Source organism: Eptesicus fuscus, chromosome 16 (assembly GCF_027574615.1).
Source record: "Eptesicus fuscus isolate TK198812 chromosome 16, DD_ASM_mEF_20220401, whole genome shotgun sequence".
Taxonomy (NCBI): domain Eukaryota; kingdom Metazoa; phylum Chordata; class Mammalia; order Chiroptera; family Vespertilionidae; genus Eptesicus; species Eptesicus fuscus.
In genome coordinates, this window is record NC_072488.1 from 2,468,607 (window position 1) to 2,603,121 (window position 134,515).

Here is a 134,515-nt window from a genome sequence, read left to right on the forward strand (position 1 = left end):
TCGTAAACTATTGCGTCAGAATAGGGTCACTCCCCTGCTTAAGTACCCAGTGTGCACACCTTTCAGCCCACACTCCCTCCTGCCCGGGCAAGAGCGACCCAGCCCGCCTGCAGCCTGCCTCGGCCCTGACCCAAGAGCGCTGTGCAGGGCGCAGCCACAGTGCTTTCTTGCTGTTCTGGCCTCAGGGCCTCTGCACCTGCTGTTCTTTCTGCCTGGAATGCTCTGCCTTCAGCGTTCCCATGGCCGGCTACTCTGTACCTTCCAGGGCTCAGCGGAAATGTCACCCCCTCCGAGGTGCCGTCTCTGACCCACAGTGGCTCCCCCTCCTCCCCAGCGGCCTCCTCACATCAGCCAAACATGAGCTGGGCCGATTGCCAGGCCTCATGCCTATGAGGAACAAAAGGCTGCCTGGGACACAGTCCCGCCCGCCAGGGAGCTCTGGATGGGGAGAACTCAGCCAGGGACGCTGCGCAAAGACAAGCCGAAAGGTTTGCCGGACTTGACCATGAAGACCCTCTCCAGGGCCTGGGCCCCGAACCAGAGGGCAGGAAACGCCCGCCGCCCAGCTGCGGACCGTGGGCTGCCGCGCCTGCCCGTGTCCTCCTTCAGTCCCACCCTTGCCCCTTGTGTCCGTGACACGCAGGACGGTGCACGTGCACATCCAGGGCGTTCGGAAGGAGACGGGTTGGCGTGTTGATGAACGGATCGCCGTGAACGAGAGCAGCTGCGGCCGGCGAGCGAGCAGAGGCTAGTTAGGCCACAGATGGCTGCAAGGGGACCGCTGTTCTTGGAAGCGTATCGCAGCCTCCCCCTTTGTGATGGAGCCGCTGGCTGACATTTCAGCCACAGCCCTGGAGCTCGCCGTGCCCCGGTCGCAGCGGGGCCCACCTAGGCCATTTGTTGACTGTTCTCAGAACCCAGGCGCCCGGCTACAATACTAGCGAATGTTCTACCTCCCAAGAGCGGTTAGGCCATCAGGTCAAAACCAAAACCAAAGCCGGGGACCCTGGAAGAAAGCACCTCGCTTCACGGATGACTTGCTGGGCCCTCCAAGCTCCAGGGCCGCCCGCTCCACAGACACAGACAGCGACGCGTGAGGGACACGCGGAGGACACGCAGCCCGCTGGCCCCACGTCAGAAAGGCCTCACCTTTGGGTTAACATCCCGCTGTCACCATCTGGAAGTTGTTGTTTTTTAAATATATTTTTATTGGTTTCAGAAAGAGGAAGGGAGAGAGAAAGAGAGAGAGAAACAGCAATGACGAGAGAGAATCATAGATGGGTTGCCTCCTGCACGCCCCATACTGGGGACTGAGTCCCCACCCGGGCCTGTGCCCTGACGGGGAATCGAACTGTGACCTCCTGGTTCATAGGTTGACACTCAACCACGGAGCCACACCGGCCGGGCTTAATCGTTTTTGAGTGAGGGGCTGTGCATTGGGTGGCCAGTGCCGTGTGCAGGCCATGAGGGGCACCCGAGGAGGGGCAGGCGAGGCTCTCAGGAAGAGGACGTACAGGGGCTAGCAGGAAATGCAGCTGAAGGTCGGGAGGGCCAGGTCGTGACCGTGTGCAGTTCGCATTAAGGCGAGTGGACTTCACCCTGGGGCTCCTGGGCGCCAGGCGGAGTGGCAGCTCCGGTGCACGAGCTTCCTTCCCAGGCTCGCCTGCAGCTAGAGCTACGGGTCCGGCTGGGGAAGCAGTGATTGCAATGACCTAGGCCCGTGGTCGGCAAACTCATGAGTCAACAGAGCCAAGTATCAACAGGACAACGATTGCCGAAACCGGTTTGGCTCAGTGGATAGAGCATCAGCCTGTGGACTGAAAGGTCCCAGGTTCGATTCCGGTCAAGGGCATGTACCTTGGTTGCGGGCACATCCCCAGTAGGGGTTGTGCAAGAGGCAGCTGATCGATGTTTCTAACTCTCTATCCCTCTCCCTTCCTCTCTGTGAAAAATCAATAAAATATATATTTTAAAAAAAAAAAAACACAAGAAAAACACAGTACAACGATTGACATTTCTTTGGAGAGCCACATTTTTTAAACTTCAACTTCTTCTAACGCCACTTCTTCAACATAGACTCGCCCAGGCCGTGGTATTTTGTGGAAGAGCCACACTCAAGGGGCCAAAGAGCCGCATGTGGCTGGGGGGGGGGGGGTGGGGGTGGAGAGGGAGGCCTGCGTCAGCATGGTGCAGGCAGTAAGGAAGAGTGAGCCTGGGTGCGGGAACAGCTGGGAGAAACATCAGCAGTCCCTGATTGCTGTGGGGGCTGAGGGCAAGGCAAGGCTCCTCCCCGTCTGAGTCAGGCAAGATGGCAGATAGCAGTGGGCTGGGGGAGGAATGGAGCTGACAACAAAATTATTCAGGGTGAGACTTCGTGTTAAGATGTCCATTCTCAGCACATTGATCTATAGATATAATGCGACCCCCATCAAAATCCCAGCAGGCTTTTTAATTTTTGGTAGACATGGGCAAGCTGGTTCTAGAATGTGTAAAAACGCAAAATGTTTGTTGTTTGTTCTTTTTTTCAAAACACTTGTGGGGATGGTGGGGAGTTAGAAGGCGTCCTGCTGCCTGATTTCCAGACATACTGTATAAAGCTAGTGACCAAAACAGCGTCATTCTGGAGTGAGAATCACCGGACAGATCAGGGAAGAGATTAAAAAGCCCAGAAATAGACCCAAGTAATGCCATCATCTGATGTTCACCACAGGCACCAACGCAGCCCAATGAGGGAAGGAGGTTCTTTTCAACAACGTCCTGGGACAAGCAGGATACCCCCGTGAGGAAAGGCGCGCGAGTCCTCTTTCACACCCAAACCATGATCATAAACCATGGACCCAAACCATGATCAGAAACCATGGACCCAAACCATGATCAGAAACCATGGACCCAAACCATGATCATAAACCATGGACCCAAACCATGATCAGAAACCATGGACCCAAACCATGATCAGAAACCATGGACCCAAACCATGATCATAAACCATGGACCCAAACCATGATCATAAACCATGGACCCAAACCATGATCATAAACCTAGACATCAAAGTTGAAACCATAACGCTTTTTAAAAGAAACAGGAGAATAGCTTGTGTCTTGGGGGATGGGGACTTGTGACTTTAGCTCAAATAATCCACATACCACAAAAAGCCATAATTGTAAAAAAGAAAAAAGCAACAATTAGTAGTCTTCATCAAAATTAGAAACTTCTGATCATCAAAAAAAGCAGTTAAGAAAATGAAGAAACAAAATACAGACCGGGGGGCAATATTCACAAAACATACCTGGCAAAGGACTGGTGGCCAGGAAATAGAAAGAACTCTTGCCACTCATTCATGAATAAAACAATCCAATAAAAATGTGTGAGTATGTCAGTGACCAATAAACACATGGAAGTGTGCTCCACATAATCAGTCATCAGGGAAAGGCAAAGTAAAACCACCGCGTACTGTTATCACACACACACACACACACACACACACACACACACACACACACCTGAATGGCTAACGTCCCAACAATACCCAGGATTCAGAGGACGCGGAGCGGCAGGCGCTTCCACACACGGCCGGCAGGTGTGTGAAGGAGTGCGATCCCTCGGGAAAACCATTTTGATCAGCCACAGGAGCTGAATGGACAGAACCGGAAGGCCCAGCAATTTCATTCCCAGGTACAGAGTCAACAGCAATGTGCCATGCGTTCAAGCAAAGACCTAGACAAGCATGTTCACATCAGCACCCATCCAAACGCACCGCGGTTACCCGACAGGAACACGTGCACAGTGAAAGGCGTGCAGCAGCCCGACCGGTGTGGCTGGCTCAGTGGGTGAGCGTGGACTTAAGAACCAGGAAGTCACTGTTGATTCCCAGTCAGGGCACAGGCCCGGGTTGTGGGCTCGATTCCCAGTAGGGGTCGTGCAGGAGGCAGCTGATCAATGACTCTCTTATCATTGATGTTTTTCTCTCTCTCCCTCTCCCTTCCTCTCTGAGATCAATAAAAATATATATTTTTTAAATGAAGCAGATGTCTGCAAACTGAGGAGGGGGAGTCCCACCTATACACACCTCCCCCAACTAAGCCCGTCATTTCCCGCCACCAGGCACCGCACTTCCTGTTCCCACTCCCTGCGCTCCTCAGGCCGCTGGGTCATTCTAAACTTTCACCCTGTCATGTCTTCAGGGTCAACCCTATTTAAAGTGGATTTTCCAGTCACACTCAGTCCCCTTACCCCCTTTCTTCATAGAACTGTGAAAAGAGAAAAAGTAAATTTCTCGCTTTTATTTACCTACTAGTGGCCCGGTGCACGAAATTTGTGCACATTAAAAGGGAATTAATTAGAGGAAATATTTTAATATTGCTATTTGCCCTTTCTCTACAATAGAAGTGTCAGAGATGAAAGAAAATTAGTAAAATGTATATGAAAATCTCCCTCCTCTCAGAGTCTGGGGCGCGCCACGGGACCCAGAGTCAAGTCCCTGCCCCACCCGCGTGTGCCTCGAAATCACGTGAGACCCAGACCCAGCCGGCCCCACCCCCACCCCCGTCAAGCCCCGCCGGGCAGGGGTCGCGGCCTCAGGTGTCCTGGTGCAGCCTCAGGTCCCCCAGCCCCGGCGAGAGAGAGGGTGCGACGACCATTTGCATCTTAGCTCTTTATTCTATAGGATTTCTTGTGCTGGGAAGGGTAAAGCTTCCCCTCTCATCCTCTGGTCCGTTTGGCCGGCTGAATAATCAGATCAACAAGACTGACAAGAGAAAATGAAATTTAATTTTTGTGCGTACGGGACCCCATAGACATGAGAGAGTCAAAGACTCTGGGTACATGAGAGGTTCCAAGAGAGGGGGACGGGGGGCAAAAAAGGGACAGTGCAGGATGATAGGAAGGGCAGGCGTTCAGTAAGTGGCATTTTGCTCTGACCTTTAACTAGATCGAAAGGGTTACCTGACCGTCTCTTGTTATGGGCAAGGTCCCCAATTCAGGTTCCTCTGGGAAACTGAAGGAAGTGGAGCAGGAGTTCCTCTGGAGCCACAGGGCCTTGGTTGCCTTTAGCTCCAATAATCCACAGACGGCAGAGGCAAATCTCGGGGTGACTCGATCTGAACTCCCACGATTGCCTACGACCTGCTTTCCACCCGGACTGTGAGCGTCCGAGGCAGGTGGCCTTGCCAGTCATGTCCCACGTTGTTCTCCCAACAAGGAGCACACAGTAGGTCCTCCACTGTCCGGAGAACCCAGGTGTGTGGGCAGTCAGGACTCCGAGACCGTGCCAGAAGGCCCCCCGAGGGGCAGGATTTTAAGGTGGAAGACGACTGAGCTTGTTTGCAAGCTGAGGGGAGGGATGGGGCGACTGACAGTGAGACGATAAAGAAGAGTGACGGGGGGAGAGGCGAGGATTGGGGGTGAGCACAGGAGGTGGTGCTGACCTCAGAGAAGGGGAGCCTGTCCGTCCTCTGAGGCAAGAAGAGAAAGGCGGCAGTGGGGACCGGGGTGTGGGCGATGAATCACAGCCGGTGGAACGAGAAGGGACAGGCGGGTGTCACTCTTCTTTACGTAGGAGGCAGAGTCATCTACAGAATGGGGACTGCAAGCCCAGGGAAGGGACCCCAGCAGAGCAGGGATGCTGGACGCAGCTTCCCCCGGACGGCTGTTTCTCTGCGTACTGTCTCCCCAGCCGCAGGAAGGACCGAGAGCGGGGCCGGGCCTGCCTTGCTGACCACTCACTCCCAGCACCGAGAGCAGGCCCGGCGCGGCGCCCAGGTGTGGAACGTGTGAACGGGCGAGTGAGCAGGCAGACGGACCTCCGGAGAAGAAGTCGTGCGGGGCCCTGGCTGGGCCAGCTCAGCGCCAGGACGGAGGTGAAGACAGAGCTGATCTAGGTGAGGGTTCTGCTGAAACGAGGCGGGGGGTGGGGTGTGGAAAGAGCAGGGCACCAGGGAACCAAAGGTGCCGCTGAGCGGGAAGTCAGACGGTCCGGTCTGGCAGGAAAAGAGGCCAGATCCGGAGGAGGCAACAACAGAAAGCAGAGGCGTGTGTGCCTGTGTGTGCGTGTGCCTGTGTGCGTGTGTGCCTGTGTGTGCGTGTGCCTGTCCCTGTGTGCGTGTGTGCCTCTGTGTGCATGTGCCTGTGTGCGTGTGTGTGCCTGTGTGCCTGTGTGTGCATGTGCCTGTGTGCCTGTGTGTGCCTGTCCCTGTGTGCGTGTGTGCCTCTGTGTGCATGTGCCTGTGTGCGTGTGTGTGCCTGTGTGCCTGTGTGTGCATGTGCCTGTGTGTGCGTGTGCCCCGTGTGCATGTGTGTGTGCCTGTGCCTCTGTGCGTGTGTGCATGTGTGTGTGTGCGTGTGTGTGTGCGCGCAGTGGGAGTTGGGCATGAGTGGGAAGGGCAGCGGCTGTGGACAGAGAGTGGGCTCGTGGTAGTTAAGCCTTCACAGGTGGAGCAGTTTCAGGTGATGACAAGCGAGGGTGTGGCCGCAGGAGTGGGCAGCGGGCGGGACGGGGCAGAGGCGGCCCCTGGCGCGGAGGAGATGCAGGTGCTCGGAGGTGGGTGGTGTTGTCACGGGACACGCTCTGGAGCGGGAGAGGAGGACTCCCCAGGTCAGACGCCGGGCTGCACTGAGGAAGGGTTGTGACCAGATGATGCCTTTCACTCATTCGTTCATTCACTCATTCGTTCATTCATTCACTCATTCATTCATGAAGTACCTATCGTCGGTTAGCCTGACTGGAGGTGAGCCCGGCAGACACGGCCTTTTCTCATGGGTCTTGTCATCTTCGAGGCCCTGCCACCAAGGACACGCCTCCGCTTTCCCATCCTGCCCAGGAGGGGCAGCGGGCAGCGGGCAGCGGGGCAGCTGGACGGCCAGAGCCTCAGGGCCGAGCTTCTCCACGGACACGGGGCGTCTGGTCTGGCACCAGCTGTTTCTGGGGGGTTCTCGGGGAAGGCCGGGCTTGGCCCGGGAGACGGCTCCAGGGAGCCCCGGGGGTTCGGGATCAGGGCGAGGACGCAGAGGACTCTGGGAAGAACAGAGTGAGCGGCGGGTGGGGAGCAGGGTGGCCTGGAAGTGCGCAGGGTGGATGGCCTCTCCACACTCGGGAGCTCCCGCTCGGGGTCATGCCCCGGACCTGCGGGCACGCGGAGATGCGCCCTGGTTCCCCCACGCCCTGCAAGCCGCTCCGCATGGCGCTGCGTACGCTGCTCAGGCCGCGGCCCCATCGCGCAGCTGGCAGGACGCTCATGCTGCTCTCGCGGCTTTGTGTGCGGAGATCCCCTGCTCCCTGAGGCTTTCTTATGCAAATTCCCTGTGCGCCCGGCGCTCAGGTTTCCGATGGAAAACCAATGCTGTGCTAAAAGGATGCCGTGGGCCCCTTCCGTCCTAGGCCACCTGTCAGGTGTCCTCCTGCCACGCGGGTCCACGGGGAGGGGCAGGGCGGCGTCCAGCAGCGGCTGCTCACAGGCGCCGCGGCTCTGAAAGGGAGCCTTCAAACCTCCGGCAGGAAAGGCTGGGCGCAACACCCACGCTGTCCTCCCGCGGAGCGGGGCGAAGGGTGTGGACTGTCCCCTGAGCTGGCAGCAGGCACCTGGTGGCGTGAAAGGAGGAGGAGGACAGGACTGGCCACGTCCCCACCATTGTCGCCTGTGCTCTCCTGCCCCTGCCTGCAGACTCCCTCTGAGCTGGCTGAGCCACCCCCGGGATGGCCCAGAGGCAGGATGCAGAGCCCTGGTCTCTCAGCAGAGCTGGCCTCGGGCTGAGAGCCAGGAGCGGCGGCCAGGCCCGGCCCCCCAGCCATCCACACAGCGGCTCCCCCAAAATGCGGGCTGCATGGTGTTGAGATCAACATAGAGGTCAAGTATTCGGAGAACCTGACGTGCGTGACCTCTGACATCAGCCAGCACAGCGTGGCTCTCAGAATCTGAGTTCCAGCAACGTTTATCAGCTGTGTATGCGCCAAGGATGTATTATTCATGGCAGTGAACAATGTGTATTTATCAAATAATTCAATGTCTGGTTGCTCTATGTATTCAATATCATAATATTTATCAAGTGGGGAATTCCCTTATTAAACAAACATGGACTGGCTACCTGCCAGGCTCTGTGCTGGGTGGTGGCTCACAGGAGGGCGAGGTGTGGCCCCGGCCCTCTAAGCGACGTGCCGTCCGCGGTGGGGACAGAGGAGTAACCCAGGACTACAGCCTCGCGCACTGAAAACTGGTGGGGGCATGCGAGACGCCAGGTAATGTGGGAATTCGAACAAGGATCGAGAAAGGTTTTCCAAGGCGGGTCATGCTTGCCCGGCTGTGGTGGCTCACTGGATTGAACATCATCCCATGGACCAAGAGGTCCCGGGTTCGATTCCTAGTCAGGGCACAGGCCCAGGTTGCAGGCTCGATCCCCAGTAGGGGGCATACAGGAGGCAGCCGGTCAATGACTCTCATCGTTGATGTTTCTCTCTCTCCCTCTCCCATCCTCTCTGAAATCAATAAAAAAATAAAATAAAAAAATGAAAGGACAGGTCACGCTTGAGCTGACTTTGTTTTGGGTTAGCTTTTTAGTAGCCTCGATGGTACTTGTGGCTGCTTTCCTCTTGTTAAGCAGCTGTATTGAGACTTCATTCACATACTACACACCTGACCGGTTCAACTGTGCCATCCCCTGGGTGTTTTGCAGCCTGCAAAGGGAGGTTTTCCTTCTGGAGGGGTAATTCCAGAATTAGCGAAGTTGTAAGAGTTCACAGATATGGATATGCAGATATATGGTGAGGTTACACGTTTACAAAGACATGTTATTATTTTGAACAGTTTGAGGGTAAGGTGAAGACACCCTGTCCCCTCACCGGCCCCTAGTCCAGCCCTGGCACCCCCCAGTTCTCCGCGGAGCCTGGGTCCTTTGAGCGGACAATGGTGCTTGGCAGTTAAGGTAGCATCGCCTCGGGCCTTTGGGCTAAGGTCAGGTGTAGTATCGGTTCTTACCAGTTCAGTATCTGGTACGTCCTTTACCCAAGGACAACATGTTCAACGGATTTTTGAAATGAGGGGATGGAATGGGAGCTTGCTCCGTCCACTCCACGCACCGACCCGGTATTGCAGCACCTCCTGGGGTGATGCACCCCCTTCCGGGGAAAGACAGAAACGAAATCAAGGTGTGGGCTACTGAGGTGTCTCCGTGCTACTGGTAACACATTGCTTCCAGGTTCCCTCCATCAACAGAGCGAGGAAATTATCTATCTATCTATCTATCATCTATCTATCTATCTATCTATCTATCTATCTATCTATCTATCTATCATCTATCTATCTATCTATCATCTATCCGTCCATCCATCCATCCATCTTAAATCTAGTTCATTACTAATACCTCTAGTTCCAATCCAGCAACTCAGGGTTCATTCTAGTTTTCTCCCTCTCTTTTTTTCTGATTAAATATATTTTTATTAATTTCAGAGAGGAAGGGAGAGGGGGAGAGAGGGAGAGAAACATCAATGATGAGAGAGAATCATGGATCAGCTGCCGCCTGCACGCCCCACACCGGGGTTCGGGCCCACAACCCAGGCATGTGCCCTGACTGGGAATCGAACCGTGACCTCTTGGTTCATAGCAACGCTCAACCCCTGAGCCACGCCGGCTGGGCTCTAGTTTTCTCTTTCTCTGCACCTGTAACTCCCTTCTCTCATGTGATAAATCGGCTTCCATTATCCATTTACACCAGGATTGCTAACTCATACTAATGTGAAAAGTGAACTGCTAACAAGTGTTCAGCAACAACCTATTTTACCATCATGACATAGTCCTTCTAAGATGTATATTATGTATTATATATGATTTTTTACAAAATTGGAATTTTTTAAAGTATATTTTTAGTTATTTCAGAGAGGAATGGAAAGGGAGATAGAAACATCAATAATAAAAGAGAATCATGGATCGGCTGCCTCCTGCACGCCTCCTATGGGGGATTGAGCCCACAACCTGGGCATGTGCCCTTGACTGGGATCGAACCTGAGACCCTTCAGTCTGCAGGCCAACGCTCTATCCACTGAGCCACACCAGCCAGGGCCTCCCATGCTATTCCCTACCAGCCTCAGAACAAGCGGAAGGCGGGTCCTCTTGGGGGGATGGACAAGGTTAAGCCGATCACCGATGGCCTCACGTCAAAGCCTAATCTGTTTCTCCCACACCGTACGGCCTCGCAAGGGACAATCCCACCTCCATGTTTCTCCTCTGGGGAGCTGTGCCTCCAGAAACCCCCCCGGGCTCTTCCCAGCGGAGCCTGGAACTCACCTGAGCCCACGGCGGGGGGCCGTGTGCCTGTGCTGCTGTGGACAGAGCATCCTCCGGGCCGTGTCCGTGAAGCAAGCGCTAGCCAGGCCCAGAAGGAGCCATCTGGGAGAGGCCGCGGAGGAGCCGACCCGCTGGGCCAGCCTCGTTCTTCTGGTTCCCAAACCTGACAGGACTGTTCGCTCCTGCTCACCTGTCAGCCGGCTCGCAGCGTAACCATTGCCAACGGCGGGGCCATTTCGGGCCTATCTGGCCAAAGCCTGATTCTTAACAAGCAGAGATGAGCCAGGGCCGGTGCGTTTCCTGCTCGCCCGTCTGTTTCGGAAGAGAGCCTTCTCCTGCCCTGGTCCCCGCGGGTCGCGGAGCGGCAGCCCTTTTCCTCACCTCGGGGGTTTGGGCATCAGTGGTCAGGGCACGTAAACGTGCAGCCTGTTGCTGCAGGTTCTAGAAGTTTTGGAAGTGGGGGGATGTGGGGGGGGGCGAGGGGGGTTGAAAATGGGTCGTTAAATGCTGCTTCGGGCTGATACGCGGGAGGGAATGGCTCTCCTTCCATGCTGGGAACGATAGTTGATATTCTCCTAATAGACCAAGGGATCAGGCCCCACAGCCTGTGGCCAATTTCTCTGCGTTGAAGACGGATCTCACTTTACAGGGAAACGAGGGAATAGCACACGTCGCCTCCAGTGACCAGGATCTGCCTGGTTGCCTTGGAAAATTGCAAATCAAAATGCCCTTGGGCAAGTTAGTATGGTTTTTAACTCTCCCTCTCTCTCCTTCAAGATGTAAGTTGTCTAACAAGATCTCTTGATTTGCCTTTGTAATCAAATGTCTCTGACTCAAGTCCTGAGCTCTGTTAAGCCGCTGGTGACACCAGGTTGAATTCACTGATACGGGAGATTTGATCAATTTAAGAAAGCGATTGACAGTAGGATGCCAGGCTTTACGTATAATGTTTCTGTAATCTCGTTCGCGCCAGAACGTTTATATCTGTTTACATGAATACGCATTAACAAGTAGTAAGGATAGAAATAAGCCAGTCGGAGAAAGATAATTATCACATGATGTCACTCATTTGTGGAATATAATGAACAACGTATTCCGATGAACAAAAATAGATCCAGAGACAGAGAAGCATCGAACAGACCGTCCAACCTCAGAGGGAAGACGGGGGGTGGGGGTGAGAGATCAACCAAAGGACTTGTATGTGTGCATATGAGCCTAACCCGTGGACACGGACACAGGGGGGTGAGGGCATGTGCTGGGGGGTGAGGGGGCTGGGGAGTGATCAATGGGGGGGAAGGAAGACTCATGTAGTACTTCAAACAATAAAGAATCTTTTAAAAGTAATGCGGATAGTTTGAATGTTAGTGGTGGTTATTTTCAGATCATGGAAGCGCAGGTGATAGTGTTACCTCCCTCTTCCTACTTCTTGGTGTTCGCCAAAATCTCTGTAAGAAGCACAGGATTACCTTTATAAGCAGAAAAAAACAAAACAAAACAAAAAAAAGTCCTTTGAGGAGTGTCAAGTCACCCTTACAGCAGTGGTGTCACCAACTATGACACAACCCGACGTGTGAGAAGCAGTGTGAGATGTGAAAGACTCGCAGGTTTTTGAGGAGAGAGGTATCAGGAAGACAAGGGACACGCCGGGGCCTTATTGTTTTCTTAATCTCCAGGCATCAGGCCGTATCTGACTCTTATTTCATGAAACCAGCTCGTCAGGAAGAAACCGTCTTTGCAGAAAGAAGGGTGCCCCTGAGCAAGCTGGGGCCCTCCAGGCGTGTCCCCCGGGCGCTGAGGCCGGGCCGTGGTCCTGAGCTCCAAGGCAGGAAAACATCCAGGCCATGGGAACCCTGGGCTCCCCGTCAGGGCCCCGGCCCGGCCTCGCAGGCTTGTGGGAACGGCTGGGCAGAGACAGGCTGGGCAGAGGCCCGCGTCCCACCCACGGCTGGGCCCGGAACCTGCTGTGGATGCCCGGCGGTTCACGCGCATCCCTCCGCGCGTGGGGACGTGGCGTCCGCTCCGGCTCCGGGGCCGGTCTCCCCGGGCTGGAAGAATGGCATTGTGGGTAAGTTGCAAAACGGGAGACCCATTGTCCGTGTCCACCGGGACACTCCTTCCCTGGAATTGCCACCCAACCGCGCCGTGCACACCGGGTTTCCCCATCCCGGTTTCAGTTTTCCTCCCTCGGGAAGGTGTCGCAAGGCCTGACTAATGCGCACGAGTGTCCCAATTAGGGTGATGCGGGGCGCAGGTGCCGGGAGCTCCAGACGGCCAATCCCACATCCACAACCGGATTGCGGCGCAGGCTGTGACCCAAAGCCGCCTTCCCTCCCGGCGGGCGGGGCCCCCCTTCGCCTCTTCCCCAAGGTCTGGACGCACCCACAGTCCTGCGTGCACAGCCGTCGATGAGGAAGGGGGCGCCCATTCGGAAGGCAGCAACCATGCCTTCTCCCAAAGAGTCACCCTGAGGTTAAAAACCAAACAGAAGTCCTCCCAGCGAGCACCGAAAACAGCGCCCCGGAGAGGCGCTCCCGCCCGCCCGCCCTCCGCGGAGAAGGGCTGCCCAGTTTTCTTGTTTTGCGTTGGAACCCGCGCGCGGTAGCGGCCGGGTTGGTGAGCCCGCGCGCCCCCTGCGCCCCCGGGGCCGGGCACCAAGTCCCTCCCCGCGCCGGCCAGGGGGGCGCCTGGGCGGGCGGAGTGTCCCGGGGAACAGGGACGGCGCTCGCCCCCGCCCCGGAGATCCGCGCTCTGCCCAGGTGTGTGCCAACCCGGGCGCCGGCGGGCGCTCGCTCTCCCCAGGCCAGCCCGGTCTCTCGGCGATCTCCCCTGAGACCCTCGAGCCCTGTCCCCGGGGCTGGGGGTGCGGCGGCGGCCGCGAGGGCAGGTGTCCCCGTCCCGGGAGCCCCCGCCTCTCCCGCTTCGCTCGGTCATCTCACGTCCGGTCAGCTCCGCGGGGCTTTGCGGGTCTGGCGACCCCGTCCGACCTCCCAGCGCCTCGCCAGGTCCCGGCCCCCCGCGGGGAGGGCTTGCGCCCCCTTTCCGCCGTCCCCGGGGCGGCCCGCGGCCCCCAGCCCGGGATCGCGGGAGGCGGCGACCCGGTATGCAAATCCCCGGGGCGGGCGGGGCCGCCTCCGCGGGGATATAAGCTCGGGGCGGGGCGCCGCGCACAGCCGCTGCCTCCCGGGAGCCGGCCGAGCGCTCCGGCCCCGCGCCCCGTCCGCCCGGCCCGTCTGCCCGCAGCCCGCCCGCCGGCTCCCGGTAAGGACACGCGCGATCGGGGATCGGAGACGGCGGGGGAGAGGCGCGCCCGCCGCCCGCGTCCCTGTATCCCCGCGGGGCGTCCCGGGCACAGCTTCCTCCGTGGGAACCGAGCCGGCGCCGCCGCTGCGCCCTCCCCGCGCCAGGCAGGTGGCCTCTGGGGCGGTGCGCACGGCCAGCTTGTCCCCAGGCCATCGACGGAGAGCACTGCGCGGTGCGCGCGGGGCGGGAGGACTGAGCTTACCTTGAGCGCAGGGAGATGCCTGTGGGAGAGAAAAGCTGCCCGAGGGGTCTCAGCTACATCCCGGGCCGCCCCCGGCCTCCCAGAGGCGCTGCGGGGCGCGGGAGGGGAGGCCGGAGCGAGGGAGGACGGTGTGGGCGTGTGCACGTTCGAATGAGCAGGACTAATGGGCGTCGGAGGCCGCTGGCCAGAATCCGCCGCCGCCGGCCCAGCAGGCTCCCCGCTCGGCAGGGCAGGGCGACCCAGTCTCGGGAAACACACCTTTCAAACCCCTTTTTTTTCTTATTTCACCAAAAGACTTCCTTCTGAAGTCTGCTTGAAGTTCTTAAAAATCATGTGTTGATCGATTTGAGAAAGGAAGGGAGAGGAACTTGGAGGACTCTGGCCTGTGCCCTGAAGGGGCATCTGCCCTGAGGAGGCATCAGACCTGCAACCTGAGTGAACCTGGGCGGGCGATGCTCTGACCAAGGAGCCGCCCCCCGGGGCCTGAGCCCGTTTTTACAGCCGGGGCCCAGCTCAGGTTCGGTAAGCGAAGACCTGGGGTTGGCCCAGGTGGCCTTGTCTCCCCTCTGCCTCCACCTCCACCCCATCCTGCATCCCGGAAGGTGCACGGTGGCAGGGAGGAAATGTCATTCCTGAAGGTCCCCCAGCCCCATGTACCGTCCCCCGTTTACGACGTGGGGTGGGGCCTGTCACTGGTCTGGGGGAGCGGAGGGAAGGAAGCATGCTGTCCCTGAAAACCAGTCAGAACCCCCTCGGGAGGGAGCCCCTTGGGGAGTCCTGGGGGAGACCCGAGGGCGCTGCAGGCGGAGATGAGAACATTGCAGATCAGCTTGCGCCGATGGGCGTCCTATGGGATCTGAGCTGAAGGTCAGAGGCGCAGAGAATGGGAAGCAGGGAAGGGAGGGTGAGGAAGGAGAGGCCGCTGACTTGTCCCGTTTCTGTGTGTGGCTGCGGCTCCGGCTCAGGTCAGTGACCGGATCGGAGAGGACTGGAAGCATGTCCGAGTTTTGGTTGATTTCTGCCCCCGGCGACAAGGAAAACTTACAAGCGCTGGAGAGGATGAACACGGTCACCTCCAAGTCCAACCTGTCGTATAACACCAAGTTCGCCATTCCCGACTTCAAGGTACAGTCCCGGGGGGAGGCGGGAGGGGCGGGGGGGGGCGGAGGGGTGTCTGCTGGAAGCCAAGGAGACGGTCAGGGCGGGGGTGAGGGTGGACGGGGAGCCCGGAGCCCGGAGCCCGCCTGGGACTCCACGCCATCGCCCAAATGGGTCGTGGTCCCGGGGGACGTGGAGCGACAGGACAGGAGGAGCGGGGAGCGGGGGTGGGGGCGGTGTCTTCACGCCGTGGGAGGAGCAGCTCACACACCTGGCTTCTGGTGAATCGCTTCAGATTCTTCCTGTCTCCTCGTCCACATCTGGGAAGACCGATAACATAGCTGACGTGTTCAGGCGTGGAGAGTGTCAGCCGTGACAGGGCGGGAAACCCAGGGTCCTCCGGGGTCTGTGGGAGAGGCAGGCGGGGGAGTTGGTGGCAGCCGGGCAGGGGACAGACAGACAGATCTGACAGCAGGAGTGGCTTAGGCAAGCGTGTCAGACTCCCAGCCTGCGGGCCGTGGGCCTCCTTGGTTTGGCCCGTGTTAGCCTTTGAGTGTGACATGCGTGGTCTAAGGGCTCTTGCTTTGGAGAACAACGTGCGGTTGAAACGCACGGGACAGACAAACACAGGGACAGCTCTCACTTCTCAGGGAGGGGACGGTGCGCGCTGCTCCGAGACGGTGGGCTTCCAGGGGGGAGCCGCGTTGCAAGTGCCGGAGGGACGCGCTGCCCCGCACTCTGCCACGCACACCCGTCCCAACCTCCGGGCACCCTTCCCACGGGAGCTGCCATAGTTGTTGGTGATGCTTCTACTTTTTTTTTTTTTTTTTATTGATTTCAGAGAGGAAGGGGGAGGGAGAGAGACAGAAACATCCGTGATGGGAGAGAATCACGGATCGGCTGCCTCCTGCACGCCCCACACCGGGGATCGAGCCCCCAACCCGGGCCTGTGCCCTGACCGGGAATCGAACCCTGACCTCCCGGTTCCTAGGTCGACGCTCAGCCACGGAGCCACGCGGGCCGGACTCTGCTTTTACTTTTGCTAGTGTTTACCGAGCGGGATCGGGGTCAGGCACTTTAAACGTATTACCGCAAATCTTTGCAAGTCCCACACTCGGGCCCGAGGAAGGGCGCGGGGCTGGAGCGAGGGTGCGAGGCAGCTCCGGGATCTGAACCCATAACTTGCTGACTTTCCGAACCTGCCGCTGTGTGTCCAGTGACGGCCGCTGTGACAGGGAGTCCGTTCAGCCCCCATCAGCATTCCCTCTGTGCGAGGCTGGAGGGAACAGAGAGGGAAACATACAGGACCCCTGCCCAAAGTTGCTTAAAATCAAATTTCTTGAAAAGAAGCCACTTCTCGCCCTAACTGGTTTGGCTCAGTGGATAGAGCGTCGGCCTGCAGACTGAAAGGTCCCAGGTTCAATTCCGGTCAAGGGCACGTACCTTGGTTGTGGGCACATCCCCAGTAGGGGGTGTGCAGGAAGCAGCTGATCGATGTATCTCTCCCATCAATGTTTCTGACTTTCTGTCGCTCTCCCTTCCTCTCTGTAAAAAATCAAAAAAATATATATTAGAAAAGAAGAAGCCACTTCTCGTACCAGAGATATCCAGGCTTCATAGTTTCCCAGTTTTTTTTTTTTTTTTTTAATCCTCACCGAGGATATTTCCCGCTGATTTTAGGAAGAGTGGAAGAGAGAGGGAAAGACAGAGAAACACATCAATTGGTTGCCTCCTGCACGAGCCTGGACAGAGCCCGGGCCAGGGAGGAGCCTGCAACCGAAGTACATGCCCTTGACGGGAATCGAACCCGGGACCCTTCCGTCCTCAGGCCGACGCTCTATCCACTGAGCTCCCAGGGCTCCCAGCTACTTTTTTAATGTCTGATTGGTGGCTGCTAACGTGACCACAGAGTTTTTCCTTCTGATTCTGCAAATAGACCTGCAATACAATTTCAGCCTCTGAGGATCTCCACGCTTAGAGGCAGGTTGTGGAGCGTAATCTGAGCAGGGAGAGACTTCCATGAGTGACGGGAGGGAGGAGAAGCTGCCCTGCCCGCCACGTCACTGTGATGCCCCCGAAGGGGAGAGAGGAAGGGGCGGGCGGACGCGCTGGGAGAAGGGGCTTCTGGAAGGAGCATCTCTCTAACCTGCTTTCTGCTCTGACTGCCCCGTGACTCGGGGTTAACCTGTGACCAGCAGGCCACCTCTCTCACAGGAGGGCAGCCGCCACCTCCTAGTCCCGTCTTCCTGTGGCACAAACGTGGCCATGGACCCCACTGGCAAAAAGAAATGTAAAAACACTTTAAAAAATCCACTGATTTCCCTCAAGAGCTCTTCCCAGGTTCCAGTTTGGCTACTGACCAAGGACCGGGGCCGGCAAACTGCGGCTCGTGAGCCACACGCGGCTCTTTGGCCCCTTGAGTGTGGCTCTTCCACAAAATGCCACGGCCTGGGCGAGTCTATGTTGAAGAAGTGACGTTAGAAGAAGTTTAAGTTTAAAAAATTCGGCTCTCAAAAGAAATTTCAATCGTTGTACTGTTGATACTTGGCTCTGTTGACTGATGAGTTTGCCGACCACTGACCAAGGACTACTAACGCCAGGCGGCGGGCACAGACGCCCGGCCCCGCGGTGAAAGGCGCCCTGGCTCCTCCGCCGCAGCCCCGGCCCCTGACGGCTCTCTCCCTCTCCAGGTGGGGACCTTGGACTCCCTCGTGGGCCTCTCGGACGAGCTGGGGAAACTCGATGCCTTTGCTGAAAGGTAAACGATTTCTTATTTACTGCAAACAGGGAGAGCCGGCCGCTGTTGCCAGAAGACACAGGGCTCTGGCTTTGGCTGAGCCCACACCCGCCTGAACCGGGTCCTAGAAGTCACGGGAAGAGTGTGTGGGGGGGGAGGGGTACGGGGGGGTCCCCTGAGGGCGCTGGTGGACAGCAGCATGCAGGGCCCCCCAGTTTCGCTTGCTTGCGGGAGGCGGCTCTTGTTAGGGGGCCGGCCTTCAGCACCAAGAGGACAAAGAGGATGTGGCTCAGGTGCTGGCACCGCAGGAAGAGAAGGGGGGCCGTGCCCCCCCAGGCTGTGCCAGGGCGTTGTTGGGGTTGTGTGTGGAGTAACATATGCGCGTGGTAAAAAATTCAACAGCCCAGGGGAAAGCTATCCGGTGAGAACCGCTCCCCTCCGGCCGGCTTCCCCGTCCCGTCGCCCTTGTTGCTCCCCTTTGAAGGCGGCGGCGTGGTTATGCTTCCCTAGGAGAGCCTTCCGGGACGGCCGGCACACGCACACGCACACGCACACACAAGTGTATGCTCCACGGTGGTTTTATCCGAGTGGTGGCACGCAGCCTGCACCTCGCGTCGGCACCTGATCGCGTGATGAGAGCCGGTCCCTAAGTGCGCGTTCTTCCTCCTGGCGATCACCTTGACTAGACGTGGCCTTGATTCATTGCCATTTCCCTATGGGTGGACATTCAAGTGTTCTAGTCTTTTCTGCACAGACAACCTGTGAGGACTGTTCTCGTGCACGCGTGGAAGTGAGATGGTTGAGAAATGCTGGGAAATGGTACAGGTGACCCTCCGAGAAGCTGCTCTTGTCAACACTCCCGCCCAAAGGGCATGAGGGTGCTATAGTCTGAGCATCCTTTGCCGTCTAGGAACACTTTTACCAGCTGGTACAAAACCATGAAAAGTATGTACAGATCCCAGAAAAGCATGAAAAAGAAAATGCAAAGCACCCATAATTGTTATATCTGCAGCATGCACATCCATTTTTTCCTACACATAAATATTATCTTTTTAAATATATTTTTGATTTCTGAGAGAGAGGGAGAGAGACAGAGAGAGAAACATAATGATGAGAGAATCATTGATCAGCTGCCTCCTGCACACCCCCTACTGGAGATTGAGCCCCAAACCCAGGCCTGTGCCCTTGACTGGGAACTGAACCTTGATCTCCTGGTTCATAGGTCAATGTTCAACCAGTGAGCAACACCACCCGGCTGGGCCACATAAATATCATTGATGCATACATGTACTCACACATGTCCACCTATTAATAAAGGTGACATCACTTCATACATATTTTGTAACTTGCTTTTCATATCTTGTTCTTTTTATCTCACCATTAACTAGTGCACTGTAATATTATGCCATGTGAATCTGCCATCACTTACTAGGTGGTTTTAGAATAATAATCCCTTGTTTTGGTGAAGACGAAAATCTGTTGTTTAACAAATGATTTTTAAAAAATATTCAGATGGGCCCTGCCTGGGTGGCTCACTGGTTGGAGCATCAGCCTGGGCAACGACAGAGCTCAGGGTTGGTTCCTGGTCAGGGACATCTGCCTGGGTTTCCGGTGCATTTCCTGCCCCCAGGGGGAACAGTCAATGCTGTCTCTCTCACATCCATGCTTCTCTCCTTCTCCCTCTCTCCCCTCCTCCCTTCCTTCTACTCCCTCTGAAGAGCAATGGAAAAATATCCTTGGGCCCTGGCCAGTTTGGCTCAGTGGATAGAGCATTGGCCTGCGGACTGAAGGGTCCGGGTTCGATTCCAGTTAAGGGCACAATCCCAGGTTGCAGGCTCGATCCCCGGGTTATATCCCGCCCTTAGGTGGGGCGTGTGCGGGAGGCAACCAATCGATGTCTCTCTCTCTCTCTCACATCGATGTTTCTCTCTCTGTCTCTCCCCCTCCCTCCCACTCTGTCTAAAACTCAATGGAACAGATATCCGTGGGTGAGGATTAACAACAACAACAACAAGTGCAGAGAGGCTAGATGAGGAAACGGTCGTAGGCACCTCCTGAAAGGACCCAGGTCTGACTACCTGATCTCGCCGCCTCCTTGGAGGGTTCAGATTTTCGGGGCCCGTGGGCACGTGTCAGTGGGCTGGTGTTACGGCTGCTACTGCCTTTCCTGATGCCTTGTTGTGGAAAATGTGTAACGAGGCGTCCTGGTGGACGTATTTCAGGATTTCTAACCTTCACCACTGGCGTCCGGGGCCAGGGACCTGGTTCTCTGTGCAGCTGCTCTCCGTGGACTCATTGCCCAAGCCTTCAAAGACTCCCGTGTCACTGCCATGGAGCTCCGTGTGGGGTGTTGGGCTAACCACACCACGGCCAGTCTCGTCCCAAGTGTGCAGCTCTTAGCCACTGAGAAAGAAAACTAGCCTTTGGCTTTCTCATCTGTAAAATGGGATAATAGCGACCGTCTCTGCTTTCAGGGAAGGTTGAAGGGGAGTAAAATTGTGTTAAATCAAGAATGGAGGGGAGCCCTAGCCGGTGTGGCTCAGTGGATGGAGCGTCGGCCTGCGGACTGAAGGGTCCCTGGGTTCCATTCCAGTCGGGGGCACATGCCCAGGTTGCGGGCTCGATCCCCAGGAGGCAGCTGATCGATGATTCTCTCTCGTTATTGATAGTTCTCTCTCTCTCTCCATTCCTCTCTGAAATCAGTAAAAACATATTTTTTTTAAAAAATGAAGGGGAGTAAAATCCAATCCCAGGACGTGCTCTGTGACCAGTTAACATCCAAGAACAAGTGGCTTGGCCCCTAAGCACCAGCTCCTTTCCTGGGCCGCTCTGCACGGCAGGCGGGCGCTGACAGCTGCCCTGGGGCCAGCCCACGGCCCCGGGCTGCCATTGCCCTGGCTCCCCGGCCCCCACGAGCCACGGCAGGCGGCTGTGCAGCGAGGCAGGTGCTGGCTTCTCTGTGCATCGCTCCCAGGCCTGGCTGTAGAAATGACCGCTCCTCGGCATTTTCTCTTTCTAGGCCTTTCCAGGCCTGTCCTAGCCACCTACTTTCTTCCCCAGCTCAAGCCGTTACCCTCTCTCTGACTCACCAAAGCCCTCTCTCGCCCTGGAAGTCTGCGATCCTGCAGTACTATTACTTCCACCTTTATGTTGTTGTTGTTGTTGTTTTTAGGAGGTGTTCGTGTTGTGTTCTGTACCGGTTCGTTGTGCAAGTTGCTTGTGGGGGTGGGACAGCATCTGTTTAAGGAATGACATGAAATGTGTGAACAAGCCACGTTGAGGCTACAATTGTGAAACACATAGGACCCATAGGAATTCAAGTGGTGGGCTCTTTGTTTTTATTTTTGTGGTGTTTTTTTTTTTTTTTTGTGTGTGTGTGTGTGTGTGTGTGTGTTTTTCAAAAAAACAGGCTAGGTGTGGTAAGGATGAAAATCACCGTGTGTTGTTTTACTTGTGGGTATATAACCTCACGAGCCTACCTATAGGGGAAAAGAAAAAGGGTATGGTCGGTTTGAGACCCCAAAAATTCTTTCTTTTTTTTTTTTTGATTTCAGAGAGGAAGGGAGAGGGAGAGAGACAGAAACATCCATGATGAGAGAGAATCATGGGTCGGCTGCCTCCTGCACACCCCACACTGGGGATCGAGCCTACAACCCGGGCCTGTGCCCTGACCGGGAATCGAACCGTGACCTCCTGGTTCCTAGGTTGACGCTCAACCACTGAGCCACGCCCGCCGGGCGAGACCCCCACCATTCTTATTCCTAGCGTTTACCGAGTCCAGATAGCAGGGCACAGGGCCTCAGGGGTGAACCCTGGAGTTGGGGTAAAATAACGAGGTCCCAGACCCGCTTCAGGTTTCCAGAACGCCCTCCCCGGTGCTCTGAACAGGACCCCGTGTTGTGGGTAAATAAACGCTCGCTGGCTGAGTGGCCCGGCAGCCTGACCCCGCCCGCCGCTCCGGCCAGCAGCACGGAGAGGCGTTCTCAAGGTGTATTGTTTCCATATCCTTTTATTATTTATTCACCCCGGGGCACGGCACTGTTTTTCCATGCCGCGGGAAGGCGGGTTCGCTTACTGGACGGGGCCTCCCCTGTATTTTGGATTTATGTCCCCGTTCTGCCTTGGTTCACCGACTCGGTACTTACACTGCAGCTCACGACCCTTTGGGAAACCAAACCTTTTTATCTTTTAAAAAGCTACCCCCCCCCCTTTGTTTTTCCAACGTTTGAGCCCTTCACGGCATCGCAGCCTGGATTGCTGTGCTGGTTGAAATACTACGTTCCCAGGCGCCCGGGCGTTCGGACATACCTGGTGGGCGCCTGTGGCACCTCGCCACCGTCACCCGCACGGCGGCGGTTCCTGGGGGACGGGCTGGGGACTCTCCTTCACCACGTGGGTGCATGCGGGTGGTAAGGGAGTCCGTTCTCCGAAGGCCGTTCTACAGAGAAGCAAAATATAATTTTATTTTGTTTTTTAATATATTTTTATTGGTTTCAGAGAGGAAGGGAGAGGGAGAGAGAGAGAGAAACATCAATGAGGAGAGAGAATCACTGATCGGCTGCCTCCTGCACGCCCCACACCGGGCATCAAGCCCACAGCCCGAACCTGTGCCCTGACTGGGAATTGAACCCTGAGCCACGCCAGCTGGGCGCAAAATATAATTTTTAAAAATTACCCAAGCTTCTCTGTTGTGGCAAGAACATCAGATGGAGATCACCTGCGTGTGTTAGACAAACACCAGTTGAATGCCTCTGTGTGCTGTGTGGTTTCTAGATGCCTGAAGCGGCTTGGCAGTCCTACTGTGCGTGCTCCCTGTTCTCCTGCTCGCTCCAAAAACTGATCCAAACCTTCCCCACGCCCCATTCACCCCCATCATCACCTGCTCACCCCGCTCAGCTCCCCTGACTGCCCCCTCCCCCCGATCTTCTGATTTACCCGCCCGGAGCCCCTCCCGTGTAGCACTCACCAGAGCGGACATCAACTCTCTCCTGGGGGGTTGTCTGACTAATAGTCGTCTCCCCGGCCAGACAGGGGGTCCCACCAAGCCAGGCGCTCGCACAAGTACATCCCCAGAGTGTAGAACACGTGGGCCCCCAAGGACCAACGGAAGGAGCGGGTGGGAGAGAGGTTCCTGGGAAGCTTCCAGGCCTGGAGGGAGCTGGTCTGACCCCTTCCCGGCCCAAACGAGGAAGGAGGAGCCGGGTGGGCGGGGCCACAGGGGAGTGCCCCCTGGACCCAGATTCACCCACTTACCAGGAACACCTGCCTCTGGCCGGCTGAGGCTCCTTGGGCGGCCGTTTCTGGTTCCTTTCTCCCGTTGCTTTGCTGCTGGAGAAGGAAGTCAGCGCGTCTCTGCCTCGGGAACCGGAGGTTTGCTTTGACCTGACACGGTGCTTCTTCTCCTCCGCGTTCGGTCTCCGGGACGGTGTCTCCTCCCGGCTCCCTTCTGTCGAGCTGACACCCGCTGGAGTGACAGGGTCAAGGATGTGCATGTCTGCCACGCCCGTTTTCATACGTGTGCTCCGCGGCCACTCCCGGCTGAGTCACGCTCTGCGACAGCCGTCCCTCCATCAGGGTTGACAAATGGTGTTCTCTGGCCTCTGTTTGTATTGTTTTCTGTCTTTTTTTTTTTTTTTTAATTGCTTTCAGAGAGGAAGGGAGAGGGAGAGGGAAACATCAATGATGAGAGAGAATCACGGATCGGCTGCCTCCTGCACGCCCCTCATGGGGACCGAGCGGGCACCCTGGGCATGTGCCCCGGCCAGAAATCGAACCCTGAACTCCTGGCTCATAAGTTGACGCTCAACCCCTGCGCCCCGCCGGCCAGACTCGTTTTCTGTCTTGAGGTCCGCACGCCTGGCCTGGCCGCGTCCCCGCGTCGGTAGCTGCCGGTCCTCGCTCACCCCGGGGCGCCGGCTGCCAGGTGCTCTCCGTTTCTCCGTTTCTCCGTTCTCCGTTCCTCGTGGCACCTGGGCCGCCGCCTGCGCGCGGAGGAGCAGCCACACGTGGCGCCACGGGTGAGCGCACGCAGCGCCCGGAGGCGGTCGCCGGCGGGCCAGGCCACACGCGGCGCCCGCAGGCTTCACCCGGTCCGCTGGCCTCCTGTCCTGGCCGCAGGCCCTGGCACCCGGCACGGAGCTCCCCAGCCCGCCTGCCCTCACCCACCCCAGGCACTGCCGTAGGCCCCCCTCGCCCCCCATGACTCCCAGCCGCGCTCGCCAAACCAGAAGCCAGGCTGGCCGGCAGGGAAGGAAGGAATGCCGGCCGGCCGCTCGGTGCAGCCCCGGCCCGAGGCCACGTTGTGAAATTCGCAGAACGATTCCTCGGAGATTAGAGTTCACACACAGCGTGTCCGGCCTCGGCCTCGGCCGGCTCCGGGGCCCGCACCTCCGTGCCCGCCCTCAGCCCGGCCCGCTCGCTCGCTGGGGCTGGCTTTGCACCGGCGTCCGTGGCGACTTTAAAGGGTCTTCTCTGCACGGGGTCACGTCCTGGGTGAATACCGTCCCCACAGCCAGCTCACAGGGACTGCCCTTGTCCGCCGTCTGCTCATCGCGGCGAAGGCTCCTGGCCCACGCACCCGGGGCTCACGCAAACAGTGGGGCGCCTTTTTTCTGACCGTCCACGGACTCCAGCGGGACCAGCCCTGGGGCGTCCCCGCCAAACCGGTCCCGTGCCCGCCGGCCTCTACCTCCACACCGGCTTCCTCTCCTTCCTGTATTTTTGCACCAAACTCCTAACCCATCTCCTGATTTTCTCTTATCTACTCTCCACACGGCAGCCCGTGTTCTTTTTATTTGTATTTATTTATTTTTGAAAATTCTCTTAAACCTTTTTATTTTATTGATTTCGGAGAGAAGAAGGGAGAGGGAGAGAGAGAAACATCAATGATGAGGGAGAAAGATGGACCGGCTGCCTCCTGCACGCCCCCCACTGGGGATGGAGCCCACCACCCTGGCATGTGCCCTGACCGGGAATTGACCTCCTGGTTCATAGGTCGATGCTCAACCACTGAGCCACACTAGCCAGGCCCAGCACATCCTATCTAATAAAGAGGGAATATGCTAATTGACTGCCCCACCCTCAAAGATGGCAGCACCCACAGCCAATAAGGAGGGAATATGCTAATTGACTGCCCCATCCTCAAAGATGGCAGTGCCCACAACCACAAGATGGTGGTGCCCAGTCCCCTCAGACCCGCCGGGACGCCTGCCTCTGGAGTCCCCCAGTCCCCTCAGCCCCCCAGCCGCCCAGGGCCTCCCGAGGCTCAGGTAACCAGGGCCAGCGAGGCTTGCGCTGCCGGCAGTGGCAGCAGCAGTGGTGTGATGGGGGCGTCACCTTCCCCTGATCACCAGGTCGCCTCCCACACCTGAGGGCTCCCGGACTGTGAGAGGGGGCAGGCCGGGCTGAGGGACCCCCCCTCCTGTGCATGAATTTTCATGCACCGGGCCTCTAGTATTTTTATATTTCCCTTTTTAGACACAAAGTAGTAACCCCCGTGTGCTACTGAGCATCCCGCCTCCTTTTCATCACCTGCACATCCCGGGAGACTCCTCCCAGCTGCCCGTAGAGAGCTTCCCTCGGCCCTGCACGCTGCGTGGGGATGTCCTGGGCGTCGCAGCCCCGGGGTGGCCGCCCGGCTTACTGACGTGCCTGGGGAGGTCCTGCCGCCAGCCACACCCGTGTGGCCTCGCACTGCCTCGTCCCCTGGCACGGGCAGGTGTGCAGGTGTGTCTGCAGGGTGAGCGCTCGGCACCAGATTGCCGGTCAGTTTTGGTCGATGTGCCCGTCATCTCTGGCTGACCATCCCGCGTTCCCACCAGCGACGGGGGGTCCCCGTTTCCCTAGGACCTTTCTAGTGAAATGTGGGGTCCGATGTGGGTGTGTTAGTGAACCTGGCAGGTAAGAAATGCTCCGTGGGCGTTGTGGAGGCTTTTCTAAAAAACCCTGCAAATGGGAATGACGCGCAGGAGGTGGCCACGTGTGAGGGGTGCACTGGGACCGAGGAGCTTTGGCAGAGAGCGGGCAAAAGCAGGTTTGCAGTTAGTTCATCTGGAAAATAACGCAGTAACGAACCCACACGAACACAAGGACAGGCTCTGTCCGCGTCCTCACAACTTAACCTGCTTCCGTCCCACCCGTGTGCACGAGGCCATCACTCCAGTCTCCCCAGCACTGCCCGGTGTGCGATGGGCATTCGGGTGGTTTTGGTGAGAAAGAAGCAACACGATTCGAGTGGGTGTGTTGCCAGCACGGGGGTCTGTGTGGGGAGGGCTGCGAGGAGGGGGCGCGGGCTGTTGCGTCCAGGTGCCTCCAGGGCGGCGGGAGAGTGAGGGGCGGAGAGAGGAAGCGGGGCCGGCCAGGCTCTCGCTTGCCCACTGTGCTGAGGAGTTAGAACATCAATATTTGAACGTCTTGGGAAACCACGGGCAGAGTTTAAACAGTACGATGGCATGCTAAGATGTGTGTTTTTGGAGACTCCTCCAGCTGCCGAGGGAGGGAGGGACGGGGGAAGCTAGCTTGGGAGAGGCGAGGGAAGCAGCAGGAGGCTGGGGAAGGAAGCCTGCGGCAAGGAGACCCTGGGAGGGGACCGGGGCTGCGCTCGGACACTCACGCTCACCGTAAAGCCGGAGGTGAGGGAGGGGGAGCCGAGCCCTTGGCAGAGGGGTGGCCTCCAGCACCAGGGCCAGGCCAGTCCTGCCCCTCCTCCAGGCTGGGTCCCCACCCTCAGAGCCAGGACATGTCGTTGTCATTTGAGAAATCATTCCCGCGCTGTCAGCGTCACCCCTCTGATGTGTGCGACTCACCAGGCCGCAGTACATTTGCAAAGTAATGCGACCCTCCCCCACCATGGAATTTCAGAACTTCATCTAGAAAGAAGCCCTGCTCCCACTAGCAGTCGCCTCCCACCCCAACCCCAACCCCACCCCCACCCCGGCGGTTGGAGAGGCTCTGGGATGTCCCAGCCGCCTCTGCAGGTGGAGAAATGTGGGCCCGCGAGCCTGCGCTTTCCTCTTAAACACACACACACACACACACACACATACACACACACATACACATACACACACATACACACACACACACACACACACCCCAAACAAACAAAAAACCCACAACACTCTCTTAGGGTGAACAGGCAAGGCTTTTAAGTGCGGAGGGGCCTTATGGAAAAAATACTGATATTGTGTCCAATTTATTACCCTACAATCGAGACAGGAAATAGCGAGGCCTTGTCTCGGGCCTGGCCAGCGACCCAGGAGCCTGTGGCCTCCGGCAATCCCCACGTCTGTTTGTCTCCGCAGGCCTTTCCGCGGTGACCCGGGCCACGGTGCTGGGCGGGCAGATGTTACCGTGGTCACACTCCCTAGGCACGACTAACGTCACGGGAGGGATTTTTAAACAATATTCGTATTGATTTCAGAGAGGAAGGGAGAGGGGGAGAGAGAGAAACATCCATGATGAGAGAGCGTCATTGCCCAGCTGCCTCCTGCACGCCCCACACACTGGGGATCGAACCCACAACCTGGGCCTGGGCCCTGACGGGGAATTGAACGGCTGACCTCCTGGTTCATAGGTTGATGCTCAACCCCTGAGCCACACCGGCTGGGCCCAATAATTTTTTTATTAATGAATAAACCGGTAGAGGAACTGGCCACGGATAGAACACTCTCCACAGAGCACAGCCGTGCGAGGAGCCAGTAAACCCACCAAAAGGTGTCCGCCCTCGCGGATGACCAGAGAGATGCAGGCCCAGCTGTGGGACGGCGGAGAGGAAGGATTCCTGCCGCCGCCGAGGGAGGGGGCAGGGAAGCGTGCTCCCGGGGCCAGAGCACCCGCGGGGTCTGTGTGTTTGGAGGGTGGCCTGGCCCATTTGCTAAAATGGCGAGTGTTTCTGCCTCGGATTCCAGCAGTGACTCTGTGGCAACTTCTCCTCCGGGTGCCCCTGCGCCAGGGGCCGGCGTCCCGCCCCAGCAGAGGCCAGGCACCGCGCAGCGTCGGGGCTGCGTGCGGAGGCCGTTCCACCGGCAAGGGCGTTCCCGTGGGCTGCCACGTGAGAAAGCAAACGCAGGGCCCCCCCGGCCGCGGCCTCACCGAGAAACACATTCTCACGGGGACACCCCGGTGACAGGCCGACGTCGCAGCGAAGCCAGGGCCGTGTGCGTTCGTGCGCAGCCGTGGTTTCCCGGCATCTGAGCTTTGGCAGACTGCGATTCCGAGTGCTCCCCGGTGGTGGCGATCGGGAGGGGGGCAGCTTGCTCAAGTTACAGTTAGTAAGATGCGGACCGCTGTTCTAAGCCATGCCAATACGTTGGGGGGCAGGTCTGAGCCCAGGATGGGCCATCGTGACAGCAGCATGGCCTGGGGGCCTGGAGCCCCGGGGTCCACCCATGGACTGCATGGTTGGGGGGCAACTGACATCTCTGGGCCTCAGTCTTCCCATCTGTAAAATGGGGCAATCCCATCTTTAAGGATTTTGGGGGGGGATTTAGTGAGGTGATGGTTATTGAATGTTTGGCAGTTGGTGGACTCCACCGAGCGGTAGGTATTAGCAAAAGGAAACCTCAATCACATGCGCCATGGACGGGGCCCGGGATTGGCATGTTTTTTGGAAACATGCCAAGAGAGGACACAGAAGGCTGCTCTCCCGCCCTCTGTCCCTCCGTCCGGCTGCCCAGCGCCCTCCTGCCCGGCCCTGGCCTGGCCTCCACGCTCTGTGCGGCCAACACGTCCCGCGCCTGCAGCCACAGAAGCCCGAGTCCTCCATTTGGAGGTCAATGACCTGGTCCCCGCTCTTTGCACCCCCCCCCCCAATGGCCTGGAGCCTGGGAGCCAGGAGAGAGGGCCCGAGGCAGAGGCCTGGACCGTCAGAACGGACAGACTGTGATCCTGGTTTGGCGAGGTTTCCGGCTGAGATCCGAACGGCTCCGCCTCCAGAGCGGACACTCGGCTCCTACAGCTCGGTGCCCGGTTGGTTCTCTTCACCCGCATCCGAGTCCCGCCCAGCGGGGTCCTCCGCAGCTGGCCCCTAAGAGAACGGAGGCTCGGAGGGACGAGGTGGATGCGGCCCAGTCCTTAGCTGGCGGCAGGCAGGGCCTGGCCAGGGAGTCCTCCTGCCCTGACGCTGTCTGAGCCCGGGGACTTCGGAGACTCCTGAAGTTCCCGTTCCGCGTGACACAGGCGATGCCGACGGCTCTGGAGAAGAGCCGGGGCAGGAAGAGCCGCTCGCACGGCGGCACCCACACGTTCTGTGTACACTTTCCACGCAGCGTGACAACACACGCTCGCTCCGCCACAGCAGGGGCTGCACCCGCCTGGGCTGCCGGGCGATGGCCCAGCTGCAGGCACCGTCCCTTCCGCTGACAACCCTACTGTGGGGCCTCCGCTGTCACAGCAGCCGCGCAGGGGGTCCCGGCGGGGCCAGGAAGGGGGTCCCAGCAGGGCCAGGAAGGGGGTCCCGGCGGGGCCAGGAAGGGGGTCACAGCAGGGCCGTGCAGGAGGTCGCAGCAGGGCCGCACGGGGGTCCCGGCGGGGCCAGGAAGGGCATCTTCTTATGCTGCACGCCCTTCCTCTTGGTCCCGTTTCCTCGCGCTCCTTCCCCGGAGGTGGAAATACGGGTTCGGGGCCACAGCGTGCGCGGCCTCCTCCCGCCTGTGGCCAGGTTAGTCCCCACAGGGCGCGGTGTCCGGCTCTAAGCGGCCCTTGTTCTGTCCCCACAGCCTCATAAAGAGAATGGCCCAGAGCGTGGTGGAGGTCATGGAGGACGCCAAGGGCAAGGTCCAGGAGAACCTCCTGGCCAACGGAGGTAGGTGGCTCGGCGCTGTCATCGCGTGCTTCCGGGCTCCCGACTGAAACGATACGGCCTCCTCCCCCCCTCCCCCCTCCCCCCACCACAGCCCGGGTGACAGGCCGTCTTCTCCATTCGGAAGTCAATGACCTGGTCCGTGTAATCCCCACAACAATCCTTCCCGATGGGATTGCCCCATTTTACAGATGGGAAGACTGAGGCCCAGAGACCTCAGTTGCCCCCCAACCAGCCCTGTTCGCCCCGCTGTTAGCTCAACAACCCGGCGTTTGGAAGACATGCTCCTTGGCCAGTTTAGTCCCCTGTGGCATGTTTTTACCCTGCGGCTGAACTCCTCCATGAAATGTGAAGTGGAAATGTGTACGGCGAGGTCTAGTGGCTGCTGGGCCCCGCCCGCCGTCTCCATCAGCCTCACCCTCTCCCGCATGGAAGGTCCCATCCTGCCCACAGCCCCCCACCCTTTATCCCTTTCCCGAAACGAGGCTGAGGGTGCCTTCAGGGGCGAAGGAACGCCTCACCCCGAAATCTTAAGTTGCGCCCAGGAAGTAGAGCGTTAGACCCCAGATGCTCTGGGCCTGGAACTCGAGCGCCCCTGACTGGAGACGGTAGCGCTAACGCGGTGGTGAAGTGTCTTCGGCGGCTCAAGCCCGCGCCTCGATGCGTAGTCCCCCTCCCGGCAACCTCAGAAAGCTTCCATCTGCTTGTGCCCATCTGCTTGTGCCCATCTGCTTGTGCCCGTCGGCGAGCGGAGACGCCCGGGGCTGTGTGCGTGAACGCGGTGGAATGATGGCCCTTCTCCCGTTGCAGGTCTGAAGGAAAAGATGAAATGTTTAAAGAGTAGGTGGCGTGTTGTTGCTGTGTGCGTGTTCCGTGTGGTGCCTGCCCCGCATGTCCCCGGGGAGGCGGGCTCCCCGGCTGGTGGTGGGGTGCGGTGACCAGGGACGACGGGATTCCCGAGTGGCCCCCTCGCACTTGGTCACTGCAGCCACACGACCCAGCGAGCAACCGTGCCCCCCTCCCCGCCGCCCAGCAGCTCTGCGTGCCGCCTGCATTGGGGGCGCGTGGACTCGGGGTCCCAGGTGCACATCTGCACCTTGGCTTTGCAGTCCGCTTCCTGTCGGGCGGCTGTCCTCCTGCTCTCGGGGCTGGCTGGTCCGTGGCCCCTGGCGGCTTCCACGCCAGGCTTAGCTCTGTGGGGCCTCGATGGGCAAGGACCCTGCTTCTCTCGAGCCTCCTGGGGTGCCCTGGGCCCACGCAGGCCTTTCCTGGTTCCCGCATTCGAAGGGGCCATGGGCTTTGGGGTTTCTCCCACCTGCGTGCACGGTGGAAGGAAGCCAGCAAACCCTTGGGCACCAGCTCACATCCGCGCAGATGCGAGTCCCCGGTGCCTTCCTGGCCGTCTGCTCGTCACACGTGGGTTTCTCGCTGATGCTAATAAAAAGGCGACTTTGTTGAAAAGATCAGCGGGTCTCCTTTCCCCGCGGGTAACGGGCAGGGCCCTGGACGGAGGAGCGACGTAGGGAGAGCGCCGCTGCTCCCCGCAAACCCAGGTCTTAGGGCGCGGGTGCGAGCTCGGTCAGACCGCGATCCACGTGCTCGCCCTCCGTCAGCGCTCCTCCTCCCCGCCAGGCCCGACGGCACCGCTCCGGGGACCCGCCTCGCTCCTCGGTGCACAGCTCGGGGGCCCTGGTGGGGAGCCGCTCGCTCGTGCGCCGACGCGGGTTTCTGTCCTTCCAGTTGACTTAACGTCCTTTGTGACCCACTTTGAGTGGGACATGGCCAAGTACCCCGCGAAGCAGCCGCTGCCGAGCCTGGTGGACACCCTGGCGAAGGTGAGGGGGCTCCCGCAGGGACGCTCGCGCTTCTGTGACGGGGACAGCGGGCCCTCCACGGCATCTGGGCCCCGGCTGGGGTCCTCATCCCCCCTGCCTCCCGCTAGCCCCGACGCCTGGGACAGCCCTGGGGGTCCTGCCCTCGTCGGAGGTGCCCGTGACAATGGGCGCCCGCTGGCGCGGCCCCGGGGTGCTGCCGTGTTGGTCAGCGGCGGCCTCCGGCTTCTGCCACAAAGAGAGCACCTGGGACCCTGGGCGTCTGGCTGCCGTGCTGACCGTGTGTGTCCCTCGGGGGTGTCCCCTCCCCCTCCGCCACCCCGGGAGCCTCCCAGGCAGCCCCGACGGCCGCCGCGTGGCCGGGGAGTGTCCGCCGCCCAGGAACAGGCCGCCTGTTTTCTCCGCGGAGTGGCAGAGCCCGGGGCGGGCGAAGGAGGTGGCCGCTGGGACCCGCCCCGTCCCGGGTGCGGCATCTCCTCACGCCCGGCTGCCCGGCTGCTGCGGGCCTGTGTCTGGGAAGGGGGTGGGGCCAGAAGGCAGGGACCTGGGTGCGGCTCCATGGGCATCACCTGCGTCAGAGGTCCCAGCCCCGCCGGACGGTCAGACAATCGGGCAGTGATTCCGGGGCCCTGGAGGAGGGGCGGCCCCAGGAGGCCGGCGGGGACCCGGCGGGTGGGGTGCTGTTTCCTCAAGGGCACCAGGAGCGATGGGTGGCACGTTTGCCAAGTTTGGCCGACTCTTCCAACGATTCTGCTTTTCTGAGCAGCAACTGGCGCAGATCGAGACGGACCTGAAGGCCCGCACGGCCGCCTACAGCGCCCTGAAGGCCACGCTGGACAGCCTGAACCAGAAGGCCCAGTGAGTGCCGCGTCCGCACCGCGCACGGGCCCGCCTGCGGGCAGATCCCGGGTGACGGGCTGTGTCTGTGAGAGAGTGAGACAGACAGACAGACAGAGAGGCCTCTGACTCGGGAGCTGGCTGGGAGGGGGTGCTGGGAGCAGACGCCCCTCCTGCCTGTGCCCTCGGCCACCCGCTGTGGGCTTCTCAGAGCCCCCGGGGCGCCCCAGGAGTCTTGCTTGAGAGCCTTCACGCGGGAAGCACTGCGTGCTGGTGAACGCGTTAGCTGACACTGCGGCCTGCGTGCACGCAGCCAGGCGGTCGGTAGCCGTTTGCGGGGCAGTGGCCTCGATCCGGGTGCTAAAAATACCCTGACCTCGATGCCGACCCGGTTCCACGCGGCAGAGAGCTATTTCAGGTGAGTGTCCCCGGCGGCCGGGCCCGCGGGGCGTGCGAAGGGAAACGGAGCTCTCGCCGGGCCGGCCGCGCCCAGGACGCCGGGCAGCTGGGAGGGCTGGCCGCCGAGCGGACCCCGGAGCAGCTTCAGCGGCCGCCACCGGCTCCTCCCAGCGGCAGCGGCTCGCACAGGGCAGCGCAGTGACAGGCCCTGCCAGCCACACAGTGCTGGCCTCCCAGACGCGGAGCTGGGGGTGCCCTGAGCCCCCCCATACACACCCTTAGCCTCCCCCACATGCCCCTCGTGTCCCCGCCCGTGTGTGTGCCGTGGGTGCTCGGTGCGTGCTGCCTCCACAGGCCTTTCTGCTGACCACACCCCCTCTGTCCCACGGGGGTTCAGGGCGAACCTCTTCACGCGGACACTGAGCGACATCGTGAGCAAAGACGACTTTGTGCTGGACTCCGAGTACCTGGTCACCCTCCTGGTCATCGTCCCCACGTAAGTGGGCGGGGAGGTGGGCCGTGGGCGCCTCAGCCTGAGTAAGTGATCGCGGGAGGACACTGGCCCCGCCAGAGGCCCACCCCCCACGGCCGGGGCGCAGGCCTGAAGGAAGCCGTAGGGTGACCAGGCTTGCCGGGTAATCGCAGAGGCCGCAGCAGCCAGTCCTTGAGCACCTACTATGCGCCAGGTGTCAGACAGGCTCACTTCACCCCGCAAGCCAGGAGCAGCGGTGGTCAGCTTCTTGCCCCGGGCCAGGCAGAGCCCGGGCAGAAACCCGGAGCTTAGGGCCTCACGGGGAGGCCGGCCCAGGATCGGGCTGGGCAGGGGGTTCCCCGAGCCCCTGCAGGGCCCAGTCCTGCTCGCCTCGGTCCCTCGGGAAAAGGGGTGTGCAGCTTCCTAAACACTCGGGACACCCCGCAGCCTTTTCCGCGGAAATCACTGAACGACTGTGTTCTCGCAGACAAAACTACGTACAATGGCAGAAGACCTACGAGTCCCTCTCGGACATGGTGGTCCCTCGGTCAACCAAGTAAGTGAGATGCCGGCTTCACCCGGGGGTCCCCGGGAAGCATGTGTGGGCGCCCTGGGGCACCCAACCACCCAACGCGTGTGCCCATCGAGAGCCCCTCCACCTGCAGCTCCTTTGGGGCCATGCACCAGCCACGTGCCGGACTCCCTCCATCTTTGGGGACTTTGCTTCCCTGCCCCCTCCTCCGGGAAGCCCTCCCTGGCTGCCCTCCTTCACTGCACTCCGCTCTGCCTTGTCAGCCGGGTGTGGCCTCTTCCCCACCGGAGGGCCGGGCCAGGGCCGGGCCGTGGGGGCCACAGAGTGGGGGAGGGGCGGAGGACAGTCTCAGCGCGTGGGTCCGAGCTGCTGTGGGCAGTGGGGGCTGGGTGACTTACAGGAGAAGGGGTGGAAGAACATATTCATACCGAGAATGCCAGCCCCGAGTGGGGAGCCAGCGATGCCGTGGGTGCAGCGGCACAGGCGGGTCTGCGCGGCGCACGAAGCCAGTTAGTTGGGGTCTAACAATGGCCGCTCTACGCCTCTGAGACTGGGCACACACGGGTGCCCGGGAGAATTATGGGGTCTTTGGGGTGAGAAACGCCAGTGGTGACCTCAGGGCAGAGAGGCCAGTGGGGAGGGGGAGGGGCTTTTCCTGTAGGAACAGGGATGCCGTTAGCCGGGGGCAGGGACACGGGATGTGTCCTCTGTGCCGCTCCTCTGTCTGAAACAGCTGGTGCTTCGTTGAAAAGGTCCGACAGCGAGGCCCGTTCACCTGCCTCGCCTGCCCTCGCCCACCCCAGCCCGGAGGCCAGTGGGCCCTGCCCTCGCCCACCCCAGCCCGGAGGCCAGTGGGCCCTGCCCTCGCCCACCCCAGCCCGGAGGCCAGTGGGCGCCGGCCCCGAGGCTGGCTCTCCCGGGACCACAGACTCACAGGAGACGGCAATGAGGGGTGCAGGGGACAGGACCCACAGCCTGAGGCCCCCGGGAGCTGGAGGAATAAGCCAGGGCATCATGTCCGAGGGGAGGAGGGGGGCAGACGGGCAGGGCACTGGCCTGCTTGGCGAGGGCCGGGGCACCCGCTGCAGGGCCTCGGCCTCCCAGGCCATGTCCCTGGCCCCGCCCCGTCAGGGCCCCTGGGGTCTGCAGGGGTGGCTCTGGCGAGGCCTCCAGCCTGCGGCAGCCTCCGGGGTGTGGGCTCGGAGGAACAGGAGTGGGGGTGCCAGCAGCCCACAGCCCAGGACACCCATGGGGGGCATCTGGCCAGCAGGACTCAATGATGCTTAGGTCACTGCCCCACCGCCCCCACGCCCCTGGGGACAGCGGCCACAGTGGCTTTCCGTGGACGTGTGCCAGGAGGTGCGTCTGATTAGAACACTGTGACATTGGCCGTGAAGTGGCCATTGTCAGATGTTCCACCAACTGAAATGCCCCCCCCCCTCGCCCCCAGTTCACTGTACCCGTCGCGTGCCAGGGCCAGGGGCACCGGGCCCACCAGGGGGCCGAGGCCCAGGGGTGGCCTCATCTCTCAGACACTTGATGAACGGGACCCAACCCCAGATCACGGCACAACCAGGCTCCCGTCCCTTCCTCCCCGGGCCTGTGTTGAACGGGCCTGGAGGCCCCTGAGGCTCGGCTTGGGGGGCGAGTGAACGGGCAGGAGAGGAAGGGGAGCGCCAGGACCACAGAGCCAGGGGTGGGGAGCCGTGGGGAGGCCCGGGGTCCGGCCACCAGGGGGAGGGGACAGCGGCTGTGGCCGCAGCAGCCTCCTCCCGAGGCGAGGACGGTCCCGCCGGCCCGGCCCGGCCCAGCCCAGCGAGCGGACGCGTCTCCCCACAGGCTGATCTGTGAGGACAAGGAGGGCGGCCTCTTCACCGTGACCCTGTTTCGAAAAGTGATCGACGATTTCAAAGCCAGAGCCAAAGAGAACAAGTAAGTGCGGGCGGGCGGGCTGGGCCCCGCGCCCCCGGGGGCGGGAGCGGCTCCGTGACGGCCGGCCTCTGTGTGCCGGGTTCAGGTTCACGGTCCGAGAATTTTACTATGACGAGAAAGAGATCACTCGGGAACGGGAAGAGATGGCCAGGCTGCTGACGGCTAAGAAGCAACAATATGTGAGTACGGGCCACAGGCCGCGGGTTTCCGGGCAAGATGGGGACAGAGGGCCCTGCCAGTCCCCGCCTCTCAGCTCCGCCGTCCCCACGCCCCTGGGCACCCCCCACTCTGCCCCCCCCCCCCCAGGAACAAGTGCTCTCCTGGGGCAGCCAGAGCAGGGTTTGGGGGGTGACAGCACAGGTCATTGTGGAGGTAGCACCTGGGCAGCTCCAGGCGAGGTCTCCCCGAGCCCCGGCACTGCCCTCCCGGGAAGGGACTGGCTCCGTTGTCGCTGAGAAGTCGGGGCGCTGAGAGGGTGATGAGCAAGGCCCTGGGAGAGGACCCTACCTGGGGCCTCTGAGGTCGAGCAAGGCAGGCCGGCTGCAGGCAGGGCCCCGCCCGGGAGGTGAGGCCAAGGTCACGCGGCTGCCCTTGGCGGTGTGAGTTCCAGGTGTGATGTGCCGCCTCCGTCCCCAGCACCTATATTTACCCTCGCTGTGCTTTTAGCAAAGAGGGGTGCTCCCCCCGAGATTCCCGACAACGGCCACTCGGAAACTTTGAGGGCAGCCGAGCTCAAGAGGGAGACCAGACTTCCATGTTTGAGCGGGGATGCTCCCTCCACCGCTCTGTAAAATGGGCGCATTCCAGACGGGGTGCCCTCGGCTGTGGAGCCTCGTCGGGGTGGGGTGTTTCGGGTCCCCCCCCCCCCAGTCCTGGCGGGAGGGCTCTGGGAGCACCCACCTCCATGCAGGGGGGAAGAATGAGTGGAGTGTGCTCGCTCTGGCCCTCAGGAGGAAGGGCCGTGTGCAAACACAGAGCCGCAAGGGCGTGCGAAGCCACAAGGGCCTCTCCTGCGGCCGAGTGTTTACCCCGAGCCTTCCTGACGGCGGGCCGGGCGCCCCGCACATCTGGCCTGACCTCTCTGGGTCAATGGCCTTCTTTCCCCCAAACTATTTTATTACTGATTTCAGAGAGGGAGAGGGAGAGGGAGAGAGAGATAGAAGCATCAATGATGAGAGAGAATCACTGATCAGCTGCCCCCTGCACGCCCCACACTGGGGATCGAGCCGCAACCTTGGCATGTGCCCTTGACCAGGAATTGAACCCTGACCTCCTGGTTCATAGGGCGACACTCAACCACTGAGCACACCGGTCGGGCTCAATGGCCTTTTCAGCGGGACTCCAGACAGGCCGCCCCGCAGGAGTGAGCACCAGCCATGGGGCCCCCGAAATGGGGTTCTCAGAGCCCCTCTGGACTGGCCCAGGCCCTGTGAGAGGCCATGGGAACTGAGCATAAAAAATACCCCACAAGCATAAACACACGTGCACACGAATGTGTATAGACGTGTACCCTGAAGGGACGCACACACTTTGCAGATCCTCTGAGACAGGGCTGAGCTGGAGCCCTGGGCCCCGAGGCCTTAGGCCCCTGCACCTAGGCACCCACGCACCCAGGCACCCACGCACCCAGGCACCCAGGCAGGAAAGGTGTTCACCACCAGAGCTGAGACCCAAAGGGGTGGCGTCTGAACCTCAGCCCTGCCACCTGGGAGCACTCCCGAGGTCTCTCAGTGTCCGGACGGGAGCCAGGTAACAGCAGCTCCCACAGGTGTCCGGGCCGCAGGTCCCTTGGCACCCACCCGTGCGCTGGCACAGACCCCCCGAGGACCCAGGTGACTGACACCCGAGCCGACACCTGCGCCCGGGTCTCGGGTTCCCAGCGGTGCTTTTTCACGGTGTAGACTTCGGCCGGCGCGGCCGGGAGCCCTGCCAGGGCCTCGGGGAAATGGAGCTCGGAGGGAGGCACGAACTCGGAAACACTCGGTCCCTTCCGAGGCTCTCGCTGTGCGCCAGGGAGCGGGCGACAGCGGGCCAGCCCGCCCCGCTCCTGCAGACTCTTACCCTTCGCCTGTTGGGAGGCGGGCGTGAGCAGCACCCGGTGTCTTTCTGGCGACGTGTCAGCGGAAGGGCCGGGCGGGGTCCCGGGTGCTGTCAGGGATCACAGGTGGGAGTCCCCCGAGCTGCCCGGCCTTGCTTAGGGGGGCAGGCCCTGACCCGGGCAGGCGGAGGGAGCGATGTGTAATCCCAGCCTCTGCCAGAGACGGCTCTTTCCCGGGAATGTGGAACCAAAGGAAGGCTTTCCCACGCCCGGCCGGGGCGGGGCACAGACGGGGCCACACCTCCAGCCCTGGGGGGTGGGCGGCACCCCGGAGCCGCCTTCCCTGCAGGCGAGGAGAATCGTTTGTTTCCGATCCGCGTCTCCTGAAAGATTAATGAATCGTTTCTGTGCCTTTAGCAAACTTCCTGTGTTGCTCTTAAAAAGGGACCACCCACCTTCCCGGACCACAAGGTTAAGGTAACCCCGCTAGGTAACCCCGCTAGGCCCGCTGCGGGGCACAGCGACAGAGAGAGAGAGAGCGAGGGCGAGGGCGAGGTAAGCAGCCCCTGGGAGCCCTGGGGTCCCCGCTCGCATGTCCGCGCCAGCACGGTGTCAGGAGCGATCCCTGCCTTTCTGTTCTCTCACGCGGCTTTGAGGCCTTCAAGGAGCCCAGAGTGGAGCCTTCCTCCTCATCTGCAGGGCCTCTTTGGGGGGCCCCACCCCCCGACAGTGGACGGTGCTTATGGCCAAGGTGCCTCTGCTCTGCCTGGAGGTGGCGAGCTGGTGACGGGCAGGCCCTGCGGGGGGCAGGCGTGGGCGGGCAGCTCTCCGTCCTGCCCGGCGGGACCCACTCCTGACCTCGGTGGCTCAGAGCCTTTGCTGCGAGACTTGAACTCGCCCCGATGACCGGCCACCCCAGCGTTAGTGACCCCGCACGCCCTGGGGCTTGTGGTCATGGCGTGACGCGGGGGCCGGGCAGCACAGTCGGAGGGAGGCCCTGAGCTGCCCGCCGAGAGCCTGAGGTCAGGGGCTGCCCAGCGCCCGCGGCCCGGTCTGAGGGGGCCCCACGCATGTGCCGGTGGCTGGCCGCTGAGCTTCCCGGCCCCAGGCCCCCCGGGGAGCGTGGTCCCGGGCCTCGCCCGGGCCTCGTGGGCCGACTCGCTGCTTCCGCTGCCCCCGGGCGCTCCTTCTCAGCTCAGGGCTTGCTCTGTCCAGCCTGCCTGGAGGTGGTGAGCTGGTGACGGGCAGGCCTCTTGGCTCGGGTCGGCGGAGGGGCCGAGGGTCACGGCTCCCCTGTCTCTGCAGGGCCCCCTGCTGCGCTGGCTCAAGGTGAACTTCAGCGAAGCCTTTATCGCCTGGGTGCACGTCAAGGCGCTGCGAGTGTTCGTGGAGTCCGTGCTCAGGTTGGTCGGGGGAGGCGCCCGCCGGGCCGTCCGGGGTGGGGTGGCCGGGAGCAGCAGCTCTGGGGCCATGGTGTCCCCTCCAGCCTCCCCAGGGCCAGGACTTCGGGGTCCAGTAAACCCTCCCTCCGCCCCGAGGCCCCTGCTGCCCGCTGCTCTGTCCCTTTCCTGCCAGCCTCGGGCAGTGCCTCCTGGTCTCCCCGCTGGCTCCCCCACCCCCCGGCCGCTAGGCGCCAGGGCCCAGGGCCCCTGCAGAATGCCAGCCCCTCTCACACCTTGACCTTAGAGCTCACCTCTCAAGGCCCCAGGAAAGGAAAACCCAACCAAACAAACCACCAGCACCCACACTTCGGACGCCTCTTTTTAAAACAAAAGCGAAATAGATTTTAGAAACGACAGATGAGCACAAGCAACGAATAGCATCCCCTGCAGCCTGAACCCCGAGAGAAAAGGGCTCAGATACAGTTAGTTCTTGGCGGTTTAAATGTGCACATGTGCATATTCCTCTGTGTTCATGGAAGTGGAATCCAACGGGGACTCTTTCTGAAGCCTGCTCTCTGGGTGCTGGAACATGTGCCGGGTCGTGAACACATCCCGAGGTGCCCCTCCAGCCCCCGGACCCCTGCGGGGTCCCTGGGCCCTCCCCGCCAGCACTGTAGGTTGCCCCAGGTCCCCTCCCACCACCCCCTGGCTGGCCAGCCCGACTCCTGCCCAGGCTCCTGCGCCTCGGGGTCCCGCCCTCCTCCCGGTGTAGGTCTCTGCGGAGGTGGCCCCCGCCCTCCCAGCCCCTTCCTCCAGCGCCCTCTCTGCCCGTGCTCAGTGTGGACTCCGTGGACTCCGCCGCTCCCTCTCCCTCACGTCCTGCCCCCGCGCCTCCACCCACCGCACCCTTTCACAGGCCTGCCCAGCCTGCCTTTGCTTCCTCTCCCGCTCTCTCCCGCCTCAGCTTGCCCGGCTGTTGCCATGGGCTCCTACTTGGTTTGGCCCCCAGTTCATCCTCCCCGTGGCTGCCAAGGCGGTTTTGTCCAAACGCAGACGGAGCTGACCCTGGCTCCTCGCCCTCCCCGTCTCAGAGGCTGGCGTCTGGCGATGAGCCCACCGGCCCTGCTGCGCGGTGACCAGCGTCCGACGCAGCTGTGCGGCTGAGCACTGTGAAAAGCCACGCTCAGAGCCCGTGCCGTGGGGAACGTTCCTCGGTCCCACGCCCACCCGTACTCAGGGCGAATAGTTCCAAGTCTCCGTGTCCCCAACTGGGATCATTTACACCTAAGATTCTGCAACTTGCTTTTTTCCTCTGCTCTGTCTGTGTAGAGCTACCAGGTCCTTTTTAAAAATATATTTTCATTGATTTCAGAGAGGAAGGGAGAGGGAGAGAGAAACATCCATGATGAGAGGGAATCATCGATCGGCTGCCTCCTGCATGCCCCACACTGGGGACCGAGCCCACAACCCAGACATGTGCCCTGATCAGAACCGTGACCTCCTGGTTCCTAGGTCGATGCTCAACCATGAGCCACAGCGGCCAGGCCTACTTGGTCCGCTTTAAAGGCCTTGTCACTTCCCAGCCTATGGAGAGATGAACACGTGCATTAGAGCAGCCGGGAGCCTCCGCTGGCCTTTGCCTCATCGGTGCTTGCCGCTCTGTCTTTCCCAGATGCTGTTTTGACCGTTTCCTCCCCTGGCAGCCCAGGGCGGGCTGGGGCTCGGGCCTCACTGCACAGAGTAGGTGCTAAATGACAGTGGACAGAGTAGCATCCAAGTGAGGACGCGCTAGTTCACCTTCAGGGTCAGTGAGCCGGGTGGTCAGCTGCATGGACCGGAAGGGGCCTCAGGCGGGGCTGTGGTGGGACTGCTGAGGGGCCGGGGGCTGGAGCCTTGGCCAGGACCCTGAGTGCGGTCTCAATAGGAACACGTTAGGGAATCATCCATGACGACTGATGTATGGAGTTCACCTAGGGAGGGACCCCCAGCATTTAAGGAGTGGCGGCCGAGAAGCCCCTGAGGAAGTGAGACGGGAGAGGGTGCTGGAGGGCCAGGGAAGGGAAGCTTCAGGTGCCAATGGCCCTGGTGTGAGAAGCTAACGGTAAAGGATGACTGAGTGGCACAGATCATGGTGACAGGACTCTGGACACTGAAGTTTGGGACAAGAGTTGTAGGGAGTTGAAGTTTTTGTTTGGAACAGGGCAAGATGGCGATGTAAAGGGGAGGCGAAAGGCTGGACCCTGCAGCAGTGAGGGGGGCTCCAACGATCCGGTGGGGTGCAGGGGGAGGGAGGCCTGATGCCTGGTTACACGGGACGCAATGACAAACAGCCCACTTTCTGCAGCTCAGATACATTTCAGTATTTCGGGGTACATGGCATCAGCAGCCAGAAGTGAAGACTGGGAAAGTGTGGGAGCCAGGGGGCAATTTACGGACACTGGGAAACAAAAACTAGGGAATATTAACAGATTTCTGGCCACACGAATCGCTGCGCGTCGGGCAAGTCCAAGGGTATTATCCACGTGCGGACTTTGGCAGCCAGTGCGGCGACAGGAAGGCGCGTGGTGATGAGTATGGAGCCAGGTGTGCAAAGTCCATTCTTCTGCCCACAGGAACTCGGCAGAAGGAACACGCTTGATCCACCAGCTGGGTTTCAGGGCCGTGCTTGGGTCAGAGCAGTCCCAAATTGCCTGTTCCCCCCACGCACTCCCCACCTAGTGGCCACCGTGGCTGTGCTGACCTCTCGCTCTCCAGTCAACACCATCACTGTCAGAGCAGGTCGGCGTGTTGTGTGACTTTTCTAGCCAACCCTGGCTGAGCTTTCCTTCCTCCAGCTGTGCTGGCTGCGGCTCTCCATCAGAACCCGCCCTTACTTCCCGTCCAGCTCCCTGTCCCCACACTTGCCTCGGAGTAACCTACTCTCACCGCTTGTCTGTCCGGGAAGGTACGGGCTCCCCGTGAACTTCCAGGCTGTGCTCCTCCAGCCGCACAAGAAGTCCTCCACCAAGCGTCTGCGCGAGGTCCTGAACTCCGTCTTCAGACACCTGGACGAAGTGGCAGCTGCCAGCATGCTGGACGTAGGTATCCGGCCCGGAAACGGCGCCCGTCTGCAGCCTCTCCACGGGGTGCAGCCGCCCCACATGGTGCTTGCCAGACTATCGTGAAAACCTCCATTTCACCAGTAGGGAGGCGTAAAGGCTGTGTGTGTGTGTGTGTGTGTGTGTGTGTGGTGGGGGAGGATGAGGGGAGGCTGTGCAGGGCAGAGCATCCGGTCAGTGTCCAGAGCTTCCTCCAAAATGTACAGCTAAAACCGGAAACTCGGTGGTGCACTCAGAACAGGACGCCTTTTTTGCAGGCAGCTGTGGACATCCCTGGGCTGCAACTCAACAACCAAGACTACTATCCTTACGTCTACTTCCGCATCGACCTCGGTCTTCTCGACTAGCACGCCGAGTGGGCGCCGCTCAGCCTCCTGCCCTGCGGACGGCGTGACGGACACTCCTGTCCCTCCGCAGAACAGTTCGTCTCCTACAGGACTTAGATTTTCAGAGAAATTGCTCGCAGAAGTTGCTCACAGTTGTATTTATTTTTTGTAAGTTACAATAAAGAAGTGCTCGGTCCTTCCAGTGGGCTCTTCCCTTACACCCTGACATGACCCACACCTCCCTTTTCCGAACGTCTTACATAGATGGGGACTGCTTAGAAGGGCCACCTGCTGCTCGTGTCCTGGCTTAAGGGACGCTGTGAGGACTTGGTAGCAACACTGAAAACCGCGCGCTAACTGTACAACCAGCTGCGTCCCCCGCCGTCGCTGCTGCTGGCCCGGGCGCCGTGGGGCCTGCCTGTCGTCCTCCACGTGAGCCGCTCTCCACTTCCCAGGCCCGGGAGCCTGGCTGCGGCCCCGGGAAGTGTGTGCGGTGCGGGCGTCCAGGTGGCGCCATCCCCGCACGTTCTTAAAAGGAAAGACATCAGGGCCAGACCGGCACCACCATTTCCACTCAGTGGCTAACATCAGACTCTGAAAGTGTGACTGGACACTGATTTCATACATTTGTTGGCATTGTCCAAAATATTATTTTATTCTTTCATGGAAAAGCCATTAATATTCAAATGAAAGAATCACATTAAAAAACCGACTAAGAAACAGCCTCCAAAAACACCCAGCAGCAGTCAGGGAGGGAAAGTGTTTCAACAGCCCAGCGGTTTTCCTCAAAGTGGTACTTGACGGAACACCACCCAATCCACTGGCGACAATTCACAGAATTTTCCATTGTTTTCTTGAGATGCAGAAGTTGCTGTTGCAGTGTCCCATGACCTATCAAGCGCTGCTTCCTGGTGACAAGGCCCGGTCGATGGCCTGACGGCAGAGGACATCCCTCCACTGCTGGCAACATCTGCTCCCAGAAAAGAAGCCGCAGGCTGTGCTGAGCCTCACAACTCGTCTTTCTCCAAGTCGTCCAGCTCCACGTCGCTGAGATCAATGTCGTCTTCCACAGGAAGCTGCAAAACAGGAACCACGTCAGGCCCGCAGGCAGGCGCAGGCGCAGACCAGGCGGCCCGGGAGCTCGCAGCCGCCGCTCAGAGGAGCAATGACTCCGAGCCGGTGCGGACCCCACCGCCAGCTCCTGGTCACCCAGGTCTACGCGGCAGCTGGCTGAGAAGCTGAGAACACGGGAACACGGATTTACTGGACTCTGCAGCCTGGCCGGTCGAGGAGGGTGGCAGAACATAAACGCTCATTGCAAAGCCGTGCTTCACCTTTCTGTACGGCAGGTGCATGAATGCAAGGTGAACGCTCACTCCGGGGGATGTCCGGAAAGCAGCCCCCTCACGGCACTATCTTGGGCGTCTATGTTACGAGCACCCAATGCCACGGAGCCCTCGTTCACAGGGAGGACGGGGCGAGCGCTCCTGAGAGGGGCCTCCCCGAGGCTGTGCCACCTGTGGTGTCAGGCGAAGGCTTAGGTCCGACGGGAAGGATTTGGTTCACAAGGAGCAAAGACGCGCAGGGATCGGGAAGGGCAAGAGGACGGAGTCCCCGCCACGAGTCCTGCGCACGCAGCCTCCCGCCCCGCCCCGTCCCGGACTCACCTCGCCATCCTTGCCGTCCCAAGGCTCTCGGGTGCTGATGGCGGGGAAAGCCCCCCCTCCTACAGGTGCTGTAGATCCTCGCCCAAAAGAGAGCTCCCTTGGGGGAAACAGCCAAAAAGCGCAGGCGTTAGCGGGGCTGCGGTGCCTGGGGGGACAGCTGTAGAGGATGGTCTGCCGGATGCTCAGCAGACTCCCCCCGGGGCTCCTGGGACACGCCAGGAGCGGCGCTGCCTTTTTAAGCAGGACCACCCACCAGGCCTGGAACCCTGCGGCTCGGCGTCCGACAGAGCGGCTAATTTAACAAACAGCACGTGTATTTTGCTAAAATACAAATTCTGTAAAACTACCCAGGCTGAGAGCTTAAGCCCCAGAAAGGCTCTGAAAGACGGCAGTTCCATTCCTCTCCCCGGTCCCACGGCGAGCAGAGGCCCTGCCGTGAACAGGAGCCCCGACTCCGCAGGCCTCCCGCTGACCGACCCGCGGACAGCGCGAGCACTTCCCTCGCCGCTCGGCTGCAGGGAGACACGAGCCCTGCCTGGGGCCGGCGCCGAGAGACCATCCCCGGGAAGACCACAGGCTGAGAAACGGCCGCTGTGAGGAGCCCCCGAATGTGCTCTGGTGAAGGGCCCTGGAAGGTGGGCCTGGAAAACCCCAACGGGTACGTTTCCTGTGGGCGCTGGACACCGCCATCTGCACCGTTTACAGTGCACACGGTTCTAAAACAACTGCACTCTGAAACCAATGCCCAGAAATGGAAACCGTATCATCTGGGTCAGGTACAGAGCACGCTCGGGTGGGAATGGGGGAGACAGGCTCTTCCGCCCACGAGACCTTCCCCAGAATCAGGAAGAAAATCAGGAAGAGCCCGGTATCGACTGCACAGAATGCCGAGGGGACCGGAGAACAGGGAAGGATGAGCACCAGCTGCTCCTGCAGAATATTCCCATGGAAAAGAACAACGCACAGGAAGGAAACGGAAAAGCTCAAACGTATAAACCTCTAAGTCTCCAATGTCAAGTACAAAATAATTCCACTTACTGCCTGTTCTACATCAACCCAGCTTCGAATCAAAACCCACAGCAAAAACAGACAAAACAAAAACAACTCAAAAGGGCAAAAAAGTTACCTGAGAAACTCGTTAATGCCTTGCTCACTGAAAGACCCTTTCAGAAGAGCGAACTTCATCTTGCGCGCGTTGATGGCCGCCATGGCGGGGTAGCCAAACCCTCCGATCCCCAACGCGTTCTCCAGCTCAGACTGCGCGCCAGCCTCCGTCCACAGCCACCTGGGAAGGCAGACTGGTTTCAGGGCAAAGGCCCCTTTCGGTTCAGTTAGATCCTAACTGGCAGATCTTGATTAAAGAACAAAGATTACACTTCAAATATTTTATGGATGAAATAAATAAGAACAAAAGGTATGTTTTAAAAATAATGTATTCTCTATGTGCTCCTGAGTAATGCCAGTTCCTCCTTCAAGTTTCCTAAACCCCAACTCCACAAGTCCCCCAAATGGACTGGTCTACCTATAAGACAGTTCCCAACCCCACCCTCCGTCTCTAAAACATTGTCCACGCAGCCTCGTGAACGTTCTGTCTTTGTTACCAATATCATTTAGGTAATTATGTATGCATCATTTAGGCAGTTATAACACATGTAATAACTACTTTTTAAAAAGTTATGGATATGGCATCATTATCCAATACATAGAATGGTGCAAAAGTAGGTTTACAGCTGTTCACATGGATGATATACAATAATTAATAAATAATGCAAGAATAAACTGTTTCACGTCCTCACAAGTCTAAACCTATTTTGCCCCACCATGTATAACAATGTTCAACCAACCTGGCCGGCATGGCTCAGTGGTTGAGCGCTGACCTATGAACCAGGAGGTCACAGTTTGATTCCTGGTCAGGGCACAGGCCCGGGTTGGGACTCAGTCCCCAGTGTGGGGCGTGCAGGAGGCAGCTGATCAGTGATTCTCTCTCATCACTGATCTTTCTATCTCTCTCCCCCTTTTTCTTCCTCTCAGAAATCAATAAAATATATTTAATTTAAAAAAATGCTCAACCAAATTTCTATACTTAACTTCTACAAAGGTGAAAATGAAAAACTACAGAAGGCGGCCTTCTCTGTCGGGCACACAATACATGCTAGCTGAACTAACAGGAAGTACAAAGCATAGTGAGGTGACAGCAGGGGGACGGACGGCAACCAAGGATGAGGAGGAGAAGCCGAAAGATAAAGGGAGGGAGACAGAGGCTCCTTTGTTTTAAAACTGTGTCTAGGTCTGGCCGTTGCAGGGGAGGCTACGGAAGCACCTGTTTCCTCCTCATCTAGCCTTCGAGGCCATTCTAGAAGTCAACTATGTTACTAATTACGCTTTTGCTTGCTAGCCTGGGACGCCAACCACCATCTAAACTACAATTCATATGAGAAAATGTGACAAGTAATTGCCTGATAAATAAGAAACCTGTCTTACTTCTCTTCTTCCTAAATGACACAGACATTGGAACCCATCCTAAGAAACCAGAGGGAGCCACACCTCTCAGGAAGCACCAGCCTCTCCTGCCCAAATGACAGGGACTCAGTTCAATCACTCACCCCCACATCTTCTTCTTGTATTTGTCTGCCAATTTCAGAAGAACTTCCAAATAAGAATTTCTGCCTGCGGCTCCTGATTTAAACAAACAAACAAACCATGTAAAGACACACATAACGGAGTGTGCAGCACCGATGGCTTTAGAAAACGTGCTCGGAGCAGCGAGTGTCTGTTCGTCGTACCCGTGTCAAGAATGTGGGGCAGGACGGCCACCACACACAGCTGGTGATCCTCACACGTCTTCTTGGCGACGTCCTCACTGATGATCTGGGACCGGCAGACGGGGACAGAGACAAAGACTTAGCACCATCCCTTCCGTTACAGAGCAGAGCAGGAGTCTCCCAGTGACGTCCTGCTGCTCCAGAGCCACCACCAATCACGCTTCAGAGGCTCCGTCCGGGTCCTCAGCGGCTAAGTGGGGGTGCCGAGAACGCGCGCAGTCTCTGCAGTCAGAATGCGGGGCGCCGCCTGGCTCTGACACTTAACCATGTCACATTTATGCGCATCACATATTTATATGAATTTGCAGCTCCCTGTGCCTCAGTTTCCTCATATGTTAAATGGAGATTAAAAATAGTATTTACTGCTAAGTGTTCACATGAGAATTAAATGAGGAAAATCTACAAAAAGCAGAACAGTGCCTCGTACATAGTTCAGTGCTCAATAATGCTGGCTGTTGTTCTCAGAATGAGAAAGGAAAGATCCATTCCATTGCTGAGAAGCTCAGGTATACCTTTCTCACAGTGCAATTATCTTAGTGCTAACGCTATGAAAAGCAGCAATTTATCCGACAGGTTTTGCCCATTTGAAAGTACAGAAACACTTTGAAGAGGACTTTAAAGGAGAAGCTCCATTTGAAGAGAGGCCTACTGCCCCCTCCCGTCAGACGAAGGCGTCCCTCCCCGTGTGACTGGCCTGCTGACCTCGAGCAGCTCAGGAGGCGGAGCGTTATCAGAAAACAGGTCCAGCGCCCGGGAGACGATGTCGGATCTTGTCCGTCCCCCATCATAATCCACAGGAGACTCGCCTTTCTGGAATATCTTGATTGTAGGAAATCCCCTAATCTATTAAAGACCAAATGAGCATTTAGTAAGAAGCAAGGTAGTCTTTATGGTTTCTGAAACCACCTTCTGGGTAGTTTAATGTAACAAAAACATTCCCGGCCTGCAGCGGTGTCCAAGGATGACACACAGGTCTGTAAGGCGGGGGTTAACAGGCTGATTCAGACCCTGGATACACACGCAATGTGTCTGCTCTAGAACAAAAGGAAACTCCACAGCCCTCCGAACAACCTGTACGAGCTTAGGAAAGCTCAAGGCTCACGTGACGCCACAGAAACAGTGAAACACTGGGAGGGAAAGCTCCAACAACCGCCTGCCTTCCAGGTTCACTGCCTATTAGCTCGAACAGGGAAGTGGCTGGATTTCCTCATTACAGAAGGCTAAACAGCCCCTCCTGTCTCACACGCAGGCCTGGTGTTCTGGGTGAAGCCACAGTGAAAGGTGTGATTTCACAGAGAGAGCCTGATAACATACCCCGTACCGGCCGGTCAGCATCTGGTTGGCCGTGGCGTCCACAGCCGCGAGCTTCACCTTCCCTTTCGTTTGCTCTTTCACCTCGGTAGCTGCAGCGGCCCATTCTGGCTCGAGGCTGCGAACAATATCCTCATCTCAGCGCCAATGCTTTCACTGCGGGGCGGTTTCTGCCCGCCCAGGGACGTCACACTTGGAACACATGTTCAGCGTGGATTTGAGAGACATGATGCGGCCTTCCATTTGCTTCCCAGTCCTTGGTCACTCCCCCCAATTTGACTGCTTAGCTCTCTGTTAACCTTAGAAAAGCTGCCAGAGGAAACTCCTAGTACTAATACCAATGTTTATCGTTCGCTTAGAGTCAGAGCTTTTTGGGGGGAGATATTGGTTATATCTATGATCTGGTTCAGCTTTACAAAGGGAGTTACACACTCACTTATATGTGGAATCTAAACACACACACACACACACACACACACACACACACACCAAGTTCCTTGACACAGGGAACAGACTGGTGGTTGCTACAGGCAGGGGGCGGGGTGGGCGAAATGGACGAAGAGAGTAAAACAAAAACAGAAAACCCCAAAGCCAGCCCGGTAATTGTACTGAAAACTCTGTGACTTAAAAAAAGGACTTGGTTAAGAGCACTTACTTTTTGCAGTGTCCACACCAGGGGGCGTAAAACTCAACCATCCAAACGTCTTCACTGTCTAGAACATTCTTGTCAAAGCTGTCGTCCGTCAGCTCGATCACGTCTTTCTTACTTGAACTTTCACTTCGACCCTGTCATTGTAACATCAAACATTAAACTACACGGTGGCCAAAAGAACAGGATCCCTCTTCTAAACACACCGAGAACAAAATCGCCTCTACATTTTAACAATGCTATTTGAGTTTTTCTTTCAAGTACAAACGACTTTCTCAAATGAGGGACACTGTGGAATACTGTTTTTGCTGGGTAAACAATACTGAGTTTCAAACAGTTACCTGCAGTACATTCAGTAAAACACAACAGGTATCTAAATTCGGTCACTAGCTGTTTTTCTAAGAGAAACTTCAGCCTGGCTCCAAGAATCACCTTAACAACACTATTCTGACTCAGACTCCAGCTCACTGCTGGGTGCCCAGGATGCCGCACATCACTCCAGTCACTCCCTTTTCACCGTCTCTGCCGTTCAAGCAAAATAAAGGAACATTCCCCGCCCCTTTTCTCAGTGCTTTTCTTCAGTGCCGACCCGAGGAACCGGGAGCGTTGCTACCTTGCTTCTGCTGCCTGGCCCACAGCCCAGAGCTTGGGGACAGCCGCTCCTGCAGTGACCAAGCCGGAAATAAAGGCCAGAGCACTGAGAGGAGCAGAGGGCCCTTCATCTGCATTTATCAGTATCAGGAAGAACCCAATGCCCTTCACAAGATCATAAGCTCTGATGGTTAAACGTCACCTCACACACCAGGGCATCTGGCACAGCCAGCCACAGAGCAGGAACCTTTCTCCTCTTCCCTGAGCATGTATGTAGAATCTCCCAGCATCCGGCTCACTGCCCCCGATCTGGGCCAAGAGGGCACCAAATTCCACCTGTGCCGTCGATCTGGAGGAGCTGGCTCCCTCTCCTCTGTGCCATGTGAGAGTGGCCCGGTGCTCTCCCTCTGCGCCCACTCCTCCCCCAGCCCCGGGCCGAGGAGGGCTCTTTGGGGCTGGCTCTATGGGCAGGATACGCCGGGACTGGCTGGCTACCATGACGGTGGTTCTGAGATGGCCGAAGAGCAAGCTGGAGGGCTGACTCCCTCTGGGTCAGGGGACCAACCTCCTATTCTGTTTTAAGAGAAGCTCACCAATTTGCAGTATTTAAACAAGAAACCCATCTCCCGCAGGGGTGCACTCAGGCTTCACAGTCATCACACAGAAAAGCCGACACCCGGAGCCTTACTTGTCTTCCAGAGCTGTATCCCCTGCCCCCGAGGCGGTCCTTGACGAGCTGGCGCAGGGCACCGAGAGCGGCATCCACGATGGCGTCCGCAGTCCTGCCGCCTGCAGGGAGACAAGGCCATCATCAGATGAGCCATAACTTAAGCTTTAGCTACATCACGCCCGATACTTTTTATTAGGACCACGCACATGGCCCAACCTGGCAACTCTGATGGTCTTACCTGTGATGTTCTGCCTGTGAGATTTTAAATGAAATAGGACCATTGCATAGAACCCACAGGGTAACTAAAATAACATTTAGCTTTGAGAGTCTCTCCTCAGTTGCCTCAGTGACTAAGAGCAGATACTCACGATTTACCTATCGACAAAGCAGGGAGAGTTTGTAGTTACTTCTCAATAGTTTGGGAGTCTAAAAGCTTTAATACTCTAAAGCGCCAATGCTTTCACTGCGGGAAAAGTTTACAAGACCAAGGTTCATGGGCGAAATACTCCATAGTAACAGCAACAGACAGTTAAACGACTCTCAAACTACAAGCCTTCTTTCTGCCACATGGCTATGCTAGAGCCTTTCCTCCAGTGAGAGGCCGAGAGCTCACGGCAAGAAAACATTTGTAGCCCTGGCCGGTGTGCTCAGTGGTTAGCGTCGGCTTGTGCACCACCTTTGGTTCAATCTCGGGCCCATCAGGGAGTGTGCCGGAGGCAACCAATCGATGTGTCGCTCACTTCGATGTTTCTCTCTCTCTCCCTTCCACTCTCTCTAAAACAATCAATGGGGAAAATATCCTCAGGAGGATTAACAAAAAAAATAAACAAAAAACCAAAATCTTTATTCAACATCAAGTGCCTGTCAAGTACGAAGCAGCCAGTATTTTTTCGTTACAAAGAGAAAGACGAGGGAAGCACAGGACTTCATGGCGCTACCACCACAAAGGCCGTGTGGGCTAAGCGAAGGCGAAGCTAAGTGAATAACAAACCACTTCACCTGCACGACACCCATTTAGCTTCAGAACAACTCAGCAGAGGCGGGAATCGCTGTGCCCCTGCAGGGCTGAGGCAGCAGGCTAGCAAGTTACAGAACCCTAGTTTTCTCCTCTTCTCCCCCTACCTGCTCAAATGAAAATTCCAACCAGGGGGAGGAGGTAGCAAAGTCCTTACCCTGATAATCTTCTGGTCTGTTCTTGTTGGATCCAAAAATCTTGATGGTGGGGAATCCCTGCACCCCATACTGACCGCCGAGGGACTGATGCTTATCGGCGTCCACCGCGCCCACGCGCACTACCCCCTGCGGAGAGAGGAGAGGTCGGTCCACTTGCAGCTGAGCAGATGCCGCAAGAACCCATCCTCTGCTCCAGGCCAAGAAACAAGAGAACAAAGGGCTACACACACAGAACCAACCAGGCTTTCGTCTGGGAGACCATTCCCAAGAGGAACGATGAGGGAACACAAACGCGCCCAGGAAACAGAACTGACACAGACAACACCAAAATTAAAATGGACTTTACACCTTTGCTTCCTAGATCATTTTGGCATCAAAACAAGGGTTTTGAGCTTTAATATGCAAATTAGTTTCCTATTATGCATTCACTCATTAGCATGAACTGAAACATACACAAGTGAATGTGGACATCTCAAAAACTTACTTTTAATGCAGTTGCTACTTTCTTCCATTCTGGTGTTAACCGTTGGCAGTGGCCACACCTTTTAGGGGATAAAAACACAAATAAGGCAACAGTTAAAGTCTTTGATCCCCAATTCAAAAATCGCCCACCAACAGTCTACTGAGTGACAGGCCCCGGGGTGACGGCTGACAGAGAGTACAAGCATCAATAAAACAGGAACCTGAAGGAGCTCTCCTTCTTATGACTTTACTAAAATCCTGTTTCATCTCATAATTTTAAAATGTTCCCTAATTACTGCTCCATTAAATCCTGCTCAGTTTGAACCAACTCTAGCATTCCGGACTCGATACCGGAGACTAAACTTGAGCGTGGACCTGGTCAGGTGAGCCTTAGTGTGTGGCTCAGGCTGAACGGCAACGTGGCAGCTTCCACTTCTGAAGTGGAGGGGTCCTGCCTTTATCTGCTACACTGAACACTGAGTGAGATATTTCAGGAGGACGGGTAGTATGCTCCCGAAACTCAGCTTCATGGTCTTCATTTAATGTTAAAGGAAACATTAAAGCAATGGCGGGAAACCTTCCATCAGGCAGACCTGAAGCGCACCCACTCAGGGAGGATTTGCCCGACGATCCTGTGTGAGGCTGAAGGCACAGTTCACACCCGAGAGGACCGCTCTGGGTCTCAGGTCACCACGCAGCTCATCTGCAGGGGCACTGGCTGGAGTCGGGTCTGACAGCTCTGACAGCCTCCTGCGCATTCCGCACGCTTCCACTGACCGTCTCTATGCTTCTATTTGTTGGTTTTTTTGTTTTCATTAAATGTTTTAACTACATACTGTATTCTGACTATCATTGTTCACCATTAACTTCAACAGTAATTACATCTTCACCCCACGAGGGCTTTTCCAACAATGAAAGTAAAGCAAGACAGTGACTGTCCAACTAAACCAGGTCTTCTACTTACAGCCCTCTTCAAGAAACAATGGAGTCAATCCCGGCCCTTCCCTTCCCTTTGCCCAATTCTTTTCTAGTTTCCCGCCTGCCCCATCCTACTTACCTCACTGTAAGGATAAACCATCTTGAATTATAAGTTTCTTTTCCTTTTCTTCTTTCTTGCAACATTAGCTACTTCAACTCCTCCCACCCCGCCCCCTGCCCCCCCCCCCCCCCACTTGGCTCAATCTCCATGGCCTTTAATAAACAACCCTTTGTGGAGTCTCCCACGTCTACTTCTTCTAACAAGCAGTAAAGTAGGTGAACTAAAGGGCCGAACAAAATCGCATTTTATATAGCATTTTTTCTTCTAAAGCACCACAAGTAACAGACAACTATTTTATAACACTTACCATGGAGCAAAGAATTCGACAAGCCACAAACTATTACTCTGAATGACTTCTTGGTTGAAATTGGACGGCGTTAACTCGATTACGTCATCACCAGAGGAATACAGCCCGCTCGCCGTGAGGAAGAAGGTGCAGCTCACCAGACCTGGGGGACAGCCACCAGCAGCCCATCAGCAGCAGCTTCGTGCTGGGAGGAACCCAGGCGGCCAGTCTCTTCCACTGACCGAGGCCCTTCGCACGGAGGACTGCCAGGTCGGCGCCCTCCTAACCCGTGCCCCTGCCCTCCCTGCGGCTGTTGGAGCCCCTAGAATCCTCCTCCCACTGGCGCAGTCCACACTCTCATCTCCTGAGATGCATGGAAAACGATGTAAACGTTATTCTTAGTGCCTTCATGCTCTATCACCACCCTCTGAGGCAGCACTATTATTGCCATTTTATGGGCAAGGACGCTGAACACCTGGGGCTGCACTGCTGTGAGCTTGGTAACCCACCCAGCATTTAGTTCTGTGTTATTCGGTTGCCATATTAGCATGCTATCTTTACTAAGCCCCCTTTTAATTGAAGGAAAAAATAATTATTTGTTTCCCTACCAGACTGGGACTCTCTCAAGGGCAGTGACCATTTTAGTGCTTTTATTTCTACTACACCATCAAAGGGCACAGCACCAGGCCCTCGCGATGTTGCTGGATGAGCTTACGAGGATTTTCCATGCGACTAGTGGTACAAAGCGAATAGTCTATTGCGTTGCGGCGTAGTTTAGCTACACGGTGGACCAAGTGTATTTTTGTTAGTTACCCTAGGACCGGGGTTGGCAAACTCATTAGTCACAGAGCCAAATATCAACAGGACAACGACTGAAATTTCAGAGCCAAATTTTTTAAACTTAAGCTTCTTCTAACGCCACTTCTTCAACATAGACTTGCCCAGGCCGTGGTATTTTGTGAAAGAGCCACACTCAAGAGGCCAAAGAGCCACATGTGGCTCGCGAGCCGCAGTTTGCCGACCACGGCCCTAGGACCTCAATGCAATTTATAACAACTGTATTAAAAAAAAAAAAAAAAAACAAGTTCTGAACTAACTTACAAATATTTTAAGAACTCAAGTCTTTTAAATTGGTAATACTATCAAAATTTCATCTCCTCCTTTAAAATTCATATACAACTTTGTTTTCTAACTGCATTGTTTTACACTTCCAGAACAATGCTAAGTAAGAGGTTGTTCTTGATTTTAAGAGGAATATTTTTCCATATGCATGGTGCTGGCTTTTGAGTTGAAACAGATAAACTATGTCATTAATGAAATTTCTATTACTGCCTTTTCAGCATCTATGAGAATTATCATATAATTTCTTTTAATCTGCTGATAAAAGGAATGAAAATTGAGAGTGACCCGTCTTCTTAGGTAGTGCGTGTATATGTGCCATCTTAGTCACATTTTCAAATGGAACTTTTTAAAATAACTCCATGGTAAATTTCTTCTGGAATTAATTGTTCTATTAGTAAATATTCCACCTAATATTTACATAGCACTTTCAATTTCCAAATCACTTACAAACACACCAGAGCACTTGATTTCTCACAGCATTACTAACTGCAACAGAATCATCCTTACTCGTAAAGGGCAGAGTGAGGTCAAGGGCCCATCCACGGCCATACATAGAGGCGGCAGAGCAGCGCTCCGAGTTACAGGAGAGCAGGTCACATAGCCAAGCAAGGGAAAGGTGGGATGGGCAACAGTGACCAGTGGCACTGCGAGCTTACGGGGGGGGGGGGGGGGGGGGGGGGGGACGGAACCCGGCACTGGCTCTAACGACAGCCCCTGGGGCCCTGGCAGTGGGCAGTCACAGGAGATGGAGGAGGAGGAGGGGACAAGTTGGGGAAAACAATACAGACAACTGTCACCAAGCTTCAGTACAAAGAGCAGAGAACACAAGCAAATGTGGGTAGAAGGACGGTTTCTTTTTAAAGATGGGAGTGAACGAGCACGAAGGGAAGGAACACTAGTATGAGGTGGGAGGAAGGCTAAAGATAAAGAACGGGGAATCGTGGAACAAAATCAAATGCCCACGGTCAGGAGGAGGGCGGGAGCACACAGCCTGTGAGATGGACCATCCATCGGTGACTTCGGCCTGAAGAGGACTGTACAGCCTTTATTCCATTTCCGGTGGGAAAGGGTGAGTGTGAATGAAGAACAGGCCAACCAAAGTGGCTCCCTCGATGGCTGTGGTGTCCATTATGGGAGCCATTAGCCAGACATGGCTACCCCACACCGAGATGTGTTATGGGTATAAAAAGAACACTACATTTCAAAAACTTGGTAGGAAAGAAAAATTAAACATATCTCATTAATATTTTTTATATTGACTACATGCTGAAATGGTATTCTAGATATATTGGGTAAATAAATATATATTAAAACAAATCTCACTCATTGTTTTGCCTTTTTAATGTGGCTACTAGAAAATGTTTAATTTCATAAAGTTTGCATTAAAGTTCTATTGGCAGGTGCTGCTCAATATGTTTTTCAATGCTGCAGAAAAAGTGAAATAAAGCTTGATATATTTAGTGAAGCGAGTGAATTAAGAACCTAAGCAGACAGTCCCAATTCTAAATAAGCTTGAAAGTAAGACTGGGCCTGAAGAATCTTCTATGACAGTGGTCAGCAAACTGCGGCTCTTTGGCCCCTTGAGTGTGGCTCTTCCACAAAATACCACGGCCTGGGTGAGTCTATTTTGAAGTGGCGTTAGAAGAAGTTTAAATTTAAAAAATTTGGCTCTCAAAAGAAATTTCAATCATTGTCCTGTTGATATTTGGCTCTGTTGACTAATGAGTTTGCCGACCACTGCTCTATGAGAGCTACTGCATTTAAAGAAGTTTATCTTTTTTTTAAAGTCAATGTGCATTGATACTTGTTCAATACATGGAGTTCATTGTGAAATTCTCAAAAAATGGAAAAGCAAAAGAAAAGCCACCAACAGTCCCCCCTAGAATATTCTTACTGACATCTCTATGCAACAGAAGTCTAAAATTTTATTATTATGTATTTGTATAAATGGAATCCACCTATCTATATATTTATATTCCCTTCTGTAACCTTTTGTCAACTCAAAGTAAGTTGCAGATATCTTCTATATAATTATGGGTTACTTACCACCCCCCGAGGAACCAATTTTAATGGCTATCTCATGTTGCCAATCCACTACGGACAGAATTTGACTGTTTCCCATTTTTCACTATTAACAGGCCAATGCTGAAAATGCTGAAAATGCTTGTCACCTTTTCTCCACTCGAGTGAATGAGACTAGTTAAGAGAAAACCTTTCAGGGGGTCTGGGGAAATGGCTAACATTTTGATATATTTATCTGTCCAACTACTTCCCAGAACTGACATCTTAACCAAGAATAACACCTGTATGGCACTATGTGCCAGGCATTGTTCTAAACATTTAAAAACACAGCAACTCATTTCAGAACTCTATGTGGTATGTGCCATCATGTTCACTTTTAGGCCAGAAAAATGGAGACACGTACCTAAGGCCGTATACTTAGACATATAACATGGTTCTGTAACCCACATTTTTAACCAAAGGTCTGGAGACTGCACAAGCATAATCCCAAGGAGGGTGGCAGGGGAATTAGGTTCTTTCCTTTCTCAATCAGAACAGCAATCAAGACTGGACTATCCCCTTCAAGCTGAAGTCACCAAAGGGATGGCCCGTGATTTTACCTCGGGAATGTGCTTTCCGTCAAAGCACATACAAAGTGGCCACGCCCACTGACTGACACTCACTGTAACAGGGACTGAGGCTATTTATTTCCTACTAGAGGCCCGGTGCACGAGATTCGTGCACTGGGGAGTTGGGGGAGCTGACAGCAGTCAGACACCCTTAGTGCTGTGGCGGAGGCGGGAGCTCTCCCGCCACCACTGCTGCACTTGCCAACAGTGAGCCCGGCTTCTGGCTGAGCGGCACTCCCCGTGGGAGTGCACTGACCACCAGGGGGCAGCTCCTGCATTGAGTGTCTGCCCCTGGTGGTCAGTGCGCGTCATAGCGACCGGCTGTTCCGCAGTTCGGACGATTTGCATATTACCCTTTTACTATATAGGACTAGAGGCCCGGTGCACAAAATTCATGCACTGGGGGTGGGGGTGGGGTGTCCCTCAGCCCGGCCTGTGCCCTCTCACAGTCTGGGAGTCCCGCGATGGATCACCCCAAAGAGGGAGGCCCTGCCCACCCGCCACAGCCCACTGGTCGGTAGCCTGGGCCTCCCTCTTTGGGGCAATCGTGGAGCTCCCCGATTGATCGCCCCACCAGCCAGTGGCCTGGGCCTCCCTCTGCAAGGCGATCATGGGGCAACGGCCGGCCCCTGACCAATTGCATCGCACCCGCCTTGGCTGGTCTGGCACCAGTGGGTGTCATAGCATGGTCATCCAGATGGTCGTTCGACTGTTTGGTTGATTTGCATATTACGCTTTTATTATTATAGATCACATAGGATAGTGGGTTTGTCTGTCTTTAAATTTGACCCCATTCTCACAAGAGCCCCCCACCCCCAACACATGGCTATCCAATGGAAATGTCTTAATGATAGAGCCTTGAGCTCTAACCTCACTACACGGCAGTTTAACCTGGGAGGGTTAGAAGGAAATCAAACATAACACTCAGAAAGACAGGGTAAAGGATGTATACATTCCAACAGCAAAAACATAGCCAGGAACTACCCCACAGAAACCCTCAAGAAATCCAAAAACCCTGGGTCCCCTTATGATAAAGTAGGTCAATGCTGACCAATAGTGTTGTCACTCAAACTCACATCCCTTCCACTCCCTGATAATGAGCACCGATGGGAACCGGGAACCCCTGATGGGAACCCCGCACACCTGCGAGCAGATGGCTCCTCCCCAGCAGCTGAGGATGCTATAAATCCCCACCAGTACCATCTCATCCCACATCTGCCGGCGACGCTGCACGGACCAGAGCAGCCACCCAGAAAGCCAGCGGAGCGGGCTCCCCACAGGCTGATTTCATTGGTGAAAAGAATGAGCCTCAGCCCTTCCGAATCCACGTGTGGGCGCCTTTTAAACGGACCACACTCCCCCCATCTACTCCCTCTGCAAGGAAGACGGCAAATACTTGTGTCCTGTTTGCTCTCTGCAGACGTGTGTTAACTCACGAACGCCCAGAGCGGCCCTCTGGAGGACTCGCCCCCAGACACAGCCACGCCTGCGGGGGAGGGGCCGGGCTCAGACCCTGCGGTCGGGGTCGGGTGTAAGGATGGTTAGGGCGCCCCGGCCGGCCCGGGAGGCGCCCGGAGAAGGGCGGGGTCCCCTCGCCGTCGCTCACGTGGTCTTTGGAACAGGCATCCCCATCATCCAGGAAACCCGGGGCTCCATCTAGTTCTGAGAAGTGCGACCCCAATAAAAGTGCTCTCGCACCCTAAGACCAGCTTTAGGACGGCACTGCCCGGCATGCGGCGACGTCCAGGCCTGCGTTTTGGTATTTGTCTTTCTCGGAAGCAGGAGTTCCATCAAACCAGGGGCGAGGACAAGCGGCGTGAGGAGCCCGTGACCCCCCGTCCTCACTCGGGGCCGAGGTTCCCCTGGTGGCTGCAGCCCCAAACCCAGCCCCGGTCAGAGACCCGGCCAGGCCATCAGCGCCCGGCCGCCCGCCCGCAGCCCCGGCCTCCGCCTCCGCCCGGCCGCCCCTCCACCAGGAGCTCAGCGCGCGGCGCTCGGACCCGGGCTCGCCGCTGTCCCGGGGTCCCCGGCGCCCCGGGTGCCCCGGGTGCGAGCCCAGCCTCACGGACGCCCTGCACCCGCCCCGCTCGCGCACACGCACACCCCTGGGTGGGCTCCAGCCCCCGCCAAGGGCGCCCTCACCTCCCCACGCGCCCCGGAGTCCGCCCGGGCCCCGCACCTCCGCCCGAGGGCCCGGCGGGGGGCTCCGGCCACGGGCCCCCTTGACCGCCCTCCCGGACTGCCCTCTCACCCCCCGGGCTCCACAGCCTCCCCCGCCGCGTCCCCGCGTGGGCCAGGCCCGCGACCCCCCACCCCAGAGCGGGCCGGGCCCAGGCCACGCGCCCGCCCACTCCCCGGGCGGCGGACCGTCGTGGGGGTCCGGGGCCCCCAAACGGCTCCCCAAGACGACGAAGGACGCGCTCACCGAGCACCAGGCGAGCCATGCCGAGCGTCCGGGCCGCCGCGCAGTCCTGCCGCCGCCTCAGCTCCGCCGCGCCGCGCCCCCGCCGCCCCACGTCCCGCCCTCGGCCCGCGAGGCAGGCGCCGGGCGGCGCGGAGGGGCGGCCGGAAGGCGCTCGCCAAGCCGTGGCCGCGGCTCATTGGCCCCTGAAGGCTTCGCTCACTCGCGTGGCCAATGGGAGGCGGCCGGGTAGAGGTTACGGGTCTGGTGGGTGTGTTTTTTTAACGGGGGCGGGGCGAGCGGCGGAAGGAGGGACCTGGAGGGGGCGGGGCGGGCGGCCCCTTCCCTCCTTCCCAGGTGGCCCGCTCCTGCCGCCGCCCCGCCTGGGCTTTGGGGACTAGTTTGCGTCCAGAAGTTGGTTTTTCTTATTCCTGGGGCCCCTCTTCTCTCTGTACCCCGGCTTTGCCTCCAACGAGCCCCTTCCCAGCCCTGATGCATCCCTGGCCTCCCCACCCCTTACCCTCTTTGTCTCCAGGGAGGATAACTTTCTTTGGGCCTTGGGTGCAGCCAGGACCTTATCAAATGACATTGATCGTTCTTGTTCCCGGATGAGCATTCAGTCAAAAAACACATGCTAAGCACATACTGTATGCAACACACGTCACCTAGTATTCGTTTTGTTGAATGACTTTAAAAGTTTGTCTTGTCCCAGGCCCATGGGTGTGTAAGACCAGGTTCCCCGAAGTGGGGCTTAAGCTTCGGGGTTTTCTCCCTCGCCCTGGTGGATGGAGCCCTAGCAATGCCTTCACGGGGCCCTGTGTCTTGTAAGATTTGCAGAAGTAAAACAGTTACTCGTATAATGGGCGCATCCGAAGGCATCTTTTCCCTCTGATTTCCCCGCCGATGTGTGGAGTAGGCTTGAGCATCTGGTTTTTGTATGAGGAATAGTTTAGTCCTCGGTAGTGCTTAATGTGAGAGCAGTTCTGATTCTGGCGAAACCATTTAGGAACACCGTGGGGTCCGGGAGTGGTAGTGACGGCTAGGGCTCCCTGGAGGAAGGGGCGCTAGACCTGAGTCTGCAAGGTTTGCCAGACAAAGAGGAGGACGCCACTGCGGGCAGAGGGACCAGAGGGAGAGAAGAGGCGTGGCAAGGTGAGCTGGCAGCACGAGGAGGGGGCTGGCAGCCAATGCCAGCTGCTGGGGTGATGCTGGGGGGCTGTGTGACGTGGTGAGACGTGCAGATCCTCTGGAGGCTGGGCCCTGTGCGTCCCTGAGTTTTGCTTCTCTAAGATCTCTTTGGGTTCTTGGATGCCGTTGTAAAATCTAGGATTTGGTGTGTCAGGGTCGTTCGTGGTGGCCTCTGAAACAGACAACTCTGACATCTCATTGGCTTATCCCAGTGGTCGGCAAACTGCGGCTCGAGAGCCATATGCGGCTCTTTGGCCCCTTGAGTGTGGCTCTTCCACAAAATACCACGTGCGGGCGCGCATGTACAGTGCGATTGAAACTTCGTGGCCCATGCGCAGTAGTCGGTTTTCGGCTCTCAAAAGAAATGTCAATCGTTGTACTGTTGATATTTGGCTCTGGTGACTAATGAGTTTGCCGACCACTGGGCCTTATCCCATAAAGTTTGTTTCTAGCGCTCACGGGGAGTGGCTTTCCTTGTGTTGAGGCGGGAACTCTGGCTCCTCCCATCTACAATGCCACCGGCTTCTAAGACTGGCGCCCAGGAGGCGAAACTGGCTGTTGGAGAGGAGGGGTGAATAACATCCTAGCTGTTACAGGGTACATACATAAACAGACACACAGTACATCTGTGTTCTTCAGATTTCATGGGAGAGAGAAAATTAGGAACTGAATGTCTCAAAAAGCTCCTTAGGCCCGGCTGGCATGGTTCAGTGGTTGAACATCGACCTATGAACCAGGAGGTCACGGTTTGATTCCCAGCCAAGCACTTGCCGGGGTTTGGGGCTCGATCCCGGGTGTGGGGCGTGCAGGAGGCAGCCAGTCAATGATTCTCTCTCTTTACTGATGTTTCTATCTCTCTTTCCCTCTCCCTTCCTCTCTGAAATCAATAAGAACATATTTTTTAAAAAATAAAGTGGGAGAGAGAAGCCTGTTTTCCTGGGTTCTGCCCAGCTTTCATTTATTTTATTTTATTATTTTATTTTATTATTATTATTATTTTTCTGCCCAGCTTTCAAAGTCCGCCTCTTGCCTGTGGAAGATCGGGAGTCCAAGGGCTTTTTTGTTTTGTGGTCGTTTTTTCTTTTGCCTTTTTTTTTTTTTTTTTTGCTTTAAGTAACTTTCTATTGAAATAAAACATTGTTAGGGACTGAATTATATCTCCCCAAGTCCATAATGTTGAAGCCTAAAAATCCAAATGACTGTATTTGGAAATAGGATCCCTACAGAGGTAACTGAGGTTAAGTGAGGTCATGGGGGAGGGGGGCACGGTGGAGGGCGCTAATCCGACAGGACTGGTGCCCTTATAGGAAGAGGAATGAGTACGAAGAGTAAAGATCCAGTGAGGACTGGCCAGAAGGCCGTCGTCTACACAACAAGGAGAGAGGCCTCAGGACAAACCAACCCTGCCAGCACCTTGATTTTGGACGTCCAGCCTCCAGAACTGTGATACAATAAATCTCTGTGGGACTTTGTCATGGCAGCCTGGCAGGCCAATACAAACATCCTCGTGCGTACTAGAACGAGCGCCCTTTACGGGTAACAACTCCTTGACGTTTTCATAAGGCGAACGTCCCGTGTTTCTCCTAGCGCTCCAGGAGAAACCGTTGAAAAGGTAGCTAGCACCATGCATTGCCATCATGGATTCGTTTTGCCGACTCGGGCACTTTCTACAAACAGAATCAATCCGTACGGACTGTATCCGCTTCTTTCACGCAGAGCCATGTTGGGGTGCTCACCCATGAGTGGCTGGTTGCGCCCCGCTGTGTAAATGGACCATCGTCTGTGTGTTCTCCTGCTGGACACTTGGGTAGGTCCCACATCCCTGGCGGGTTGGCACAGTGCGACGGTTAACAGACCAGACGCACGCCTTTCGGTCGGGGCCCCCAGCTATTCTCAAGCTGCTGCTGAGTGTCTGGTGGCCTGTTGGTGTAACAGTCTACATCTCGGCTCCAACCAACACAAACTATTCGGTAGAGTGGAGGAGGGCGTGGAGCCGGCCGATCCGTCCACAGCAGGTCCCTGGGACCCGTCTCCCTGCCGGTCACTTGTAACACCACTAAGAGTTTTAAGGACAAAAGATTCAAGATTAAAAGCTTTTGCATGACTACATTTCTTGAGTTCTAGACCTTTGTCTCCCTTCAGTACGGCTCTGTGGGTGCTCGGGACGTGGGAATAGAGTGTCCCAGAGTGGGGTGATTTGAGGCCATTTCACAAAGTCCCGTCGGCCTTGGCTGGGCCGATCAAACACCAGCTCCGGGCCATTGCTCCTGGAAAAAACCGAAGGGACAAGAGGAACAGTCCCCGAAGGACAGGCCCTTCTCTTGCGCTGATCAAAGGCTTGGTCCCCGAGCAGAAAGGAATGCACGGAGGACTTCGGGGGAGGAGGCACAGCCCAGAACCGTGCTTTTTTTTTTTTCTAGGACAATGAACAGAATTAGAAACGCAAGTTCCCACCACGCTTCATAGTTAATAACAATAATAACAAAATAAAATAACTTGGTATGGGCCAACCCCCAGAATGTTTTAAAGCAGGGTTGGGGGTGAGGATGTTGAGGAATAAACCAGAAAAGTTTCTCTTCCTTCCATTTCCTTATAATTCTGTCCTCCTGCAAGCCGGTTACTGCGGCTGCTGCTGGTCACTCAGAGTCTCTCACCCCCAACCCCCCACTTCCTGTAGCACCGCTTCCATCCTGAGGCGAGAGGAGAGGAAGGCAGGTGGGCTGCACTAGGAGTACCTTGGGGGTTACCTTTGCTGGGGTGGGGGGGGGGGGCGGTGAATGCCACGAGAGCCCTCTGTTGGAATTGCAGTGTCACCTGACCCGGCAAGTAGGAGAAAGGTGTCCCGGGCAGGAGCAAAGGCCCAGAGACAGGGAAGTGCACGGCCTTATCTCTCAGCGGCAGCACTTTTCCTTTCTTTTTAAAAAAATAATATTTTTATTGATTTCAGAGAGGAAGGGAGAGGGAGAGAGAGCTAGAAACATCAATGATGAGAAAGAATCACCGATCGGCTGCCTCCTGCACTCCCCACACTGGGGATGGAGCCCGCAACCTGGGAATGTGCCCTGGCCAGGAATCGAACCGTGACCTCCTGGTTCATAGGCCGACACTCAACCACTGAGCCACGCCGGCCAGGCCAGCATTTTTTCTTAAAACTGTACATGTATGCTATTCTCACGGTTACTACGTGCTGCTGCTTCCTATGTGTTCAGCACGATGCCAAACTCATCCCCTGCATTAACTTAGGAGATCTGCCCCCAGACGCCTCCTGCGCCTCCGCCCTTAGGGCCCTGCTTAGATGTCGAGTCTTCAGCGGCCTTCCTTGACCACACGCTCTCAAGTTGGCACCCTGCCCTGGCCCCGAGCTTTTCTGGGGAAGCCCTTGCTTTTTTCCTTCTTAGCAGCTGTATCAGCTCCTTGTGGCTGCTGTGACACATTGCCACAAACTTCATGGCTTCAGCCATGCACACGTATTACCTGCCAGTTCTGTAGGTTAGGACTAGGGCGACACTCGAGGTCTCCCAGGACTGCGCTCCTCCCTGGAGGCTCGGGGGAGTGTGTGTCTGTGTTGGGGGGGAGGGGGCTGTGTCCTGGGCTTTTTCTGCTTCTAGAGACGCCTGCATCCCTTCCCTCGCAGCCCCTTCCTCCATCTTCAAAGCCAACAACGCCCCGCTGAGTCCTTCTTTCTCGTGCCCCGCCTCTGTTCTCCCTCCTGCCTCCCTCTGCCACTTTAAGGACCTTGTGATTCCAGGGCCGAGGCGAATAACCCAGGATGCTCCCCCCCCACATTAAGGTCAGCTGACCTGCATCCGACCTGCAATTCCCTTCTGCCTTATAAGGGAGCATATGGGACATCTCGGGAGAGAGGGGCCCATTATCCCGCCTGCTGGGGGCTGATTCCAGCAGGTCATAAATGCAGAAAGTGCATCAAAAGGTTGATGAACCTTTGGGGCTTCAGCAGGGCCGAAAATCTGCATGTTATTACCTGCTGCTGAACAGCTGTAGGCAGTTCCCCCAACCTGATAATACCAAACCTTACCTTGGAGATGTAGATCTGCTTTGCTATAGGGCAAAATGTGGGAATAAAAAGCCTTGGGCCCGGAGATCCAGAGAACTTAGCTACTAAAGCTAAGCCTTCCCCGGCTCCCCCACAAAATGCCTTCCAAATTTATATTTCAGGTCTAGTCTCTTCATCAATTTACTCGCAGCCCCTTCTCCAGATTCCTGAACCCCTCCAGATGCTGAGAACGACCCCGGCATTCCCCGCCCACCATGGTAATCACCACAGTTTATAACTATTTATTTGCCCATTTCCTTTTGTCTGACTTGTCTGAGATGTGGGGCTCTGTGTCGTCGCTGCTCCCACTGTACTGCCGTGGCTGGCCCAGTGCTGACCCCAGCGGCCACTCAGTGTATGTAGTGAGTGAAGGGATGAACCACGCTGCAGAGCGGGTGTTATCATGTCTCTCTGATACATAAGAAGAGGTTCATAAAAGTGTACATGCTCACCCAAGCTTAACACATAGGAAGCAGCATCATGAATCTTGGCGTCTGTAAAGTCAGGATGGGCTGGGTTATGCTGCAGTAACAAGCAGCCCTCATCTCTCTGTCTTGCAACAAGAAAGGGTTGTTTCTCCCATGCTGCCTGTCTGTCACAGGCTGCCTACAGCTCTGCTCCCCATCAGCCTCACTCTGGGACCCACATGGTGGAGCTGCCGCCACCAGGAATGTTGCTGTTCTCGGGGCAGAGGGGAAGGGACCCCCCCACCCGACCACACACAGGCTCTTAAATCTTCTGTTCAGAAGTGACACACCTCACGTGCCGGGGCTGACCGGCAGACCCTGAGCGACGGATGAATGAGTACTCTGACACACGTTTCTGTGAAAGAGAAGCTAAGGGGCTAGTTGGCATAAGGAGCCAAAAAAGCCCTGTTCGCCTGCCTCATCAGCCTTTTTTTTTTTAAAAAAAAAAATATATATTTTATTGATTTTTTACAGAGAGGAAGGGAGAGGGATAGAGAGTTAGAAACATCGATGAGAGAGAAACATCGATCAGCTGCCTCCTGCACACCTTCCACTGGGGATGTGCTCGCAACCAAGGTACATGCCCTTGACCGGAATCGAACCTGGGACCCCCCAGTCCGCAGGCCGACGCTCTATCCACTGAGCCAAACCGGTTAGGGCCTCATTAGCCTTTTATTGTCACAGCAGCTTGAACTAAAATTAACCTCTGGATACAATCAGCAGGGTAAGCATCCTTGAGAAAGCACCTGCGTCTACAAGGTCGTGTCTAAAGACCAAACATAGAGATTCTAGCAAAACACCCGGGGGCTCAGACTTGTTTGGAAAAGTCAAGGCAGGGGCTGCCGGCTTTGTCAAAGTTCCCCCACCCCCCACCCCGGGGCCCTGGCCTTTCGGAGAATCCTCCTTACAGACATTCCAACCAAGTCTCATGCTTCCCCACACTCACTCCCGTCCACTCCCGTTTATTGGACCAAGCAGGTCACGTGAGTTCAACTGGTGGGGGTTGGATTAGTTTGCTGGGGCTGCCATCACAAAAGACCCCACGCCGGGTGGCTTAGGCCACAGACATGTAACGTCTCCTGGTTCTGGAGGCTGGAAGTCCAAGGTCAAGGTGCTGGCAGGGTTGGTTTCTCCTGAGGCCTCTGTCCCTGGCTTGTTACGGCCTCTTTCTCTCTGTGTCCTCACATGTTCCTGGTGTAGCTTCCTCTTCTTCTAAGGACACCGGTCCTATTGGGTTAGGCCACCCCCTTATGACCTCATCGAACCTTAGTATCCTCCTCAGCGGCCACCTACGTTGGAATCTGGGGTACATTCCTAGGAAACCCCTCCTTGCAGGGGGGTGCAAAGGCAAAATGACCCCTAGCTCTGGCTCTGCAGGGGGCTGGGGTGCCGTGCAGCTGGCTCCCTGGGAAAATTCTCAGGGGCGCTCTGCTGAGCCCCAGGTCCCAGGGAGTCCCTTCCTCCTCCTGCCTACTAATAGGATCACTCCATTCAAAGCCAGTCTGGGGACATTTTATCGTATCATCTCCCTCATGAGCTAGCTTCAACCTCAGGTCATCAGAGGCAGAAGCTGGGGGCTCATCCTGCCCCCCTCTTTTCCTGGGGCGGGTCCCCAGGTAGTTTCCATGACTGTGCCAATTCGGCAGGTCTCCAGCCGCCTAGAGCTTCTTGTCAACTGAACCGAAGGCTTCCCAGGTGTCTTCTGGGCCACTCGGTGCCCAGTGCCCCGTCCTGTGGGGACCCTCCCCGGGCAGCCCTGGGGACCACTGGGTCCTGCAGCCTCCGGAACGCGGTTCACATCCCTTTTCCGTCCCGGGTTGAGCACTTTGACTCTGTCCAGCCCCCGCAAGTTCTCATCCCCACCCCTGCCGCGCCTGGTGCTGCCTGTAACTTGGCCAAAAGCTGTAAAAGCAAGGATGTTGGCCTTCTGCTCACCAAACATCACATCCCGTGGTTACCAGGACCTGCCTTCATTAGCAGGTACAGGGGATTGCACACAATTTTTTTCTTTCTTTCACAGAATCCATCACCAAATCCTGCCAAATCGGAAACCTAAATAACATTTCTTCCCTCCATCCACACAGATCCTGGCCCACCTCAAATGTCAGCATCTTGAGCCTGAACTGTTACCGGAACCTCCTTGCTTCGTGCCTCTTGGCTCTCTTCTAGTCCATCCTTCCCCTGCAGGGTTCCAGGGTTTTCCAGAGCTTTCTAGAGGTTGAGAGAGGCTTAGGACCCTTATTTTTTTTGACGTACTAAGAACCAAAGACATGCCCAAGCAGGGTTACAAAGTCAGGATGAATTTTACATGCTTACTTTGCACAGAATTAGTGCTTTAATTGAAAAGCAATGTAGTGCTAGCCAGCTGTGCTAGCCATTAGATCATGGTAGAATTTTAAACATGTAATACAGTGCATTCCAAGTGGCGTACATTCAAAGCAGTTCCGTGGAGATCACGTTTCCCAGCCCTGCCAGGATGTCCCCGTGACTAAATACTGACCCTCCTTTGGAGATAACCTCTGGAGTCTGACTTTGGGTTCCTTGGAGGACTAGAAGCTGGCCCCAAAGTCCCTCCAGCCTCCTACAGGGCCACCGATCACACGGCGGGAAGGACTCCCTGTCTGGCTGTCTCTGTTAGGATGCCTCTCCCCATCCTGCCCTCGGGCGGCTGGTGCCCACTCACCCTCTACAACCCAGCCAAGGGTTATCCCTTCCGGGAGCTTCCCCAAGCCTGTCCCAGGGCGGGTGAGGGGTTGCTCTCCTCCCGGCCCCACCTGCCTCCTCTCCCTCCAACTTCTTACCACAACGTGTGTCTGCCCCACCCCCACCCCCACCCCCGTCCCGTGCTCCCGGGGCAGCGTCAGGTCTGGTCAGGTCTATGTGCCCAGCCAGGACTGGTCAGGCCTCTATGCCCAGCTCCTAGCAGGGGCCTGGGGAAACGAATGAACGAACCTTCAAATAAACAAACAAACGTGTGCGCGCAGGGCGTGCCGCCGAGCTCTAGGCCGGTCCGCTCTCCGTCCGTTTGGGGCTGGGCCACTGTGTTTGCCCTGGTGGAACTTGGTAAATTTGCAAATCCGGGGCCAAGGCCAAAGTCCTGTCCATCTTTCCCGGGGAAGGGGGTGTGGGGGCGTGGTCACCGCGCCTGAGCGGAATCGGAGGGACCACGAGGTGGCGCCACGTCCCCGCGCAGGACGGCGGCAGCCAGGGTTCCCCTTAGCAGGGCCCAGGGTGCCTGTCTCAGGAGACATTGTCTCCTCCAAGGCGTGCCCCCAGCTCACCCCACAATTCCCGATCCGGCCCCTGGAGGCAAACGCCGTTTGTAAAAGGTGTAAACTCGGTTGGAGGGAGGAAGGCCTAAAAGGGAATATTCAGAACGTGCCCTTTGGACAGTCCGCGCCCGCACACAGTGGACAGTCAGAACAGGTTGGTTGACTGAATCAACGTCCTACTGTGTGCGAACGCGTGTGAGAGTCTGGGGTGGGAGCGAGACGACAACCAAGAAGCCACGATCCTCGGTGTCATGGAGTCTCGTCGAGTCGGCCACCCCTTCCCCACAGCCCAGCTATCTCGGGCAACCGCAGGAGCAGGCTGGGAGCGGAGCCGGTGATGGACTTCAGACGTGGGGATGCGGAGGGCCTGGGCTCCCCCAGTCCCAGGGCTGGACGGTGGCTCAGGTGGGGGCATGGCCACGTCGGCCGGGCGCCAGGGTCTGTGTGGCCGACCACGCTGGCTGCAGTGATTCGACGCGAGTCCATTTTCCATCCTGTCTCCTGCAGGCTTCATTCTTGGGCTTATTTCTTCAGCCCGGCTTTCTCAGCCCCTCCAGGAGCCCAGGGCTCAATCTGGCTCCATGGTCGGCAAACTGCGGCTCGCGAGCCACATGCGGCTCTTTGGCCCCTTGAGTGTGGCTCTTCCACAAAACACCACGGCCTGGGCGAGTCTATGTTGAAGAAGTGGGGTTAGAAGAAGTTTAAGTTTAAAAAATTTGGCTCTCAAAAGAAATTTCAGTCGTTGTCCTGTTGATATTTGGCTCTGTGACTAATGAGTTTGCCGACCACTGGTCTGGCTGATGGAAGCGGCCAGGAGCCGGCCACGGCCACCAGGTGTCGCTGCTGGCAAGCCAGGGGTAGGGCAGGGGCATGAGGGAAGGAGAATAGAGGCACCAGGAATGTTCCGGAGGCCAAGGAGTGACAGTCTGGGGTGGGGAGACCGGAGAGTGTCCATTAGCTACAACGATGAGGAGGTGTTTCCATAGAGCAGCAGAAGCTGGGATTCTATGAAACAATCACAGGAATCAGGGTGTTTACTCATTGGTCGTATCCTAGCAACGGCGTCTTCTCAACAGGCCTAAGTGTTCTAGACGGGAGACCAAATGGCCCGGGAACCCGGTGTTCTAGAATGTCCGCAGGGGCGTGTCAGCCATTCCCACCTGGAGGTACTCAGGGGAGTGGTAAAAGGTACCCCACTTTCCTCTACGTTTCCAGGTAGTGGATGGCAGGCGTTTATTATGGCAACAAAACTCAAAAATGCTTTGCGGGGTCACCTCCTGGAATTCAGCGTTAACGAGGGAACAGGGTGAGAGCCGGCTCCCCGCAGGGAAAGTTGTCCTCCGCCACCTGTTACATCAAACACCACGGGATGTTCTTACGACTTCACTGTGGGGTGACACGCTGTCCCGGGACACTGGCGATGCCTTCTTTCCCTCCCGCGGATCCTCCCGCGTCGGTGGTGGCTGACTGGACCGGAAGGTCACGGTCAGCAGCCGTTAACGACGCCCGGAAAAGCGGGAGAGGGTGCTCCACCTCCAAGTACAGGCCCAGGAGATGCCAGGACGGGGAAGGACCGGTCTCTCCCAATGAGGCCCCACGGTGAGAAGGAGCGTTAATAACATGCAAACCTCGGGGTGCCCGCCGTCCTTCTGAGCCCCACCGGGGCGAGTCTTCGTGGGTGATGGAGTGAGGGAGGGCGGATGACGTAACACAATGAAAACCTTCTTCTATGGTAACTTTCAAATGCCAGCGAAAACAGAATAGAGTGAGAGTTTCCAAGTATTCATCGCCAGTCAGCAACATTCGGCCCATCTTGTCTCACCCATACATCACACGGAGGTATCGTTCACATGCAGGGACTGCGCCTGAATGCACCTTTTGACGAATGCGGACAGATGTCGACATTCTTGTACATGACCACGATCACGTACTTAACATCCTGGTCACGTCCCAAAGTTCCCCTGTGCCCGTCCCGGGCAGGGGTCCATCCGCATGGTCCCCGAGCCCGAGGCAGACCCTCCGGGGACACGGGGTCCCCCTGGGGGTGCTTGGGTCACAGGCTCCGTTGGCTCCTGTTCTCAGTACTTCTGAGGGTGCCTTCTCCCCTCGGAGAGCTGCGAGCCTTTGAGAGGTGATGCTCCCCTTTTCTTGGTAAGCAATCAGCTCGGCTTCGTCCCCCAGCTGGCTCTGTGGGTAGCTTTGGGAGCCAGCTTTCCGCACCCGCCACCCCTAAAGCCAGTGTTTGATTTCCCAGATTTTTAAAAAGATATACTTTTATTGATTTCAGAGAGGAAGGGAGAGAGAGATAGAAATATCAATGATGAGAGAGAATCGCTGATCAGCTGCCTCCTGCACATCCCCACTGGGGATTGAGCCCACAACCTGGGAATCGAACCCTGGCCTCCTGGTTCCTAGGTTGATGCTCAGCCCCTGAGCCACGGCGGCCGGGCTGATGTTCCAGACTTGTTTGCTCTTGTGGTTGGCTCCTCTGATCTGTGTTTCTCTGGCTCCGAAATGTCCCCAGGCTCGTCTCAGGGCAGGAGCGGCGCCATCACAGTGCCACCTCCATGTGGCTTTCCCTCCAACGGCACCAAACTGGGCGCATCTCAGGACTCACGTGGTCCCGCGTGGACCTGGAGGCCGGTTCGCTGGGTGGCGATGCTCACACACGGAGACTGGGTTTGTTGAATCAAACCCCCACTTCCATTTAAAAAAAAAAAAATTTTATATATATATATATATATATATATATATATATATATATATATATATATACTGGGGGCCCGATGGACGAAGATTTGTGCAGGAATGGGCCTTCCTTCCCCTGGCTGCTGGCAGCACCTTCACTTAGCTGGAGCCGCCTTTCCGCCTTCCCATGCTGCCCAGAGGCCCCAAGCAGCTGGGGTGGTGCGGAACGCCTGGTCGTTGCCATGGCGATTACACAAGTGTCCCACCCCGCTCCCAGCTGCTTGGCACCTGTGTATGCAAATTAACCCACCATCTTTGTTGGGTTAATTTGCATACTCACTCCTGATTGGCTGGTGGGCGTTGCAAAGGTATGGTCAATTAGCATGTTACTCTTTTATTAGGTAGATATTTATTGATTTCAGAGAGGAAAGGAGAGGGGGAGAGAGATAGAACCATCAATGATGAGAGAGAATCATTGATCAACTGCCTCCTTGCATGCCCCCTACTGGGGATTGAGCCCACAACCCAGGCATGTGCCCTTGACCGGAATCGAACTCGGGACCCTTTAGTCCGCAGGCCGACGCTCTGTCCACTGAGCCAAACCAGCTAGGGCCCCCCGACTTCCATTTTATATTTTCCTGTGATTGACCTCGAAATCCGACGAATCCTGATCAGCATTTCAGCTTTGGTCGGGAGGGAAACTTGTTACCCGTGTGACTAACGCACAGGGGAGAGCTGATAATGGAGCCTCACGCCAGCTTCATTCTTCCCGCGCTGCGGCTATTTTTAAAGCATGACGTCTGGTGGCGCCTGATTACATCCCGCCCAGGTGCCGGCGGCTTAGACAGCTCTGCCTTCCTAATTCTAGTATCTGGTTCGCGTAATGGGCCTTTTTATTCCTCCACAATAGACCGTCCCGGCCTTTACAAAATCCAGTGTGGTTTTAAAGTCAGCTCGTAATCACTGCCGAGGGCAATGCCGGCAGCGCCACCGCAGAGCGCCCGCCGACCGGGGCCCGGCACGGGGGTGGGGGGTGGGGGGGGGGGGATGGGGGGGTGACGAGAGCTCTCACGGGGCCTGAAGCCAGACAGACCCACGTTCAAGTCCCGCCGGGTGCAGCTCAGGGCTGTGACCGGCCTGGTTCCTAATTTCCTCAGAGGCAGACACATACTTGTACCCCAGAGGGCTGGCCGAGGGCCAGCCTTTAAGCTGGGGTGCGGCCGTGTGGGTGTTTGTGACAGGGCAGTGGTCACCCCTCGCACGGGTTATAAACACTCACACCCACTAACACCTGCACCTGCTCCCAGGGCAAGCACTCAGGGTTTGCAGGGGGCACAATCGCTGCGTTCCTCGGCCAGCCCTGCCCCTGAGGGCTCGCTGTGACTGATGGAGAACCAGGGCCATGCCCCGCCCTGAGCTGCCCACGGCGCGGGGTGTGCTCTGAGCAGCTGCAGGGAGGGGGGACGGTGCCAAGGACCACGGCGCGGAGGGAGGTGACGGCGGCTCCAGCGGGCACCCTGCTCTTACCATGGGGGAAGGGGTTAGTGGGGGGGGGGGGGGGGCTCAGAATCAAGGAGTGGTCGGCGTCCCTCTGAGCCCCCCACCCTTTCTGTCTGAGGGCAGTGGAGCAGACGGAGGCCAGGCCCTGCTCGGCCACGGGGCTCTGCGAGGCGGCGATGAGAAGGGGATACAGAGCTGCGCCATCATCCTGTTACCTATGGTTGTCAAGGTTACCAGAGCCTCGTTTCTTAGTAACCACTCCTCCCAAAATAGCCTCATCGTGCCAGCCAGCGAGCGGCACCCCGCATCACGAGCATCTTCTCCAGCGCTTTGAGGGGAGCAGACACGGAGGCCCCTTTTCGGGGAATCATGTCGCACAGATGACCACAACCCTCTCTCCCCCGCCTCCCCGGAGCGGGAGCGGAGTTACAGTCCCCGTTTCCAGGGGAGAAAGCCGCCCAAAGGTTCGAGGTGCGGGCACTTGCCCGAAGCCAGACGACGCACAGGGGTCAGAACTGAATGGAAAACCAACCCAGGTTTCCCGGGGCGCTGCTGAGACACCCCCCCCCCCAGGCGCCCCTGCTGCCGCGTGTCCCCCCAGGGCAGGGCGATGCCCAGCGGGCCACAGGGCTGGAGTGCCATGGGTTTAGGAGCGGATGCCCTCCCTGCCCTGCCTCTTCCTCGCCAGCAGAGCCCCGATTCCCTTCCGTGCGGGGGTCTATGCTGCCTGCCCCCCCGCCGGGGGAGGATGGGGGATTAGCTGTGAGGACAGCTGCACCGCCTTGTCAGGGGCTGTGTGCCTGTGGCCGGGGGCCCAGGCCTGGCTGAGGAGGGGAGCCTGCGGGGCAGTCTCTCTGGGAAAGCATCTCTCCGGGGGACGGGGAGGAGGGGCCCCTCGCGGGGCGGGGGGTTCCTCGCACACGCTGAGCCTCCTCCCGGCCACGGGTACCCGCTGCCCGCTGAGTGCCAGGGGCAGGGTCCCGCTCTGAGGCCTCCCCTCCCTTGCAGCCGGACCCCTCTATCCACCCTCAGCATGTTGGGGGCCCCTTGGGCGGCATGTGGATCTGCTCCGTGGTGAGCCCTGCTCAGGCGTGCCCTTCCGACCCCACTGGGCACCGTCCCTTCACCCCTCCCGCCCCACCCCCGCCCCCCCAGCGTTCCACGGAGAGGAGACGGCCTCGCCTCAGGTGGGCTCTGCTCCTGGCTCTGCGCTCTCGGTGGGAGGCACCCCGCCCCCCCCCCCGGGGACTCCCGGGGGCCCTGCAGCAGGTCCCAGCACGCCTCCCTGGGGCGGAGTCGTGTTGTCCGACCCCACGCCGGGAGGGGAGGGGGCTCCCCGTGGGAGCATGCAGGTGGAAGCCCTCAGCACTCGGCGTGGTCTTAGATCACCGGCCACTCGTGCGTGTGGGTAAGAAGCCGACGCAGCCCGGCCGGCGGGGCTCAGGGGCTGAGCATCGACCTAGGAACCAGGAGGTCACGGTTCGATTCCCAGTCAGGGCACAGGCCCGGGTTGCGGGCTCGATCCCTAGTGTGGGGCGTGCAGGAGGCAGCCAATCAGTGATTCTCTCCCATCACTGATGTTCCTCTCTCTCTCTATCTCTCTCTCTCTCTCTCTCTCTCTCTCTCTCTCTCTCTCCCCATCTCTGAAACTAATAAAAAATGTTTAAAAAATAAAAGAGAAGCCAAGGCGTGTCTCTCTCCGGGGAGTGCTCCGAGACGCTCCGCAGAGCAGGTCTGAACTCGGTCTGGCTCCCCGATGCCGGGAGGGCTGGAACCTTCTCACGTTTGAGGAAGCGTGTGATGCTGCCGGAAGCCACCAGGATTTGCTCGGAGGACCCAGCGTGGACCAAGTGTGGTGGGGACCCCACACCTGCTAAGGTGCGGGGCACCATTCTGTTCTTAGCAGTGAATCACCAAATAGATTTTAAGTTACAGTATGTATTTGTTGATGGAGAACTGGAGGCTTTAGGACAGGGGTCCTCAAACTTTTTAAACAGGGGGCCAGTTCACTGTCCCTCAGACCCTGGGAGGGCCGGACTATAGTTTAAAAAAAAAACAACTATGAACAAATTCCTATGCACACTGCACACATCTTATTTTGAAGTGAAAAAAACAAAATGGCAAAAACACCCACATGTGGCCCGCGGGCCGCAGTTTGAGGACGCCTGCTTTAGGATGTGGGAGGCACAGTCTGGCGTGAGCCCCCCGAGGCCTGTGGGGTGGACTCGGGCTCCCAGCCCCGTTTCCTGCCCACGGACCCACAGTGCGCATCCTTGAACTCGGCGTCAACCCACATTTGCTGGGGTCAGCGAGTTCCTAGGCCCGTGGTCGGCAAACTCATTAGTCAACAGAGCCCAATATCAACAGCACAACGACTGAAATTTCTTTGGAGAGCCACATTTTTTAAACTTAAACTTCTTCTAAAGCCACTTCTTCAACACAGACTCGCCCAGGCCGTGGTATTTTGTGGAAGAGCCACACTCAAGGGGCCAAAGAGCCGCATGTGGCTCGCGAGCCGCAGTTTGCCGACCACTGTCCTAGGCTCATCTTGGGCCTCACCTCACTGGTTTCAGGTGCCTCTCGGAAACAGGTGCAAACAGCTTCCTTCAAAGGGCACGCATCGTCGGCGCACGCAGAGCCAGGGCGAATTTGCGCTGGGCCAGCTTCGAATTCGTTAGGCTCTGTGCCAAGTTAGACACGTGTGCGCGCGTGCATGCGTGTGCGTGTGTGTGCGTGTGTGTGTGTGTGTGTGTGTGTGTGAGTACGGTGCTGGCGTGGGGCCAGGAGGCAGTGGGGAAAGGTGGGGGGAGCCCTGGGCCGGAGCCAGGAAGACGACCTGAGGTCAAACCTTGGCTGGGTCACTGCCTAGTGGCCCGAACGTGGGCGGGTGCGGCGGCCTCTGAGCCTGTTTCCTCTTCTGCGGGCGGAGTTGGCCACAGGCCTGCCCCAGGTGCTGTGAGCCGTGCAGGCGGCGCGGAGGGTGGGAGCCCTTTGTCCGTGGGGACACGCTGAGCTGGGAGGATGTCAGACAACGAAGATGTATTCAGCACCCACTGTGTGCCAGGCACTAGGACTGTAACCGTGGAAGACACCGGCACTGGGAGCCTTTGGGGAGAAGGGAGACGTGGATGAGGTTGTTACGGAGGCTCCTGTCTGTGATCTGGGTCCACGCCCACCTGGCGGGGCCTCCTCCCCCCAGGCCCTGTCCCTGGCACCTCCTCACATGCCAGCTCAGCCCGCAGCTATGCACTCGCTCCGCACATCTCCTGTTTTGGTGTCCTCCCGGCAGCCACGCCTGGCCTCCCCGAGTCAGAGAGCCACTCCTTACCCCCTGGTCCCGCTCACAGCAGGAGAGACCTCCGGCGAGAAGGGCCAGCTCCCAGGAGCGCTGGAGAGGGCCTTCGGACACACAGAGCTTGCAGGTGCTCTGGACGCGGCTTGGCCCGCGCTCTCCCCCACTCCGGCAGCTTTGCCGGGCGCTGGCTGGGGGGCGCACACACACGTCTGCCCTCTTGGCGGCATTGAGGGTCTTGTAGTCTGAAAAATGCGTGGGGAGGGTCAGGGGGTGTGAGGCAGCCAGATTGGGGGGCGGGGGACATCACCCAGGTTTGTCAGAAGGTAGGAGAGGGGACGGCCACCCTGACCGTCTGCACAAGTGGATCTTGGTTTGGGCAGAAGGCTTCACGGAGCGGGAGGTTGAACCTGTTGCCCGGAGAGAGCTCATCCAAGGCCCCCGGAATGGTTCTGGGGACTGGTGCGCCCCCCGCCCCCCCCCCCCCCCCCCCGCCTTAATGAGCCCTGTCGTCCTCGGGCCTTCAGGTGGTTTGCCTCTGCAGACCTGTTTTTAGGTTTTGAGGGGGAGACGGCTCATCGCCCTTTTTCTTGTTGGTGATAGAAGCCCCTGCGTTCCAGGCAGGCCGGGAATCAGCCACCGCAGACCGCGCCGCCTGGCCTCCCTTGCAGCTAACTGTCCATGTGACTAACGTTTGGCCAAGAGGCTGGGAGAGGACAGAGGTGCATGCAATTTCCAAATTACTTTTTTTTTAAATATATTTTTTATTGATTTTAGAGAGGAAGGGAGAGGGATAGAGAGATAGAAACATCAATGATGAGAGAGAATCATTGATCAGCTGCCTCCTGCACGCCCCCTAACTGGGGATCGAGCCTGCAACCCAGGCATGTGCCCTTGGCCAGAATCGAACCTGGGATCTTTCAGTCCGCAGGCCGACGCTCTATCCACTGAGCCAAACTGGCTAGGGCTCCAAATTACTTTTTAAGTTGCTTGCCCTGCTCACGCCGTCCACCTTTCCTGGGCTGGGGGGTGGACGTGGTTTTGAGGAGCCGGTGTCCGCCATGTGGCGAGTGATGACAGCCTAGGGCAGCGGTTCTCAACCCGTGGGTCGTGACCCCAGCCTTCATATCTCTTTATATCCCTTTCACAGGGGCCGCCGAAGACATCCTGCGTGTCAGATATTTACATGACGATTCATAACAGTAGCAAAATTACAGTTATGAAGTAGCAACGAAAATAATTTTACGGTTGGGGGTCACCACAGCATGAGGAGCTGTATTAAAGGGCCGCGGCATGAGGAAGGTTGAGAACCATTGGCCTAGGCCAGTGGTCGGCAAACTCATTAGTCAGCAGAGCCAAATACCAACAGCACAACGATTGAAATTTCTTTTGAGAGCCACATTTTTAAACGTAAACTTCTTCTAACGCCACTTCTTCAACATTAGACTCGCCCAGGCCGTGGTATTTTGTGGAAGAGCCACACTCAAGGGGCCAAAGAGCCGCATGTGGCTCGCGAGCCGCGGTTTGCCGACCCCGGGCCCAGGGGATGGCAAAGCAGTAAGACAGAAGCAACGCGAGTCCCTGAAGGACCTCCCTGAGCCGAGTCACCTGTCGGCCTTGGCCCACTGCCCACGTTCCGACTGTTACGCGAGAGAGAAACAGGTTTCTATTTTAAGCCATTGTGTTTGGGAGCCTCTGCTATAGCAACCCAGCCGAACCCCTAAGCCAGCCATACGTTAGCCACAATACGGCATGGCGAGGGGCCCGCTTATCGGTAACATGGTTCCGTGCTGGGTGCTGATCGGTAACATGGTTCCGTGCTGGGTGCTGTTGAGACTGACTTATGGCTACCCCTGCTGTTACATAGGTTGCTAAGACTTGCTAAGATAGGATAGTAGGGATAGTCTACCGAGCTCGCCTACAATGTTGAATTCTTTTTCTTTTTAAAACCAAGTGTATGCCAGGTAGCACTTTGGGGAGCGATCGCTCTTGACACGCCGGAGGCAGTGAAGACCATGCCCTCTGCTGGGCTTCCTTCCTTCTCCGACCTCCAGGGACCTCAGGGCCGGTGTGCTGCGTGCTCTCTGCAGTGAGCCTGTGAGCAGAGGGTTCTTTTTGCTGTTCCTTCCCCTGGCTACATCTCATTTTTGGTTTGTTGAAGGACTGATTGCATCTGCGGCCGCGTGACCCAGGGGTAGGCCGTAGAGAGTGGATGGAAGGGATGCGTGCCATTTCCAGATGCCTTTTTTTTTTTTCACTAGGAAATCGCCTGTCTCTCCCACCCCTTCCTGTGGGCTGGAAGCTGGAGGCGATGGCGTGAGTGACGTTTGATTGTGGTAGGAAGTCAGCTCCCTAGGGAAGGACCAAGCGATAAGCCAGAAGGGTCTGGGGTGCTGGGCCGGTGCGGCCCCCGGATCGGGGTGGGGTTACACAGGTGTGTGTGCAGATAGAAGGTAACGGAGCTACCCTCTTGGGATTCTGTACTTCATTATATGTAAGTCGTACAACAGGGAGAAAAAGAAGGCGGGAGGAGCCTGGTTCCCTGGGTGACCGTGTGGAGTGGCATCCACACTGGGCTGCTACAAAAGAGAAGAACTCCGTTATGGCTTGTGCTATTGTATCTGGGGAGCTTTTGTTCTGGCTACTTAGCTTGTGCCTTAACACATCCGTTTAGATGTGGGCATTTTTGCTTCTTGTTTCCACTGTTTGCACAGAGCTCGGTGAATAGAAGGCGTTCCGTGTCTGTCTGTTGAGTGCATGGTTTTGTGGATGGCTTTTATCCGCTTGCGAGGACGTCCGTCCGGTGTTACTAAGGAAAGAGCCACCACATGCAGAGGGAGGGAACGTCACCCCGTCACCCCCGTCACCCCCCGAGTGAAGCCTGAGGGTTCCTGCAGCTTCGCAGCCGCCTACCTCCCAGGCACCTCCCATCCGAGGCCAGAGGCCCGGCCGCAGCCAGCGCTCAGCTTCTGTAAGTGACAAGGACTTCCCGAGACAGGGTGCCCCTGCCTGCTGCTGGGTGCGGAGGTGGGTGCTACTTCCCGTGACTCACCTGCACCCTGTGCTCCGCAGCTGCCAGGCTCCGGGCGGGCGGGGTGCAGGTTGGTGCAGGTACCGGCAGGGCTGCAGGAGGGGAGCGGAGATCAAGGGCTGGGTTGTAAAGGAGGAGGAGGCAGGGCGGACAGCCAGTGACAGCTTGCTCTGCCCTAGGGGCTCCTCTCTGGTTTGTTAACAAACACTTTCTTTCTTTTCTTTTCTTTCTTCTTTCTTTCTTTCTTTTTATTTCTTTCTTTCTTTCTTTCTTTCTTTCTTTCTTTCTTTCTTTCTTTCTTTCTAATATGTTTTCATTGATATGAGAGAGAAAGGGAGAGGGAGAGAGAGAGAGAAACATCAATAATGAGAGAGAATAATTGATTGGCTGCCTCCTGCACGCCCCACACTGGGGATCGAGCCCACAACCCGGGCCTGTGTCCTGACCAGGAATCAAACCGTGACCTCCTGGGTCACAGGTTGATGCTCAACCACTGAGCCCACCACCTGGGCATACTCATTGCTTTGATCCTGCACTGGGTGGGGGTTGGGGCCGGAAGGGTGCACATGGTCCCTGCCCTCAAGGAGCTCACGGTCTGCTGGCAAGTCATGCCCCTAAACCAATGCCATGATAAAGACCATACCAATACCACTATCTCACGCACATCTATTACATGTCTGGCACCTTCTATACCAGTGATGGACAACCTTTTGAGCTTGGTGTGTCAAACTTTGCCAAAAAACTGAGCATAACTCGGGGAGTGTGTCACTTTGAGGAAAAACATTATTTCGCAAATGTTTCATCCTCAGGAGCAGCAAATGTTTCATCCTCGGCATGGCCGCCTCAGCGGCCGCGTGTCATCAGAAATGGCTATGCGTGTCAGTGCTGACACGTGTGTCATAGGTTCGCCATCACTGTTCTATACATTATTTGATTTTACAAAAATCTCACAGATAGGTATTGTCGATAGAAGAGAAAACAGAAACTTGAAAAGGCAAAGCAAGGTCAGAGCCAGGAGGCCTGACGTGGACGCTGAGGCCGACCTCTCTACGCCACGTCCCCCTGCAGCCGGGGCCCCCTGGCTGGAGACGGGTGCAAGGGCTGTAACGGGCCCTCTGCACGGTCCTGGGGGCAGGCTGTGGCCTGCGCGGGCTCCCACAGGCCCTGAACTGGGCCTTGAACATTGAGGGCAACCCGCCAAGCAGACGGCGTGCGGGTCATTCTGGAGGGCGGGGCAGCGCGTGCAGAGGCCCAGAGGAGAGGAACCGTGGCTCGTCTCAGCTGGTGTCCCTAAAGCCGGGGTGGGCAAGGGGTGCGGCAGGGGTGGGAGATGAGGCCAGAAAGCTGAGCAACTGCCCTTTGGGGTGAGCCCCCGAGGGCGAGGGGTCAGTCATCTGTCAATGGGATGACATCACTGCCGGTGGGGGGATGTTCATTCATTCATTCATTCATTGCTTTTTTGTTGAACAGGACCAGGGCTCCCTGTGGGGCCGGGTTGTGGCCTGTGGGTGGGAGCACCCTCCCTGGAGGGCCACCAGGCTGCACGGACCCTGCCTGGTCCCTCGCTGTCAGCCCCCTGGGCTACCACAGATGAATCCCGGAAACCCTCACGTCCTAAGAACGGAACACTCACTTCCTTTTTCAGGAAGAGTTCTGTGGTAACAGACATTGAGAAAATGGGGACACTTGCAGGTTAGCTTCTTCTTTTTTTTTTAGAAGGATATTTTCTTATCACTCAGCATCCTTCACATACCTTGCTTCTTCTTTTTTTTAAAGTATCCTATATATAAAATTGATTTCAGAGAGGAAGGGAGAGGGAGAGAGAGAGAGAAACATCAATGATGAGAGAGAATCATTGATTGGCTGCTTCCTGCACCCCCACACTGGGGATGGAGCCTGCACCCCAGGCATGTGCCCTTGATCGGAATTGAACCCTGGACCCTTCAGTCCGCAAGCCGACGCTCTAGCCACTGAGCCACACTGGCCAGGGCTCGTTTTTTAGAGTCTCCGAGAAGTGAAGGGTTGTGTTTGACTGCATGTGTTCATTCCCCACGGCTGCCGGAACGAAGCGCCGCAAATGAGAGCGGTTGTTGGAAAGAACAGAGAACGACCCGCTCACAGCTCTGCAGGCGGGAAGCCGAGGCCCAGGGGTCAGCAGGCTCCCTCCCTCCCCCTCCTCCAGCCCCTGTGTGGCCGGTGGGGCAGCACGCGGATGCATGCGGGGCTCGCCGCGGTCACCTGGGATCTGCAGCTGTCACCCTAGTGCCTGCCTCCTGGCGTCGCCTGGGCGTCTTCCTCTTCTTATAAGGACACCAGGGAGACGGAGCGAGGACCCACCTCCCGCAGCCTGGCCTCCTCTCGGCTGCTGACATCCGCACACGCCTGTTTCTAAATAAGGCCACGGGCTGAGGTCCTGGGGTTCGCACTGCAACACACACTTTGTGGGGACACAACTCAGCCCCTGACACTTTGTTTAGCCCAGAATTTCCGCGGAACTTTTTCCCTTTTGAAAATGCCGGTGGGAGAGGTAGCCGGGGAGGAGGCTCCCGGCCGAGCAGGGATGCGGGTCCCCTGAGGCCCTGGGAGGAAAGGGAAGGTCCAGGGGACAGCGACCCCAGAGTCAGGGTTCCAGGCCTGTCCTAGGGGAGGGGGGCTCCCCACTTCCCCAGGGCCTGGTGCCTGCTGCCCCGGGCCCCCCACCAAGGCCACCCACCGGCTGAGACGCCCCAGAGTGTGGGCGGAGCAGACGTTGGGTCCAGGTCGTCTGTCTCCAGAGGCGCGGCACCCGGTGTCCCAGCTCCTGCCCCCTGCCCCCCCCCCCGGGCCCGCACCCCCAGGCTCGAGGGCTGGACGTGGCCGGGGTCTCACCGCTGCCGAGCTGGCTTGCGGAAAGCGCCCAGAAGACACCACAGGCCTGTACACAGGTCTTCCTCCCGCGAGTCCCCCGCAGCTGGGCTCACAACGCCTCTCGTAGCTCCCGCCTCCCCTCGCCGCTCCGTGGCTCCCGGGAGAAGATGAGGGAGCGTTTGGAACGGTCTCCGCGGTAGAAAGACATGGATTCAAGTTCAGGCTTTGCCACCAACTGCATGCGACCTTCAGGGAGCTCTGTCGCTTCATCTGCATTTGTAAAGAGGAGAGGACAACACAGGCCTCCTCCCTCCGCCCCCAATGTGCCCCCCGCCCCCCCGCAGCTCTGGTGCAGACGGCAGCACTGACCCTCTCCTCTCTCTCCTCTCTCATTTTTGTCCCAGGGAAGCGGCAACTCTGAACAGCACGGTCTCCCAGGCCCCGGTGCTGCTGACAGGAATACTAACCGACAGGCCCTCCCACTCGGAAGGACTGACGGCTGTGACCCCGGAGGCCGTCCAGTTAAAAGTCTGCTGGCCACCAGCTCCACAGCGCACGAGGTCAGACAGACCCGGTTCAGGAATGAATCTCAGAGGCCAATCAATGGCCAGCAGCCTTCAGCCCCCGGAGTCCCCGGGCCACAGGCTGGGGCCGGGGCTCTGAGTTCCCGATTCTCTGACCTTTTTATGTGCAAAAGGTCAGTGAGGGGAGACATGGCCGAGACATGGCCGTGGGTGGACAATGGAGTGTGTCCCCGGTCCCTCCAGCCCCAGGGCAGAGGCTGCCTGTCCGGGTCTCAGCCTCGTCTGCTCTCCTGGGGCCTGGCCGTGGGCTGTCTGTGCCTGTGGCCGGCGGGGAGGGGGTGGCACTGTGGCCCGAGGACTGTCCCAGAAATCCGCAGGCCCCACGCACAGAGGCCCCTCCCAGCCTCCACCCGCTTGCAGACTCGGTGCCTCCTGCCATCACCCAGGAAAGTGCTCTGGAGGCAAGTGGAGTGCTTTGTGCCCACGGCAGACGCTGGGTAAATGGACCCGCTCCGCTTCAAAACCACCACAATCAAGGTCTATTTGCTAAGCTGCTTATTGGTCCAGACAAGCTGCCAAGAGCACAAAGGGAACATTTGCCACCCGGTGCTCTGAGAGGCCAAGCTTCCTCCCCACGCTGAGTCCCCCCAGCTTAACCCCTTCCCGCCCCCAGCTCTGCCGACCTCGCCCTCGCCTGGGGCATTTCCCGGGCTGCTGTGGGCAGGGGGCAGGGGGCAAAGGGCAGGGGGCAGGGGTGACAGGTTTATCGAAGAGCAAGCATCTCTGTCCTAGGGACTCTCCTATGGGCTCCGTATGATTGAACTCTCGCTTTACAAATTAGCCTTCACATGTGTGCTCGCTCTTCTCCCAAGGGGACTGGCACAGGCTTAGAGTGTGTGATTGACCCTTGTGGTTTTAGGGTACGTGTACATGTGTGTGCACATGTGCGTGTGCATGGGTATGTCACATGTGCACTGTTACGGGGATGGGAGGGTTAAGGAGCCAACGCAGAGGCAATCAGCAGACAGTTGTACGCCCAGCTGCCTGGGGGCGGTGGGGGTGGCGATCACAGGGCACAGGCAGCACTTATCACGGAAGGGACTCTTTGTAACGGGGAGCTTTCAGAGAACCGGCCCAGGAGACATTTTCTTCCAACCCCCAAATTCAAGGTCCCGGTGCCGGCTGCCCAGAGAAATAGGGGCGCCCGTGTGCGTGGGGGGACTGTCCCTTCAGACACTCATTCAAGGGCAGAAAGAGACGGGCCCCTGGGAAGGAGGAAATCCGCCCGTGGAAGACAGAGGGAGCCTGGCCGGCGTGGCCCCGGGCCTGAGCGTCGACCTAGGAACCAGGAGGTCACGGTTCGATTCCTGGTCAGGGCACATGCCTGAATTACAGGCTCAATCCCCAGTGTGGGGCGTGCAGGAGGCAGCCGATCAATGATTTGCCCTCATCATTGATGTTTCTCTCTCTCTCCCTCTCCCTTCCTCTCTAAAAGCAATAAAAATATATATTTAAAGGAAAAAAAAGACAGATGCAGACAAAGATACTGACACCTCTTTCCGCCATGCTTCCGCGGGACCGTGGGGCGCTCTCTGGGGGCCTCCTGAGTTAACAGTGGGCCTGCCGTTAATCCAGAGAAGAGCAGAAAGCGGGGGGAACAGGGAGTGACATCCCGCGACGGCGGGGAGGGCGCAGCTGCGAGCAGTGGGGCCTGGTTCTGTATGCTGCTCTGATGTCTCAGCAAGCTCTGTTCCCTCCATGGGGTTGTGGGGTTCACAACGAGTCACCCCGAGACGTGCCTCTGCAGTATGTGGATTGTTTTGAGCTAAAGGCAACCAAGGCCCTGCGAGCCCAAGAGAAACGTCTCCCCACTTAACTACTTAGAATCTGAATCGGGGGCCCTGCCCAGAGTAAGGGATTATGGGAGATAACCTCTAGGGCAATCTGAAGGGCAGAGGAACTCCTGTTCACCAAACATCTACTCGTCGTATCATCCCATGTGGCCAGAAAGACGCCAGCCATGTCCATCTACTGCCTGCTGAGCTGGAAATGGCCTTCACCCGCCCCCCTCTCCCCAGCTGACGTGTGGACGAGCCCGCTGATCGAGGGTGCCATTAACACCTGTCGGAGCAGCGGCCCGGGAGGCAGGGCGAGTCCACTCTCCTCGCCAAGACTGCTCCTCCGGAGCTCTCGGGGCCTGGGAAGGACAGTTCCCACTCGGAGGGTGAACAAGGATCCTCGCCAACGCGGAGGCGGTGGTGTCGACCTGGGCGCGCGCCTCTGAGCGCACACGTGTGGTTCCAGCCAGCGCGGCAGGCGCCCGGGGAGCCGGGGACGGAGGACCTCAATGACCGGAGGCTCTGCCCAGGGCCACCTGTACAATGTGAGGGCCCATCTGACGGGCATAGCCACGGGAGACCCTTCTACACCCCAGAGGGCGCTGCGGTGCGGCATGGGGGGCCGAGGGCACGGGCGCCCCCAGGACACCGCAGCATCTGCGTTCGGTGGCTGGGCTGATTTGGAGGAAGGCGCCGAGCTCATGGCATCGTAATTATTTGCTTCTCTCGCACGGAAACACCCCACAGATGACAGTAATTATCAAGTCCTGCCTGGCATGACATTTTCTTCAAAACATGAGAAGACGTTCCTGAATGTTCTCTCGTTAGTCGCATCCCCCTTCCCCCTCTCTCTCCATCCCACCTCCCACTCCGCTCCCTCCCATTCAGCCCACACACGCACCTTCCCACTCCCCCCCCCCCCCCGCCCCCGTCTGCCCTTTCTCTCCTCCTTGGACCCCATCACACCCCCAGGAGCAGACTCGGAGCTGGGGGCACCGAGAGAAAAGCCCCCCGGAGTGGGACGCTGAGGCGTTTCAAAGGAGTGTCAGTGTCGGGCGAGCCCACTCCATGGCTCTGGGAAAGGAGGAGGTGGCGGCTGTCCCCGGGCCTCACGTTCCCGCTCCTCTGTGCCGAGCCGGGGGCCGGACTTCCTGCGGCAGCTCAGCTCCATGAGGGACGCAGGACGTGGACGGACACAGGACGTGGACAGACACGCCTGCTTTTAACTGGGTTATTTGTTCCCTCGCTGTCGAGTTTTAAGAGTTCTCTGTATGTTTTCGATAACAGTCCTTTATCAGACGGGCTTTCGCAAGTGTTTTCTCCCGGCCTGTGGCTTGTCTTGGCATTCTCTGACGCCGTCTTTCACAGGCAGAAGTTTTTAATGAAGTCCGGCTGACGCATCTCTCTCCGGGATCGTGTGCCTTTGGTGTTGTATCTAAAAAGTCATTGCCATGCCCTAACTGGTTTGGCTCAGTGGATAGAGCGTCGGCCTGCGGACTGAAAGGTCCCAGGTTCAATTCCGGTCAGGGGCATGTCCGTTGATTGCGGGCACCCAGTAGGAAGTGTGCAGGAGGCGGCTGATCGATGTTTCTCTCTCATTGATGTTTCTAACTCTCTATCCCTCTCCCTTCCTCTCTGTAAAAAATATCAATAAAAAATATTTTTTAAAAATAAATAAAAAATAAAAAGTCATTGCCATACCCAAGGTCACCTCGGTGATCTCCTCCGTTGTCTTCTAGGAGTTTTGTTGTTTTGCATTTTACATCGAGGGCTATGATCCATTTCGAGTTAGTCTTGGGAAGGGTGTAAAGACTGGTCTAGATTTATTTTCTTCCTGCCTGAGGATGTAGGCCTTCACTGGGATCAGAGAGGTTGCGCTCCTGGCCTCAAAGAAGAGTAAGCGTCCATGGGTTCTCTAGTTGCAAAGAAATGAATCCTGCCACGTGAGCAGGTCAGAGGGTCTTAGCTTCAGATGAGCGCCCAGTCCCAGCCACATTTTGAATGAAGCCTGTGAGACCTTGGGCAGAGGACCCGCTAAGCCTTGGCCAGACAGACAGCTGATGTGTGGAACCTGGGAGATAACAAATGCTGTGGCTTTAAGCTGCTGCCCGGTGGTAACCCCCCACACAGTCACCGAGAACCCAACACGGGCCCCGGGCGAATAGTCAGTTGAGGGGTGCAAATATGGGGCTCACACCTTTTTCAAAATTTTGCAATGACTATATGTTCCCTGTGCAGCTAAAGACAAGGAAATGCTGCAGGGCTTGCTTTTCAGAGTTTCTTCTCCTTTCACACTCCCAGGATGCTTTCAGCGCACACGCCGCACACAGCATCCCACCCCCTCCTCCGGACGCTCCACTCCCAATGGTGGGCCCCCTTCCAGCTGTTCTTCTTTCCCGGAAAAACTCAAAGGAACTTGATTTCGGCCCCGAGGGGCTCCTGTCCCCCACCCTCCCGGCAGCTGCCCTGGCCCAATGGCTCCCACATCTTTCTACACATCTGGGACGTGAGGCGGCTCTGTCATGTTCCCAGTCCTCCCACCCACCACCAGAGCGGGATGAGTCACAGCTGAACAGGCCCAGGGAGGGAGGCGGGGGTGTGCACGCATGGGGATCCGCCCACAGTGGGACTGGCTCCCAGGAAGTCAACGTCCTCTCCAGCTTTCCTCCTCCTCCCTGCCCTCCTCTTCCCTGCCCGCCTCCCTCCCTTCCTTCTTCCTCCCATCGCCTTCCCGTGCTCAGCATCTTATAGTTCATAAAGCCTGTTCACACCCCCATTATTTCAGTGGTTTCTTATAAGATCTGGTACTAGTTCCATTTTGCAGATGAAAACACTGAGGCATAGAAAAGAAAAAAGAAGCTCAGGACCTGGGGCAAAGAAAAACAACCCTGAGGCTTCCTGATGATTCAGTTTTCCATCATTCTCCTCTCTATCTGCCCCCACGCTTCTCCACCCACACCCCCTCCCACCCAGCTGGCCTCCTGCCCTTGACTTCCAGTGGACTCAGACAGGAGTAGGTGGGCTGTCTTCAGGGCAAGCAGTTCTCCAGGGTCCCAGGGGCAGCTCCCTACCCTGAGAGGCGCACAGCAAATAATGAAATGTACCTGTCTGAGGGAGTAGAGGATCTTGGTGAAAGGTATTATTAAACTCAGCAACACACAAAGGAAATTTAACTGAACAGAACTGATTATTCCATAAAAAAAAAGGAATAGATTATAGCTCGCAGCATCCGCCGTCTAGACAAATCACTTAGATACTCATGTACTGTTTTAATTAGTGCCATAAAAATTAAGCATTCTGTAGCCCAAAATGTTATTGTTCAACAAATCAAAAAAAATACATATTCAATAAAGAACAGTACAGCTCCAACCATCGCTCCCAGAATGCCCACATCGACTGCGTTTCCCCTTCCGATTGAAATGACAAGCCCACACGCGTCAAAATTGCTGCTGTTTCCTGCGTTCCCTCCTCCCCCAGGATATCATGAAAGGTACAATTCGAATAGAAGTCACCTACAGGACGGAATATGCCACCGCCAGAAACGGTCCATTTTTAGCAAAAAATAAATAAATAAATAAAGTCCAGACCTTTCCCCTGGTTTCATCCTTCAGGAAACTCTCAATGGATATAGGCTATAGGCTCAAGTTTCTATGCATCAGTGACCTTCAATATATGTATATTTTAACCTGTGACATCCCAGTCTAAGCCTTCACCAAACCCATCAGGGTCCAGGGGTCAGATGACAAAGTGTCTGTGTCCAGAGCTTAGAGGAGGGGCAGGTCTAGGGAGGACGTGGCAGGTGTGAGGGAGGAAGGAGGATGCCATAGTCTGTCCCGGCTGCTGTAACAAAACACTTCTGGCATCTGGGAGCCGAAGGTCGAGGGGCTGCTAGGGTTTCCGGGGAGGGCTCTCTTCCTGGCTTGCAGATGGCTGCCTTCCTGCTGCACCCTCCCATGCCTGTCCCCTGCGACGGTGTGTGGAGAGGGAGAGAGACCTCAGGTGTCTCTTCCTATACGGACACTAATTAGATCTGGGCCTCACTTCATTAAACCTTAATTATCTCCTTAAAGGCCCCATCTTGAAATGCAGTCACACTGAGGGGTGAAGGCTGCCACATAGGAATGGGGTGGGGGGCGGGGGAGGCACAACTGAGTCCATAGCAGAGGGGGAGCCGGGCCGGGGAGAACAGCAGGTGAGAAGGAATCCAAATACCCAACCTGTAGGTGCCACCTGGCCAGGTGAGCAGAGGCCCGGGGGGGGGACGAGTGAGGCTTGGGGGACAGGAAGGGGGGCACTCTGGCTCGGACATGTCAGTAGCCAAGGCTCCGAGGCCCGCGATGGTTTCGGGTCTGGGAGGTGGGACATGGGGTGCGCAGGTTTGAGCGGGGAGTGAGTGCCAACCTCTCACCCCCTCCCCTGCAATGCTGGGGCTGCACCCCACGGTGTGGAGCGGGACTTGGGTGCCTACCTTGCGTCCTCCCTCCTCTGCTGCCCGGCTTCCGATGGGTCTGGACATCCTCAGGAGTCTCCTCCCCGCCCTCTTCTGTGACCAGCCCTCCAGCTTCGAGCCTCTCCCCGCCCGGACCTGGGATTGACAGCCGCCTCTCCCACACCTGTTGTGGGCGTGCGCCTGCTCTGGGCCGGCTGTCTGGGCATTTCCTCCGCGGTGTTTTGCATCCGCTGCCCCTCCTCTCTCCCTGCAGCTCGGGACCAGCGTCCTCCTGGTGACAGGGTCTGAGATTTGCCGAGTGGACGTTCTGGCGCTGGAGTGAGCTCTGGCTACGGTGGCCAGATTTAAGCCTTACTCAGGGTTACCAGGTGCGATGGACTCTGGATAAGGGCAGAAGCAGGATGGTGCGGAACCAGCTAGAAATGTAAGAAGTATGAATCATGCTCTGTGAACCGCGATTGTTGCGCTCTGATTAAAGAAGGCGCATTCTAACCTGGCTGGCAGTCACACCCACAGGACCTGGGAGCTCCCCTGGAAATGCAGCCCCTCCTCCCCATCAGGGGGCTGCCTATTATCAGGGAAAGATGAACAACTTGTTGCAGAAACCAGAATCGCCAGCCCCTTAAAGATCCCCAGCCCTTGCCTATCACTAGCGCTTGGAAGACCCCAGCCCTCTGCTTACCTGTAACTGCCCATTTGGCATACCCTTTGGCTACTTCCCATGTCATCTTTTGTCCTTTTACCCGATATAAGCAGCTGGCTTATGGTGGGTGGAGAGCAGATTTTTGTGGATGACCTGCTGCTCTCCCATACTGCCAGCAATCTATATATATATAATCTATATATATAAAAGGCTAATATGCTAAGTGTCTGTCTGGGTAATGACATCACATAGCAACGCCTGGCTTCCTCTCCCTAGCGACTAGCCTCCTTGGTGTTTCTTCAGCCCAGGAACATGACTTGCTTTATAGCCAGGTGGAAACATTTTACACTTTAACCAAATGTCTGTGAAGCATTTTCCTGTGCCTCATCTCATTTGGTCCTCACAGAAGTCCTGGAGTAGGTAGATAGGAGACTCGGTGGGATCCTATTTTCTTTTCATTAGCCGGAAAACGGAGATTTAGAAAGCTTAGAAACTTGACCCGACGGAAAAGAAGTAAGAAATAGTGGACCTTGAAAATGACTTCAGGTTTTCTCACTGCTCAGGATCTAGTCAAACACTGCTGCAGTTAAATATTTTACCCTTTGTTCTCCCTGCCTGATCTACAATAATAATCTGCTTCGTGTTGATATTTACTGCTGTGTTGCTGACAATTACCTGAAAGAGAAGTTGGGGTGCTTCACTGGGCTGGAAAAAGTTTAGCTACGTCAGAAAGCAGGTCTAATTAAGCAAGTTTATTCTATATCTATAAAAGGCTAAGTTGACTCGCGCATGCGTTATACATATAAAGCTCTCGCTGGCGCCAATCGCACGTGTGTGTTTCCATCTGTCATTGTCCATCATGAACTTGGTTGACACTTCCATTATAGAGAAAGGGAGAATAGTGATATTAAAATATTTCTTCTAGTTAATTTCCTTTCAATGTGCACAAATCTGTGCACCGGGCCACTGGTATTAGAATAAATGCTCATATGATTCAACCCTGTCTCTTGCTTAATTCGCTCAAGTAGTGACAGGGACCCATTGGTTGTCCGGTTATACTCTGATGTTTTCCATTATATAATCTATGCCACACTTACTTTCACCATGTGTGACGTACTCTGATATTTCCTATTATACTCTACGCTATCTCAGTAAGAAATGCTGGCAATACTCAATAAACTCATTGCACAACCAATCAACTATTGAGCAATGACCTGAGGGCCCAGGATCGACTGGGCTCCCTGAGGTCTGTTTCCAGCTTCCCTTCCCTGCCCCCCCGAGTTTCAGGGCCAACCAGACTGCCTCCAAACCACGTGCCTTCCTCTGCATGGGCTGCCCCCTCCCAGGTGAGGCGGGCACGCCAGGTGAGGCGGGCACACCAGGTGAGGCGGGCACACCAGGTGAGGCGGGCACACCAGATGAGGTGGCCACACCAGGTGAGGGGGCACACCAGGTGAGACGGGCGCGCCAGGTGAGGGCTCTGGACCTGCAGGCTGGGCTTCAGCGTGTGCTCTCCCAGAGGCCATTGTCTCCAGGGTTGCTGAGCCAGCGAGGTACCTGGAACTCCTGGCTCCCGCCGCACCGTGGGCCGAGTGACTGTTCCGTGGGGTGGCCGGGGAGCTCCACCTGCTGAGTGGTCGCCATCACCCCCAAAAGCAAACACCATTTCGGGGCAAAATGCAGCCTCTCGCTCTTCCTGTCTCTTCTCAGGTTTCCAAACCTGTGGGCCACCCCTCAGCGCCCCCTGTAGGGAAACTCGGGAACACCGCTTCTTACACAGACCTCTCTGCTACACTGATCACTGCAAGCTGTAACAATCAGTTATAAAAAACGCATTCTCTACTGGAGTATGAACCCACTACCAAACCTGGGTGTGAGTGTGAGTGTGTGAGTGTGTGTGCGCTTGCCATTGGAGCCCCATGCATACTTGAAGAAATGCTGGAATCAATGGGTGTTTCTAAGCCCATTTAGCCTAGATCCGCGGTCGTCAAACTTCGGCTCACGAGCCACATGCGGCTCTTTGGCTCCTTGAGTGTGGCTCTTCCACAAAATACCACGGCCTGGGCGAGTCGATGTTGAAGAAGTGGTGTTAGAAGAAGTTTAAGTTTAAAAAATGTGGCTCTCCAAAGAAATTTCGATCGTTGTCCTGTTGGTGTTTGGCTCTGCTGACTAATGAGTTTGCCGACCACGGGCCTAGATTAAGACACAGTTGGAACTGGCCTCTGTCGGTACTAGGGATCCACTGAGGACACAGAGACGGAGTGATTGAACAGGGGCTGGAGGATGAGCAGGGTGTGTGGGGAGGGGACCGGCTGCACTAGATTGGAGAGGAGACTTGGCCTTGGCGCCAGGTGGGCCTCGGCTCAAGTCCCAGCTGCACCACGACCAGCTGTGTGACCAGGGCCTGGAGGCGAAGCGTTGGGCCGTGACCGCAGGCCGCTGGGCGCCGAATGGCTTTGCCACTTGCTGGCTGAGTGACCTTGGCAGGTTACCTGCCATCTTGTTTCCTCAGAGAGATGCTGTGGGGACTAAATGAACGTGCAAAGCATTCGGAAAGCGCTTGGCTCATGATGCATTTATAATAGCCAGTTATAAAGCTTATAATAAATGATATTGCTGCTCAACCTTTCTGAATCTCAATTCCTTACTCTGTAGCAACAGGTTACAGGTTTATTTTAAATGAAAAGGAAATACAATTGTTTCACCGAACAATACTTACTTAGCCTGATGTAGTCTAATATTATACTATCTCATTAAAGAAAAGTATTGCCTGCCCTAACTGGTTTGGCTCAGTGGATAGAGCATCTGCCTGCGGACTGAAGGGTCCCAGGTTGGATTCCGGTCAAGGGCATGTACCTTGGTTGCGGGCACATCCTCAGTAGGGGGTGTGCAAGAGGCAGCTGATCGATGTTTCTCTCTCATCGATGTTTCTAACTCTCTTTCCCTTCCACTCTGTAAAAAAATCAATAAAATATATATATTTTTAAAAACTTTAAAAAAAAGTATTGTCAGTGAGCCGGGAAGTGGATTTCATGATCCATTAATAAATAGAAACTTAAGTTAAAACACACACACACACACACACACACACACACACACACAAAACACCCCAGCCCACAGAATATATTTTAACAGACTTCATTTTCCAGAATAGCTTTAGTTTCGCAGTAAAACTGAACAGAAAGTAGAGAGCTCCCACATACCCCTGCCCCCCCAGCCCCCCGCCCCCCCCCCTATGGACAGCCCCCACCAGGATGAGACACTTGTTACCATGGGTGAGCCTCGCAGGCCATGTACCCGACAGCGCAGTCTCCCTGCCCCGAAACCCACCTGTGCCCGGCTGCCCATCGTCCTCTAGAATCTTCCTTTACCACGTGCCCAGGCCACAGGGATGCTGGATAACCTGCAGCGTGGGTGATGGCAGCAGGTGCAATGGCTCCGCATGTGAGCACCGACAGACAGCTGCGGCCACAGGGCCGGGAGAGCGCAGGTGTGTGGGTCAGAGTGGGAACTGGGAGGCGGGAGCCTGCAAACTGGGGGATCTGGAAGCTGCTGCTGGTGGTGGTGGTGGTGGTGGTGGTGTTGGGCTGCAGAGAAACGGGAGGCGGAGGGCAGCCAGGCCTTGAGGCGGGCCCTCCGCCCGCTCACCAGCCTGGGCCCAGCGAGGGCGGTGGGAAGCTCTGGGTGAAGAGGGTCTGGGCTCTTATGCCCTGACCGGTGTGGCTCAGTGGATAGAGCGTCGACCTGCGGACTGAAAGGTGCCCCAGGTTCGATTCCGGTCAGGGGCATGGACCTTGGTTGCAGGCACATCCCCAGTAGGAGGTGTGGAGGAGGCAGCTGTTTCTCTCTCACCATCGATGTTTCTAACTCTCTATCCCTCTCCCTTCCTCTCTATAAAAAATCAATAAAATATATTTTTAAAAAAGAAAAGAAAAAGAAGAGGGTCTGGGCTCTGCTCCGCTTCCCTGCGGCCTGGGGCAAGTGCCAGCTCTCCCACCGGGCCCGACCGCAGGTCCTCGCTGTGCAGGGTGCGGGTGCGGGAGGGCAGTGCTGCCCAGGCAGGCCCGGGGGGACCGGGCGCAGGAGCGCCCTCCTCAGGGCTTTCTTGGGCAGGTTTTTCCTGCAGAGCAACAGGCACCCGAGGTCTTCCACCATCATCTTCCCTCAGGGAAACTTCCCGGCGGCCGGCCCTCGGCGCCCCGCTGCGCCGGGAGGGGGCGGGCCTGGCGCGGGAGGGGGGTGGGGGGCGCAGCTGTGCCGTCTGCGCCAGGGTTAAGCGGCTGCCACGCGTGCCTTGCCGGATTTCACCAGAAGAGGGTACCGTTTGAAAGGCTCTTGACGTCAGGCCGGAATTCCTATTGTGCTCGGGAACGGCTCGGGCAGAGCCGGCCCAAGTTCGCTCCCCCAACACCTCGGCGGACTGCGCGGCCGGGAGCGCAGGGACACGGCCGGCGCGGGGGACGCACGCCGGGGCCCGCGTGGCTCCGGGACCCGCTAGGCGCTGTCTGCGCGCCCCGGGGAAGGGGACCCTGCCCGCCGCCACCCAGGGCACCCCGCTTCTGCAGGAAGCCGAGCCCCAGGGGCGGACCGCGCCGCTCGGAGAGCCGAGGTGAGTGCCCGCGGCGGGGCCCGAGGCCGCGAGACCCCCGCCCCGCCTACGCGCCCCGGCGCCCGGATGCCCGCCCCGAGCCCCGCCGGGTGCCAGCCTCCTCCTCCGCGGCGCGTCCCCGCCGGCGGCTCCCCGCTGTGACCGCCCTTCCGAGCAGGCGGGCGCCGGCCGGGCTTCCCCGAGAGCCGAGAGCCGCGCACCGGTGGGACCGGCGGACGCCCGGGCGGCGGCGGCGGCGGCGGCGGCGGCAGCGACGGGGCGCGGAGCCGGCAGAATGGACGGAGCCGGGGAGCGCAGCCTCCCGGAGCCGGACAGCCCGGGCTCCCGGGCTGGCGAGGATGTGGAGATCGTGGTCAACGTCGGGGGCGTGCGGCAGGTGCTGTACGGAGACCTGCTGTGCCGGTACCCCGAGACCCGGCTGGCGGAGCTGCTGACCTGCCTGGCCGGCGGCTACGACAGCATCTTCTCGCTGTGCGACGACTACGACCCCGGGAAGCGCGAGTTCTACTTCGACCGCGACCCGGACGCCTTCAAGTGCGTCGTCGAGGTGTACTACTTCGGGGAGGTGCACATGAAGAAGGGCATCTGCCCCATCTGCTTCAAGGGCGAGATGGACTTCTGGAAGGTGGACCTCAAGTTCCTGGACCAGTGCTGCCGCAGCCACCTGCGCGAGAAGCGCGAGGAGCTGGAGGAGATCGCGCGCCGCGTGCAGCTCATCCTGGACGACCTGGGCCTGGACGCGGCCGCGGGCCGCTGGCGCCGCTGCCAGCAGCGCGTCTGGAAGTTCCTGGAGAAGCCCGAGTCCTCGCGGCCGGCGCGCGCCGTGGCCGTGCTGTCCTTCCTGCTCATCCTCCTGTCGTCCGTGGTCATGTGCATGGGCACCATCCCCGAGCTGCAGGTGCCGGACGCCGAGGGCGGCCGCGTGGAGCACCCGGCGCTGGAGAGCGTGGAGACGGCGTGCATCGGCTGGTTCACGCTGGAGTACCTGCTGCGCCTCTTGGCCTCGCCCAACAAGCTGCACTTCGCCCTGTCCTTCATGAACGTCGTGGACGTGCTGGCCATCCTGCCCTTCTACGTGAGCCTGACGCTCACGCACCTGGGCGCGCGCATGATGGAGCTGACCAAGGTGCAGCAGGCGGTGCAGGCGCTGCGCATCATGCGCGTGGCCCGCATCTTCAAGCTGGCGCGCCACTCCACCGGCCTGCAGACGCTCACCTACGCGCTCAAGCGCAGCTTCAAGGAGCTCGGGCTGCTGCTCATGTACCTGGCCGTGGGCATCTTCGTCTTCTCCGCCCTCGGCTACACCATGGAGCAGGGCCACCCCGAGACGCTGTTCAAGAGCATCCCGCAGTCCTTCTGGTGGGCCATCATCACCATGACCACCGTGGGCTACGGCGACATCTACCCCAAGACCACGCTGGGCAAGCTGAACGCGGCCATCAGCTTCCTGTGCGGGGTCATCGCCATCGCCCTCCCCATCCACCCCATCATCAACAACTTCGTCCGCTACTACAACAAGCAGCGCGTCCTGGAGACGGCCGCCAAGCACGAGCTGGAGCTCATGGAGCTCAACTCCGGCGGCGCCGCCGGCGGGGGCGAGGGCCAGGCCGTGGGCTCCCGCGGCGACCTGGACATCCTCCCACCCGAGCCCGCCGCCGCCGCCGCCGCCGGCAAGGAGGGGGCCCGGGGCAGCCGGCTGAGGGTCTCCCACAGCGACACCGTCATCCCCCTCCTGACCCAGGAGAAGCACCACAGGACCCGGCTCCAGAGCTGCAAGTGAGGTGGGCCGTCCGGGCGCAGGTGGACGGATGCGGTGACTGTCCTTGCCCCCCCCCTCCCCTCCTGAGCAGAGCCCTGAAGGCCCTCTGGGCGCCTGCCATGGGGCTGGGAGAGACCCTTTGTGTTGCTGGCGGTCCGGGAGCCGGCGGCGGGGGAGGGGTGGCCAGGAGCCAAGGCAGGGGGGTGATGGAGGGCGGCAATGACCCTCGTCCCGTTCTGTATCTCTTTCAATAAAGCCCCGCTCTGTGCACACGCCGTGTGGCAGGTTCTCTTTCAGGCTGGGGATCCTCACCCCTGCCCGACCCCGGGATGTGGGTGGCTCAGGCATGCCCGGTGCCGGGCCCGGCGGTAGGTGTGCCGGCCCGGGGGGTATTTTTAGTGGGGAGCTCATTGCAGAAGGGCTCGCATGCAGGGCTCGGCGCCAAGGAGCCTTGCCACGTTCCAGGAGGCTCTGTGCCCGCGGCTGCTGATTCCGTCTGAGGAGAAGCCTGCTCCCAGGCCCGCCCAGGAGGGCGAGGGCCACCGAGCTGGGCACACCCGGCAGGCGGTTACCACGGATTTATCACCTGCGCGAGGCCCTTTTCACAGCTGCCTCCCATTCCTCCTGGCAACCCTGCTAGGTAGCTATCCCCATTTTACAGGTAAAGAAACTGAGGCCTAAGGTCACACCAAGGAGGGATCCAATCCCAGATCTGACGATCCCAAAGCCCAAGCATTGTCTCTCTCTTTTTTAAAATAGGGTTTTTTTAAATTGATTTTAGAGCGGGAGGAAGGGAGAGGGCTAAAAACATTGATGTGAGAGTGTCCGGGGGTGGGAGGGCGGTCCCCGATGCTGCTTCCTGTGTGCCCCCTACTGGGGATCGAGCCCGAATCAAACCGGTGACCTCTTGGTTCATAGGTCGATACTCACCCACTGAGCCACACCGGCCAGGTCACGCACTCTCTCCGATACCAGGTGACCCGAGGGCGAGGCACCGGTTTAGGCGCGTGAGGGGAGAAGGTCCTACAGACCAGGACAGGTGCTGGGCTCCCCTGGGCTGGGCACGCCTGCCCTGCAGCTCCTCCCTCCTCGCACCAGCACCTCCGAGGGAGCAGGTGGACTAGCCTGAGGTGGCCCCTGCCAGCCTGGGTGGGGAGCCCCAGGGAACAGAGACAGACAGACCCGGGTCCGAAACCAGGAAGAGATGTCTGAGATCCTTCTAGCTCAAACACTTTTCTCTCCTCTCCCCTCTCCCACCACTCCTTAGCCGTGCGGGCTGAGGCCTGTGGATTCAACTCTCTGACCTTCATTCTGAGCTCTTATAAAATGGGAATATTAGAAATACCCTCAGAGAATCAGGGCGCTAGCACGGTGCCTGGCACAGAGGAACTGCTCAGGGGGTGGCGGCCATTGCTGTGGCTCTGGGCTGCACACTCTGGCCTCCTCAGGTCTGGGCTGGGCATGCAGAGGGGGAGTGGGGGCAGGGCATTGCCACGCTGTCCTTGGTCAAAGGCGGTCTCCTTGGCCCAGAGTTGGTCCCAATAGGCCCCTTTCCTAGGCTCCCACCTCCAGGAACCCCAGAGCTCTGTCCTTCCTTCCCCTGCGGGGCAGCGGGTGCAGAGCGAGGAGCCTGCGGGGGGGGGGGGGGGGGTGGTCTGCAGCATCCCGGGCAGGGCCTTCTCTGGGCCCTGGCTTTCCCATATGCGTGAAGAGGGAGGATTCCTGGGTTCCCACCCAGGTCTGCCCTCCCAGGGTTTAAAGCCTAGGCTGTAGGCCTTGTTGTGTTGGGGACTCCAGGGGTGGGGGGGTGTCATGCTGGAGGGGGCCTAGGAGAGGGGCCTTGGGAGAGTCAGGGCCGCCCTTGTGGGGTGCAAGTCCCTGAGCCAATGTTATGCACACACCTCCCCCCCCCGGCCCCACACACACACACACGTTTCTCCAGGGAGATGCTGGGTCAGGGGGCCGTGGGAGGCAGAGGAAGGAGTGGGGGAGGGGAGGGTCCGGGAAGAGGGGCCTGTTTTGTGGGCTCAGTGGGGCCTGCTGAGTGGGTGCATTGCCTCTCTTTGTGCCCCTGCCCCCGAGCCGGTGTGGCCTGCGGGCTCTGAGCCGGGTGGGGAGGGGAGGGGTAGAGGCTGGGGGCAGGGCAGCTGGAGAGAGAGGCTGGGAGGCGCCTTCCCTGCTGTTCACCTGGGGGTCGGGAGGTGTCTTTCCAGCCACACAGCCTCCTGGAGCCCGTTTCCTCCACTGGAAGGAGCCGAGCCGAGAGCGTGAGAGGTTTGCTGCGTGTCCTCCGTGCATGAGGGTCGCTCGGGTCCGGGTCTTTAAGGAAAGGGAGGGGAGAGAAGCGCGTTCTCCGGACCAGACGCTCAGGCCGCGCGGAGTCAGGGTGCAGCCGGGCCGCTTAGGGGGTGTCTGGAGCCCGAACCCCGCCAGCTGGGTCTGGAGGTACCGCCTCCAGCAAGGACATGACACCCCAGAACATGGGGAAACTGGGACCTGGAGCTGCTCCACACCCCCCCCCCCCCCGAGGACACGGGAGCGGCAGGCAGACCTAGCGCCTGCCCGGGTGATGGTGGCGGGTGACATCCCCGCTTCACAGGGTCCCGCTGCTGGGGGAGGCGGGCACTCACAGGCGGGCACGGGACTGGTTTCCAGGCAGAGGCCCTGCCTCCCCCAGCCCTGGCGTCGAAGGGGCTGCTGGTCCTGCTCAGCCAGCCAGGCTCGGGCCTCCCCTCCCCAGCCCCCACCCCCGACCCCCGCAGGAGGGTAATTCAGTGCCTCCCCAGCCCCCTGACACCTCCCCGGGTGACGAGGGCCGGTGCACCCAGAGGCCTCCCCCTTTCCGCCTGTGGGGACAGCTCCGTGCACCTCCCACGGGACTCCACGTGGCAGCAGATTTGAAAGGGGGTTTCAGCCCCCCCACCCCCCCATGCTTTTCTCCACTCGTGGAGGCCAAGACATGGCTACAGGGATGCCTTGGGCTTCCAACATTGCCGACAGAGGCAGGAGGCGGGAGGCGGGAGGCTCGGCTCCGTCATGCCGTGGCTCTGCGCTAGGGTCTCCAGCCAGCCAGCCGGGCCGGGCTGCCGGGTCGGCGCCTTTATTGCCCTCCCCGCGCGGCCGGCTGCTTCTTTCGTCCCAGAGCCCCGGAGCGGCCTGTGGTCACACGGCTGGAGCGGGGTCAGCCGGTAGGAGCGGGGAAACCTCTCTCTTCTCCCCAGCCTTGGCAGACATGGTGACGACCCCAATACGTTTACACCCGGCCCTTCCCAGCCCGTGGGAACGCTCCCTGCAGGCCTGTGAGCCTCCCTCCGCTGCCCCCTCCTCCTGCTGTTCTTAGGGTCTTGGTTCCTTTCCGTCTCTTGCCCCCCTTTCCTCCCCATCCCCCCCCCCACACACACACACAGGCTGTGGCACTGCTGCTGCCCCCTCTGATGGACGTGTCCTCCCTCCCTGCTTACTGAGCGCTTGTCTGTCCTTAGGCCAGGCCCCCGCGCCTGCCCGGGTCGCCCTGTCTGGGTCGGATGCTGCTTACTGCCCCACGTGCCTCTCTTCTTACCCTCATCGCGTCTGCAAGTTTACCGTATTCATAGGATTTTTATTTCTATACATCCCTTCTCTCTCGCCCGCTAGACTCTTTGAGGAGAAGGCCTGGGTTTCTGCTTACCCTCGAGCTCCCGGATCACAGCGCATGCCCAGCGCCCAGCGTGTACGTCGTAAGCACATGCTGAGTGAAAGGACGCCCCTCGCTGGAAGGGAGACCTGTTAGCTTTACCTGCATCCACGCCACCCCCCAGCCGACCCGCCCTGCCACGTTCCCTTCTTCTGCGGCCCCCTCACCGCTTCCCCAACACACATGGCGGTCTGGTCCGCGGCTCCTGACCTCCCAGGACAGACAAGGGGGGGTGAGGCGCTCCCCTCCCCCGACGCTCCCCCGCTGGCCCCCGTGCCTCGAGCCTCTGCATTGCCGAGCTCTGCCACAGGTACCCTGTTCTGTGACGGTGAGGCGGAGTCTAAACAAGTTTAAACCCATAACCAGCGCTTTAAATATCACGATCGTGTAACCGTTCTCCGCAGATGGAGGGAGGGCGAGGGACCCGATGCCACAGGGGAAGGGGCACCCGGACCGCTTTCAACGCCCGTGTGGAGACGCTTCCCGCCCCCAGGAGGACGCTCCATGTCTCCACCAGGACGCGGCTCTTCCTCTCGGAGGCACTCCTTTCGGAGCCTCCTCACCGCCTGGCGGGCTTGCAGCCTTCGCTGTGAGGCCTCGGCACAGCTGTCCTCCGGGGTTTTGTTCACGTCGCGCCCCGGGGGCTTGGGGTCCAGTGTTTTCGTTCCTTGGCTTCCCTCAGCCTCTGTCCTGGCGCCCGCTTTTGCTCGGCGGCGGGGCTGGCCTTGGCTCTCTCCCAGGACAGATCCACGGAGGACTCCCCGCCCGTCTGACCCGTCTCCCCTTTGCCCTGGCACCAGGCCGGCCGTGGGCCGGGCCCCGCTCTCCATGCGACTCCGGCCGAAGTCAGTCTCCCGTGGGTTTTCTGTGGGTCAGTGGGCTTTCCACTCCGGAGGCGGCGAGGATTTCTCTGGACCGTGGGAACTCTGAGGTTCTTTCGGACACAAAACGTCGCCCAGGAAGCGTGCCGCTTTTTACGCGCTGCCCGCTCAGCACTTGGCAGTGAGTGGCATTTGGAGACGGGGCCGTGCTTTCGCTCAGAGACACGAGCCCTGTGATGGAGTTTCCTGCGCGGCTTCTGTGTGTCCTCCCCAAGGACTCTTCCCGGGAACCGCGGGGCAATGCTCGCGGCATCAGCGGTCACTGCCGTGTCCTCCCCCGCCTCGCTGCCCACTTCCCGGAGGCAACCTTGCCTTTGGGGCTCAGCTCTGCTCATTTTATGCATCGAATCGCCTCCATTTTTATTTATTTTTTTTTTGGAATCCTGACTAAATCTCCAGGAAAGCTTTCTTTCCTGATTGCTCCTGTTCGGTACCAGCTGGCGGTCCCGTCCAACTCGGTTCCCTTGTGCGGCCGTTCCGGAAGCAGACGGCAGCCTTGTTTCGAAGGACCCCGAGCTCGGAGGACGGCAGCGGGGACGCTCAGTGTCTGAGACGTGTCTGCACGGAGGAGGCAGGGCCTTGGCCAGAGAGGCCACCGCGCACCCAGCCCAGCCCAGCCCAGCCCAGCCCAGGCCAGCCCAGCGGTGCGATCTTGGCTCCCACAGCCTCCCTCCGTCCTCTGACCTCGCAGGCTTGCGTGAGGATGAGAGGGGGTGTGGACAGCTCCCGTGGGCCCTGGATTCCCACCTGATTGTGAATGAGGCGTCGTCAGTTCCCCCAGCACAGGCCCTGCCCTCTTCCCACCCCTCTCACCGAGCGGAAAGCTGCCTTCGCCATGCCTCCCCCAGAGCGGCCTGGCCCTGGGACGCTATATATGTATGTGTGCATTTTAGTCTTTTCTGGGCAGCTTCTCATGCATATTCAAATCCCGGAGTTCTGGGAATGATCAGTGCTTGCTGCGCGGTGTAACTGTCTGAAATAGCCCCGCACGAAGGCTGCCATGCGCTCCCCCGCCCCCCGCCTCCTCACTCCCCCACAGCCAGTGGGGGCCAAAGATCTGCACACCAGCACATCCGCGAGGACTAATGGCAACTCATTGTTGGGGCTGGAGGAGTCCTTCCTCCCCCTGGGTTTCTTGTTGTTGCTTTTACAATAGATGTTCGTTGATTCCAGGGAGGAAGAGAGAGGGAGAGAGAGACAGAAACATCAATGATAAGAGAGAATCATTCATTGGCTGCTGGCATGAGCCCGCAACCCGGGCATGTGCCCTGACCGGAATCGAACCCAGGACCCTTCACCCTTCAGCCTGCAGGGCGACGCTCTATCCACTGAGCCAAACCGGCCAGGGCTCCCCTGGGTTTTTGTTTTCCTTTGAGTCTAGAGCCCGGGCCTCTGCTCAGCATCCTTTCTGTAGGTGACCTGAAGCTAGGAGGGGGATATCGGGAGGCCGAGCGTGTCCCTAAGCTCTGGACACTGATCCCTCCTTCCTCTGAGCGCGGGACTCGGGTCACAAGCCACATGCCCGGAGCCCGGAGATGCTGATGGGGGCGCTGACGGTGACGGGGCAGGGAGGGAGCAGGCTTCTGGCCCCCAGGCCTGCACTCCAAGTCTACCTGCCCCTCCTCCCCGTGAGGGCTGGGTGAGCGGCCCCCTCCTCCTGGGCACCTGGCCCGGAGGCGCTGCAGTGTGGGGGGCCCTGGTTACCTCAGCTGAGGCACGTCCTGCCGACCAGGTCCCGGGGTGTGAGCCGGGCAAAGGCCCCCACCTACAGAAGGGGTGCAGGAGGCAGTCGTAGCGAGCTGCCCCCAGGAAGCCCTTGCAGGACCCGCGCCCCCAGCTGTGTGCGGCCAGTCGAGGCCGGCTGTGCGGTGTTATTAGGGTGACGCCCTTGCTCTCATCAGGAGAGCTTTGGAGAGAGAGAGAGAACTATTTCCAAGCCTTTAAAGATACACGTTCGTAAACCCTCATGTATGATTTGCAATGGCAACTAAATGCAGTGTCTGCCGCAGCTGAGAATCAGGCCAGTGGTGACGGCCCCGGGGAGCTCTGTGCTCTGTCCCAGCGACATCCAAAGCCGGGGCGGCCGTAGCGATCGATCGGCTCGGACCAGCGACACGGGGACCAGCGACACGCGGCCCAGCCCACTGGCCGGGTCCGTTCTAGCCGCGAGGAGCAGCCGGGAGGGAGGGCGGATGTGGGGATAAACAGGGTGGGAGCCGGGTGCCTGCAGGACCCGAGAGCCCTCGGCTTCCGGACCCCACACGCGTCTTTCTTCTCCGCCTCTTGAGCTGTTGGGAGGGGCACTGCCTGCCCTGGCCGGTCTGTCTGTCCGTCTGTCTGTCTCTCTCCAGGACGGGAAGGCTGTGACAGGCCCCTCAGCACCAGGACGCGGGGACACTGGCGAGGGCTCCCTCGGAAGGAATTCCCTGAGCTTTGTAAACTGTCAGCTCGGCCTGTGCTCATTACACACAACTCCAATGAAGCATCAGCCGCAGACGGCAAGTGTCCGTCCAGCCACAGGGAGACCACCAGCATCGTCCACATCCCTCTGCGGCACACCCCGGTTTTCCCCCCGGGAGACCCGGTCCTCCCACCTGCAAGCGAGAAGGGCGGGGCTGCGTGCTGCTGACTCCCCGGGGAGGGGCGCCCCTGGCCTGCAGATGGCCGCTTCTCGCTGTGCTCACATGGTCTTTTCTCCGTGGGTTTTGAATGGCGGCGGGGAGAGGGGGCGGGGAGAGAGAGGAAGTGGGGGGAGAAAGAGAGAGAGAGCTGTCTGGAGTCTCTTCTTCTAAGGGCACTAATCCCATCAGCCCCCTCTATCTAACTCTACCTCCAAAGGCCTCGTCTCCAGATACCATCACAGTGGGGGTTAGGGCCTCAACATACGAATCTGGGGGGAGGCAGCATTCGGTCCACAGCAGGAGGAAGCCCTTGGCCACCTGCTGTGTGCCCAGCGCGGGGCTGGCTGCCTTACACCCACCGGTGTATTCGTCCTCACACCCCCCGGAAGGCACGGCTGATTGTCCTCGTCTCACACATCAAGGACTTAAGATTTGTGGCGGAACTGGGGTTTAACCAAGGGAGCCCTTTTGCTACGAGGCGAAGGGTTCATGGAAAAGGAAATTCAAAATGGCCCCAGAGGGAGGGAAACCCGGGGAGGGGATGGGAGGGGTGCGCTCAGGCCCTCACCCTCTGCCACGCAGGCTCTCCGGGGAGGAGGGGACCCAGGAGGCTGCTTTGCAGGTGCCAAGAGGCTGGCCCTGCCCCGGAGACACTGCACTGATACCCCCCCCCCCTACCACCCCACCCCCCCCCCACCCCCACCCCCCCGCTGTGGCTTCTGACACCAAACCTCAAATTGGGCAGAACAAGTCCATAAAGACCGTGTTCTCTAGTGATTACACTGGCTGCTGAGCAAACCTTAATAGTAATTAGTTTGCCAAAGATAGCAGCCCCTGGGAGAGCAGGGATGGTGATTACTGCGGCAGCCTTTCCGCGGTTTCCTGCAAAAACGAGCACGGCTCCCCGCAGGGTCCCCCTGGGCCATTCCCCCCGGAGCCTGAGGCCAGGGCGGCTGCTCGCCCCCCAGGCATGCCCGCCGCTCCTCCTCTTGGCCGTCCGTCCGTCTGTTAAGTAGCCATCACAGTTTCCCCTTCACCTCGTGTCTGCCATGCAACCTTGCACGCTCACCAACCCCAGGCGGGGGTGGGGGGTGGGGGGAGGGTATATCGGGGTGCCTCACGGATAGGGGGTGTTTCAGATGAACCTCGGGGGCCCTGCAAGTAGGAGACAGTGTGAGCGCGCGGAGTCTGGTCCAGGGCTGATCAGCAGGGACCCTGCCCCCGTGGGATCTGTGTCAGGATGCACTTCACCCTGAAGGCCACAGCGGAACCTAAAGCAGGGACGTGACAAGGCCCGATTACTGGGTAAAAGGGAACCCTTCCAAATAGGGCGGCGGAGCCCGGAAAGCGGCGGAGGAGGGGAAGGGGCAGGGGGAGGGGGGAGACGAGCCCTCCCTGCCCCCCCCCCCCCCCCCCCCCCCCGCGCTCAGCAGGGCGGCGCACGCTGGAGAGTGAGGGGAGCCCCAGCCCTGGATGGGCATCCCAACGACTGCGGGTCGCGGAGGGCATCGCGTGCAGGTGGCCCCAGAAAATAATTTTTAAAAACATTTTTCTGACTATAAAAGTATTTTGCGTTTAGTAAAAAAAAAAAAAAAAAAAAAAGACAAAACAGTAAGAAACGTATAAGAAAGTAGAACCACATAGACAACTGCTGTTCACACGTGGCTTTTCCCTCGTGCACAGCTCTCTACGTAATGTTCTTACGTGTGTTTTACATGAACTCCTAATGCCCAGCCGAGTGCCGTATGTATAAAATGCACTCGCAGTTGCAACCCTGGCATCGACCTTGTTTTGAATTCCACGTCTGCCTGGACGTGGAGCGCTGCTGCGCTGAGGCGCCGGGTCCTGCTGGGTCCGATGTTCCCGCTTCGTAAACCGGGACGACGGTTTTCTGGGTTGAGGGTGGAGGCGCAGGGCTGGACCCCAGACACTAGGCAACAGGCTGGCTCCTCCCCTCAAGCCCCATCGGAGTCAGCTCCCCACGTGGGCGTGGCTCCCTTCAGGGTTTGGGGGGGGGCAGGGGGGGGGCTCCTGGGCTGCAGAAACCAAAGCTGAGCTTCAAACAACAGAGGCAGAAGGTCCCGGACAGCCATGGGCGGGGGAGGGAGGCCTCCCACCCCAATGAGCCATTTTTATTTCACACGAGTGGCGGGACGCAATAAACCAAACACACTCCCAGCAGAGGACTGCGTGAATTCCAGTCGCATTCAACGCTAAGTATAAAAAGCCTATAAAATATTAGGAAAAAAACATTGCTTAACATCTGTGTCCTTGAGGTAACAAAAGACTTTTAAAATGTGACGCTGAAGGTGGAAACCATCAGAGATAAAAGGGATAGATTTGATCCCGAAGAGAGAACAGCTCTCCTTCCTAAACCGGCCGTAAATACCACCAAAGGCGAGCGGCAGCCCGGGAAATGTACTTATCGCCCGTGAGGCTAGTGCGAGGCTCAACAACGATACTATGGAAGTAGCTGTGAAAAATCAATACAAAAGACAGAAATACTCCAGGAAAAAATGACAAAAAGACATGGAAACATCTCACACAAAATAGAAATACAATTAGCTGATATATGAACAAATGTTCACTGCGTATTAACCAAATACACACTAAAGGCAGTACTGTTTTGCCGTAGTCTTCATGGGTGAGCCACAGTGCAGATACACTGGCATTCTCATACCTACTCTCGGGCATATAAACAAATATAATATTTATGGAGGCATTTTGGTGATGTCTTTTGAAAAATCTTAATGTTTGCATATCCTTTGATCCCAGTAATTCCATCTCCAGGAATTATTCCAAGGAAATAAGCATGAATATATATGAAGACTTAGCTGCAAAGACATTCATAACAGCCTCATTCAGCAAAACAAAAAAAGTTGACAAAATAGAGGATTGATTTAGTCCTGGCTGGTGTGGCTCAGTTGGTTGAGCATCGTCTCATGCAAAAGGTCACCGGTTTGATTCCGGGTCAAGGCACACGCCTGGGTTGCCAGCTCAATTCCCAGTGTGGGGGCTGCAGGCGGCAGCCGATGGATGTTTCTCTCTCTCCCTTTCCCTTTCTCTCTAAAACCAATAAAAACACATTTTTTTTAAAAAAAGGGGGGGAAATAGAGTGGAATACCAATGGGCTGCCTCCTGCATACCCCCTACCGTGCACCCTGACCAGGAATGGAACCAGCAACCTTTAGGTGCGCGGGACAATGCCCGCCAGCCAGCCCCACAGGCCAGGGTAGCACTTCATTCCGTTTTGCGGCCGAGTAATATTCCATTGTGTCGATGGACCACGCTTTGTTGATCCATGCATCTGTTCACGTGCTTTGGGTTGTTTTCACTTCGGGGCTCTTATGAAGAACACTGCTGTGAAGCTTTGCGTACACGTTTGTGTTGAACATATACTTTCATTTCTCTTAGGAACTTACCTGGAGTGGAATTGCTGAGTCACGTGATAACTCTACCAGGTGTACCGGTTAATAATGGTGGATTTTGTAATCAAAGAAAACACGATAATTTCCAGAGAAACATCAAAAGTGCTTTATTCAAAGTAGTGTCCATCGCTAGCTACACATTTCCCCATCTTTCAGGTAATTTGTGGATACCGTCCCAATAGAACTTTTCTTGTTTTGAGGCAAACCATTCAGAGACCCAATTTTCCACTTCTTCATACGTTTTGAAGTGCTGCTCAGAAAGTGCATGTGCCATCGATCAGAACAAGTGGTAATCTGAAGGAGCGAGGTCTGGTGAATACGGCGGGTGGGTTCATACTTCCCAGGCAAGATCTTTTAACGTGTCTTTAACTGGTTTTGAAGTGTGTGATGGTGCGTCATCATGAAGCAAAATTACTTTGCCGTGTCTTCTGGCACATTCTGGTCGTTTCACGATCAAAGCATAGTTCAAATTGACCTGGACGTTCTTTGTCTTTCACATTGAAATCATCCCTTTGAAAGCGTTTAAACCAGCGTTCACAAGTATCTTGAGATGGAGCATGTTCACCACAAGCTTTCTGAAGTCTACGATCACTTTCAGCAGCACTTTTCTTCAAAATAAGGTAATGAATTAAAACTTCTCGCAAATGCTCTTTTTTGGGGCACGAAATTTGACATTTTTAAGCGTAAAAATATCTATGATGTTAATACCTTCAGAAAATTTGACATAGGAAGTTTTGAAGCTTGTTGTCAATACAACAAAATAGCATACATATCAAATCGCATATATATCAACATATGTGTACCTCCATCTAGTGAAAAAAATCCGCATCATTAACCGGTACACCTAGGTATGCCTAACTTTTTGAGGAACTGTCAGGCTGCTGTGCAGAGCGGCTGACGGTTTTACATTCCCACCAGCCGGGAAGGAGGGATCCAATTTCTCCGCATCCTCGTCAGCACTTACTGCCTGTTGTTCTGATTACCGCCATCCTCGTGGGAGTGAAGGGATATCTCCCCGTGGCTTCGCCTTGCGTTCCCCGGTGACTGATGGTGGTGAGCAGCTTGCCATGTGCTTACTGGCCGTTCATGTGTCTTCTCTGGAGCCTGCCTCTCAGATCCCTGGCCCGTGTCCTCATTGGCTGCTTGTCTTTTGTGGTTCAATTGTCCCCCCTGGTTTGGGATCTCCTGGAGGTTCCATCTTCCTAGCCCCCTCCCCCCAGATCCTCATAACAGTCCACCCCTTACCCCAGCCAGCACGAGCGAGTCTTTCCTCTACAAGGAACAGAACACAGCCCGGCTGGCGTGGCTCCGTGGTTGAGCATCGATCTATGAGCCAGGAGGTCACAGTTCAATTCCTGGTCAAGGGCACAGGCCCGGGTTGCAGGCTCGATCCCCAGCGTGGTGCATGCAGGAGGCAGCCGATCCATGATTCTCTCTCATCATTGATGTTTCTACCCCTCTCTCCCTCTCCTTCCTCTCTGAAATAAGTAAAAATACATATTTTTAAAAATATAATTAGAAAATAAAGAACACAGATAGTAAACTTTTTACCATTTCCTCCTCCTTTTTCTAGAATCCCTTCCAAGGAGCTAGCTCTCCTTTGGGCGTTTCCTTTAGGTATTATCACCCCAATCCAGAGACTTCCTTTGGGCCGCATTGTCCTGGCTCACTTGCTATTTGGGGCTATTTTTAAATGTATCTATTAAACCTGAGACAATTAGCATAACTCCGAGACTTCCTCCCTACTTGAGAGAAAGCCATTTGCCTCCCTCAGCCGTGGATTCATTAAGAAACTCATCAGCGAGGGCCGTCCAGGGGGCCCTTTGCATCTGCGCCAACTCACCGGACGCGGAGCAGCAACTCCCTCCCCTCCTGAGCCCCACACAGGGAACGCCGCACTCTGCACGTTGCCGCAGTTTACCGAAAGGAACTCAGCACTTGGATGGTGGTCCAGAGAGCATCCTCCTCCCCGCAAGCACGGAGAGCTGTGATCGCTCCTGACGAAGTCTCCCGGGGAAGGTTTTGGACGCTGTAGGCACCTGCCGTTCTGCAATGGGTCGTTTCTGAGCTGGAACAGACGCTTCAGTGGGGGCGGGCACAGCGCGGCCTTAGAACAAGGGTGAGGCATGGCCGGCGGAGGTTTCGGAGGCAGAGGTTGTGAAGGGGGGCAGGGCAGCCTTCCCCGCTTGTCTCTGAAGTCACCCCCCACGGGCTGGCTCCCGGCTCACAGCTGCGTGGGACCAGCTCTTGGAATAGCTTCCCAGCTGGTCCTGTTCTAGATTGAAGTCAATTTAAACCGAGTTAAAATATCAGGAAGGATCTGCCTGGAGCATCACATGCCTCCTCCCAGCCCCTGGGAGGAGAAGCGTGAAGCAAGAGGGGGACTGGGAAAAGGCTGGGTGTTTAGAGACCCTCTCCCGCCCCCCTGCCCCCGCCCGTCCCCCCCTTCCCCCCCTCCCCCGCCGCCCCCGTCCTTGCAGAGGCCCCGCTTGTTCCTGCTCTGCACACGAGGTCCTCCAAGGGCACGGCCACGCTTCGTCCCACGTAACCCTCATCGCTGCGTGGCATCCCACTTCCTGGATGAAGAAACGGAGGCCCAGGGCGATGAAAGGTCTCAGCCAAGGGCACTGAGCTAATGTAGGACAGAACCAGCGTTCAAATCCAAGTTCTTGGGCTCGGAGTGCGCTCCCTGTCCAGCAGGCCAAGCCGCAGGCGGCATTAGGCAGCGAGCGCCACACCCAAGACAGTAACAAGTGTTTAAACAAGCGACGTGGGAGAGGCTGGCCACCAGCGCCTCCCCGTTCAGCACCTGGTGTCCATACACGGAGATCGACGCGCCCTCTCTCAGGTTCACGGTGGCCCTAAGAATAACGGGGTTCGAGCGCCCCGGCAGCGTTCCTTACGGAGGCTTTCCTGCATCTGGGGTTTATATCTAGGCTCCGGGCACAGATGACACGTTGTCACTAACGCCCAGCGGGCACCACGCCTGTGCCCAGGGCAGGGCAGTGTGCTGGCCAGGTCCGTCCACAGGCCCAGGGGTTCTGCCCCCGGGCGGGGCTGTCCTCAGAGGCCACAGCGAGGGGATGGTCCTCAGGGGGCCTCTGCCCCGAGCTGTTGGGGTGCACTTCGAAAGCCCGTGCCCTCAGGACATCAGTGACTTCTGCCCTTGGCTCTGAGCTTCCTCCTCAAACCTGCAGGTCGCAGGTGAGGAATCCCCAACTCTGAGCCATTGTCCCCCTCGGCCCTTGGAGGCATCCCTTCCCCCCGCCCCGGCCCAGGGGGCCTGGGTTTGCTTCTCCATGTCCCGTGCCTGTTACTTTCAAGCAGTTAGAGCTGGGTTTTTAATTACCTGGCTTCATATATATATATATATTTATATATATATATATATATATATAATTTCAGAGAGGAAAGGAGAAGAAACATCCGTGATGAGAGAGAATCATTGAAATGCTGCCTCCTGCACACCCCCTACTGAGGATCGAGCCTGAAACCCGGGCCTGTGCCCTGACCAAGAATCGAACTGTGACCTCCTGGCTCAGAGGTCCATGCAGTCACTGAGCCACACCAGCCAGGCCCCCCTGGCTTCTGAGATCAGCCTCTGCAATGAGAGCTGTCCCGGGAAGCCCCCTCCGGGCTGTAGTTGATGGAAACCAGCTTGAAGTAGCGGAGGGGAAAGTCACGTTTGTGGTGAGACTCCGCGGTCAGGGAGGGGCACGGCAGACGCCCCGGCACCTGCTCCCTCTGACTCTCCCGAGTCTCCTTTTCTCCTGACGGCGACCGACTCCCTCCTGCAGGGCAACACGGCGACCAGCATCCCCGCGTCCCAGGGTTCTGCTGGGGGCGGTCAAAGGCTCAACGTTCTTAAAGAGGAAAGTTGCGACTCCCATAGAAATATACAATGGATCAAGTCAAAGAGTTTATTTAGCTAATTAACTAACGTGAGCTCCAAGTTTAAAGGCGAATGCAAAGAACTCAGGGACGCTGGGATGGGTTTGCTGAGAGGCCAGCCTGATGCTGCCACAGGGGTGCCAGTCAGCCGCACGGACAGGACAGGGTTACTTGCATTTCCACGGAGGGAAAGAACTTGCATCATGATCAACTCTCCAGTTTTCTAGCAGTTTCTAAAGCCTTCACACCACTGTCTGGATGCGGCCGTTCACCTGCTCAACACGCGCTCACCTGGACAGTACAAGCCAGGCTCTGGGTCTGTCGCTGAGTGCTCACCTGCACACCTGCTTACCTGTACACCTGCTCATCTGTTCACCTGCACACCTGTTCACCTGCTCACCTGCACACCTGCTCACCTGCACACCTGCTCACCTGCTCACCTGTTCACCTGTTCACCTGCACACCTGCTCACCTGTTCACCTACACACCTGCTCACCTACACACCTGCTCACCTGTTCACCTACACGCCTGCTCACCTACACACCTGCTCACCTGCTCACCTACACACCTGCTCACCTACACACCTGCTCACCTGCACACCTGCTCACCTAGACACCTGCTCACCTGCACACCTGCTCACCTGCTCACCTGCACACCTGCTCACCTGCACACCTGCTCACCTGTTCACCTGTTCACCTGCTCACCTGCACACCTGCTCACCTGCTGACCTACACACCTGCTCACCTGCTCACCTGCACACCTGTTCACCTACACACCTGCTCACCTACACACCTGCTCACCTGCACACCTGCTCACCTGTACACCTGCTCACCTGCACACCTGTTCACCTGCTGACCTACACACCTGCTCACCTACACACCTGCTCACCTGCTGACCTACACACCTGCTCACCTGCTCACCTACACACCTGCTCACCTACACACCTGCTCACCTGCACACCTGCTCACCTGCTCACCTGTTCACCTGCACACCTGTTCACCTGCTCACCTGCACACCTATTCACCTGCTCACCTGCACACCTGTTCACCTGAATACCTGCTCACCTGTTCACCTGTTCACCTGCACACCTGCTCACCTGCACACCTGCTCACCTACACACCTGCTCACCTGCACACCTGCTCACCTACACACCTGTTCACCTACACACCTGCTCACATACACACCTGTTCACCTGCATACCTGCTCACCTGCACACCTGCTCACCTAGACACCTGCTCACCTAGACACCCTCTTTCTCTGGCTGTAGACCCAGAGAGAGCCCTGGCCAGTTTGGCTCAGTGGATAGAGCGTTGGCCGGTGGACTGAAGGGTCCCAGGTTCGATTCGGTCTGGGGCATGTGCTCCCCAGTGGGGGGCGTGCAGGAGGCAGCCGATCAATGATTCTCTCTCACCATTGATGTTTCTATGATGCTCTCCCTTTCCCTTCCTCTCTTTTATCTATCCTAGAGGCCCGATGCACGAAATTCATGCAAGAGTAGGCCTTCCTTCCCCCAGCTGCCGGCACCAACTTCCCTCTGGCACCCGGGACCCCAGGCTTCCCTCCCAGCCCCATCTTCGTCCGGAAGGTCATTCGGCTATCCGGTCTAATTAGCATAGTATGCTTTTATTATTACAGAAAAAGACATAGAGAGAAAAAGTGCGGTTTTCCCAGAGCAGAGAGGGACCAAGCAATTAGAGAATGAGAGATGCTATTAACTGCTGGTTAATATTCATAACAGCACATACCTCACCCAATTGTGTGAATGAAAGCTCTCCTGGAGAGCATAAGGCACCGCGTCTGACAGAGCAAGTACCACATAAGCGTGCGCTGTTGGCTTTCTGTTGTTATAATTACACGGTGAATACAAATAATACCCTGGTTAGAGCGGAAAGGGGCCTCAGGCTGTGAAGTCATATTGAAGCCATGAATTCACGTGGATGCATGTGTTAGCTCAGGAAACAAGCGGGCCAACCCAGGAGGGGAGCCCCCAGCAAGGGGAGCCGCGAGGCCATTAAAACCCCCTGGGCAGCGGCGGCCTCACTGCTGCGGAAGGACCGTAAATGAAAGCACTGTTTCCCACTGGGGTCCCCATAAGGCGCCCGCTCTGTCACTGGCTGGGCATCCTGACTGAGTGCTAATGGAGAGCTCCTGAGAGGGTGGATGGCCGAATAGCTGTGCCTATGTACACCCCCCCCCCAAATAGTAACACTGTTCATCACTAGGTAGAGGGATGGAAGCAGTTTCTATCTTCTTCCTTGTTTTTAACTTGCATTTTCTAGATAACCCACCACAATGTTTATTGCCTGTGTAGCACAAAGCAAACAAACGAGAGAAGGGAGCAACAGGAAGCTATTTCAAGCCGGTGCGGCTCAGTGGTTGAGCGTCAACCTATGAACCAGGAGGTCAAACCGTTCAATTCCCAGTCAGGGCACGTGTCCGGGTTGCGGGCTCCATCCCTAGTGATTTTGTCTATATATATATATATAAAAGCCAAGTGACCGGAATGCCGGAACGACCGGTTGCTTTGACACGCACTGCGGCCCCAATTGCCCACCCTCTCCCCGCCCCCCTGCATTGGTAGCGGGGCTGGCCAGCCAACCTCCCACGTCCCCTCCCCCTGGCTGGATTGGGGTGGGCCGGCCGGATCCCAGCCATGCACAAATTTGTGCACCGGGCCTCAAGTAAATCAATAAAAATACATGTATTTTAAAAAGCTGTCAGAAACTCTAAAAAATTGTCCATGTTATGGCTCCATTTGAAGGCCGAGAATATTTGGGCAGAAAGTGTGGGGTTATCAGAGGAAGGTGGCTCGGTGCTAAATGACCTTTAGGACAGTGGTTTGGGGCATGATCCACTCTCTTCATCCTTCCCAGTGACAAGTCCAGGGACTGATTGGTGCCTGGGAGGAGCTAACCAAACTCCAGAGGGCTGGCCTCCAAACCTAAAACTGATGGTGAAGCCACAGGTCCTGGCGGGAGGGGGCCCCAGTGTGGCCCTTCCCTCCACCGGGGGTCCCGAGCCCGGCAGCCGGGCAATCTACGTTGGGGCCTAATTAGCCACGTGGGCAAATCTGATCCTCACCCAAGGGTGAGGGAAATGCTTTAAAACAGGCATCCTGAAACCACGGCCCGTGGGCCACATGCGGGTGTTTTTGCTGTTTTGTTTTTTTTACTTCAAAATAAGATATGTGCAGTGTGCATAGAAATTTGTTCATAGTTTTTTTTAAAAAACTATAGTCTGGCCCTCCAACGGTCTGAGGGACAGTGAACTGGCCCCCTGTTTAAAAAGTTTGAGGACCCCTGCTTTAAAATATTCAGTGTTGTCGCCCTAACCGGTTTGGCTCAGTGGATAGAGCGTCGGCCTGCAGACTAAAGGGTCCCGGGTTTGATTCTGGTCAAGGGCATGTACCTTGGTTGCGGGCGCATCCCCAGTGGGAGGTGTGCAGGAGGCAGCTGATCAATGTTTCTCTCTCATCGATGTTTCTAACTCTCTATCCCTCTCTCTTCCTCTCTGTAAAAAAAAAAAAAAAAAAAAAATCAATAATATATATATTTTTAAAAATTCAGTGTTGTCTAAAGACTCCCGCCCACTATTCTCTGAGAAGCTTTAAGTTATTCCATGATTTTTAAAAGATATATCTGTATTGATTTCAGAGAGGAAGGGAGCCGGAGAGAGAGATAGAATCATCAATGATGATAATCATTGATCAGTTGCCTCCTGCATGCTCCCCAACTGGGGATCAAGCTCACAACCCGGGCCTGTGCCCTGACCGGGAATCGAACTGCGATCTCCTGGTTCATAGGTCAACACTCAACCACGGAGCCACGCCAGCCGGGCGGTTACTCTGTGATTTTGCTCACAAATGACAGCTATTCCAAAGGGGGTTGCTTGTTTGCCGAAAACGGTCGATGTTTTTGTAATGAACCATTAACATTTATCTTTTGGAAAGTCGGGGTTTCAATGTTCGTTCTTCTCATTGCATTAACATGCAGGTCATTTTGAAACAGAATCCGCTCTTGCAATGGCTTTAGAACTTTCCTGAAAAGGAACCACACTAGTCTAAAATTATTTTTCTTCCTAAAAAGGAAAGGGTTATGTCTCCACAGGTAGATGAGACGGGGAAAGCAGACACAGTTCTAGGCGTTTCTCTGCCTTTCCGGTCCCTCTCCCTCCCGCCCGCCGTAGCCAGGAACTGTGCCCTGAACGTGAATCAGAGCCGAGCCCCCCACTGACCAACTTCCCATAATTTCCAAATCACGTTTCTTTCTTTTTAATTCTCTTGAAATATAATGTAGCTGCTGAGGCTGCATGGAAGGCATGAAATCCTCTCAAAGGAAGAGATACAGGAGCAAGAACAGGACATACGTGTTTTTCGAGTTAAATGGAATTGAAAGCAGAAATAATGGCAGTGGATTTGCCAGGAGGAGGCTGGGGACTTAGGAGAGGGAGTGTGAACTGGCAGGAAGGATGATGAAGGTTGCACAGGCCCAGGTTGCGGGCTCAATCCCCAGTGTGGGGCGTGTGGGAGGCAGCCGATCAGTGATTCTCATCATTGATGTTTCTATCTCTCTCCCCCTCTCCCTTCCTCTCTGAAGTCAATAAAAATACATTAAAAAAAAAAAAGAATTTAGTTAATTGGCCCAGCTGGCATGGCTCAGTGTTGACCTATGAACCAGGAGGTCATGGTTCGATTCCTGGTCAGGTGATTGAGCCCACAACCCGGGCATGTGCCCTGACCGGGAATTGAACTGTGACCTCCTGGTTCATAGGTCAACACTCAACCACTGAGCCACACCGGCCGGGCTGGGCTGGTCCACTTAAAGGGCCCGCCCACAAAGGCTCTTCTCTCAGGAACCTGTTTTGATTCTCCCTTCACTCAGCCTTTGGATTACCTTAAGGAGGTTCATTCCTTTTTTGGGCAAAACCATTACTGCGCAAGCAGGCTCCTTTTCTCTTGCCAGTCACCTCGAAGTTCTCACTTGCACTCAAATAGAATCGGCACTAAAAATAGGCGTGCCGAGTGGGTGCCACCTGCGCCATCCTGCTTCCTGGCACCTGCGTCCTCTCCCTCTCAGCAAAATGACACTCAGACGCCCGCCCACCCGCGAAGGCGCACGTGCAGGGCGTGGGCATGGAGAGCGGGCAAGGGGAGCGGGCATGGAGAGCGGGCATGGAGAGCGGGCATGGAGAGCGGGCATGGAGAGAGGGCATGGAGAGCGGGCATGGAGAGCGGGCATGGGGAGAGGGCATGGAGAGCGGGCATGGAGAGAGGGCATGGGGAGCGGGCATGGGGAGCGGGCATGGAGAGCGGGCATGGAGAGCGGGCATGGAGAGAGGGCATGGAGAGCGGGCATGGAGAGCGGGCATGGAGAGAGGGCATGGAGAGAGGGCATGGAGAGAGGGCATGGAGAGCGGGCATGGAGAGCGGGCATGGGGAGCGGGCATGGGGAGCGGGCATGGAGAGAGGGCATGGAGAGCGGGCATGGGGAGCGGGCAAGGGGAGCGGGCATGGAGAGCGGGCATGGAGAGAGGGCATGGAGAGCGGGCATGGAGAGCGGGCATGGGGAGCGGGCATGGGGAGCGGGCATGGAGAGCGGGCATGGGGAGCGGGCATGGGGAGCGGGCATGGGGAGCGGGCATGGAGAGCGGGCATGGGAAGCGGGCATGGGGAGCGGGCATGGAGAGAGGGCAAGGAGAGCGGGCATGGAGAGCGGGCATGGAGAGCGGGCATGGAGAGCGGGCATGGAGAGCGGGCATGGAGAGCGGGCATGGGGAGCGGGCATGGAGAGCCGGCATGGAGAGCGGGCATGGAGAGCGGGCATGGAGAGCGGGCATGGAGAGGGCATGGGGAGCGGGCATGGAGAGCGGGCATGGGGAGCGGGCATGGGGAGCGGGCATGGGGAGCGGGCATGGAGAGCGGGCATGGAGAGAGGGCATGGAGAGAGGGCATGGAGAGCGGGCATGGAGAGCGGGCATGGGGAGCGGGCATGGGGAGTGGGCATGGGGAGCGGGCATGGAGAGCGGGCATGGAGAGCGGGCATGGGGAGCGGGCATGGAGAGCGGGCAGGGAGAGAGGGCATGGAGAGCGGGCATGGAGAGCGGGCATGGGGAGCGGGCATGGGGAGCGGGCATGGAGAGCGGGCATGGGGAGCGGGCATGGGGAGCGGGCATGGAGAGCGGGCATGGAGAGCGGGCATGGAGAGCGGGCATGGGGAGCGGGCATGGAGAGCGGGCATGGAGAGAGGGCATGGAGAGCGGGCATGGAGAGAGGGCATGGAGAGCGGGCATGGAGAGCGGGCATGGAGAGTGGGAGCATTTACCCCCCCGCTGGCCGCCCTTGGCTCCTCAGGACGCGGGAGCAGCCGCCATGCCCGCTACCTTTTGGGTTGGAGCCCCGGAGAAAGAGGGTCTGAGCCAGAGTTCCGTTGCATAAGCGCCTCGTTGGACCGAAAGGTGGGCGCTGACAGACGACACTCATCCTCCTCCCCTCCCACCGCCTCCCACGTGGGGCTGCGGAGGCCACGCGGACCTCGGCGCGGCGATGAAGGGCGTGTGAGCACCGGCCCCAGATAAACACCAGGCCGGACGAAGGCGCTCCTCAGTGACGTGGAATCGCTGCTCAATGTCGTCCTCAAACAGGAAGTGGGGGCGGCCCCTAGAACCCCGTTTCTCACTAAAGAAAGTCTTGGAGAGGGACCGGGTCCCACCAGGCCCCAGGCTCCGCCTCTCCTCCTCACAGTGAAGTCGCTCGGTTTCTGTTTTTTGTTTGTTTGTTGTTAACCCTCACCAGGCACTGAACAGGTATTTTCCCACTGACTTTTAGAGAGAGTGGGGGAGAGAGGGAGAGAGAGAGAAACATCCATGTGAGAGAAACACATCGATTGGTTGCCGCCCGCCTCAGCCTGACTGGGCCTGAGGCCTGTGCCCTTGACCGGAATCGAACCCAGGACCCTTCTGTCCATAGGCCGGCGCTCTATCCACTGAGCCACACCGGCTAGGGCTCACTGGATTTCGGATACAGGCCGTTCCAGCCCAGCACGGGCCAGCCCAGCCTCTGGGGGATCTGGAAGCATCAGATTAGCACCAACAAGGCACCCGAGACCATGTCTGCTCCGTCCACCACCCGCCAGGGGCCAGGCACGCGGGGGGCACGGTGCTTGTTACTGGGGTGCCAGGGCCGAAAGAGCAGAGCCCCTGCCTTCCGGGCCCCCTGAAGCCGGGAGGGACGGGTAGTCAGACGCCTGCAGTGCCAGGAGGTCGGGGTCTGCCGGCCGCGGAGGCGGCCCAGGACACCCAGAGGACGGGACGAGGTCTCCTCTGACCCGGGTCCAGCCCGGAAGCGGGGCTCACTCGGCCCTCGGCGTGTCAGCGAGCTCTCGCATCGGGGTGCCTGACGGATGCCGCCGGCCCCCCCTCCGGCATCATGGCAGGCGCCCCGCTCTGTGCACCCTCCTCGTTTCTCACTGGAATGTGCGCTGTTGTTTCTGAAGCCAGGACCCAAGTACGGATAAAAACGTATGAAAAAGCAAATGTAGAACCTTATTTTCCTTTCCCGGCAGACGCTGGGTGAGGGACCGCTCAGCGATGGAATGCACATGGCAATGTCACAGTATTATTGGCCTCAGGAGATGGTTTTAGCCAAATCATCGTCTCCAGTAAAAGATCAAATCCCAGAACGTCGCTCTTCTCTCTGCGGTACGATGCCTTCTGGCCAGGACACCGACCCCAAGCAGCACGGGTTCTCGGCCAGGCCCACGTGAAGGGCCGGTGCTCAGGGTGCGAGCATCCGGGACCCAGCCGATGCCGCCTCCCCCGTCTGTCTGCAGTCTGGGCTCCGGGGGCCGCGCTGCCAGCTGCCCGCGCTTCCTGCCCAGCAGCGCTCTCACCCCGCTCCTCCGTCTGTCCGGCCGGCCTCCCACTCAGCAGACATTCAACACCAGCTGGTGGCTGGGCGTTTTCTCCTTCCAGACAAGGAGCCAGACGGAGGCTCTCGGGACCCTTCGGGCCGGGAGTCCAGGACCAGGATGGTGAGAGGGGCCGCCCTCCCCCCGGGGTCCCTGGAGGAGGACCCACCCGCCGCCTTCAGGGCTGGGCTTTTGGGCCAAAACACTGTGTGCCTGTAGCCCCTGAAACAGACACGTCCCGGGGCGGGCAGAGTCCCCGGGGCGGGCAGAGTCCCCGGGGCAGGCGGCCGGTGGCAGGATCCGCTCCCCCGAGGCCACCCTGTTTGAGGGCGGGCAGGAGGCTGGAACAGCCGCCACACGGTCCCCAAGACTGGACAGGCCACCAGGGGCCGGGCCTGTTCCCGGAGCAGGTCCGTGCGTCAGGGAGGGCCTCGGGAGGTCCTGCCCCTCTGGCAGCTCCACCTGCCGATGGGGGGGGGGAGGGGCTGGAAACCTGCAAGGCAGACGCGCTCTCCCACCTTGTCCCTCTGCGGCAGGTGTGATGGGCAGAGGCGCAGGGCCCACTGAAGGAGGGTCCCCTCCAGGAGGGTCCCCTCGTCTGGCCACGGGACGGTGACTCCCCGCCCAGATGCGTTTGCTCAGAGACTCCCAGACCCGCCATGGCTCCTTTTCCAGCGGCACCAGGGGAAGCCTCGAGGCCCCGAGTCTGGCCCGTCTGCGTTTCATTCTTCTCTCTTCCCACTCCGCGTGGCCGCATTCACCCCCCAGGTCATTCTGAGAGCCGGAGGCGACGGTGACCCAGGCTCTGCCCCCCTGCATTTGCTCAGGGTCCCCTTCCTCCAAGCTCCCCTCCCAGCGCCCTCCCGCCCTGTCACCCCACTGCCCTCCCGCCCTGTCACCCCAGCCCCCCTCCTGCCCTGTCACCCCACTGCCCTCCCGCCCTGTCACCCCACTGCCCTCCCGCCCTGTCACCCCAGCCACCCTCCTGCCCTGTCACCCCACTGCCCTCCCGCCCTGTCACCCCACTGCCCTCCCGCCCTGTCACCCCACTGCCCTCCCGCCCTGTCACCCCACTGCCCTCCCGCCCTGTCACCCCACTGCCCTCCCGCCCTGTCACCCCAGCCCCCCTCCTGCCCTGTCACCCCACTGCCCTCCTGCCCCGTCACCCAGGCCCTCTGTGGGTGGGTCTCTCACACGGCCTTCGAGGCCTCACTCAGAAGTCGCCTGGAGGTCAGTGGGGGTCCCTCTGCGGGCGGAGCCCTCCCTCTCGGTGCTGAGCCTGTGACCATGACCTCGCCTGTGACCGTGACCTCCCCTCTCCTTGGAGAAGGGCCTCTGTGATGAGCGACACAGCCCTGATGTCCTGCCCCCCTCCCCCAAAGGGCCCTGCAGGCCGGAGCGGAGGGAGGGCAGAGCGATGGCTGGTTACCCTGGGTGCTCGCAGAGGGAGGCACAGGACACCCAGGGTGACCAGCGACACCCGGTTAGCTGAGCCTCCCGTCAGGACCCCGGTTACAGCTTCTTCCAGATCGTAGGCGCCGGGGCTGAAGCCTGCGTTTCCCAAGGCGTTTGCTGCAGCACCCGCCCTCCGTCCAGGCGTTTAGAGCCGTTCCTCTTCCGTCCAGAGCTGTCACACCTGCCGGGGGACAGGACTTCTTTCAAGGAATAACCGCCAGTCCACAGAGTAAAGGGACGGGTGCCCTGGGCGAGACCGCGCTCACGGAGGAGGCTGGCGAAAAGCCATTCCTGACCGGGAAGTTCACGTTTTTTTAAAGCAAGAATTTTAACTCCGGCAGCACATTGAACTCCCCCTCCCCCCAGAGTTCTGGAAAACTCCTAATTGCATCTGCAAAGACCCTACTTCCTTTTTTTGTCTTTTTGTTCATCTTCCCCGAGGATATTTCCCCCATGGCTTTTCAGAGAGAGTGGAAGGAGGTCCGGAGGGAGGGAGGGTGGAGGAGAAAAACGTGAGAGCGGCACATCGACGGGTTTCCTCCCGCACACACCCCTGACCTGGTGGGGAGCGAACCACAACCCAGGATTGTGCCCTCGACAGGGAATCGAACCCGAGACCCTTCAGTGCACAGGCCGATGCTAACCACTGAGCACCCCAGCCAGGGCGCAAAGACCCTATTGCCAAGTAAGGCCACATTCTGAGGACATGAGTTTGGGGTGATATGATCCAACCCAGTGCATTTGTACTTTAATCTTGTCTATTCCTTTTTAATTTCTATCTCATGCATGAAGCGGCCCTGGAATCCACACCTCAGTGTGTAACTAGATGGATGTTGGTGGAGCACACGCCGAAGGTTCTCCCTGGCCTTAGGGACCACGTGTCCCTGTCGCGATGGATCGTCCGCGTGAGGAAACGAGGGAGGCTCGCGGATGAGACCAGGGTGGGGTGGTGATGGGGGTCCGGAGCAGGGGGTGACCGGACGCCCCCCGTGGTGGAAAGATACAGCCCCGATTCCTCCCGCGGTTCCGGAGGGTCCCTGCAGACGGCCCTCGGGGCAGGGGACCGGCGGGGCCGCCGCTGCTGCCTGGTGTTTTGCCAAGTGCCAGGGAGCCATCGTCTGCCCGAGCACCTGCTGACGTGTCCTGTTATTTGAAAGCAAACAAGACAAGTCAGCAAAGCCCAGCAAGCCTCCTCCCTGATGGACGGGCACCTCAGCCGTCTCCCGCCCGCACGCTGCCCGCACGCGTGGGCCCGTTTCCCGCCGCCGTGTTCGGGGCGGCTGTGCCACGCAGAGGCTGATTATCACAAAACGGGGACCTCCCCCCGGGAGACGGCCCCTGGGGCACAGCGGACTATGGGGCCGGTGGACGTGGGTCAGAGCACAGGAAGGCGCTGGGCTGCCGGTGGAGGACAGCGGGCGCCGAGGCAGGCCTGGCCCGCGAAGCGTTCAGTCCTGGGGATGGGGATGTGGTTTCCAGAGCATCTTGCCCAGGGGCCACGTGGGCTCTCCCCAGCCCGTCCCCTCCCTCAAGAAGGGGGCCTTCCTCTAAGGTCACAGGGCTTTCCGCGGAGGTCCCGCCCGCTGCCCGCCTCCTCCGGCCGCAGCCTCTCCGCCCCTGCGCGCAGCAGGCCCGCCCTCCCACCCCACCCTCTTGCTCCGTCTCTCTCCACTCGCCAGGCCTGGCTCCTCCTTCTCTGACACCCAGAGGCAGTTCTTCCTAGAAAGTTCTGGAGGCTTCTTCCCGCTGTACTTCGCCAGTCAGCTTGGCAGCTGCTCTGATGCACATCAGAGGAAGAGGAAGGCGCTAATAGCAATCAAAAGGACGTGGTGACAGCCTCACTCCGTGTTCCTGGAGGACCTGGCTCCTCTCCCAGGCGGGCCGTCCTCTGCTGGGGACATTCGGGATGTGAGAGGCGGGGCCCAGCACGGCCCAGGGTGAGGAGCGTGGCAGAGGGGGAGCCCTCTGCACTGAACCCCGCGAGGTCTCACGCCACCGCCCAGTGAGCCCGCCCCCAGGAATCCACACGGGCCACTCGGTCCAGAGCAGGGTCCTGCCTGGGGTGAGGCTCAAGGCAACCGTGAGCCAAAACCCCAGCACAGGTGCGGATGCTCTTGGTGGTGGGATTTCAGGCTTGTTTTCTTTCTTTTTTTAAAAAAAATATATTCTTATTGATTTCAGAGAGGAAGGGAGAGAGAGAGAGACATCAATGATGAGAGAGAATCATTGACCGGCTGCCTCCTGCACGCTCCACACTGGGGATCCAGCCCGCAACCCAGGCACGTGCCCTGACCGGGAATCGAACCGTGACCTCCTGGTTCCTAGGTCGATGCTCAACCACGGAGCCACGCCGGCCGGGCACTTTTCTTTCTTACACTTTGATGTGTTGTTTGAACATGCTACCCTATCCCATCCTGTCCGATGCTATCTTACCCTACAAATGGCCGTGTTCTCTACACCCCTTCCCGCCCCCCCCCCCCCCGCCCCCGTCTCCATCCCGGACGGGTGGGCCCAACCCCTGGAGCTGGGCCCTCTTAGCAGCTTCATTCCCTCGGCCCAGGTGGGGCACCCCCGCCCCTTAGGAGTAAAACCGTTTTCAGCAAACCACCGTTGAAAGGCCAACTGGGGCGAATTAAACATTTAAGAGTTTATTTGAATAAAAATTGATTCCGGAAGTGGCCAGGAGCTCAGGCAAGAGGCTTAGAGAGAAGCAGCAGAAGCCAGGCCAGGAAGGGATCTGATTGGCTGCGGCGTAGGCGATGCCTGGCGTGGGAGGCCTGGTGGCTGTGTGACTGGCTGTCCTGAAGTTCCTGTCTCTCAGCCTGAGGCAATACAGGTCTGCTTCCTGGGCTCCAAGGCCCTGCGGGTGCGGATCCCAACAAGGACCCCGCTGAGAGGATGACCCAGGTGCTGACCACCCCACCCCCACCTGACCCTCCACAACAAGTCAGAGCCGCCCCGTCCTGAGCAGCATCCCCCCCTGACCTCTCTGGTGGCCCCTGCGTTAATCACACACCGCGGTCTCCCCATCACAGGGGTCCGCATTAGTCACCAGCCCGGGAGCCTGTTCCTGCCTGTTCCCCACCCTCCTCTGCTACCAGCCCCCGGAGAAGCCTCGCTGGTCTCGGCATCAGTCAGAGCCCTGCTTTCCCTTGGCAACGGGTTTATTTTTACCTACAGACACCGAGAGTGGAGGGAACAATCGTGTCATCACGTTCCCCATTCCCACTGGCGGCGAGAGAGCCGAGCCAGGATGTGGCTTACTCCCAGCGGGGGCTTCGGACTTGGAGGCACGTATTTTGGGTGACAGTCTCATCCTGGCTTCCGCTTACCTGCCTCTACTTGTTACATTGTCTGCATCTTCTTCTTATTGAGTTTACACGTCTGTCTACAGCGATGTTTGTGTATTCGCAAGATTTCTCCTCTTTTTCTGGAAGGTGGAGAGGATGGATGGATGGATGGATAGATGGATGGATGGATGGATGGATGGATGGATGGATGAATGAATGGATAGATGGATGGATGGATTGACAGGTGGATGGATGGATGGATGGATGGATGGATGGACAGATGGATGAATGGATAGATAGATGAATGGGTGGATGGATTGACAGGTGGATGGATGGATGGATGATGGACAGATGGATGGATGGATGGATGGACAGATGGATGGATGGATAGATGGATGGGTGGATGAGTGGATGGATGGATGGATGGATGGATGATGGACAGGTGGATGAGTGGATGAGTAGAGGGTAGCGGCGTCCTCGGAGAGAGCCCCCAAGCCCAGCGGGTGCTGTGGCCACGAGGACCTCTCTTCCCATGCGCGCCTTCTGCCCACGGCATCACACCTGACACTCAGTGAGAGGGTCCCTCTTCCTCCACGTGGGAAGGAAGAGGAAAGAGATCTGAGAACCAAGCGCACGTGAGAAAGGTCACGTAGAAAGCCACGCCCAAACCCTGGCGTTCTGGGAACCTGGGTGAGAGGCCAGCCTGCTCAGTCCCTCGGAAAACTCACAAAACCAAACGTAAGCCAGGAGGACTCTGGGCAACTGCCCCGGAGCCACAAACTTCCCCCGAGGAGAGACCCTCCGCGGGAGCTCACTCCCCGCACCACTCTGCCCGGGTGGCCTCCTGGATTCCTGGTTGCCGGCAGATTAGCTGCTTCCGGAACTTTCTCCCTGGCACTGGGAGTACCTTTCCCTCGGGTCCCATGCCCACGCGCAGTCTGCGTGCACAACGATTAAGCACCAACTGTCTTCTGGACGGGCGAGGGGGTTTCTTCTGTTATTCATGCCGCTCCAATAGTCTGTACACAAAATGGGAGACGGCACCCGTCCCCCTCAGTACTGTTCCCACTTCCTGGATCTTGTTGATGTTTCTTGTTCTTTCTTTTGTAGTTTCACATAAAAGTGATAATGTTAAAATTAACATCGCAAATGTCTCTTTTCGTTTCATTCTCACCAAGAACCGTGGTGGGACTTCCAAGGCTCCCAGCCAGAAGGAAGAGCGGAATCTAGAATGTGGTCTTGGAATAATCAGCTCCTTCCCTGCGTGACTAACGGCGAGTCAGGAGCCTCAGAACCTTCCCCACGGAGCTCCCTGGGGGCAGGCACAGGCCTGCGCCCCTGGGAACGAACTGGCAGTTGGGGAGCAGGGGACGCGCAGAGCAGGGAGTGTGTCAGGGGGAGCCCAGGCTGAGAGGCAGGAAGGGGCTGAGGCCGCAGGGTTGTCCGAGGGGAGGCGCTCTCCCAGGACTTGGAAAAGCCCCTTTCACGGTGCGTGCGGGCCTGAGCGGGAGGCCTGAGCAGGAGGCCTGAGCGGGAGGCTAGCGAGGAGGGCAGGCGGGGGCCTGGAGAGGCGGAGGCACTTCTTAATTAATTGCCTGTTTCAAGTTCCCCCGGAATTGGTCAAGACTAAGCTCCTGAGACTAGAGATGGGCAAGTCACCTTTCATTATTTTATTTTTTAAAATATAGCCCTGTCTGGTTTGGCTCAGAGGATAGAGCGTCAGCCTGCGGACTCAAGGGTCCCAGGTTCGATTCCGGCCAAGGGCATGTACCTTGGTTACAGGCACATCCCCAGTGGGGGGGGGGGTGCAGGAGGCGGCTGATCGATGTTTCTTTCTATCCCTCTCCCTTCCTCTCTGTGAAAAATCAATAAAATAGATTTTTTTAAAAATAAATAAAATAAAATATATTTGTATTGATCTCAGAAAAGAAGGGAGAGGGAGGGAAAGATAGAAACATCAATGATGAGAGAGAATCATAGACCAGCTGCCTCCTGCATGCCCCACACTGGGGATCGAGCCCGTAACCCCAGGGATGTGCCCTTGACGGGATTTGAACCCGGGAGCTTTGAGTCTGCAGGCTGACACGCTATCCACTGAGCCACACCAGCCAGGGCAGAAAAGTCACCCTTTAGAGGGAGAACAGCTCCTGACAGGGCGTGCTGACGGGTTGGTAGATGAGGAGAGGGAAGGAGAGAAATGAGGAGTGAGGCATAGGCTCGGCCTTGTGTGCGGGGTGGACGCTGATATCACACGTGGGCGTGCGGAGAGGGCGGGCGGGGGTGGGGGACACAGTGCCTGAAGCCTACAGGAGAGGCAGTGGCGCCTCCATCCAACCAGGGCGGGAGGGGCTGGCAGAGGGTTAGGGCTAGTGACCTGCCACTCCCCCTAAATGCAGGGAAGCTTGTGTTTGAACCTGGCTCTGCCTCTGAGCCACTTAGAAAGTGAGTATTTTACATAGTGAAGGTTTTCAAATGACTGCTTTACCCTTTTAAGAAGTGAAACGCTTGATTTTAAAAATGTCACCCCAATCCATTTAATAAAATGAAATAAAATATTGATGGGATTTCACCCAGAACAAATCACAGAGAAACGTGTCACTTCCTTGCAGCCGGGTGTGCCCGTGGGTCGGCCAGGAGTGAGTGTGGGCGGGCTTAGGGGGACGGCTCCTCGGGGGTCTCCTGAGTGTGGGGTTTGGGCCCTGAGCTTGTGACACAGGACATGGCGGTGTGAGAATAAACAAGTCATCTTTTCTGTCAAATAACAGTTTAGACGGCCACCATTTCGGACTGCGTGACTTGGCAGCCACCATATTGGCCACATGGCTTGCAGCTCCCTGGGGGCTGCCATCTTGAAACAGCAAAGGCCAACCCCTCCCTTGGAATTAGCCAATCGCGAAAGACTGTGCGCCTGAGCTCCAATCAAGAGCAAAGGACAGGTCACGTGCGTCAGGGGTTATAAACCCAAGCAGCCCACCTGCTTGGTGTGCACGCGCTTGCAGACCATGTGTGTGCACCCTTCTATGTAGAAGTAAATGTGTTTGCCTGCTGCCTGGCTCCCGAGTGTTTTGTATTCTACCAGAACCCCTGACTTGGGGGGACTTGGGGAGGCTCGCCTTATTTCTAACAGCGGCAAGTAAATGGGGCTGCATGGAGCCATTGTTACCTTAAAGACAGCCCTGCAGTGAAAATCACAACAGAACAACGGCAGCCACGATTAGAAGACATAAAAATAATCAACAATAAAGAATGAAATCTGCCCGCCGGCGTGGCTCAGTTTGAGCATCGGCCCACACCCCAGGAGGTCACGGTTTGATTCCCGGTCAGGGCACATGCCCGGATTGTGAGCTTGATCCCAGTGTGGGGCATACAGGAAGCAGCTGATCAATGTTTCTCTCTCGTGCATGTTTCTATTTCTCTCTTTCTCCCTTCTTCTCTCTAAAAATCAATAAAAATGTATTTTAAAAAATAAAAAGAATAAGATCAAGATTCCGGTGGGGGAAAGACACTGGCAAAGCAAGACCTGAGCGGGGGGAGGGAAGGCTGGCAGAGCCCCAGGCGAAATTGATAATCAGAGGCAGTCACCCACGGGGAAATGACAGAACCCAGCCATCACCCGCAGGAAGGCAGGTTACACGGGAAGGGGATGCGTCACCGCGCATTTGATGTCTCCGATAACCCACGTCCCAGAGACAAAAGAAGGCGCCTGCAGGCCCCGGCTCGGCAGGAAACGGTGCTGGCGGAGGGTTCGCTACCCAGACACGCGTCACGCGCGTCGGAGGCTGCAGAGCGACGCCCGCAGCCTGCAGGTGTCCTTATACGGCTGTGGGTCCGAGACCAGGCCCCTGAGGGGCCCCTCGCGGTGGGGGAAGCCAACACGCACTGAAACAAGCAGCACCGAAGTGAAGGGCGTGCGTGGCGCGGAGTCAGGCCAATGGCAGGGGACCTGGAAACCCACTTAGACCCGCTCGCCGTGCTGCCAAAACAGACTCCAGATGCTCCGAGGAGTTAAATGAATTTAAACATGTGACATTCGAGGGAAACGTGCTAAAAATAGATCTGAATATTTATTTCGGCTTCAGAGAGACGCTAGCTTCTTAAAAATGGAATCAATAGAAGACAGCTCACTGAAAAGGGATTTGCCTCGTTTTTGAAAATTTACTTTATTTCTTTTTTCTTTTTCTTTCTTTCTTTTTTCTTTTTTTTTTCTTTTTTTGGTTAATCCTCACCCGAGGATATTTTTCCATTGATTTTTAGAGAGCGTGGAAGGGAGAGGGAGAGGCAGAGAGAAGCACTGATGTGAGAGAGACACATCAATTGGTTGTGTCCTGCACGCATCCCGACCAGGGCCAGGGAACCTGCAACCAAGGTACGCGCCCTTGACCAGAATCGAACCCAGGACCCTTCAGTCTGTGGGCAGGTGCTCTCTCCACTGAGCCACACCGGCTGGGGCTAGTTTGTTGAAAATGTAAATCCCGAGTGTAGCAAAAGCCAACAACCCTAAAATCTGAAACCATTTCTAATGGAATGTGTCAAGCGTCAGGCCTGGCGCCGGGTACTTACCCCATCCATCCATGCTCAGCCTCCCCCCCCGCCACCACCCCCAGGAGGTACCGGCGGCCGGAGCTGAGGCCATGTGTCATGGCAGCCACAGGAAACACACACACTTCCCCACCTCAGAGGAACATTCTGGGCCACCAAAGGGGTTACCTTGTGGCACGGGAAAGCAATGGACCCCGGAGTCTGAGTGAGCAGTGCCAGGCCTCCCTGTTCTAGGGACCCCTGAGCCTCCAAGACAGATGCCCTTAGTGTCTCTACTGTATCAATGTGAGGCACAGAGAGGTTAAGCCACCTACCTAAAGTCACACAGCTATCGCGTGGCGGTTCCAGGCCTCAAGCCCAGGCAGTCTGACTGCAGGGCTCTGTTCGCACCCCCTACTGCGGTGTGATAAGCTGGTGCCTCATAATTTACAGCAGCAAAATACGGGCCACAATCTCATTGTCTCACAATAGGATTTAGTCAATTGTGATGCACCGACCGACTCGGCGGGATGTACAGAAGGCATAGCGACAGGACTGATCTCCCATGGGGAAGAATTAGCGAAATAATTAATCGGAAAGCACTGAGGACGGCGCCCGGGAACCCGCTCAGAGGGCCCGGTCATCAGGTCACTACCCCGGGCTTCCCGGGGGCAGACACCGTGTTATCGCTCAGGGCCCGGCTGGGGCGCTCTGAGTGGCTGCAGGGGGCAGGGACCGGAACAGACAACAGCTATGAAATCGGGGACACCAGCTCTCTAATTGTGCCTAAAGGTACCCGGCGATCGCACTGCCTTAAAACCAGTGCGGGAAACGCCGGGCACGCCGAGGAGCACTGGCCTTGGCCTCGGCGAGCCCTCCCGACGGGGTACAGAACCATCGGGGGTGCTGTGGGCACTTGGCACTGGAACCAAGTAGAACCTGAACCGACAGCCAGTGACTCAGAGAGCGCGGCGGGCAGAGAGCACAGAGAGGTTTAGCCACCTACCTAAAGCCACACAGCCGGAAGGGAGGGGCCGGGCTCCTGCCCCTTGACGTGTGGGTCGCATGGACGAGGGGGCAAGTGCCAGGAACTCTCCGCCTGTTTGCTCACCGGGCGGCCCAGCCACCGACCGACCGTGGTCCCCAGCATCACGTTAAATAGTTCAGTGAGGTGTCTCATTACGGAGGCGTAAGCCCGCTGCTCGGTAAGCGCCCTCCCCCCGCTAAATAGCCCCGAAAACTCTATGCTTCACAATGGAGACTTTAAAAAATTTATGAAATTCGTCTTTTAAAAGTACAGAAAAAATGTAAACTGCCAGCGGAAAGACAGAATGCGGCCGTCACCCCGCAGAGGGGCAGGTGAGGCGGAGGGGAGTGAGTCGCAGCCAGAAACACCGCAGACGGTCCCCGACATCAGAGGGACGCACCGCGCGGGCAGGTGAGCGCTGATGGCCGTGGCTGACCCACTCCCCACCCGGGGAGTCGCCACAACCTGACTTTGGCCGTGGCTGGAGCTCCCGTTGCATCTGGAAGGGGGCGTCTGGGCGGGGACGGGAGCTCTGCCGCCTGGAACTCGGGGCAGCACACCTGGTCGGGGGGGGGGCGGTGAGTGTGCCTGAGCGGTGGGCCCGGGCCAGGACCGACAGGCGAGAGAGCGTTCGCCCCAGCTCCGTTTGCTGCCCCAGATCTGGAAACCAGCTGGTCTCCGAGGAACGGGCCCCTCGTAAGTCCGTGTTTGGAATCTGCATCTCTTCGGTTCGGAGGCTGAGTGAGCGCCTCGTGAAGGTGCGTGCTCAGGTGGCTTCTAAAACCGTTCAGTGGAAGCACGCGTGGTGGTTCTGCACTATTTTCACAAGCGCCGGCGATACCAGATGGCACGTAGGAACGACGGCGTCGGCAACTACCCTTTATCCTCGTGAAAAACGGAGTCACGAGGACCCGTGGGCGTTCCCGCGCAGGAGCCGAGGCTGTCCGACGAGAATGAAAACGGGCCCTGGCCCAGGGTTAGGAAAGGCCGTGGGCAGGAGAGCGAGTCCGGACGCCGACCTGGGAATGGTCCATGGAGCACACGGAGCGGCGTGTCCAGGCAGCCGCACACAGACAGACAGATCCACGCGGAGTTGTTACCGGGCCTCTCCACGCCGGAACAAGGAAGGTGGCGCCCGGCCCCCATCCCACACAGGAATTCTGGGCGCTTTACAGATCTAAACACGTCTTCGACTCTGGAAGGAGACTGAATGAGCTTTAAAAAAGAAAAAAGCCAACCAGCATGGCTCAGGGGTTGAGTGTTGACCTAGGAACCAGGAGGTCACGGTTCGATTCCCGGTCAGGGCACAGGCCCGGGTTTCGGGCTTGATCCCCAGTGTGGGGTGTGCAGGAGGCAGGTGATCCATGACTCTCTCATCATTGATGTTTCTCTCTCTCTCCCCCCCCCTCCCTTCCTTTCTGAAATCAATAATAAACATTTTTAAAAGAAGTAAGTAAAGAAAAAAGGCCAGGGTGCCCAGTTGGGGTCCACAATGATGATTGTGAAACCTGTAACCCCTGAGCTCTGCCCCCCAGGCCTCCACACTTCACAGCGACACGTTAAATCATTTCAGTTCTTACACCCATGCCCGCCCCCCCCGCCCCCCCCCCCCCCCAAGCCTAATAGTGAGCTGGGAGAGAGGAAGTGGCGATTACTAAGACCTTCAGCAGGAAAGCCGCCTCCAGCCCGCCTTTCCCCACAGCATCTCAGCGTTTCCGGGAGGAAAGGACCAGGAAGACAGACGTGCCGTATGGACACGAGAAGACACCTCCATGCGCCTGTGCGGTGGAGGCCGAGGGTGGATGCGGAGAAATGACGGGAACCCTGCGGGCCCCGGGCCGCCGGGAGCAGGGACCGCTGGCAGGAAGCAGGCCAGCCTCGGGCCGCAGGCAAAGGGAGCCGTGCCGGAGACACAGGTCGCGGGGGGAGGAGGAGAGAGAGACCCAAAACCACCCCCCACAGAACACAGACACAGGTCAGGACAAGGACGATGAGCTGCAACAGGAAAGTCAGACAAGCCAGCTGGTCTGACGGAGCAGCATGGCCTGGGCTCCGGGCTTCATGCCTGGCACAGCTCTGAGGTCTCCTGTTGCTGCGAACCCTCAGCGAGGACACTCTTTCCACTGCTTTCCCGAGAGAGTGGGAGGGAGGTAGAGGGGGCGGGAGAGGAGGTGAGGGGGGAGAGAGACGTCGATGTGAGAGACACACGTCCATTGGTTGGCTCCTGCACGCACACGTGCCCCCAGGTACATGCCCTTGACCAGGAATAGAACCTGCAACCCTTTGGTAGGGGGCGGACACTCTAACCACTGAGCCACAGAGGGCGAGGGCGAGCACAGGCCCAGGGAGTCAGCGGCCTCGCCCGAGGTCACACAGTGAGGGGGCGGCGGAGCTGGGACGGGGCCCAGGCCTGAGGTCACACAGGGGCAAGTCCCATGGCTTCAGGGCCGCTTTGTTCAAAACTAAAAGCAGGGAAGCGAGGTCAGGAATGGAAGGGGGGCCCTCCGAGGTCCGGGAAGGACGACGGGCCCTCAGACCTCCACCGAGGCACCACCGAGGACTGACTGGGCGTTGCTGCCCTCCTTCCTAGTTTTATTTTATTTATTTATTTTTTACATATATATTTTATTGATTTTTTACAGAGAGGAAGAGAGAGGGATAGAGAGCTAGAAACATCGATGAGAGAGAAACATCGATCAGCTGCCTCCTGCACACCCCCCACTGGGGATGTGCCCGCAACCAAGGCACATGCCCTTGACCGGAATCGAACCCGGGACCCCTGAGTCCGCAGGCCGACGCTCTATCCACTGAGCCACGCCGGTTTCGGCTCTCCTTCCTAGTTTTAAAGGCAACGTCCTCTGTGGAAGACTTGCATCAAAGCGCACCCAGCAGTTTCCATGATGGCTCCACTCCACAGGGACGCACCACCTCCTGCCTGGGCCGGGCAGGGCTCCGGGCCCCACGCCGGAGCCACAGAGCCGGCCTCAAAGAGGCGCTGACAGAGCAGAGAGCCGCGCGTTTGTTTTTAACAGCCGTTCCCACGCGTTCTCAGGACCCAGCGGCTCCCTTCACACCCGCTGCCCCGGCCTGAGGGGCTGGCAGGACCTTCGGGAAAGCAGGCCCCAGGCGGGTCACCGATGGGGCCCGGCTCCGGGTACACACGCAGGCGCCCTGGGCATTCAGACCGAACAGCCAGGGCGGAAGGTGAGAGCGATTTCCAAACTCAGAGGAAAGCTCCTCCAGCGGCCGCAGGTCAGCTGAGCCCAAAGTCACAGCCATCACGCTCTGCTGAGATGCGACCGAGACTGGCAAGCCAGGCCCTGCTGAGGTTCCTGCGGGGACCTGGGTGGGCAGCTGGGGACCTGGGAGGGCAGCTGGCGACCTGGGTGGGCAGCTGGGGACCTGGGTGGGCAGCTGGGGACCTGGGTGGGCAGCTGGGGCCCTGGGTGGGCAGCTGGGGCCCTGGGTGGGCAGCTGGGGCCCTGGGTGGGCAGCTGGGATATGGGTGGGCAGCTGGGGACCTGGGTGGGCAGGTGGGGACCTGGGTGGGCACCTGGGGACCTGGGTGGGCAGCTGGGGACCTGGGTGGGCAGCTGGGATATGGGTGGGCAGCTGGGGACCTGGGTGGGCAGGTGGGGACCTGGGTGGGCACCTGGGGACCTGGGTGGGCACCTGGGGACCTGGGTGGGCAGCTGGGATATGGGTGGGCAGCTGGGGACCTGGGTGGACAGCTGGGGACCTGGGTGGGCAGCTGGGGACCTGGGTGGGCAGCTGGGGACCTCGGTGGGCAGCTGGGGACCTGGGTGGGCAGCTGGGGACCTGGGTGGACAGCTGGGGCCCTGGGTGGGCAGCTGGGGACCTGGGTGGGCAGCTGGGGACACGGGGTGAGGACTGGGCTGAGGTCAGATGGAGGGCGTGAACTCCAGCCTCCTTGCCAGTGCTGCCCTTGGGGGATTACCTACCTGGCTGAGACGCGCGTCTTTCCTGGTAAAACAGCGCAGGCCAGCCCTCCGGGTGGGAGAGAGGAGGCGGCGTCCGTGCTGCCCGGTGCGTGTGGCTGTCTTCCTTGCAGGCCCGGGAGCTCGCAGCCCAGAGCAGAGCAGCTGGTCAGGGCTATCCAGGTGCCGGGAGGGGTGGCGGAGGTGCTCACGGTGCTCGGGAGTCCAGGAGGCCACACCGCCGCCTGCCTGGAGGAGGCATCAACCCCGAGGGGCGAGGAGCAGCTGGCAGCCAGGCCGGAAGAGCAGAGCAAGGAGAGCCTCGAATGCCACGGGCAGAGTTCCTGGTTTACCCTGGGGGCGTCCGTTCCCAGCAAGGGGGTCACTGCTGCCGTGTGCCCGCTGGAGAGATCTCTCAGGCTTTGCCCGGAACCAACGAGCTAAGGGGCTGCTACACCAGGCTGCACGACAGGCAAGCCCCCAGGAAATTCGGGGTGCTGCTGACGCAGGAGCAACAGGTTCCACACCCCTCAAGGGGAGGACGTGATAACCGAGGACAGCCACTGAGCGTGCAGTTTGTCATCCGGTAGCCCATCCAGGCCTCGGGGTGACAGAGGCAGGCGGACAGGCAGGCGTGAATGTGCCCCGGACAGGGGCGTGGACAGGGGCCAAGAGAGAAGTGACTCACACAGCTCATCGGCAGCAGAGCTGGCCTCCCCGCCCCTGCCCGTGTCCAGGGCTCTCCCCACGGCCCCTCCCCTGCCCTGGGCCACCCCCTGCTAGAAAGTGCTAGAAGGTGGAATGGGAAGCTGCACAATCCGTTTAAGGGCTTTTTACTGTAATAGCTGCTGAGAGGCGAACCAGGCCCCGCCTGAAGCGCCTGAAACCTGCTGCGGGGGCGGCCCCTTCACAGCCGCCCCCGCGCAGCCTGCTTCCCAGCAGAGTCGCTCTGGAAAAGAGCGGGGGAGGTGGCTCAAAGCCTCAGCACCTTGGAGGCTGATGGGAAAATCTCCAGGGATGGAGCGGGGCCACCAGGAATCGGAGCTCTGTGGGCCTCCCTTTCCGTCCCGTGAGGACACAGGGAGACGACCAGCACCTACGAACCAGGACACGCTTGACTCATTCCCAGAACCGAGAGTTGATCGGGAGCCTGTGGGTTCCCCTCGCTGTGAGCAGTCCCCCCTCCCCCGCCCACACCCACACCCGCAGCTCGCCAGGGGCCGGCGCCAGAAGCCAGCGATCAGTGAGATGCAGCCTCCCGGTCCCGCACTGGCCGCCTGTGAGCGCAGCTGGCCACCCGGCGCAGCGGGCAGTTCCTGCCGAGGCCTCCCCCAGCGCCGCCCGCTCCCCCAGCGCCTCCACCCGACAGCTCCCTTCCCGGCCTGACGCCCTCCCATCAGTGCCCGGAGGGCCGGTCGCAGGGAGAACACGCGAGTCTGAGTCCGTCTGCCCTGTTAAAGCCTCAGATGCTGTGAATATTCTCAGGTGGTTTATTTTATTTTATTTTATTGATTTTTTACAGAGAGGAAGGGAGAGGGATAGAGAGTTAGAAACATCGATGAGAGAGAAACATCAATCAGCTGCCTCCTGCACACCTCCTACTGGGGATGTGCCCGCAACCAATGCACATGCCCTTGACCGAAACCGAACCCGGGACCCTTCAGTCCGCAGGCCGACGCTCTATCCACTGAGCCACACCGGTTTCGGCTGTTCTCAGGTGTTTTGCTGCTTATACTTATTGTTAAGTTTTCCCTTTTTCTGCGGTACATTTCCTTTCCTTTTGTTAAATTTTCATTTGCGTTTCGTGTCTCTTTTGTTTTTAACGTGCTCGCGTACAGGTTGAACAGTACAATAGACACGTCCTGTGCACAGAACGGTTAAAGCAGCCCACACCCCGGACCTGTGCCCTTGACTGGAATCGAACCTGGGACCCTTCACTCCGGCGGGGGTCTGGCGCAGGTGAATTCCATTTACGTGATTGCTAATGGGGGGAAGTGATGCGGTTTTCGAACAGCCTTCCGTGCCGAGTGAGGTTCCAGAAACAAGGCCCCCCTGGATCGCACAACCAACCAACCCGGCAGGAACACAATGCGGTCGCCGGGCGCCACTCCACGCCTGCCCCCCCCCCCCCCCCCGTTATTCACGCGGTGGCATCCTTAACAAATGGCACGGCCCCTCAGCACTTCTCGGGACCCGAGTTTCTCGGGGGAGCATTACCCCGAACCCCCAGACCGACGGGGAAGCCTCTCAGGAGGACGTCGTCCAGGTCCCAGGGTCCTAGGCCACGCACCGCCCGCAGCAGAGAAACACTCGCGGAGATTTCTCCCCGCGGCGAGGGGCGGGCGCTGCTGCTGCACCCCGGACAGCACACGTGGGGTCCAGGGGTCCAGCGTCACTGACTGCGAGAGCTGGGAGGGACCCCCAAGCCCGCCCACCCTTCCTTCCTCGTAAGAAAAGACCACGCCCGCGAGGAAGCGCCGCACGAGCCCGCTCAGGACGCGGCGGGAAGAGGACCGCGCATGTGGCCCAGGGCGCCTCCCGCGGCACCGCGCTGGCTCCTGGCACAGGGCTCCGGGACACAGATGGCACGAGGGGGGGGGGGGGGGGAGGAGGAGCTGGCCCTCTGGCCTTTCCGTCCCTAATGACACGTT

General features: G+C 57.9%; 3 protein-coding genes and 1 non-coding gene across 10 annotated transcripts; 3 read left to right on the top strand and 1 right to left on the bottom strand.

The window, feature by feature from the left end:
• Positions 1 to 8,915: 8,915 nt before the first annotated feature.
• On the top strand, positions 8,916 to 9,105 carry LOC114230354 (U2 spliceosomal RNA). Its single transcript, XR_003616254.2, has one exon. It is a non-coding gene; the product is annotated as a U2 spliceosomal RNA (small nuclear RNA).
• A 3,901-nt stretch (positions 9,106 to 13,006) lies between these two features.
• On the top strand, positions 13,007 to 42,449 carry ATP6V1C2 (ATPase H+ transporting V1 subunit C2). 7 transcript variants are annotated; one of them, XM_054727866.1, is made up of 15 exons: positions 13,007 to 13,024; positions 14,736 to 14,895; positions 17,559 to 17,626; positions 29,323 to 29,408; positions 30,216 to 30,245; positions 31,146 to 31,240; positions 32,004 to 32,095; positions 32,871 to 32,969; positions 33,433 to 33,501; positions 35,317 to 35,409; positions 35,495 to 35,588; positions 37,865 to 38,002; positions 38,753 to 38,850; positions 41,774 to 41,906; positions 42,185 to 42,449. In XM_054727866.1, exons 2-15 carry the CDS (start codon positions 14,767 to 14,769, stop codon positions 42,272 to 42,274), a joined length of 1,314 nt encoding a protein of 437 aa, XP_054583841.1. In that variant the 5' UTR covers positions 13,007 to 13,024; positions 14,736 to 14,766; the 3' UTR covers positions 42,275 to 42,449. The 7 variants fall into 7 exon arrangements, with proteins under 7 accessions (XP_054583841.1, XP_054583840.1, XP_027996187.2 ...); XM_054727865.1 differs by lacking the exon at positions 13,007 to 13,024 and adding an exon at positions 13,451 to 13,526; XM_028140386.2 differs by lacking the exon at positions 13,007 to 13,024 and adding an exon at positions 13,451 to 13,526 and having other exon boundaries at positions 37,865 to 37,924.
• Positions 42,397 to 59,225, bottom strand: PDIA6 (protein disulfide isomerase family A member 6). Its single transcript, XM_008162414.3, has 13 exons — positions 59,101 to 59,225; positions 52,945 to 53,086; positions 51,621 to 51,678; positions 51,136 to 51,262; positions 49,982 to 50,082; positions 48,709 to 48,839; positions 48,057 to 48,171; positions 47,445 to 47,585; positions 46,704 to 46,788; positions 46,524 to 46,596; positions 45,047 to 45,205; positions 43,921 to 44,017; positions 42,397 to 43,329 (listed from the first exon to the last, which is right to left on the bottom strand). Exons 1-13 carry the CDS (start codon positions 59,117 to 59,119, stop codon positions 43,261 to 43,263), a joined length of 1,317 nt encoding a protein of 438 aa, XP_008160636.1. The 5' UTR covers positions 59,120 to 59,225; the 3' UTR covers positions 42,397 to 43,260.
• Positions 59,226 to 93,736: 34,511 nt separating this feature from the next.
• KCNF1 (potassium voltage-gated channel modifier subfamily F member 1) lies at positions 93,737 to 95,403 on the top strand. Its single transcript, XM_008162413.3, has one exon. The coding sequence runs from the start codon at positions 93,754 to 93,756 to the stop codon at positions 95,257 to 95,259; it is 1,506 nt and encodes a 501-aa protein (XP_008160635.2). The 5' UTR covers positions 93,737 to 93,753; the 3' UTR covers positions 95,260 to 95,403.
• The last annotated feature ends 39,112 nt before the right edge of the window (positions 95,404 to 134,515 follow it).

Bases quoted from the DNA above. Each gene is read 5' to 3' on its own strand.
- ATP6V1C2 (XM_054727866.1), top strand. From the start codon at position 14,767: ATGTCCGAGTTTTGGTTGATTTCTGCCCCCGGCGACAAGGAAAACTTA. The intron at 17,627-29,322 runs GTAAACGATTTC...CTGTCCCCACAG, and splicing joins CTCGATGCCTTTGCTGAAAG to CCTCATAAAGAGAATGGCCC. The intron at 35,589-37,864 runs GTGAGTACGGGC...CTGTGCCTTTAG, and splicing joins CGGCTAAGAAGCAACAATAT to CAAACTTCCTGTGTTGCTCT.
- PDIA6 (XM_008162414.3), bottom strand. The intron at 45,206-46,523 runs GTGAGTGATTGA...CTGCCTTCCCAG, and splicing joins TACAAGAAGAAGATGTGGGG to GTGGCTGTGGACGGAGGCTG. The intron at 43,330-43,920 runs GTGAGTCCGGGA...CCTGTTTTGCAG, and splicing joins GGGACGGCAAGGATGGCGAG to CTTCCTGTGGAAGACGACAT.
- KCNF1 (XM_008162413.3), top strand. From the start codon at position 93,754: ATGGACGGAGCCGGGGAGCGCAGCCTCCCGGAGCCGGACAGCCCGGGC.